The sequence below is a fragment of the Urocampus carinirostris genome, chromosome 11, assembly GCF_059441175.1.
Source record: "Urocampus carinirostris isolate Australia breed hairy pipefish chromosome 11, RoL_Ucar_1.0, whole genome shotgun sequence".
In the NCBI taxonomy this organism is placed as follows: domain Eukaryota; kingdom Metazoa; phylum Chordata; class Actinopteri; order Syngnathiformes; family Syngnathidae; genus Urocampus; species Urocampus carinirostris.
Window position 1 is genome coordinate 39,907,938 of NC_142359.1, and position 144,179 is coordinate 40,052,116.

General features: G+C 39.8%; 3 protein-coding genes, 1 long non-coding RNA gene and 1 pseudogene across 9 annotated transcripts; 2 read left to right on the top strand and 3 right to left on the bottom strand.

Moving 5' to 3' along the window:
• Positions 1–1,390: 1,390 nt before the first annotated feature.
• On the bottom strand, positions 1,391–7,982 carry nudt5 (nudix (nucleoside diphosphate linked moiety X)-type motif 5). Its single transcript, XM_088348067.1, has 9 exons — positions 7,755–7,982; positions 6,754–6,821; positions 6,636–6,688; positions 6,472–6,579; positions 6,132–6,227; positions 5,272–5,373; positions 5,049–5,057; positions 4,899–4,952; positions 1,391–2,308 (listed from the first exon to the last, which is right to left on the bottom strand). The coding sequence occupies exons 1-9, from the start codon at positions 7,809–7,811 to the stop codon at positions 2,199–2,201; spliced, it is 657 nt and encodes a 218-aa protein (XP_088204193.1). The 5' UTR covers positions 7,812–7,982; the 3' UTR covers positions 1,391–2,198.
• An 83-nt stretch (positions 7,983–8,065) lies between these two features.
• On the top strand, positions 8,066–23,017 carry cdc123 (cell division cycle 123 homolog (S. cerevisiae)). 3 transcript variants are annotated; one of them, XM_088348064.1, is made up of 14 exons: positions 8,066–8,198; positions 8,453–8,537; positions 8,728–8,799; positions 8,886–8,946; positions 12,364–12,396; positions 12,486–12,581; positions 12,658–12,764; positions 12,897–12,948; positions 13,039–13,114; positions 13,933–14,055; positions 15,397–15,425; positions 15,492–15,596; positions 15,658–15,795; positions 22,761–23,017. In XM_088348064.1, exons 2-14 carry the CDS (start codon positions 8,464–8,466, stop codon positions 22,806–22,808), a joined length of 1,014 nt encoding a protein of 337 aa, XP_088204190.1. In that variant the 5' UTR covers positions 8,066–8,198; positions 8,453–8,463; the 3' UTR covers positions 22,809–23,017. The 3 variants fall into 3 exon arrangements, with proteins under 3 accessions (XP_088204190.1, XP_088204189.1, XP_088204191.1); XM_088348063.1 differs by lacking the exon at positions 22,761–23,017 and adding an exon at positions 16,824–17,025; XM_088348065.1 differs by lacking the exon at positions 22,761–23,017 and adding an exon at positions 16,013–16,801.
• An 11,300-nt stretch (positions 23,018–34,317) lies between these two features.
• camk1da (calcium/calmodulin-dependent protein kinase 1Da) lies at positions 34,318–121,210 on the top strand. 4 transcript variants are annotated; one of them, XM_088347435.1, is made up of 12 exons: positions 34,318–34,621; positions 67,917–68,048; positions 72,968–73,054; positions 74,023–74,097; positions 82,790–82,928; positions 84,416–84,542; positions 91,918–91,993; positions 103,036–103,148; positions 105,335–105,413; positions 105,501–105,588; positions 105,679–105,904; positions 109,514–121,210. In XM_088347435.1, exons 1-12 carry the CDS (start codon positions 34,524–34,526, stop codon positions 109,636–109,638), a joined length of 1,365 nt encoding a protein of 454 aa, XP_088203561.1. In that variant the 5' UTR covers positions 34,318–34,523; the 3' UTR covers positions 109,639–121,210. The 4 variants fall into 4 exon arrangements, with proteins under 4 accessions (XP_088203561.1, XP_088203558.1, XP_088203559.1 ...); XM_088347432.1 differs by lacking the exon at positions 72,968–73,054 and having other exon boundaries at positions 34,375–34,621; XM_088347433.1 differs by lacking the exons at positions 34,318–34,621; positions 72,968–73,054 and having other exon boundaries at positions 67,912–68,048; positions 74,023–74,113.
• Positions 71,441–71,598, bottom strand: LOC148357359 (U2 spliceosomal RNA; annotated as a pseudogene).
• LOC148357360 (uncharacterized) lies at positions 84,911–88,463 on the bottom strand. Its single transcript, XR_015852015.1, has 2 exons — positions 88,110–88,463; positions 84,911–88,040 (listed from the first exon to the last, which is right to left on the bottom strand). It is a non-coding gene; the product is annotated as an uncharacterized LOC148357360 (long non-coding RNA).
• Positions 121,211–144,179: the final 22,969 nt, after the last annotated feature.

Genomic DNA, 144,179 nt, shown 5'->3' on the forward strand with positions numbered 1-144,179 from the left:
TGCAATTCTCGGCATAACACCTGTTATAACAGGAGTGACGTGTGCGCGCTCCCGCGACAGGGGATGCAATTCTCGGCATAACACCTGTTACGTCGTCGGCATCTTCCAATCCGGCGCCAAACCCCAAATCACCCAGAAAAAAAAGGATGCACGATACACTCCTTGACTTTTTGAAAGAGGAGTCTGCCGTAGTGAAGAAAAGGCTCGAGGAAACTGTGGCCAAAACTGAGCGGTTCCCGTCCTTTTTGGGAAGCTCGTGGACAAATTTCCAAAACAGTGACAGTGCAATGTTTCCCTTTGTTTTATAAAAGAAAAATATTTTATTTTATTAAGAACTCAATAAAGTTCCAGTTTGTGTTTTCCAGCTCTATGGAAGTATTGGTATATTTTTGTTACAATTTGTGACACATTATTAATTTACTATTATGTATCTTGGCCCAATGTGAGTTTGTTTTTCTGAAAGTAAACTATTATTTAAGCTGGAGTGATTTGTAGTTGTTTTCTGTCTAACAGTCACATAGTTCACACACAGTATCTCACATCATTATGAATTACACCACCAAGGTGTTACTCAAAATGAAGATGTTTATTGAATAGTAATGCAGAAAAGCACAGGATGCAAATGTGGGTCTGACTTCGAGCCTAAAACATGGCTTTTGAGCAATTCATTCCATATTAACTGTGGACAATTCTGTGTACGGTGGACCTGGGAACCCTGAAGACCCGTGACACCACACGGGTAGGACAGACCGTGGGCCAGTCAGTACACGTAGATCAGGACCTCCAGCCATGGCCGTGTTCCCTCTTTAGCAGCTCCTGCACGGCCCACATGACCTTCTTGCTCAACCTTAAGTCCTGAATGAGTTCTGACTCCACATAGAGTCATAAGCACAGAATGGGAACATTCCTGTCCAACCTGTCCACGCTCATGGGACGGCCACTCAGGAACACAATAGATAACAATTTAGACATAAATATGGGCATAGAATAGAAAAAGACAGCTTTTACTGTGATGTAAGCATCATGAAAAAATGTTGAAATGACCTTTTTTAGATCCAATGACAACTCTTTTGAATTAAATTTCTTATGAACTAAGGTTTTTGGGTTGCACTCACCAAGGTCACTTGCCTATGGAGGGACCTCACTGGAGGGTTCCTAGGGCCAAGTGAGAGGAATGGGATTGGGCATATGTCTCTCGGCTGGCTTGGGAATGCCTCGGGGTCTCGTTGGATGAGCTGGAGGAGGTGGCTGGGGATAGGGACGTCTGGGCTTCCCTTTTAAAGCTGCTGCCCCCGCGACCCGACCTCGGATAAGCGGAAGACAATGGATGGATGGATGACACCGTATTTGTCCGCTTGCTTCGGATGTTTGATTTAACATTGACTCCCTCAAATGTTCTAGATTTTTATTAGAGAATATCGTGCCAACAAAGTTAGTAACACATTGATTGATAGATCAGCCGATTCAACGTTTCAAGTACATTATCAAAATGGAAAAGTCACACCTAACAAAAACTGGATACAGGGGTTAAAAAAGGCATCAGGGTCTTGTCCAAAAGATGTGTCCGTTTGGTTGAGAAGTTAAAAGTTGAAAGAAACATTTTAAATGTCAATTTTTGAACTAAATAATGACTACAATAGTAGAACAGATTATTCCAAGTTCAAAAAGACGTCCAGTGTAAGGGAGTCAAGGGACATACATGTTCACTCAACATTAACTGTCCTTTGAATAATACAGGAGTCAAACAGACGCAGTGAAACCATGTAAATCGCAATTGATAAATGAACATGATTACCATTCCCATTAAAAACACAAAACACTAAATTAGCCATTATATTCTGGAAAAAAGAGCCACAAAAGCAAAACCTCAAAAGGCTTTCACCAAAGAGGCCTCAACCACATATGACATACAATTCCTACTGAGTTAAATATGTTAGTCCATGTTAAGGAATGCATTACCGCCACAAATCATGAATTTGATAGGTACTAAGATGTTGTTTGGAAAGAAAAAACCTACACATTACATTACAATAATTCCTATGATCTAACTATGCAGTTAAAACTGACAAAATCCGAACAATGACACCATATTTGTAGGCCTGGTTGAACTTGGAATGCCACTTTGGATAATTGCACATCACATCCAAAATAGTCTTCAGCGCTCGCCTCCTTGTAATACTGTTTTCATCCCTGTTGTTTCACTGTTTGAGCACAGGGACTTCCTTTGGCTTGAAAAAAGCCTGCGCCATCCCCATGGCGAAAATGTAAACCTTGGCATCCACCACGATTTCTTCTTTCTTCAGCAGCTCTGTAGATTAATAAAAAGACCAAATGCTTGTCAAACAATCTTCCTGGAAGAAATGAAAAGGGAAGAGTATTTGACGCCGCCACAGAAGACTCAAATGGCACCTTTCCACTACAACAGGGCATGCCCAAAGTCAATCAATAGCATTTGGTCCACCAGTAATGTTGACCACAGAATAAAATTAATTTGTACAAAAGAAGAAAAAACTATCCCCATTTCACCAGATGATGGCAGTAGCCCTTTGGCCATCTTGCCTTTGTGAGAATTTTAGCCCACCCCATTACCGACATAGCGACTGTAAACTAAATAAAGGAAGTTGCTTGTGAAGGGCGGTTGCTTCCCGGACAAGTGGAAATTGAAGTATTTTTTCACCAAAATCCGAAACAAATGTGTCCGCTTAGTTTGCAGAGACACTTCCTGTTTTTAAAGAAGATAATATCAAGTGGCCCTCCCAGACAAAACGTGCTGACTACAAAAAACTAACTGGAAACAAACGCTGTGAAAAGGTGAAGCTACTGGAAGCTGTTTTAACAGCACAGCAGCACTCATTCACGAAAGTCAACCGTAAATGCTACAAAAGCGAGCTATGAGGTCACGTCGCTGATCGCCAAGCACTACAAACCTTTTAGGGAGGGTGAATTTTTTTGAAACTGTTCAAAGAATGCCAGACTGAAGAGTTGGCCCTCACACATTTTCATCTTACCAAATCTGGCTTGATTTCTGAAAAGGTTGGACACTTCCTGCACTACAAGGTTTCAATATTGTTCTAATTTTAAACACGTATGTGTTGCGTTGCAGTGTCAACTATTTTATGTGGCCATTCGCAGATTTCTGGTCTCTTTTTACCTCAAATATACAGTGTGTCACAAAGGTGAGTAAATCTTTAAGTATAAGTTCCAGATGTTCAATATTTTGCATGGCCATTAGGATTATGCAGAACCACTTTAATCCTCCTGTCTATGGATTTCACCCGCGCCTCACAAATTGCCACTGGAATGTTCTCTTACTTCTCCATGGCAACATGACAGAGCTGGGAGATATTCAAGCTCTTGTGCTTCTCCACCTTCCACTTGAGTATGCCGCAAAGATGTTCGATTGGATTTAGATCTAGAGTACATCCCCTATTAGAAAAGCCATAGTCATCTTAGAAGTTAGCTTTGGGTAGTTGTCACGCTGGAACACTGCCCTCCTACCCAGTTTCTGGAGGGATGGAATCACTCTCTTCTCCAGTTTTTCAAAGTACATCCTTCCTTTCATGAAATGCACCTGCCCAATTCCATTTGCAATCAGGCAGCCCCAAACTATGACATTCCCAACACCATGCTTGACTTTAGGCATGACACAAACATGTTTATACTCCTCACCTGGTTGCTGCCACACATGCTTCAAACCATCTGAGCCAAATAAATGAATATTTGTCTCATCAGACCAGATGATATCTGTCCAATAAGCCATGGCCTTTGTTTACATCTCATCTCATTAGCCGTACCGCTTATCCTCATTAGGGTCGCGGGGGGGCTGGAGCCCATCCCAGCCATCTCCGGGCAGTGGGCAGGGGACACCCTGAACTGGTTGCCAGCCAATCGCAGGGCACACAGGGACAGACAACTCATTCGCTCATTCACACCTAGGAACAATTTGGACCGGCCAATTCACCTGAAATGCTTTGTTTACATACTTATTTTTATTGTGTCAAAGCGATGTTTCTTCAGTGATGTTCTATTAAACATTATAATGAAATATTTGCAGAAATGTTAGGGTGAATTTACTCTGCGACATGCTGTAAAATAAGTCAAAAGTAATTAAAAAAAAAAGTGGCCAAACCACAAAATTCAGCATCTCATTTTTTTTTTGCTCAGCATTCCAGAGTTTTTGATTTTTAGGAATATCCTTAGCAGCAAGATGGTAGACAATCAGGTCAACTCCCTTTCAGTGAACCTCATGTTATGTACAGTTAATACAGAATTCTTTCCCTACCAGTATTCATATAAAATGAATGTTTATATGATAGTTCATGTATCTTTGCTTATTTCTTAAATCAATATTGTTTTTCTTTAACAAATCAAGTCTTTCTTTAGCACTAGGAGGAGCTTAATAATATACGCAGTCCTTTTAAAAGGAATCTGGAACGTTTTAACTTACTGATGCCATCTTATGGTTTCTGTCATTATTGCAGCCTCTGGTTAGCTCATGTTGCGGGTGCAAGGAATTGAATTTCTTAAATGCGCTTGAATAATGTCTCCTTTTTTCTTCTTTTTTGGGGGGGTTTGGGTTGATGTTTGGACTCTTGAAAATACCTTTTCTTACTTTCACAATTTTCATGCTTCACTAACAAAAATCTGTGGTGACGAGCATAAAGGAACTACCCACTACTTCTCTTTCCTAATGTGTTCCGTGGCCAGAACAGCTTTGTTAAAAATAGGATAAAAGTAGATAGGCACGGTGGGAAAAAAAGTAAGGGCTGTTTGAAATCAATTGCGCATTGTTAACACGTAATGGAGAAAATATCATACTTTCAACTTTCTAAGGACACCTCAAATGACACACCCCACCTTTAAAGTGAATTCAAACTAAACAACTTTAAAAATCTTACCATCTATTTTCCCTTGAAATTCATCAAGAGGCAAAAGGAGAACTTCCACAAATTCTGCAAAAAAGAAAAAGGAAACCAATAACATTTATAAGAGGGCCTTATTTATCCCATTTCTTTGAATTTTCTTTTCATGCAACAGGCTCAACTTACCTCCATCACCTGAAGAAAACAAAAAGAAAAGAAAAATAGTTTATTCCATTTTATCAGTATTTTTTTAAAAGTGACATAACCTTCAGACATCATATTGTTGTTTTGTCCAAACTACGCTTTATAATTGAAAAACTCTGACATCACGTGAACTGCATTACTAAGTGTCACATGGCGATATGTTTTCCAAATGAGTGGAAATCATGCAAGTCTCATATTCCCTCACCGAGCTGTTGTGTCGGGTTGATGTTCTCCATTTCATCTCCGTTGATGTTGACCATGACGATCTGGGTCGTGCAATTGGACAAGCCAGGATCCAGGCAAGTCACTACGTTGAAAGACAATAGTGAGGGTTTGTACACCTTCTTTCATGGTGTAATTCAAGAACCAATTTTTATTTATTTCCAGCACCAATACAACAAAAAATCTGGTGTGAATAATGTATTTTGCAGAGCCACAGATATATTTGTATTTACATATGTGATTTTTAATTTTGCATGTGTAATTATCAAAACCTGTGATTTTTAGATCTTGAGTGAATCGCGAATATATTTGTGGTTCTTCACAATACATATGTGTAAATTATTTTGAGAGTAAAGTCCTTTGTGCACACTTTGTAGCATGCTGTGCCTAAATTATTTGCACATTTTTAACAGGGTTAGTATTTTTCTTTTTGAGTCATCCTTTATTAAAACTGCAACCTCGCCGAATCCAGGGAGTGGGTGTGATTTATCTGTTCAAATGCACCTTTACCAATGCACCTGTAGGAGGCAATGACGCTTCACATGACAACGCCAAACAAAGCACTGCAATCTCGGGTTTCTTGTCGGCATAATTTTTAAAGCTGGCATTTTTATTTATTTTTATCTTTCTGCAGTGCATGGTTTGTCAAGTCAGACTGCAAAGAAAATTTAAAAAATGTTAAGCAGTTTACCCATCAGTCAAGTATTATAGTGACCTTGAAAACGCAATGTTAAAATTGAAGCCTTTTCAAGGATTTTAAATAACCTGTACTAACCTTGAATATATTTTGTTTCCGGGGTGCAAAAAAAGTTCACCCTTTCGAGTGTAAATAAGCAAACAAACCTGGTGTCACTCCAACCACTTCGCCTTTGTAGCCCGTTTCTTCCTTTAGCTCCCTCAGCGCCGCCATTGCAGCACTCTCACCTTCATCGATCAAACCTATGCCGAAAAAGGAAATTTTGAATACAATTGTCTTTACTGGCATTAATATAAATGTAGAGTACATTGTTAACAAGGGAATGAGGTGTTGCAATCCAGGATAAACATGTTATAAAACAGTCCAAAGATAAAAATAAGACAATAATAAATGTTTAAGACAAATTAATCCTTTATTTACAACTGTTCTGTTTAGGTCAACCACTTTTAACATTATATAGCATCTATTTTTGAAAGATGTCCTCACCTGCAGGAAACTCCAGAGTAAAGCATCCCATCGGTGGACGAAACTGTTTCACCATCACCACACAGTCTTTATGCAGCGTTCTCTTTAGCAGCGCAATGATACCAACACCTACAGGGATGAATTGTTTAATAAGAGGAATTTCCAAATGCATGAGCCTATAATACCATCTGCATCCGTGTTGGTTTGCCTTGTTGTCCTTCTCACAGTCTCCCATATCCTGGTCGAGTAAGAACAACATGAGGTCATAGCGTGAATAAATACAGTATTAATAATTTCTTATACCTTGTGTTTCCTGCAGGGTCCACATAAGTGGTCTTTTCCAGCTTCACCCATCTTCCTGATGCCAGGAGCTGTAACAAATTCAATATATATATATATATATATATATATATATACATATTCAATATATATATAGTCTTGCAACTAAGGCAAGCAGCCCCCGACTAGATTTTTCCCCGAAGGCGAAGTAGTCCGCTGTGTATGCTGGGATATATATATATATATATATATATATATATATATATAATACAATATAATATGTATAAATGTGTATATTACTATTATATGTATATCAGTGATGTGCAGTCAGAGGAGACAGGTGAGGCAACATACTAATATATATAAATTTAACAATAAATTAAATACTTATATTTATTTGGTGTTCAAGTATTTGCAGCCCTTTGAGACTTTTTGTGATTAATGGCTATACTGTACAAATAAACATGACTTGACTTCACTTTTTTACATTTTCTTTTGCAAAATTGTTCAATTTTCACATAAATGATTATTATTAATACAATTAGTATGTCACGTACGACTATACCGAGTGCCATCAAATGGTGATTAAGGTACGCAATTCTCTAGCTTAATGGGAAAGGGCGATAGTGAAACCAAAGATTCTGATTTGGCGCACACCTCAGTCGCAAACTAAAGACTTGGTGATCGTATTAACAAAGCGAATGAGGAGCCAAGACCTCCAGTATATTTTTCATAATGGAGCATTGCTTATCAATAAAAGCTTTTATTTAAAAAATAAGGTATAGCACAATGACTTCATCTATAAGTTTAGACAATATACAATTTGTTTGTATGCTAAGGTTTACAAATTGCTCTCCTGCTCTGCCAATCAAATTAATTTGTGAATCTGACTGCCTCACAAAACTCACTGCAAGTCACAAAAATAGATATACACCAAACATCTCCTGAATGATCAAACGTATTGTGATTGCTCATTCAAACTTTGCATGGAAGACCATTAATACTTTCTGAGAAAATACTCAAACCTCTTCTTTCACGACGTGTGGCGCGGTGGTCTTCTCGGAATCGGCAGTGTGATTCATTGTTTTTCCTGAAATGAAATAATCTACTCAGGCCACCATTTCGTAGTTAAGATCAAGATAAATGTGTGTTTGCGTAGAGCTATACTAATATCCCAGAGCAGCAACACACGGAGTTAGCGTCTCAGTGGTGAACTTTAAACAGTCATGTGAATTGGCAAAAGTGTAAACTTGACTCACGTGAAACCACACCGACGGATCCGAAGAAGGGAATGACGTAGGAGCGCTCACTGTTAGTACTTCCGGGTACCGTAAGCGCCACCCGACGCTTAAACACATATCTCGTCGCATTAAATTATTTGTCCAAACAAAAAAAAATAAGCAGCGCTGTTTCTCTTTTTAGATGACACAATTGAGGAGAAAAAAAAACAAAGAAAAGGAAAAAAAAACGTAACTGTTTTTTTTTTTCTAAAAGCACCTCACAAATAAGGTTAATGGATTCGACTAAAAATCACTAGACAATTTTCATCACTAAATTATTTTTTTTCTTGAGTATATTAATTTACCAGAAATTTGATGATAACAATGGTCATGTAAAATTTGTCGACGAAAAAAACACCTCTTGATTTGTGTTCATCACTGGAACAGAAAACGAATTGAGGGAACGTTCGGAAGGTATTGACCGGCGGACACTTCTGTTACAGGAAATTGCAGCATGAAGAAGGAGCAAGTCGCCCACTGTCAATTTTCCATTTGGTATCCGCTATTTAAGAAGCACACAATTAAAAGGTAACGAGACTATTATTCATGGAAAATGCTTTATTTATGTGTATTATTACTATTGCATTAGACAACATTGGTTATAGACATCATCTTAAATAACTATGTTCATTGTTATTGTGACATCTTGCTTCCACCTTACTTTTTAGACTCTCTCTTAATTAATTATATGTTATGAATTTGATTTGTTTTTTTTCAGCCTGATTCTTCCACTGCCTCAAAATGTGATAGACTACCTACTGGACGATGGGACACTGGTAGTCTCTGGGGGGTATGAAGTTCCATACAATAACGTCGCTCGAATTATCTTTTTTGGCCACGATTTCACTGATTTGTGCTATGTTTCACCTTTTCAAGTGACCACATTGCGCAAGAGAGCCGCATTAACACCGATTTGGATGCTGAGGAAGACATTCAGGTGATGGGGAAAGTTTTGATTTTATCAATTATTTTACCTAATGCCCACTGGCAGACAGGTCCCTTAAAACAAGGACCAGTAGGCTTGGATACAGTTTCTTCCCAAGGGCTCTCACCACCCTAAACAAGCACACCAAGACTAAAGAAATGTAGTTTTTTTTTTTTTACATACGTTTGTGTTTTCATTTAATTTCTAGGCTATGTTTTAGGAAGTATTTTGCTGCTAATGTCATTGCACTTTTGTTCTAATGCTCATCCAATATAGGACAGTCCTTACCTTGTAAATATTTGCATATTTATCCTTAAAATCTCTTTTCCCCATTATGTTTTTTTTTTACATGTTTATAATCGAGTGCTTCGTCAAGTCTCAATGTAATTGTTCACTACGTTGACATTTTTAGATAATGAGCCTAGTTTTACCCCATTCTTGGTAATATCATATGTTAATTTAAAAATGCTTATCAAACCATTCCCTATAAGTAACAGAGGAGCAGTCAATTTCCAAAAGCTTTCTAGCATGTTCAGCTAATCAGATTAATCCAAAGGCACACAATCTATTAAAAGAAAAAACATTTACACCAGATTATCTCATCACCTTGGACAACCTTTGGTACCATAATTTCCGCACTATAAGGCGCACCTAAAAGCCTTTTTTTTTTTTCAAAAGCTGACCATGCGCCTTATAATGCAGTGCGCCTTATTTATGGATCAATATTAAGTCTCAAAGTCTTGCAACTAAGGCAAGCAGCTGCCGACTAGATTTTTCCCCGAAGGCGAAGTAGTCCGCTGTGTATGCTGGGATTTATATACCGGCGTTTCATTTCCTAACCAATGTGTCAATCATCATTTGAATCAGTCACTATTGGCTAAAGTTAGTCGGAGGTAAAGGGGGCGGATCTTTTTGATCATTTACAGGCTCGCATAGGCTAGAGGGGCGAAACAAAGCCTGCAATTAACCAAAAAAGATAGATAGATAGATAGATAGATACTTTGTTCATCCCCGAAGGGAAATTCACAGATGAACGTGAATCACACGTTGGGTTGCACTACGGCATAGAGGAAACATTTTTTACTATTCTGTATTTGTAAATATTTTACTCTCCTGGATTTACTACACTCACGGTTGTAAGAAGACCATGGTTACGTATCATTATTGAACGTGATGGCTGCAAGAGAACTTAGTTGAGCTATGCGGCTTTATATTTTCTCGGTGTCTTGTTTTAGAACGATCTTGATGTTTCTATGATGAGTCTATTTTTAAACTATATTCAATTCAAAGTGTTTATTGTCATATGCACGGTAAAGAACCCAGTTTCCCTCCACAATAAAATTCTTACTTTGCTGTCCACACAGTTGCCAGCCAAAAATAAAATGCAAACTAAGAAATGTTTGGCATTTTTTGAATCCCAAGACTTTAACCTTCTGAATGATATTTGGAACGATGCATTTGAGTGATTGGTGACATCATACAGACACTGTTTCCGTACATGTCTGAGACACGTATTTGCTTCTTTGCAAGCTTTCGGAATGTTAAGGGGGTAATAAGTTTGACTGAACTATCTGACTGTTTTGTCGACGTTCCCATTGTAGCGCCTTATAATCCGGTGCGCCTTATGTATGGAAAATATAGGACCAAAAAACATTTTTTGGGGGTGCGCCCTATAACCCGGTGCGCCTTACAGTGCTGAAAATACGGTAAATGTAATTCACTAATAGCTACGAGAATGGCCTGGCATCCTCCCTTCGCAAGGTTGTTGGGGCAGTGGTTTGTTGAAAAAGCACCAGAAAGCCACTTGAAAGTGCCAAAGAGGCACATGGCCGCATGGATCTCCAGCGGGGTTTGAACACTATGCTGCAACCCGGGTAATCAAAGCCAGGTTTTAAACTTGAAAACACAACAAAGACAGCTTTCCAGATTTGAACAAAAGAAGGTTTATTGACTACTACAAAACTGTTCAAGAAAACGGATGACATCCAAACCAACAAAGGTTTTATCCCTGATCAGAGATAGGCTTCCTGTGATAGGTGACAAAGAAAGCCAACAGTTGAAATCAAATCAGGGCTGCTTTCCAGTGCTGCTTGAAAAGTCAGGGTTCTGTCCATTCCTGACATCTCTTCACTCTAAACAAAACTGAATCCCTCTTTTTACTTTCCCAAATAAGTTTCAGCCACTGACCGCTCACCCCAAAGTTTTGGAGTGGCTGGTGCTCTCATTTCCTTAGCTTGGTGATCTCTTCTTGGGGTTTAATGGCAGTTTGCATCCATCTCTTACCACCCCCTATTAAAGGGGTGGCGAACCCAGTCCTGGAGAGCCGCACGTCCTTCATGTTTTGGAAGTTTCTCTACTCCAACACAGGTGATACCAATTTTCAGGCTTTTTGACAGCTTGATAACAATCCAGATTATTGGAATCACCTGAATTGGAGCACAGTAACCTCCAAAACATGCAGGACGTCGCTCTCCAGGACCGGGTTAGCCACCTCTGCCCTATTACCACACCCTCGTCAACATTTCCCTACTTAAATCCTGTTAAGTCCTGCATTACCCAGAAAATGTAAAAGAATCCTCAGTTGAAGCCCAGCAATCATTTCATTGAAAATGTCATTATTTCTTCTTCCACCACATCGTACTTTATGCAGTTCATTAATACATGCTCCACCGACTCGTCCCTTTGACAGTCCTCACACAATCCAATGTCACGTTTCCCCATTAGTTTTATTGTTTTGTTTAAGGAAGTGTGTCCAATCCTTAAACGTGACAACACAGTCTCCTCTCTCCTGTATTCACCATCAACCTTTGCATCGCATTGAATCCCATACATGTTTTGCCCTCTGGACTCTCCATCCCTCATGCTTTGCCATTTCTTAGGTTGCCCTCCTTATTTTTACAAATATTTTCTCTCTGGGCACCTCTCCTTAAATACAGCTTGCTTGGCAATTAGCAGATTGGCCTCAGTTGTAATCAATCATAGGAGCCAATTGATTACAGGGAGGTAACGATGTTTCACAACCTCGCCCAATAGGAAAGGGTGTGTCAACCCACTCAGTACTTCCTGCCTTGTAGGGTGGGACCTTGGGTTTCCACATGTTTATCAATTTTGTTGGTATTTGTTGGTGTGCCCTGACACAAGACCTAACTAAAACACTCCATGAAGCCTAAAGTACAACTGTGTAAATTTTAAGGAACAGCAGTTCAGCCGTTATTGAGCCTCTAAGACACATACAAATAAACACACACACACTTACACATCGAAATGTACATATACATTTTGATATAGAAGTTTAAATTGGATTTAAATTTGATAGATTTTATTTAACTTTTAATAGAATTATAGATTATAGAACCAAATATTTCTTGCACGTGTGTATTAAACTATGTTTTAATATTGCATATTTGTATCATTTTCTTTCTTTTACAGTGGTCAGATGATGAAACAACCACCACAGTCACAGTAATCAACTAAAACTTAATTAGCACTGCTTTTTCTATGATGGAAGAATGCACAACTACATCCTTGTTTGTGTGTCTCCTGTCTGTTAGGCTCCAGAGTTCCCAGAATTCAAAGCCAAAGTGCTTGAGGCAATTAATGCTTTGGGTGGTTGTGTTTTTCCTAAACTCAACTGGAGTGCTCCAAGGGTAAAATCAAAATTAGATTTTTTTTGACGATGAAATGCTCTTTGTATCCTAAAAAGTTTTATTTTTTGAATTTTAGGATGCCAACTGGATTGCTCTGAACAGCTCTCTTCAGTGTGAGAGTCTAAGCGAAATATTTCTCCTCTTTAAAAGCTCTGACTTCATCACTCATGACCTTACTCAGCCGTAAGTTTTTCATCTACTACTAAGCTTTTCTGACAGATGTATGCATTTGTCCCTGAGCTCTCATTCCTACATTTTGCTTGGAAGTTCAACTTTTCAATGTTTATTTTTAATTCCTAATTCTCATATATACAGATTCCTACACTGCAATGACCATGATTCCCCTGATCCTGTCATAAATTTTGAGGTATTAAAAAAGCAGTACAGTATGCTTGAACAAAGTTTGTGTTTATTTTTATTTTTTTAAAATATGTAATATATTCTCTTTTCTCCTCAGCTGGTTCTGAGAAAATGGAGCGAGCTAAGCCCTGGTGGAGAATTTCGCTGCTTTGTTAAAGAGAACAAACTGATTGGTAGGACCAGTTTGCATGCATTTTTCATTTTGAATGGTCGGCTGAGACATTCTTCATTTACATAAAAGTTCTACATTTCAGGACAAGAAAATAGATTTCCTAAAAATACCCCAATAATTCAGCCCAATAGGTGGCAGTATAGGACACGTTCACTTTAATCACTAGTTTACTGTAAATAATGGGGACCACAAACCCCACAATTCGCTATTAGGTGGTCAGAAATAATGGATCGCGGCTGCACGGGTTATGTTCATTTGAGTCAGAAAGAAGGGAGAAACAGAGCCTCTCTTGACTTCTTCACTCAGAAATAGTCAACTAGGAATAATGGATTGCGGCCAAAACAGTGTACTTAGTATAGGCTGGCCCTGATATCACTTCAGTAGTCTAAACCGGAGACAAAATGCACTCTGCCGGCCCTTGCTCTCAGCAATAGTTGACCGGGGATAACAAATTGCAGTCACAACTGTACATTTTATTGTAGGCGGGCCAGAACAGCACATCTTCCCACATAAAGGCCTTTTGCCGGTCTGCACTAGCAGCAGTATGGGATAGGAGATGATGGATTCCAGCTGCATGAGTACAGTCCACGTTTTGGTGGCCAGAGGAGGGGAAAAAACGTCAGTCACGGCAAAATCGCGCTTTTCTGGCCCCTGCTTGGGCGAGAGATCGGTTATAATTGATTGCATTTTTTTTTCAACCTGCTACGCACTGAGGCTTACACGTATGAAGCACAAAGTAGCAAGGCTTACAGCATTCTCTTGCCTTCGTACAAAGTGCCAAAAACCATTGGATTTTTTTTTTTTTCCAATTTTTTTCAGCAATAAGCCAAAGGGACTACACTCAGTATTATCCGCACGTCCTGAAGCAGGAGGACTCCATCGTTCAATCAATCCACCATTTTTTCAAACAGCACATCCAGTACAACTTTTTGGATGAGGACTGTAAGTTTATATTTCTTGTCTCATTCATTTATATTGACCCTTTGCACACACATGACAACACCATGGCGGAGGGCAGTTAACCATAGTAAACAGTACTCCCTGTGGGTGAGGCCAGTAAATCGAAGACAACAACAACAACAAAAAACTACTACACCATTGTTAATGACTAGTCAAACAAATATTAGGCAGTTGATGGATTGGATGAGCCACCTTCTTGGAAGACACAAAAAGCGCTACAGCATTTTGAGAACCTCTGGATAGCAAGGCTAGCTTCCAACCCAAACTGTCTTTTCTCCTGACATATTCACACATCTAACCAAATCGTCCAATATGCCTGACTTCTATCCACACAATTTGTACCACTTTATTGTAAATGAAGTATCCCCATACACCAGTGCTAATCTAATAGCTTATAAAAGTCTGGATGTTTACCAGTTTTTCGTGACTGGTTGGGTTACGACAGTTCTTTATTATTTTCTGTGGTCCCTCCCCAGGAAGATAAAAACCCTGAACTGGTTGCCAGCCAATTGCAGGGCACACAGGGACAGACAACTTGCTTGCTCATTCACACCTAGGGACAATTTGGACTGGCCAATCCACCTGAAATGCATGTCTTTGGAATGTGGGAGGAAACCCACGCAAACACGGGGAGAACATACAAACTCCGCACAGGAAGTCCGGTAGCTGGATTTGGACCCACGCAGGAGGTTCCCAAGAACTTAGAACTGTGCTGCACACGCACTAACCACTGCGCCGCCGTGCTGCCCTGTGTGTATGCTAATATGTTTTATCCAGGGTGCCACTAAATATCAACTGTAACTGAAAACTGCTCAAATTGTTTATCATTTATGGTCATTTTGAAAAGGACAATGCATGTATCCACAGCAGACGCCAGACACACTCGACTACAGAAGCAATAGCAACTTAGTGGTTGCTATGTTGAGTGTATTTGACGTGACCCGTACCTACTTAACATGAAATTGCTCGGAAATACATAAAACGTACCTTGTAAAAAATGCTCGCTGCAAATCATGGATTACTTTGAGGGCTGCCAGTCCCTCTGATTGAATGCAGATATTCAACGCCGCTTCTGTGGTTATCTAAAGGGATATGATAAAATGTCATTTTGGGCTTAGAACCCTACCTGTTCGCACAGCATGGAATCACCATCGTAAAGTCGTGTTTATGTTGTTATTGATATTTGTTTCAACTTAACTGCTTATTCAACTTTCGTTCTCTCAGTTGCTTTTGTTCTCCGTCATCGCGCTCATACTTCTGGCTCATGTCACGTGCAAAGGGTCAATAGTTAATGGGATATTGACACGTGTGGCTGTTTTGCAGTTGTGCTGGATGTGTACAGGGATAACCAGGTAAATGTGACATATTTGTGATGAGGTCAGACAAAAAGAGACTGACAGTTTTTCTTGGTTTGCAAGGGAAGGTTGTGGCTCATAGATCTGAACCCATTTGGCAAGGTCACTGACTCTCTTCTGTTCAATTGGGAGGAATTGACATCCAGCGAGCAAATTGCCCCGCAGCAGGTAAACCGAGAGCGCTCACGCCAAAATGGCAAGGATTTTACAAACCTGAAGTGTTTTGCAGGACGGGCCTGCCTTCCGCTACACCACTAGTGAGATCACCGTGCAGCCCAGTCCTTGCCTGAGCTACCGAATGCCGCGGGACTTTGTGGACCTCTCCAGCGGAGAGGATGCTTACAAACTTATTGACTTCCTCAAACTGGTGAGTGGATTAGTAGAAAAATGTCTAAAGAAAAGCACACTAAACATTGTTGGACATATGACATTTTTAATCAGCTTGATAGGGATATTGTGCACAATTTTTTACGTCCTACTGGTTCAAAAAAACTTTGTAAATGTTGTTTTAAATATTTAATAAAGACACATCAACAATTATATAAATATGCATTTGTTTATATCAGATATCCCTTGTTTTTCAGTTAATGGAGACCAGCACCACCTGCAAAAAGTAAAATCCGTAGTAGTGTCCACCTTCATAAAAGCCATCAAAGTGTTAAACTTACCTCAAGATGACGTCATTACCTACTGAGAGTATACAACTGTAACAAAATAACAATTATAGATCTACAAATAAGAACACACAACACAAAATTGCATTTAAATGAATGGTTTTATTGTCTATATACAGAAGTAAATTAAGATTGGAGGGCTTCTCCTTTCAGTGTAAGGCATCAATTTAGAGAGCTGCCGGCTAGATGCACGCTTAGCATCTTGTGTCCTCAAAATGAGCCAGATCCCCACGGTGATCAAAATAAAACTGTTCCGAATGTAGCGGTTTCCCACAAATTGTAGCCCCTTGTCATCCGTTTTATGGCTAATGGACCTGACAATGGCAAAGTACAGGGTCCGCAGTGGTGGCTTTGTAGAGTTGTTTGCCTAGTTGTTAGCGGCACTCCGGGCCACCAGCACCGCTCTTGCCTTCTCTCCGACTCGCCCCATTAGCTTGTGAAACCTGATAATAATCTATGGAGCACCCGCTGGTGATCACCATTTCGTTGCACTTTTCTGACTTTCCTCAGAGTCCGATTTAATTAAGGAATTTATTTTCAATGTAACGAGTCGCTAAAAGCTAGCAGTCGCTATACTTTCCAGTTTGTTTACAGAGGCCGCGCCTGTCCACTGTTAGGCTGGTGTAGCTGTCAGTCCATCACAGTAGCACACACAGACCGTCACAACCACCCAACACATAACTCCCTCCCAAATCTCTTCCCACTGTATTTTGTCCAACAGAACATAGTGCAGGATACAACTGCAGACGCTGCCTTACTTACGAACGAGATACATTCCGGACGATCGTAAGTTGAACGTGTTCGTGAATTTCTTCAGTGCTATACTGTATTTTGGATGGAATGTATGTTTAAGGTTTATATAAGTTTGTTTAAGGCTTGTATAAGTAACCTGTATTGTTTAGTACTAAAAAAAATAAAATAAACATTTGATAAAATAATATGCTTAATAAAGTTCACTGTGTCAGAAAAATTTGCACACAATACAAAATGTAACTTAGAGCTATGTCCCAATATTTTTCAACATCTCGAAAAAAATGTTCATATGTACCGTTATTCGTAACTCAAATGTTCGTAAGTAGGAGAGCGTCTGTATATCAATTACAATGAAGGCAAAATCCACCCCTGTCCTATTTAAGCGCTTTGGGAAGTCTTGACCTGAAAATAGTCAAGTCATTTTTATTTGTATAGGCCTCCAAATTTGCACAGTTTAGTGTGGCAGATTCCTCCATCGGGAGATATAGTTGAGTGTCATCTGCGTAGCAATGGAAACTGATATTATACTTGTGAATAATATCACCTAATGGAAGCATGTAGATGCTGAAAAGAAGGGGGCCAAGCACTGAACCCTGCGGAACACCACAGGTAACACTAAAGGGCTCAGATGTCATTTCGCCATATTTAACACAGTGCGTCTTATCTGAGAGGTAGGATCTGAACCATAAGAGGACGTTTCCTGAGAGACCAATCCACCCTCAGCACGGGCTCTCCCCAAGGCTGTGTCCTGAGCCCCTTGCTGTTCACCCTGATGACACACGACTGCGTCCCTAGGTCAGCCACAAACCACATCGTGAAGTTTGCGGACGACACAACAATGGTGGGCCTCATCAGGGACGACAACGACCTGGCCTACAGAGAGGAGGTGGAGCAGTTGGTGGGCTGGTGCAGGGACAACAGCCTGGTCCTGAATGTTGACAAAACTAAAGAGATCATTATCGACTTCAGGAAAAACCAGCCCAACCATGCCCCACTTCTCATCAACAACAAGGCTGTGGAGGTTGTCAGCAGCATCAAGTTCCTAGGGGTGCACATCACAAACAAACTCACCTGGTCCGTGAACACTGCATCACTGGTGAAGAGGGCACAGCAGCGCCTGTACTTCCTGCGGAAGATGAGGAGAGCCCACCTGCCCCCACCCTCCCTCATCACATTCTACAGGGGCACCATAGAGAGTATCCTGACCAGCTGTATCTCTGTGTGGTGTGGAGGCTGCAGCGCTTCTGACTGGGGTAGTGTGAGGAGGGTGACGAGGACAGCAGAGAAAATCATCGGGACTTCTCTCCACTCCATTCAGGACATTGGCCAGAAGCGCTGCCTATCCCAAGCCAAGACATTATCAGGGACCTCTCTCACCCCCATCATGGACTGTTCACTCTGCTAGCCTTTGGGAAGAGAAGAAGAAGAAGAAGAAGAATAGAATTTACTTTTATTGTCATTCTTTGTAACAATGCACACAGAACAAAATGTCGATACACCTGACCCGTACAGTTAAACTGTAGCGAGCCGATGCAGCCGCAGCCAAACAGGGCGCAGCCATTTTAGTCATTAGGTGACCAAACCCCCTAATTCCAACCCTTAATGCTGAGCGCCAAGCAGGGAGGCAATGAGTACCAATGTTGTAAGTCTTAGGTATGACTCGGCCGAGGCTTGAACCAGCGACCTCCCAGTCTCAGAGCGGGCACCCTACCATTTAGGCTACCGAGCTGGTAGAGGTACTGCAGTGTGCGGTGCAGGACCACCAGGTTCCACAACAGTCTTGTCCCCCTGGCCATTAGACTGTTAAATGGTCAATCAAACACATAGTAAATCTAAACTGCTGCCAATCTGTACATCTGTTGGTTTTGTTTGACTTTTTTTGCACTACTGGCAGTTCTTTATAGCTAGCCACTCCTTGCACATCTATTCCCCTCTGCACTATCGTACTACAGTGTTATTGTTACTGTTTACCTGACTGCCCATTTTGCACATCTGGTTAGCTGCTCCTCTTGCACTCTTTGCACTACTGTAAAATACTATACATAGCCATAAATTATTTAGTATATTATTAGTACTCAATACTCCCAACTCAATACAACATTTTATTTATATCTGTACATTCAAGGAAACTGTGCGGGTCAGATGTATCGACATTTCGTTCTGTATACACGTGTACTAGAATGACAATAAAGTAGATCTGAATCTGAATTTTTCCAACCATTCTAGTAAGATATTATGGTCCACTGTGTCAAAAGCAGCACTAAGGTCCAGCAGCAGCAAAAGTGATGAAGCGCCAGAGTCCATTGCCCGTAGGAGATCATTGGTTACCTTAATCAGAGCTGTCTCAGTAGAGTGGTTAGCCCTGAATCCTGATTGCATTGATTCAAAAAGATTGTTCTCGGATATGAAATCATTCAGCTTCCGTGCCACTACTTTTTCAAGTACTTTAGAAAGAAATGGTAGGTTTGACACAGGTCTATAATTACATAAGCTTTCTGGATCAAGGTTTGGTCGTTTCAGTGTGGGTTTAATAACGGCGGCCTTAAAAGCCGCTGGAACTACACCTGAGGAGAGTGATATGTTTATAATATTTAGAACTGAAGGTGCAAGGACGCCAAAAAGACCTTTAATAAGTGAACCTGGAAGCGGGTCGAACTGGCAAGTCGTCGGTTTGGCCGTATTCACCATCTGTTTAAGATTATCGAATGACAGTTCACTAAAACGGGACAAATTCCCTGGACAGCCTCCATGTCGTGCATCTATAGATTTCAGCGCTTTAGTATGTGTTGTATTAATACTGTCTTTAGCAATTTCTTCCTGTATGCATTGAATCTTCTTAGTTAAGAAGACCATTAAGTCATGGACTGAATGAGTGGAACGATCTGGGATAGTCTGATGCCTTGTAAGCGATGCTACAGTGTCGAAAAGGACTTTGGGATTGTTCTTTTGTGACGCAATCACCTTCGAAAGGTAGGCTGATTTTGCAGAGGCAAGGGCCGCTTTATACTTCAACAGACTTTCACACCAGGTATGATGGAAAACCTCAAGCTTGGAAGCGCGCCATTTTCTTTCAGATTTCCTGCATTCTTGTTTAAGGGATCTAGTTTCATCATTAAACCAAGGCGTGCGTCTTTTAGGTCGTGATTTAAGCCGTATGGGCGCTACTGAATCCAGGACACTAGCCAGGGTAGCATTAAACTCATTCATGAGTGAGTCGATAGAGCCTTTGTATGAAGGAAAGGACGTAACTGCTCCTGGAAGACGATCGAAGAGCTCAGAAAGTGTGCCAGCTTATATTGCGTCCACTAAACCCTTCAGCTTTTTTAGTACTACTTTTAGCTAGTACCTCAAATGTAACTAAATAATGATCCAAGATAACTGTAGTACACGGTAACACCGTCATGTTTGAGGTTGAAACTCCTCGAGTCAGGACCAAATCTAGCGTGTTTCCAACTTTATGAGTTGGCAAATCAACGAGTTGGTTAAAACCAAATGTATCAATTAGAGACCGAAACGGTGAGTGAATTGAGTGGGGAGTTCATATGAATGTTAAAGTCCCCCATGATTATAATTTTTTTCTGCATAGGTTACTAGTTCAGACAAAAGTTCAGCGAATTCGTCCAAGAAAGCTGTGTATGGCCCTGGTGCGCGATAGTTACTACATAAATTGACAATAGAGAGGACCGCATAACAAGAGCCTCGAACGCCTTGTAATTATTAGAGGTACGAGGAGTAAATTGAGCGTTTTATCAGAAATTAGCGCGACACCGCCACCCTTCTTCAACGTGCATGCTACATGGCTACTCACGTAGTCTTGAGGAGAAGCGTGATTTAGCGGTAAAAACTGGTCCGGGCGTAACCAAGTTTCACAGAGACCGATACAGTTAAGTTTATAATCGCGAATAATATTATCAACAAGTAAAGCTTTAGGAGCGAGCGATCTAACATTTAAAAGACCACATTCTAGCTTTGCTGAATGATTTAACTTGGCTGTAGTCTTTGTATAGATCGTCACAAGATGGCGCCGTTCGGGTGTGTTGGGGTTCAGGCGTCGGTTGACCCGCAAGATCGATGAAGAAATAATGGTTGGATTAGACACATCTTCATGTCCTTCTTGCTCCTTCGACTTCACACGCTCCCCTGCACGACAGCCCCGCTTCTGCTTTGTCTTTGCGCCGTCTTTTCTTAGGTAGAGTGGGTAGCCACGGAGAACCCGAGTCCCTTTGAAACTCGTTCGGGATATCATGGGTGGTATAAAAAGTGCCCGAAAAGTCAAAATTTAGACGCCTACCCAATTGAATAAGTTCCTCCTGACTATAAGTCTTATTGGCCACGCATGTGTCCAAAAAAGAAAGCAGGAGAACAATATTAAGTAGCAGGATAGCAACTAGCCGCAACGTAAACACGCGCCGCCATGTTGGACATGAGAATGTCATACCAACTAAAATGGCTATATAAATGCAGATCATTTCATTTAATATTTTGCTGAATTAAGTAAAATTATTTTCATTTAAAACAATGGCCCCCTTCTTCCTTGGAATTTAACATATATCAAATGACATTTTTATTTAAAACATGTAAATCTATGTTAGGCTCAGATGCAGCAGAGCTTCACTCTCCCGCTTCTCTGACGCTACCGACCCCACGCCTACTAATAGAATAAACGACCGGGGCCGGGGCCATTGAAGCAGGAAGAATAACTTTAGAGTGGAGTAAACAGCAGCAGCTCTGCTAACTCTTGTGTCCCAACATGCATGTGAATCAAGACTGCTGATTATATTGAGATTTCAAAAAGTCAGTGTTAGAAAAGCGTGTTTGTGATTAGGAAATAGCCTAAAAAGTATAGTTACCTTGTTTAAGGGCACAAATCCCTTAATTACCAACTTCACCCAAATTTAAATCAAACCAGTGAAAAAAATTGTTTGACAAATGCATAATAAGTACTATAGACTTGTCTATTTTATAACTAATGAAGTTATATAGGAAAAGATAAAGAGGATGACGGAGCTAAGAGTTACTACTCGTGTTTATAGAAAATTTATTAAATACACCTTTTTTATGAAAACTAGTAGAGAAAAAAGTCACGTAGTATCTATTTTCTGTATTGAAATTTTTGATTTTTACAAATATGTTGGTTGTTAAAAAAAAGCTTTATACCAAATTTATACATTAAAGTTATCAATGATCACTATTTTGTTGTTTGCGATTTTTGGCAGCTCTGAACTCCCCTACTTTATAACTAAATTACTCAAGTCTCATTTTCTATGAAAACATCCTAAAACAAGCAACATTCATTTTTTGTTTTTAAAATTTGGATTTTTACATAAAGATATCAAACTGATATGGATACCAAATTTGTACAATAAAGTTGTGAATGGTCGCTGTACTTTTTCAAGTGATAAAATTGTCTAAGGACCACTTTCAACCTCAAAATTGTGCTCTTAAATGCTACTAGGAATTGAAAAAATCTTTATTTTATGATTTAATATTTGGCGTCTCTTGAATATCCTATTTTATAACCAACAAGAGGATGAAGAGGATGGCAGAATTACCAAATACTAAGAATCCTCCATAGTTTACTGTGATAACATTGTCATAAAACCACTTTCAACCTAAAAATTTTACTCTTAAATCATACCAGCAAAACAATTTTCAGACCTGAAAAAAATCTCTATGCTTTCTGGAATACGATTTTCAAATTTTCGCAGCTCTGCTGTCTTTTATCTTATAGCTAATAAAGGTATAATGCGTTTTAGGAGATACTGTATAGGAGATAATGTAATTTGCTGCATGTACAGTATATATATATATTATATATATATTTTAGTTTAACAATGTTTAGTCATTGGTAATGCAACACTAAAGTTTTCTTTCTTTTCTTTTTCTTTTTTTTTTAACCCTGCAGCAGAAAAGCCATCAAGAGGATGAAGACGATGGGGAAGCTCCTCAGTAAAGTTCAAAAGTTACTCTAAATCAGGGGTCTCTAACGGGGCCCCTGATAGCCCCCTAAGATCACCTGGGTATCCCACGGACTAGTTCTGAAAATATATCCTAGGTCATTTTGATTTTTTGGGGGGGAAATTTGATTTCCACCTGGCATGATGTATAATGGTTGACTGAGGCTTTTCTAACCTCTAATAATTACAACCTGGTAAAACATTTGTTTGCCTGTCTTTCTGAAATGGGGCACCTATGACCCTAGTGGTTAAGAGATCCAAGAAAATAACTTTGTAACAACCTGGCATTAACATTATTTTATGAATACATATTTGACCTTTCGCACTAATCTGCAAAAAAAAGCTAGCTCTTCAGAAAGGTTGGAGAACCATGCTCTATTGACCCTTTGCACACACACGTCACCTAACCACGTGCGGAGGCCACGACAGATAGCAGTAAACCGCACTAAACATGACGCCCGTGGGTGAGACCAGTAAACAGACCTAAACAACACCCAAAATAGCTATATAGTTCAACACCTTTGGCAATGACCAGTCAAACGAATATTGTGCAGCAATCGGATAAGTCTGCTCACCTTGTCGGAAAGCACAAAGTATTTTAGAGGAACTGAGGATAGCATTAGCATGGCCAGCTACCTACCCATACCGTCGTTCTCCTGACATATTCACACACCTAACCAATTTGTCCAGCCTCCCTGATTTCAGTTCATATGATTTCTACCACTATATTGAAAATAAAGAATTACCCAAACACCGCTTAAAGCTTACACAAGTCTGGATGCTTACCAGTTCTTATCGGTCTTGTGCCAAAAGTCCACATCCGTCGTCAAATGTCCCCACTCGCACAAACGTTCCCGACATTGACTTTGTTTATGATTTTTGTGGGGGATGTAATAAATAGAAAAGTAAAGCATGGTAAATTTGCACCTTGTATAGAAATCACTTTCGAGCATGTTGAAAATATTTACTTTGGCAAAATGATGCTTTATCTTCTGAACGTTCGTCTGCCGTTTTATCTGTTGATGAATTGACAGTTTGTTTTGGCATATTAAGCTTTGTGGTAGAGCACAACAGTTTTCAATACATGTGATATTCAGATGACCACTGTTATGAATCCCTGGTTAATCGCAATAAAATCAGCTCGTTAACGTATCTATTGATTGGTAAGAAATGGTAACGGCAAGACAATAACGTTAGCTGTGTATGCTCATATGTTTTATCCAGGGGGCTATCAAATCTCTAATCGACTGTAAGCTAAAGCTGCTCAAATTGTTTATCATTTAGTCATATTGAATAGGCCAATGTGTTTGTCCACAGCAGATGTGAGATACACTCAGCTACAGTAGCACTAGATAACTTATTGGTAGCTATTGAGTGTCTATCATAAGGGATACGATCAAATTGCAAATGGGTATTAGAACCTTGCCAGTTCACACAGCCCACAGAAATAAATCACCATCTTAAAAAGTAGTACAGTAGTAGTACTTCTATTCGGCTGTCGTGATTATTTATATTTGTTTCAACTCAACTGCCGTGCGCTTGAGTGCTTCTACCGTTTGTCATGGCTCTCCTGCCTGGGAAGGCAACGTAACGTCCCGTGCAAAGGTTCAATAAAGACATTATGGAGTTTTTACCTGTGATATTTGATGTTTTTTTTCCTTGCTTCCTTTCTTCGAGCCTGTCTGTTTTCAACGACACCCATCCAGCATGTGTACTAAGTCTTTAACAAACTTCTTTAACACTAAAAGTCTTGATCACAGTCACTTTTAATGCCACTTTCCTGTCGTGTGTCAGCCAATTTAGTCTGAGCACTCGTAGCACACGCCCTCCATCAAGCAGCCCCCATTTTTCTTCTGTTTTTTTTTTTTCTAATCGTTTGCTGTATCACCATCCTGCATCTCTGTCGAGCACTGCCCTCTGGAACCCCATTAAACTTGTTGGCGTATATCGAGCGAGCTCTCACGTTTTCTGGATGCCGCCAAACTAGCACATTAGGAATTGATTGCACTTTTACGCAACGGCTCCAATTACGCCACAAGCTCAATGAGCTCCAAGCGACCCTCTTTAATTTGTCTTGTGCGCCGTGTGCTCGAATGTGTCGTGCACCCCTTAGCCCCGCTCCCACTCCTGTTGGCTGGATTGAAATAGCAATTACAGGAGTGTAGAAAAATCTGTTGAGGCGGAAAGTAGCTATGGTTGAAGATCCAGATGGAGGGTGGAAAATTCTCCTGGTTTATTGTTATCTTTGCAGTGCCCTGCTTTGACCTTCGTTGGATTGGTTCTATACAGGTTTGAGGAGTAATGGAATACAAGTAACGGGTTTCCGTAATTAGGATTCCCAAACAATGTAATTCCGTTACAGTTCCCAAAAAAATGACTTAATCAAATTACAAGTATATTTAGTTAAAATATGCATTCTTTTGAAGAATTCCAATTGTACTTTTTTATTAATCATGTTTATTATTGCATTATGAGTTTGTCAACGGACATTAATAAAGTTAGTGCATAAAAAGGGAAAATAATTTATTAATGTGCTTTCTGAGCGTCGCAAAACATTCTAATTACCGGTAAATGGTTTCTATATTGACACAAGTAAATCAAAAATGTACATGTAGTCTCCATGTTTATTTATCACTGTCAATCTAAAAGGACTTATCTCTATTTCTTGTCATTTATTTTTTCATAAAGGGAATGTTCACAAAAAAGCCAAAAATTAGATTTCTTTTTGAAATAGCAGCAATGACCTAAGAACAATTGGATACACTTACATTCTCTTTTTTTTTTCATGTATTGCCGAGGTATCGGATTTGTATATGTAGACTCAATAGAAAAATATCAATATTTTTTTTCACAGTGTTAATGATTTGCCCACATAATGTCACCTATTTCGTGGTGCAACCATAAAAGCTCTCTTAAAAAGCACAAGGAAGAATAAAAACTAAAGAGTCTCACAGGTGTCCATTGTGGCCCTCCACAGAGTTTGAGGCCTTTGCCTTAACATTAAATTTAAAGAGAATATATATATGATTTGGCAGCACGGCGGAGCAGTGGTTAGCGCATGTGCGGCACAGTTCATGTCTTGGGAACCTCCTGCGTGGGTTCAAATCCAGCTCCAGACTTCCTGTGCGGAGTTTGTATGTTCTCCCCGTGCTTGCGTGGGTTTCCTCCGGGCACTCCAGTTTCCTCCCACATTCCAAAAACATGCATTTCAGGTGAATTGGCCGTTCCAAATTGTCCCTAGGTGTGAATGAGCGAGTGAGTTGTCTGTCCCCGTGTGCCCTGCGATTGGCTGGCAACCAGTTCAGGGTGTCCCATGCCAACTGCCAGATGATTGCTGGGATGGGCTCCAGCAACCCCGCGACCCTACTGAGGATAAGCGGTGTAGCTAATGAGATGAGATGAGATATATATGATTTGACCACTAAATGTCTCTGCACTGTGCTATTCAAAACAAGTCCTAATAAACACAAGGAAAACTACAAAATGAATGGGTAAGTGTGTAGCACATTATAAAGCGCTTTGGGAGGTCTTAATTGACTTGAAAAGTGCTATGTAAATGCAGACCATTTACAAACTACGAAGACAAATTGACCAAACCACAACTTTTTTCTTCTCTTTATGCAAAGCTTTTTAACAGCTTTTTGTTGATTTCGAGTATCCGTAGCAGCAAGATGATTGACAATTATGGTGAGCCTCGTGTAATGTTGAATAAACGCAAATTTCTCAAATAAGATCATATCAAAGGTAAGGTGCGTGGCTTGAGGTGTCCTTGAAAAGTTGAAAGTAGAATATTTTCTCTTTAGGACGTGTTCACACACTCCACCGAATTCAAAGCCTTTTTCATTTTTTTCCCCACCACCCATCTCTGCTTTTATTTCATTTCAAAGCTGTTGCGACCGCCGAACACATTAGACTGGAGGAAAAGGGGAGTGAGGTCATGGATCGAGAGTGACTTCATGCTCATCACCACAGTATTTTTGTTGGTGTAGCAGGAGGTAGAGCGCTCGTCTTGGGATCAAGGGATCCCAGTTCGAATCCCGGCTCGTCCGTGTTACATGTCGAAGTGTCCTTGGGTAAGACACTGAACCCCTAATACCCCCAATAAGCAGGTTAGCGCCTTACATGGCTGCAAGGCCGCTATTGGGGAATGTGGAGCACATTGTAAAGCGCTTTGGGAAGTCATTGACTTGAAAAGCGCTATATAAATGCAAATCATTTCATTTAATGTAAGAAGAAGCCTGTTTCAAGTACAGTCCAAACGCCAAAAGGAGCTTGACAGAGGCTGATATAACAGCTTAAGCTAGAGGACAGCGTCAGCGAGTTTAAAAGTTGAAAATTCCATAAAGCACCTGTAAATGGGCATTGTGTATTGTTTAGCACTTCCTAGTGGTCTTAATACTTAATTCTTTTATTTAAAAAAGAAATTACAATATTGGTGGCACGGTGGATGGGTGCTTAGCCCCGCAGCCCCTCGGTGCGGAGGTCCAGGGTACAAGTCCAGCTACTGCACCCTTTTCCACCCACATTCTCAAAAACATGCCTGTCAGGTTAATTGGCCGGTGCAAATTTTCACTAGGTGTGAATGGGCGACTGAGTTGTCTGTCTCTGTGTGCCCTGCGGCTGGCTGGCAACCAGTTCAGGGTGTCCCCTGCCCACTGCCCGATGATTGCTGGGATGGGCTCCAGCACCCCCGCGACCATACTGTGGATAAGTGGTGCAGATAATGGATGGATGGAAAAGCAATATTGATTTAAATGATAAGCAAAAATACATAAACTATCATACAAACATTTTTTTAAATACTTGTAAGTCAAGAATTTTGTATTTATTGTACATAACGAAACTGAGAGGGAACTGACATGATTGTCCGCCATCTTGCTGCTAGGGTACCTCAAATTCCTGACAGCGCCTGATTTCAGAAAGCTAAGCAGGGTTGGGCCTGGTTAGTATTCAGGTGAGAGACTGCCTGGGAATATCAGGTGCGTTAAACAGGTCATTTGGCGCACGCTGCGCTGTGACAGCACACACTGCACTGAATTTTCTCAAGGGTAGCAAATAGATGGAATTATTATTATTATTATTATTGTCTAGTCGGCAAATATTACACACTGGCTTTAATATAGAACGAATGTTTTTTTTTCTATCCACCAGTTGTTATAAAAATACACACTGTCTCTTTAAATGGAATATTTTTACTTCAAGTTGTTTTGGATTTTTTGGTTCATTTTGGAGTTTTTTCGGGGGGTTCGAGGCTTGTATTAGGGTGGTGGGTCCTTCGGTCAGGCCAGTTGAGAACCACTGTTGTAGGCCAGTCTAATATGACTCTGACGGATTGTAAAGGTTTACAATGCAAGCAGGGCAGAATTTGCTGATTCAGTCAAAAGAGGGGGGAGGGTTTGTGGAGTCAGAGGTGTTTTCCTCGGCTACAGCTGAGGAAAGGCTGCAGTGCTTTGCGATCAGAATACTCATGAGCAAGCAGGATTGCATCTCCCCAACCGACTTCTTCTTTACCGCCTGCGTCCATGGAAGTATTAAGGCCAGTTTGTTGTTGTCATTGCACAGCCCCAGATGACCTCTACAGCTGTCAGACTGGGTGGATCAGGGATCCCAACCCTCCACCAGTGCACTAATCCAGTCTGCAGGAGGAATATTATTTGCAGGGCTTTTGGGTATATACGTGTGTCTAATATCATGTTAAAACAGGGAAAGGCACTGACAGCTTTTCAATTAATCTCCAGGTGTCAGTTTAGTTTTCATCAAGTTTGACAAGGACGCTGAGGTAAACACGGGAAACTACAGGGACTTCCGTTTCAAAATAAGATGCAAAAACAGCGCAAAACCATTCTCACTGTGGCCACACCAGGAAATTAAACTGGGTCTTTTCTGAGGCTCACAATTAGATTATGATTCAGGGATGTAAGTGTTGATTATAATGCAATAATTGAGTTTTTTTCTATCCATCCCGTTTTTTTAATCTATTTTTCCTTCACTAGGATTGAATGTTTTAGTGTTTATGAACTCTGCATTTGGAAAAAACAGCAAAACAACAATTGAAATCATTTTCACTACAGTTTATACAGTTTGGGGGAAACTCGTGCAGAATAGAATAGCATACTAACACTTATTTGAATTATATATTTAATTATTTAAAAGCCTTCCTGCTTTTTACTCATATTTTTTAATGAAAATGTTTAGCTGAATATTGAAACTTCGCTTTTAGATTATATATTTGTTATACAAAGGATCTAAAGCTTCTTAAACTGCCGCAAAGACACCCAGGTACTATATTTTTATTTTGAAATTTTCGAATTGCCTTTATCAGGGCCTCGGTGATTTTTTTTAAAGTAAAATGACATTGGGGTGGGTTTCCTTAATGTTCTCTGGTTTATTAATGGTAGTCAGGAGATACAGTTGCAGTTGCTTGGGAATGGCACCTGGATTTGGTGACATCAAGTGGACATATTTAAAACTGCAGCTGATTTTTCTCTTGCGCTTCTCTCAACATTGTCCAGCGGTCATTCTGTCATTAAAAAGAAAACATTACGCCAGCAATTTATTTTTCTGTACCATGCTTTTATTTCTTAAACAGATGGTTGAGCCTGTAAATCATTTGTTCTTCTGTTTCAATGTATAATAGAGTATCACCTGTACTAGCAAACTTACAGTATGTACCAGTAGTTGGCAGTGTTGGGCACGTTACTTTAAAAAAGGCAATTAGTTCTAGTTACTTACCAATTCTTCCAAAAAGTAACTGTGTTAGTAACTGAATTACTCTATCGTAAAAGTAACCTGCTACCTGTGAAAGTAAGTATTTCTGTTACTTTAAAAATAGTTGTATATCAAATAATTTAACATTGTCTGAGTATTTGAGTCAGTTAGATAGAGAAAAAAAGACAGGTAGTTGTGTTTTAGAACCTTGTAATATTTATTGCACCTCACCAACAACAGGTTTATCTTACACATGATGTGCAACAAATGTAAAACGTAAACATTATATAAAATAACAATTAGCATGTACATAAATACGCACAAAACATACATAAAAGTGTACCTGAGCACGCACAAAAACATACGTAAACACGCATAAAAATATGTAAAAACTGACAAAAAAACCTATGGAAAGACAGATAAAAACGTATGTAAGCGTACACACGAAAACATATGTAAACACACAAAAGTAAGTAAACACATAAAACCTATGTAAACACGCACAAAAACATAGCTTAACACAGACAAAAACATGTAACACACTACGTTTGATGGTCAGTAACGGTAAAGGAGTTGTAACGGTGGAAAAAATAATTAGAATATCCTGTTACTAAAAATACAACGCCATTATGTAACTGAGTTATCTGTATCGGCCTGTTTCCTAACACTGGTAGCAAACATTTACAGTACCCGACACTTTGTATACTTACACTTACGGAGGTTTTCGACATTAAAGTAAATCTGAACAAGATTGCCACTATAACTTACTGGATATAAAATGTCAAGTCAAGTCAAGTCATTTTTATTTGTATAGCCCTTAATCACAATTAGTCTCTAAGGGCTTCACAAGTTATTACATATAAGAAGATTAGGTTACTCGTATGCTATAGAGTAGAAGTGAGTTTTAAGCCTAGATTTAAACATTTCCACCGAGGTTGCAGATCGGATATCAGGGGGAAGAGCATTCCACAACACCGGTGCCCGGATGGAGAACGCTCTCGAACCAGCGGAACACTTCTTGGCTCTTGGGATCACCAGGAGACCGGCGCTCTCGGAACGAAGGCTTCGGGCCGGGACATAAGGGCAGATCAGATCTGAAAGATACGAGGGGGAAAGTCCATGTATGATTTTGTATAGTAGTAGGAGAACCTTAAAATCGCATCTTAGGCTAACAGGGAGCCAATGCAGGTTAGCCAAAATTGGGGTGATGTGATCATACTTTTTTGTCCTTGTTAAAAGCCTCGCTGCAGCATTTTGTACCAGCTGAAGACTCTTGAGTCTGGTCATCGGAAGACCGGAAAGTAGTGCATTACAGTAGTCGAGACGGGAGGTAACAAACGCATGAATTATGATTTCCGCATCCGACTGAGAAAGTATAGGACGAATTTTAGCAATGTTACGGAGATGGAAGAAAGCGGTTCTAGTAATTTTCTTCACATGTGTTTGAAAGGACAGATCAGGGTCGAAAATGACACCTAAATTTTTAAGTGAGTCACTCTGTGTGATGTGGCAATTGTCCAAGTTCACTGCGGTTTTAGAGAATAAGTCACGGGACTTAGAAGGACCAATTACTAACATTTCAGTCTTTTCAGGGTTAAGACGCAGGAAATTGAGTGACATCCACTCTTTTATCTCAGTGAGGCAGGCCTCCAAAGTTCCACAGTTTAGTGTGGTAGATTCCTCCATCGGGAGATAGAGTTGAGTGTCATCTGCGTAACAATGGAAACTGATGTTATACTTGCGAATAATATCACCTAGTGGAAGCATATAAATGCTGAAGAGAAGGGGGCCAAGCACTGAACCCTGCGGAACACCACAAGTTACACTAAATGGCTCAGATGTCAATTCGCCATATTTAACGCAGTGTGTCCTATCTGAGAGGTAAGATCTGAACCATAATAGGACGTTTCCTGAGAGACCAATCCATTTTTCCAACCGTTCTAGCAAGATAATATGGTCCACTGTGTCAAATGCAGCACTAATGTCCAGCAGCAGCAAAAGTGATGATGCGCCCGAGTCCATTGCCCGTAGGAGATCATTGGTTACCTTTATCAGAGCTGTCTCAGTAGAGTGGTTAGCCCTGAATCCTGATTGCATCGATTCAAAGAGATTGTTATCGGACATGAAATCATTCAGCTGCTGTGCCACTACTTTTTCAAGTATTTTAGAAAGAAACGGTAGGTTTGACACAGGTCTATAATTACATAAGTTTTCTGGATCTAGGTTGGGTCGTTTCAGTGTGGGTTTAATGACAGCGGACTTAAAAGCAGCTGGAACTACACCAGAGGCGAGTGATATGTTTAAAATATTTAGAACTGAAGGTGCAAGAACGCCAAAGAGACCTTTAATAAGTGAACCTGGAAGTGGGTCGAACTGGCAAGTCGTCGGTTTGGCAGTATTCACCATCTGTTTAAGATTTTCGAGTGACAGTTCACTAAAACGGGACCAAGTCCCTGGACAGCCACCATGTCGTGCATCTAGGGATTTGAGTGCTTTAGTATGTGTTGAATTAATATTTTCTTTAGCAATTTCTTCCTGTATGCTCTGGATCTTCTTAGTAAAGAAGACCATTATGTCGTGAGCAGAATGGGTGGAGCTATCTGGGATAGTCTGTTGCCTTGTAAGTGATGCTACAGTGTCAAAAAGGGCCTTGGGATTGTTCTTTTGTGACGCAATCACTTTCGAAAGGTAGGCTGATTTTGCAGAGGCCAGGGCCGCTTTATACTTCAACAAACTATCACACCAGATTTGATGGAAAACTTCAAGCTTGGTAGCGCGCCATTTTCTTTCAGATTTCCTGCATTCTCGTTTAAGGGATCTAGTTTCATCATTAAACCAAGGTGTGCGTCTTTTAGGTCGTAATTTATGCCGGATGGGCGCAACTAAATCCAGGGCATTGGCCAGGGTAGCGTTAAATTCATTTAGGAGTGGTTCGATGGAGCCTATGTAGGAAGGAAAGGACGCAACTGCTCCTGGAAGAATATCGGAGAGCTCAGAAACTGTGCCTGTGCTTATATTGCGTCCGGTGAATCCTTCAGTTTTTTTGGTACTACATTTAGCTAGCACCTCAAATGTAACTAAATAATGATCCGAGATAACTGTAGTACACGATAGCACCGCCATGTTTGAGGTTGAAACTCCTCGAGTCAGAACCAAGTCGAGCGTGTTTCCATCTTTATGGGTTGGCAAATCAACCAGTTGATTAAAACCAAAAGCATCAATTATAGACTGAAACGCAACAGTGAGTGAACTGAGTGGAGAGTTCATATGAATGTTAAAGTCCCCCATAATAATAATTTTGTCTGCGTAGGTTACTAGTTCAGACAGAAGTTCGGCGAATTCGTCTAAGAAAGTTGTGTATGGTCCTGGTGCGCGATAGATAGTTATTACGTCAATTGACAATAGGGGGGACCGCATCACAAGAGCCTCAAACGTTTTGTAATTATTAGAGGTACGTGGATTAAATTTAAGCGATTTTTCAGAGATTAGCGCGACACCGCCACCCTTTTTCAACGTGCGTGCTATATGGCTGCTCTCGTAATCTGGGGGAGAAGCATAATTTAGAGCTAAATACTCATCCGGGCGTAACCACGTTTCACAGAGACCAATACAGTTAAGTTTATAATCACGAATAATATTATCTACAAGTAAAGCTTTAGGAGCGAGCGATCTAACATTCAAAAGACCAAATTTTAGCTTTGCATCATTTGACTTAGCTGTAGCCTTTGTAGAGATCAAATGGTCCCCACAAATGTGAACATGACAAAATGATGTCCCGTACGTTTTTTTAATGCATGTCCATAGTCTGGGGCGTTACGGCCCGTTACTGCCCCGCAGCCTCTTTCATAAAATAAACATTATGTGGCCCACCAGTAACACTTGTACAAAAAAAAATTTTTAAAAATCACCATTTCACCATTTCACCAGATGATGGCATTAGCCATTTTAGCCACCTTGGTCTTGGCTTCTGTGAGAATTTTAGTCCAGCCTATTTCCGTCATGGCAACTGTAAATAAATAAAGGGAAGTTTACTGCGAGCGCTTCCAAGGTAAGTGGAAATTGAAGTATTATTTCACCGAAATCTGCAACCACTGCATCTTCCGAAAAGACTGTGTTTGTTTTCAAAGAATATGATATCAGGAGGCACTGTCAGACGAAACACGCAAAAACACTACAAAAAGCCACCTAAAAACGAACGATGTGAAAAGGTGAAGCAACTGGAAGCTGTTTTAATGGCACAGCAACGCTTTTTCAGGAGACCCTGGAGGTCAAATTAAAATGCGACCAAGGCGAGGTACAAGGTACAAGGTACTGATCGTCAAGTGCTGCAAATCTTTTACAGAGGGTGAATTTATTTATCTATTCACATTTTCAGCTTACCAAATCTGGCCCGCTTTTTAAAAGGTTTGGACACCGCTGTTTTAATGGCTCACAGCCACAGGCTCTTACGTTGCTTTTGAAAAAGCATCTTTCCTCTTGGAACTGTAAAACATTTGTTTTTATTAAGATTTGTTCACCCATAAACACAACAGCCTGGCATGTTGTTTTTGTAAATTGCAACTCTAAGTATGAAACTCAACAAACAAATTTTCTCTCGTTCCATTAAAACTCGGTAGTGCTACTCCCGCTGTTGTGAGTCAACAATGCGTACGCATACAGTACTTTGGCGTTCTGGTGAAGACGCAGGCTGGAAAAGGGGTCGATTGACATCCGAAAATCCTATTTCGCTCTTGTTTTATAAATCGTGGCAGGAAGTAGAATTACACCCGGTATTTTGACAACCGTGGATCAGGAAAAAGGGGAGGCGGGTGAAAGAGAGAAGACGGAGCAGGAACCTGCTGGAGGACTCACATGGTCCTGCTGCAGCCCACTTCTCAGTCCCGGGTCAAAACGCTGCAGAACTCGGAGCCATCACTTTTCTTGTCACTCTTTTTTTGTCAAAACCCCCGCCCCGCCACCCCACACACCCACCCCTTCTCTCTGGTAAAAAAACGGTGTCTGCCATGGCCCGGGAGAACGGAGACACCAGCGGGGGGGAAACGTGGAAGAAGCAGGTCGACGACATCAGGGAGATGTTTGATTTGAAAGAAGTCCTCGGGACGTGAGTCAAAAATAACTTTTACTTCTTTTAACGTTTCTTCAGCATCCGCGTCCGAATAAAGTCACTTTTTGGTGACGGCATTTTGTTTTTCAGCACCGGGCGGGCAAGGTGTTATTGATTCATGTCACATTTCCATTTTTTATTTATTTTCTTCCTATCATTGAAGTTTGATCTTACGTACGCATTGCTCCCCTTAGTGATGATTGCAGTTCTCCTTCTTATCCCTTTATTGACCAAATATCACACAGACCACCTGGAATATTTTCAAATTTTGGCCATGAAAGACTCAGAAATCAAGTATTGAGAGATTACTTTTGGCTCTTTTTTTTTCAGAACAACCCAAACTTTCAATTTTTGGCATGAATGTCTACTATAACTGTTTGTTAAGGCAATGTAATAACAGTTTCGAAGTAAAAAACCCAACAACTAAAAATATACTAGGGTTTTTAGGTGTATAATGAAGTAGAGACGGGAACTGAAGATGAACACATTGTAAGACAAGTACCCCAGTTCATTGCCCCTTTGACAATCAAAACTAATAAATTCATGTTCAACGGATTCAAATCTTGTTTTTACTGCTTACAGATTGCAAAAATGCTTTACAAAATGCATTTCTTTATTATGCCCCGTCTGTGTCATTAATTGCCTGTGATTGGTCTATTGCCACACGTGGATGCCTGTGAGATACCTTTGTGGGAAGTTGCTGCCACCCTCAAAGTGTCTTGGAGAACTACTTTAATTGAATTGGATTTTTCGGTTGCGGAGTTAAGGTAAATTAAATAGCGCGCTTGTCAAGCAGGGGTGCCGGCGCGCCCATCCTAATAAGTGAGCTAAACACTACGCGGCACCTATTTACTCACAGGATGATGAAAGTTTAACTGTGTCAGAATAGAAGGGTTATCTGTCTACTGGTAACAATGGAAACCACTACTATTTGTCTCATGTGGGAGAGCAAAACCCTCCCTCCAAAAACGGCCTTGAGAGGGATTAGCATCCCCAGGCTGTACTTGCCCAAGACACACCACAGGAAGTGGTGCCCCAACAACCTTGATGGTCAAGGGATCCATGAACTGTGCATATATATACTGGACTGTCTCAGAAAATTAGAATATTGTGATAAAGTTCTTTATTTTCTGTAATGCAATTAAAAAAACAAATGTCATACATTCTGGATTCATTACACATCAACTGAACTATTTCAAGCCTTTTATTGTTTTAATATTGCTGAATTTGGCTTACAGTTTAAGAAAACTCAAAAATCCTATCTCAAAATATTAGAATATCATGAAAAAGTATACAAGTAGGCTATTCAACTAATCACCTGAATCATCTAATTAACTCGAAACACTGTGCGAGGTTTCCTGAGCCTTAAAAACACTCAGCTTGGTTCAGTAAACTAAATCACAAGTATGGGGAAGACTGCTGATCTGTCTGCTGTCCAGAGGACCATCATTGATACCCTCCATCGGGAGGGTAAGACACAAAAAGAAATTTCTCAAAGAGCAGGCTGTTCACAGAGTGCAGTTTCAAAGCATATCCACAAAAAGTCTGTCCGAAGGGAAAAATGTGGCCGGAAACGCTGCACAACCAAGAGAGATGACCGCAGCCTTAACAAAATTGTGAAGAAGAGCCGCTTCCAGAATTTGGGGGAGCTTCAAAGACAGTGGGCTGAAGCTGGAGTCCAGGTATCAAAAGCCACAGTTCACAGACGTGTCCGGGAAATGGGCTACAATAGCCGTATTCCCATGGTCAAGCCACTTCTGAACTCAAGACAACGGAAGAAGCGTCTGACTTGGGCTATGGAGAAGAAGCACTGGACAGTTGCAGAGTGGTCCAAAGTCCTCTTTTCAGACGAAAGCAAGTTTTGCATTTCATTTGGAAGTCAAGGCGCCAGAGTCTGGAGAAAGGCTGGAGAGGAGCAAAATCCAAGTTGCTTGAAATCCAGTGTGAAGTTCCCACAGTCAGCAATGGTTTGGGGAGCCATGTCAGCTGCTGGTGTTGGTCCACTGTGTTTCATCAAGTCCAGAGTAAATGCAACTGTGTACCAAGAGATTTTAGAGCACTACATGCTTCCATCTGCTGAAAAGCTCTATGGAGATGAGGATTTCATTTTCCAGCATGATCTGGCACCTGCCCACAGTGCCAAAACCACCAGTAACTGGTGCACTGACCATGGCACCACTGTCCTTGATTGGCCTGCTAATTCCCCTGACCTGAACCCCATCGAGAATTTGTGGGGTATAGTTAAGAAGAAGATGAAAGACACCAGACCTACAAATGCAAATGAGCTGAAGGCCGCTATCGAAGCATCCTGGGCATCAATAACACCTCAGCAATGCCACAGGCTGATTGCCTCAATGCCACGCCGGATTGATGCAGTAATCCGTGCAAAAGGATTCCCAACCAAGTACTGAGTGCATCAATGGACATTTTCAAATGTTTGATTTAGTTTTGCTGTTATAAAATTATTTTTTTACTTGGTCTGAGGAAGTATTCTAATATTTTGAGATAGGATTTTTGAGTTTTTTTCAGCTGTAAGCCAAAATCAGCAATATTCAAATAATAAAAGGCTTGAAATAGTTCAGTTGATGTGTAATGAATCCAGAATGTATGACATTTTTGTTTTTTTAATTGCATTACAGAAAATAAAGAACTTTATCACAATATTCTAATTTTCTGAGACAGTCCAGTATATATATATATATATTGTGTGTATGTGTGTTTATTTATTTATTTTATTTATTCATCCATTTATTTGTTTATGTGTTTACATAATTTTTTCCCGTACAAAAAATTCCCTTACATAATTTGAAATGTTCATGTACAAAATACGTAGAAAATATGGGGAAAACGTACGATGTTTGTGGAGATAAATACTGTAAATGTTCAATATATTCAGAGAAGAAAAATGTTCCTTTCCAGCCACCAAAAACTAACTTGAAAGGACGGCAAAGTTCCGTCCAAAGGTTGTCTTTGTGTGATTTAAATTTGGGGAAAGGAACATCTGTTTAAGGATGTTGAATAAACAACTTTTTGAATGATTAGAGGATGTAAACACAACAACAGTAACATGCAGTCAGGGGAGGCAGATGAGTCAAATGGACATATAAATTGGTTATCTTTATTCATTATTAAAGGTCTTTCACATTTAACTTCCCAATTTTTTATTTTATTTTTCAAAATCTCGGAATTTTCACATATCATCAATCTTATTAGTACAGTTAGTATATAAAGTATTACTGTGCTAAGCGTCTGCAAAATCTGAATGAAGCACACAATTCTCTTGCCTCATGGCATAGTGCTATAGTGAGATTAAGGATTCTTATTTGGCGCACACCTCAGCCCCAAACAACAGAACTAGTGATGGTGGGTGGTTAGCGCGTAGTACCACGGTATGTAGGTCCAGGGTTTAATTCCCCCTACTGCGGCCTCCCAGTGCGAAGTTTGCATGTTCTACCCTTGCCTGCGTGGGTTTTCTCCGGGCAATCCAGTTTCGCGCCACATTCCAAAGACATGTTTTCAGGTTGATTGGCCGGTCCAATTTCTCCCTAGATGTGGATGAGGGAGTGAGTTGTATGTCTCTGTGTGCCCACCAACTGGTTGGCAACCAGTTGAGAGTGTCCCCTGCCTGCTGCCTGAAGATAGCTAGGATGGGCTCCAGCACCCCCCGTGATAAGTGGCGCATGGGCATTGTTAACAGATACGTAACAGAGAAATATTTAATTTGGAATTTTTTCAAGGAAACACCAAGCTACGCACCCCCCTATTGAGGTAAGACAACACAATTTTTCTATGCTACAGTATATATATTGCTTTGTTTCTCTTCCAATCAAGTGAAGAATAAGATGTAGGTTCATTTATTCGTAAATCTGACTGCGTCTCACCCAACACGAAACTCACAGCTCATCAACAACTCTTTTGTGACTCAATTTGGGCCACTATGGATGGGCTTAACACAACCCAATTGTATACATACATTTATTTATGGACCAAACAATGTCCAAAAAATACCTGATTTAGGCCACTAGCCGACGTCCACAAGACGCTTAGTGCTGGATTTATTTTACAAGAAACATAAGTCAGAAGTCGGGAACCTTTTTGACCAAAAGAGCCATAAAAGCAAAAATATTTTTAATTTTTCTTTTTTTCTTTTTTAGTAACATACATTTGAAGACAAAATACGACAAAACTGCCAAACCCGCTCTCTAGACAAAACCTAATTCTTTAGCGCATTTTATTTCACTGTGTGTCAATATGAATATTCCACTTAAAATCAATCTCCCTCCCGCAGTTACTTAGGGGTGTTCAGGCTCATTTTTGTCCTAAAAATAGTTTTAAAACAAGTTGCAAGCAAAGTTTTTTGTAAAAACGTCACAAAATACTGCGATCAAGATACCAAGTGTTAGTCTTCAGTGCAGACGGCACTGGGCAAAGTAGAAACAGTACAATAAACGGCATGAAAACATGTAAACTGTAAAATTGCACAAGTGCGATTTATTCTTTAAGCCATATGTACTCATTAAAAGAGCAATTTTCTTTATTTTTTGTGTTTTTGTGTTTTGGTTTCACAGGATTGTATATTTAGGGAGGTTGTTTCTTTATGAATATTGAGTGTATCCTCTAATTGAGATTATTGAATTTGTCCAAGAAAAAACTAATTGAAAATATGTTGAAAAGACGCCAATGTTACGTCCTTTTTTAAAATTAAGAATGTTGAAAAGTATTACTTTTTGGGTGCTAGATTAGATGACGAAAAACCCAACGACGACTATTTTAGAACTTAGTATGGTCCAAATTAGATGAGTAAAATAACACACATACGATTTTGAATGTTTATTTTTGGACTAAATCATGCCCAGACCACATTTTGCCAAAATCCAACATCCAAAAGATTTCCAGTGATAGTAGCATTTTCATCAATTGCATTAGTAACAATTCAAGTCATAATTGGGAACATTGCAAGGAATTAATATTTAATATTAAAAAAAAGGTGGAACTATGTTCGCTGGTTGGTTGGATCCCTTAACCACTAGCGTGAACTAGGTAATCAGGCTTTTTTTTTTTTGTCTTCTTGTTCTTGTTGCAGACTTCTTTGTAGTTAACGCAGGACGTGTACAAGGCATGAATCCAGGGGTTCAACAGTCGAAATGCGGTCATATTGATCACAATGTCCTTTGGACAGAAGACATAACCTTGACGTCTGTTTAACGCCTTTTAAAAGTTTTTTCTAACAGTTTTTTCTAACAGTTTTTGCTGTTTGCATTTAACCTTATCCGAAGTGTCACTAAAATGAAATACAATTCTTCGTTCCTTGACGATTTGGTCGCATAAAGATTATTAGATAGCTCTGGGTAAGGAACTGTCTGTGAGCCTGTTAGTCCTTGTTTTAAAGGACCCTTAGTATTTGCCAGAGGGCAGCAGGTGAAAGAGGTGGTGGCCTGGATGGGATGAGTCCACAAAAAGGATGTCATCAACTTTTTCCAGACTGGGTAGAGAGGAGCCGATGATTTTCTGGGCTATGTTGATTACTCTCTGTAAGGTTTTGCGGTCTGTTGCAATTCTTCCAGCATGCACACCATGATGCCGTATACCAGTATGCTTTCCTCTGTGTTTATTCGTTTGATAGTTTAATTTTGTGTTCGAATCTTGAAATATTCTTGTTGGTTAAAATTGTCGCACGTTTTTTTAGAAAACAGGTGGATGGATGAAACACAACATATGCATGTAGGATGTGTTAGTCTTCACACATCTTTATATACAAGAGCAGAAAACATGATTAGTTCTTGGGTGTAATAAAAGATAACCATCCAGTAGACCCCCGATATAGGGCGTCCCCGCAATTTGACGTTTTTGCTCTACGGTATGTAATAAAATGCTTTTTTTGTCCCCTCTGTATGGCTTTTCCCCACTGTATGACATCAAACAAATTATTTTGCATGCCCCAAAACGTACAAAATTCAACTTCATCCGGTTCGGTTCAGTTTCTTGTCTGCTATGCGATACAATACAATACAGTATTTTATGTACTGTATTTACGTATTCGCTATAAGTCCCAGGGCTTGCAGTGATGCCTAAGGGAGAATCAAAAACATGATAACCATTGAAACAAAGCTTGTGATTATCAGTATTTTAAGTCATAAGTATGAAGGAGGCCCACAAATCACTATCCTAGCTAAGATGCATTGCCGTAACGAAGTAACAATCTGGACTATTGAAAATATTACAGTATTTAAAGCAAGTAAATCATAGCAAGCAGAAGTTTTAAAATGCGTTTCATTCTTAAACCATTATTTCCGTTATCATTATTTTCTTCTTTTTTGCAGATATGCAAGGAAGTAAAGTCTTCTGGGGGAGGGTTTCCACGTTCCCTGACGGAAGGATTTTTGTTGATGGCATTATGTTTTTGACAGACTGAAGGGAAGCTCTCCCCCACCCCCACTTGAATTTACAATCTTACGTCTTGACAGGGGCGATTCTCTCCTTTTCTTCTATACTGTACCTCTTTTTCCTGCCTCCAGCAAAGAGGTGGAGACAAACGCATCGTGCGAATGCAGATTGAGATTAACAGTGCCGGGATTAAGAGGGATTTCAACCTGGATAGAAGATTGTGTAATGAGTCTCAATTTGAATCGTGAAAAATACGCTAACCACACTGCAAAAAAAAACATCACAATTTACCCCAGTAGCAGAAAACAAGGCTCATTTGGAGTATATTGTTTCTTGTTTTTTCACATGTATTCTCTTTTTTATTAAAAAAACGAGAACAAAAAAACATGGAAAATAAGCAAAATCGGCATACCTACCAGATGGTAGATCAGTGGTGGACAAACTATCCCTACGTGCCACATACATAAAGCTTTTTATTCCGGCCAATGAAAATTGCAAAGATAAAATGACACTTTTTATCAAGGTAAAAAAGTACTGTGTGTGTGTGGATCCCTTAAACTGTGGGGTCAGAAGGGCACCATTTCCTGTGGTGTTTTGGGCATTAATTAAAAACAATGTTTTGGTGCCACTTTTATCAATTGGCATTTTTTGTTTTTATTTATTGTGTATATGTTGTCTTTTTCAAGAGATGTATCAAATATGCAAAAAAAACACGTTTGTATTTTGAGTTCTTTTAATGCATATTCAATTTTTAGTGCTTAAGAGAGAGGCATACTATATTAATTTGATTTTATTCTGAGTGTTTCCAAAACCAATTTAAATAATATATTTATTAAAACTATAAAATAAAATGAATCATGTATATGTTGTCTCATCTCATCTCATTAGCTGCACCGCCTATCCTCAGTAGGGTCGCGGGGGGTGCTGGAGCCCATCCCAGCAATCTTTGGGCAGTGGGCAGGGGACACCCTGAACTCGTTGCCAGCGAATCGCAGGGCACTCAGGGACGGACAACTCGCTCGCTCATTCACACCTAAGGACAATTTGGACCGGCCAATCCACCTGAAATGCATGTCTTTGTAATGTGGGAGGAAACCGGAGTGCCCGGAAGAAACCCACGCAAGCACGGGGAGAACATACAAATCCCGCACAGGAAGTCTGGTAGCTGGATTTGAACCCACACAGGAGGTTCCCAAGACCTTAGAACTGTGCCGCACACGCGCTAACCACTGCTCTGCCGTGCTGCCCCTTGTATATGTTGTTTTAACCCAATTTGGCCTATGACTCAAAAAGTCTGCCCAACTCTGTGGTAGATGGTTTTGCACTTTCCAACTATTTCTTACCAACGATTTAGCATCTACTCGACCATTCTGCTCATTGTAATTATGATTTGCTTCTAATTTACTAGAAAAAAACAAGTTAATATAAGAACATTTCTTTTAAAATAAGCAACATCTCTACAGATGGGGTAAGATTTTTTTTTTTTTGTAGCGTGGACTGCAAAAACAAAGTCTTCAAGTGACATTATGCATTTAATGCATCCTAGTGGTAAAACAGTTAATTAAATAACAAAATAAACAAATTTGATTAAAAATAATAAGCAAAAACACATGAACAATTATATAGATGTCCATTCCTTTGAAAAATACTTTTAGGCCAAGAAAGTAGTATTCATTTTACATAATTGGAGCCTCAGCTAAAGGGAGCCAACATAACTTCCCGCCATCTTGCTGCTACAGGGAACCAAAAACCTCAAAAAAGCTGAGCAAAAAAGAGAAAAATTGATTGATTGATTTTCATAGGAATAGGAATATAATGTGTCATTGAAACATGTTATAATACACAATGAAATTAAAAAATGCCATCCCGAAATATAAAATCTTAATGGTTTTTAATCTTATTTTGTGCAGAAAATGTTTTTAAATATACATGCGAACAGTTAAATGTTTTTATCATAACTTTTTTTGTGGACGCCTCAAACGACGACCCCTGCTTTATGACACATTTCACTACAACAATACACAGACAAACAGAATTAAAAAAAACACAAAAAACAGTGTAAGATTGATATTTTTCAGTAAAGGTTTATCATGGTGAGTGGCCCAGTATCCGGATTACCTTTGCTCTAGCTACACATTAACCGCAAGTGCCGCTAGTTTTGATGCATCAGCAGAAGTAAAAGGAGGGGAGTGACAAACAATCGGTCATGCAGCAGTGCTTTTTGATCAGTAAGAGAAACGAGTTGTTGTTGCAAAAGTCTGCGGGTTGATTGTTTTAAGATAACATGATAGTAAATTAAATTAATTATTTAATCTTTGAGGAGACTTTTCCGTGAATCAAAGCAGACAGGATGTGATGACAACAACCTCCCTTCCTCCACCCATATGTCCCATCATGCCTGACTCCCCTTATTGGGTCGCACTGCCCTTGGCATAATCACGCCATGACTGCGTTTCCTATGGAATCTGCCCTCAGAGAATTTTCGTTATGGTTTTCAATAGTAAGATTATTATGAAGTAACAAAATATAAGGACTATAAGATTTTCCGGAGTATAAGTTGCACCAGCCAAAGAATGCATAATTAAGAAGGAAAAGAATTTACGTGTTGAACTCGAAGTATAAGTGGCATTTCTAGTGGAAATGTATTTGATAAAATCGACACCAAAAACGGCAATTTGAAAGGCAATTTAAAATTACAATTACAGAGAGCAAGGTATACTAAAGTTACATGTATGTGCATATAGTATCTTAGAAGTGGAACTGACGTAACATGTTAGGAGTGATTCAGATAAATCTAGCATATAGAACATGCTTACAAACGAAGCTGCACTCCAAATGAACCAATGAAATATTCACCCTCCGTGTCATTTTTACCGGTAAACAACTCTCCCCACTTAGGAGGTAGACCAAAAGCGTCTTCCTTCCGCTTTTACGTCGCAGTCAAGTTTAAAATTATTGCGGTTTAGTGTGAAAAAAACATATAAACATGGTACTGGTAGCAATGTCAAACTCAGTGATATAATAACGGTTAAAAATTTCACTTATCTTTCTTACCCTGGCTTCACTATGAAAAAAAACCTGCGACTTATAGTGCTGAAAATGCATTTCGTATAAACAACTGACACGTTGATCATATTATAAATGAGTCCGTTTCACACTAATACAAATAATGTATGATGCCATTGGAGGACCGTTTAGCTCATTCTCTGCAAAATGTTAACTATTTGAAGGAAATTTATCTTCTTTTCTTTGATATCATGAGAATAAAAAGCATCTTTACAAAAAGCAATGTCTTCTAATTTAGCGTATTATAATTTTGTTCGCTGTTTTAACACTTAGGGGTAAAAATAACTTACACTAATATACTCTAGGTAGTTCGACCATGGAATGTCTACGCCTTAGCAGTGTAATCATTTTGTCATTTCCGATTTATTTATTATATACTTTACCTTATTTACAACCACTTAAAAAGTTTAGGCGCACCTTAGCTACGGATACATATATGCTTTTTTAATGCCCTCTGTAGAATCTTTTTTGGATGACTTTTTTCTTGATGATATCTAAGCAAAACCATTCAAAAGATAAATATGTACAAATAACCGCAAATGGCTAAGAAGCATTCTGTATCCCGATTAGAAAGAATTACAAAATATAAACAAAATTATCTGCCGGATGAGAAAGTTTTATCTCATTTTTCTTTTTTCATTGTGAAAATAAGATAATATACTTAAAATACAAGAAAGTAAATTGAAATTGTCAGAAAATTGTAAGAATGATTTTTATTTTTTTGCAGTATATGAAGTTTGACACAGTGGCATTTGCTCTCCGATTTAAAATAGCAATGTTTTTATTTGAAGCCTGTCTTTTCATAATTATTTACAGTATATGTATTTTAATTAATTTAAAAAGTGATTGCTGGGATGGGCTCCAGCACCCCCGCGACCCTACTAAGGATAAGCGGTGTAGCTAATGAGATGAGATGAGATTAATTTTTATTTAAAAAATTTTATATTTATATAATATATATATATATATATATATATATATATAGTGCAGCACGGCGGAGCAGTGGTTAGCGCTTGTGCGGCACAGTTCATGTCATGGGAACCTGTCGTGGGTTCAAATCCAGCTCCGGACTTCCTGTGCGGAGTTTGTAGGTTCTCCCCGTGCTTGCGTGGGTTTCCTCCGGGCACTCCGGTTTCCTCCCACGTTCCAAAAACATGCATTTCAGGTGAATTGGCCGGTCCAAATTGTCCCTAGGTGTGAATGAGCGAATGAGTTGTCTGTCCCTGTGTGCCCTGCGATTGTCTGGCAACCAGTTCAGGGTGTCCCCTGCCCACTGCCCGGAGATGGCTGGGATGGGCTCCAGCCCCCCCGCGACCCTAATGAGGATAAGCGGTGTAGCTGATGAGATGATATATATATATATATATATATATATATATATATATATATATATATATATATATATATATGTTTTGTTCTTAGATATCTTGTTTCTTGGGAAAAAAGAATAAAATATTGAAAACAAACAAAATAGTCTTACATAGAAGATGGTAGAATAGTTTGCCAATTTTAGGAAATATTTTCTATCTTATTAGAACAAAAACGCTTAAATAGAAAAAAAAATGATGTTTATTGATAATACATTTGGTTGTATTAAGTACCTATTTTACTTTTGTTTTGACATTCATATTTATACATATGTTTGAAAAACTTAAACTATAAACTTAAAATACTTTTTTTATACCAATGTGTTAAGATTGCTGGTAATTGCAGTTTACATAGGTTACTGGAACATGCTTTTTTTACCAACAAGAGTAGCATCATATCTCTGTAAGTATGCTAAAAAATATGTATGAGACGCTTTGGGTGGTACCCTATCTTCTCTTTCTTTTCTTAATAATTCAAAGTGGGTTTTTGTTTTTTGTGTCTCGACTGCAGTGCTCAGCAAGAGGACCTCTGTCTTGTTAAAAAAACAACAACAAAAAACTTTTGGCTGTCTTTCTTAGTGCATAAAAATAAAAAATGGCTTGGGGAGAGAAGGTAAGTGGGCTCCACAAGGACCATTTGCAAAGGCGCCCTTATGTTTCGTGCAATAGCGCTGATGGTAATGCATTGTGGGATTGTTGCTGTGCCACCCTGGGCGCACTGTCCTTAATTGATGCTCTAATTCCCGGCTGCTGGCGCTTTGCCCGCCTCTGTTTCTGGGTCTGCAGAGCACACGTCCCATACAGACTAAATGTTTTGACCTATCGGTGTCTGTTCGTAACTGTCAGACTGAACTTTTTGTTTTTGCATACCAGACAACACAGGCTATTTGCTAATGTGCTTAGACGCGGCCTCGGCACAAATATGTGCTAATTCTTTGCTAAGGACTGGGAATTTATTTTACAGCTCATTAAGTCTTTCACAATCTAATATTGTCATATCCTTTTTATTATTTCCAAATTTATCGAAAGATTTTCCGCGATTCGCGATTCGAGAATGTAGCATGATTTTAGAGCTTTACGTACAGTCAGTCCCTAACACACTGTTGTTTTGGGAGCATTTTTGGAATGGGAAAATGTAGGTTTAATCTGTTGTGGGCGAGTGATTTAAAGTGTAACTGGGTTCCGGCTGTACCAGGGAATGAGTGGGATGGGTCGCCCAGCTGACTGCCAAACTCTTTGCCGCGGCGGCACCACCATCGTGCAGTGTGGCGGGGATAATGGGCGCAGACCTCTGTCACGAGGTCACTCAGCTTATCTCCGGAAACCGTTGCGACAGCGTGCTGCACTGCCAACCCATGTGGTTCTGGTTTGGCCCCCCACACAGTCACCCGCCTCCGCCAGCTTGGAGACTAAAAGGCCCGAGAGCACGTCCGGGCTTTAGGGGTCAGGGCGACAGGTTGGGCGAGCAGTCATGCCAGTGCGGCCGGGTCCTCCCGGGCAGGGTTCGGTTCGACCGCGTGGTCACCGCGTCCCCCCCCAGTGCGTCACATTCTGCAGTATTTCCGGGGCCCTGTACACTTTCCCGTACTCTCAATGGCAGTCATGGTCACTGCCGCTCTAATCCCACCCTTAGTCCAGGTCTGGCTGTGGCCAGTTCAAGAGCCAGTCCCCCTCTGCTAGCGCCGTCCAGCCACCCTTGTAAACCAAACCTCAGCCACCTGTTATGCAATACCTTTCCTGCTCCTATCGGCCGGGTGGCGTTGGGCGCTGGGGTCTGACTTGACTCATTGCTTGCCTCCCATGTCTGTATGCCAGAATAGGTGCGAGATCAGTCTTAAATTTCATTGGATCTTTAAAATGTTTTAAGTCTAAATCTTGAATGGAAAAATATTGGGGAACCCTCGTCATACAAACACAAAAATACTTCAAAAACAACACAACCTAAAAAGCAAAACACTTTCTTGTTCCGCTTTTAAAACACGCCACACATCTACGTTAGGTTCAGTAAAAGTCAAGACCTCACTCAGAACTAAATGTGTTGAATATAAGATGACTATTTTGCATGCGGAAAGACTGGAGGTTGTGATAGGCATGCTTCACAGATTGACACGTGCGTCCTGCACAATAATAACTGTAAACTATAATCTATTCACGGGTAGCTGCCCTATTTTAAGCCTCTGAGCAATCATACCCAGCTCATAATGGCCCCTCTAACTAAAAGATTGTCGAAAACTGTGTGTACAGGTAGTGTTTTAGGACTTTTGTGTAAAAAAACATGTTAAATCTTTAAATAAATATTGTTAAATTGTTTTGTATTTCTTTCCCCTGGTCATATACAGTAGTCATCCTTCTCTTTTAAAAAAGGGAAATGGGGATTTGGTCATTCTTATTGCAGGTTTAACATCTGGTAATAAAATATTAACGACTTCATAGAACAAGGTATACAGTAAACCTACAGTAGCAAAGGTCTCCTCTAGAGAGGAGGTTTTCACATCACTGTGTTGATTTAGATGTTTTTGGTACCTCTTGATGACATTTCATCCACTATACTATCATCACCAACAAATGCATGTAAAAAAAAAACATATAAGAAATTCAACCTTAGTTTTGTCTCTAAGATGTCTGTCTGCTATTGGTCTACGCCATATAAAATTCTGGTTTGTTATTGGTTTGTGTCGCGGTACCATGAAAAAAATATGCTATTTGGTGAACCACTTCCTACTATGCTTTTCTCTTTATTCATTCAGTTCAGAACCTCATGCTGTATTAATTCAAAGTTGTTTCCAAGGCTTGCAGTGATGCTGAATTCAGAAGCAAATACATGATAACCTTGAAAACCAGGCTTGCGTTTATCAAAGATTTGAAGAAGGCACACGAATGGTTACACTCGCTAAGTTGCGTGGCCGTATTGTATCATCAATCGGGGCTATTAGTAAGAGGGAGACATAAGAGACAATAACTGCAATGAAATCTACTCAAGCAGGAGTTTCCTAACTTTTCATATAGTGGGCTAGGTTTGGTAAGCTAAAAATGTGAGTGGGTCGACTATTCAGCCTCGCATTCTTTGAACAGTTTCTAATAAATTCACCTTCCGGAAAAAAATTTGCAGTGCTGGGTGATTATCTTTGCGACGTCGAAGCTCGCCTTTGTAGCATTTTCATTTGACTCGCAGTGTCCCATGAAAAAGTGCTGCTGTGCTGTTAAAAACCGTCCCGTTGTTTCATCTTTTCACAGCGTTCGTTTCCAGTTAGCTTTTTGTAGTCAACATGTTTCGTCCGGCAGTACCTCTAGGTCAGGGATGGCCAACCCGCGGCTCGCGAGCCGCATGCGGCTCTTAAACTAGTTTCATGCGGCTCTTTAGGAGCTGTTATAAACTGGTTTAATGCGGCTCTTTAGGAGCTGTAACATGTCATGCATCGAAAATGTTTAGCCGGCGCTGTCATTTGCCTTCCCTACAGCTAGATGGCAGACAAACAATGTAAGCCTGTTTGAGTGACGTCAAACGAGCGCCGAGAAAATATTTGCTTGACAAATAATAATAATAATAATAATTTCCTTGTATTGTCATTCTGTGTAACAATGTACACAGAACGAAATGTCGATTGCACCTGACCCGTTGTAGCGAGCCGATGCAGCCGCAGCCAACAGAGGGCGCCGCCGACCACTTTTTAAGTCTTAGGAATGACTCGGCCGGGGCGCGAACCACCGACCTCCCAGTCTCAAAGCGGGCGCCTTACCATCTAGGCTACTGAGCTGGTATAAAACGTATTGTAGTCAATTTACGTGAAATTATCTCTTGAAATGGCAGGTGAAAAAAAGCACTGCCAAACGAAAATATGATGAAGAACACAGGACGTCTTTGCCAGAGTGGGAGTTTATATTTTTTTAATTGAACCTATTGGCAAGCCGATCTGCCTTATATGTGACGCAGCATTAGCACATTTCAACGCTTCAAATCTTCAGCGTCACTTAAGCTCACTCCACCCTAACATCGAACAAGATTTTCCAAGAGGTTTGAACTTCGTAAGAAAAAGTTGTTTACTATGAAAAGCAAGGCAGAAAAACAGTTGCATCTTTTCCAAAAAAATTATGAAACCCTCAGAGACAGTAACACTTGCATCGTAGCAGTGAACTTGGAACATAGCACGGGCTAAAAAGCCATACAAGGAAGGGGAATTCATTAAAACATGCCTCATTGATGCATTTGAAATCTTGGCTCCTGTAGACAACAAACTAAAACAGAGCATATCAGTTGTTCAACTGTCTCGCCACATTATGGAACGAATAATAGCCTATATTAATGGAGCTGTTGAATTACAGTTGCACACTGACCTTCAAACATGTAAATATTTTGGTGTGGCATTGGATGAGAGCTGCGACATACAAGACAAGCCTCAGTTGGCAATAATTGCGCGGTCTGTGTCAAATCAATGTGCGGTCAAAGAACAACTCCTTGATATTGTGCCATTAAAAGACAGAACCCGTGGCATATATGTGAAAGAAGCACTGATGGCTGCGTTTGCAAAAGCAAATCTACCCACACCGAAACTAACTTCACGGATGGAGCGCCAGCCATGATCGGATCCATGAACGGGCTTGTGGGGGCGTGCAAAACTGATCAAACATTTCCAGACATTTGGGATTTCTACTGCATCATCCACAGGGAGCAACTCATGTCTAAATCACAAAATTTTGACAAGGTCATGAAACCTGTGATGGAAATCGTCAACTTCATCTGCACACATGCGCTAAACCACAGGCAACTCAGGAATCTCATCTCTGAGCTGGACTAAGGGCTTCCAGGTGACGTGCCGCTGCACTGCACTGTGAGGTGTCTGTCAAAAAGTCGGTTAATCTTTCGCTTCTTTTAGCTTTTGGATGCAGTGAAACTGTTCATGGAAGAGAAGGACAAGGACTATCCTGAGCTCTCAAGTGGATTATGGATCTGGCATTTTTAGTCAACATCGTATGCCACCTGAACAGACTGAACCTTATCCTGCACGGGAAGTTAAAAATGCTGCCTGACCTGATGCAAAGTGTGTTTGCATTTGTTAATAACCTAAAGCTCTTTGAGGGGAATATTGAAAAGGGAGATTTAACACATTTTCAAACTTTTCTAAAAGCCAGTGAGCAAGTCACCAGTGGTGCCCTAAATAAGAAAAGAGACAGATACGCAACACTGATCGAAAACCTGAAAGTGTAGCAACTCTGTTCTGTGACCTGGTTAACTGTTGAAAATGATTGATATTATCATGTTGGTGTGGTTATTTTCATCAGAGATCCGAGTAGAGATGTGTGTATGCGTTTATACATGATTAAAATATTATGTTTATGTGTACCCATGTGTATAATGTGGCTTTTTAATAACAAAAAAAAAAAAAAAAAAAAAAAAAAACAAATCGCCCCCGATAATGTGGCTCTTTGTAGTAACACTGACGAACAATTGGCTCTTAGTCGCTGAATGGTTGGCCACCCCTGCTCTAGGTATTATATTATTTGAAAACAGCCACAGTCTCTTGGCAAATTATCCAGACATAGTTGTTTCAGATTTCATAGAAAAAAATTCCACCTGTCCTTGAAGCGGTGGCCCTCATAGTCAATTTTCCTTTTTTATTTACAGTCGCAGTGTCTGAAATTGGGTGGGCCAAAATTCTTGCAGAAAGACAAGGGCAAGGTGGCCACAGAGCTACTGCCAACACTCTGATGAAATGGTGAATTTCTTTTTGGTATAAATTTATTTAATACTGCAGTCGAAATTACTTGTGGGACATATATTTTAAATTTTATGACAGAGGTCGCGGGCCTGTACTAAAGGAATGACGATCCTCGCGAGTTATAGTTTTAAATCAGTTTCATTTTTAATCCGTTGTCCCCTCCCCCTCCCACCTACTGATTCCATTGTGCCAGTTTTTCACGTTGCACCAAAGATATACATTTTTTTATTTCACATATATATTTTGTCAATATGTTATTTAATTACATAAATGAATATTTCATTAAAGAAGTGTTCACCATGCACTTTTTTGTTACTTAAATGTTTGTATCTGTGATTTTGGGCGTTTGGAGCGAATTACCATTGGTTTCTATTTTATGGCAATTTTACTCTGAGACCCCGACCCCAGGGCAGATTAATGTCATAGCCAGTGGGTTGAGAAAAGACGAGAAAAAATGTCCAAATTGAATGCAATTGCATTTAAGTCACTGATGGATACATTTGGTTTCAATCAAATAGTTGATGTGCCAACTCATAAAGATGGGAACACTCTAGATCTTGTCCTGACCCGTGGCGTAGTAGCCTCAAATGTTACAGTGTTACCGTATCCTAATGCCATCTCTGATCACTATTTTGTTAAATGTGAGGTGCTGTTTAATGTTTACTGTGATAAGGAAAATATAGGCTTTAGCAGTCGCAATATCCGCCCTAAAACGGTGTTAGCCTTAAAAGAATTATTACCTACGGTAACTGCAGCCTTCCCTTCGTACACTGGGTCTGTTGACTCACTTACAAACAACTTCAATACTGCTTTGGTAAATGTTCTTGATTCTGTGGCGCCCCTAAAGTATAAATTCCGACCCAAGAAGAATACACCTTGGTTTACTGAAGAAACTAGGTTACTCAAACAAAGTTGCAGAAAAATTGAACGAAAATGGCGCACTACTAAGCTGGAGGTTTTTCGACTGGCCTGGTGTGACAGTTTGCTGAAATATAAAGTAGCTCTTGCCTCAGCTAAAGCTTCGTATTTCTCTAAGATTATTGTTGAACATAAGAATAATCCAAAATTTTTATTTGACACAGTGGCGAAACTTACCAGACAACAACTTAACCCAAATGGTTGCACTCATTCTGCTAATGACATTATGGAATTTTTTAATAAAAAGATTCAACTAATCAGGAATGAAATTTTAAAAGAACGCTCTGTTTCCTCCTCCTATATCAAAGATGTGGAGGTGCTAGGTATGGACTGTGTCAGCGGTTGTTTAGAAACATTCTCCAGTTTCAATGAATTGTCCCTTGATAATCTAACACAGATGGTCAGTAGGGCCAAACAAACTACGTGCCTGCTTGATCCGTTTCCAGCTTCACTGGTGAAGGATCTGTTTGAGATCTTAGGACCATCAGTTTTAAATATTATTAATATATCGCTATCCTCGGGTATTGTTCCTGTAGCCTTCAAGTCTGCCGTCATTAAACCCACGCTTAAGCGACCTAACCTTGACCCAGAAAGCCTAGGTAATTATAGGCCAGTGTCAAATCTGCCATTTCTTGCGAAATTACTTGAAAAGGTCGTTGCACAGCAGCTAAATGACTTCATGTCAGAAAATAACCTTTTTGAAACTGTCCAGTCAGCATTTAGAGCAAATCATTCTACTGAGACAGCCCTTGCAAAAGTAACCAATGATCTCCTTTTAACAATAGATTCTGGTGCCTCATCAATGTTACTGCTGCTGGATCTCAGCGCTGCTTTTGATACGGTCGACCACAACATATTATTGATTCGTCTAGAACGCATTGGTATCTCAGGAACTGTACTCTCGTGGTTTAGGTCCTACCTGTCAGACAGGATGCAATGTGTTAACTATGGCAATATGACCTCTAAACAATCTAATGTCCCTTGTGGTGTTCCTCAAGGCTCTGTACTTGGCCCCCTTCTTTTTAGTATTTATATGATCCCGCTTGGTGACATTATCCGCAAGTATAATATTAGTTTCCATTGCTATGCGGATGACACTCAACTGTATGTGCCACTGGAAAAAACTGGACATTTAAGTTTTAGAAATCTGGAGGATTGCCTTACTGAGATTCAAAGATGGATGTCAAATAATTTTTTACGCCTTAACCCAGAAAAAACTGAAATGTTGATTATTGGTCCAGCTCACTGTCGTCATTTGTTTTCAAACATTACCCTGAACCTAGACAAATGTAATATCACCCATAGTGACTCGGTCAAAAATCTAGGTGTTATATTTGATCCTAATCTGTCGTTTCAGTTACATGTGAAAAATATTACTAGAATAGCTTTCTACCACCTCCGTAATATTGCGAAGATTCGTTCAATGCTGTCCCAATCAGATGCAGAGATTTTAATTCATGCGTTTATTACTTCTCGGCTTGATTACTGTAATGTATTGCTTTCTGGTCTCCCGATGTCTAGCATTAAAAGTTTGCAGCTGGTTCAGAATGCGGCAGCTAGACTTTTGACTAAGACTAAAAAGTTTGAGCATATTACACCTGTATTGGCCAACTTGCACTGGCTCCCAGTCCACTTAAGATGTGACTTTAAGGTTCTCTTATTAACATATAAATGTTTGCATGGGCTTGCACCCTCTTATCTCTCTGATTTGATTTCCCCCTATGTTCCTGCACGGAGTCTGCGCTCGGAAAATGCCGGTCTACTTGTGATTCCGAGAGCCAAGAAGTCTGCGGGCTCGAGAGCGTTCTCCATCCGGGCCCCGGTGTTGTGGAATGCCCTGCCTCTGGAGATTAGATCTGCAACCTCAACGGAAGTTTTTAAATTGAGGCTTAAGACACACTTCTATTCCAAAGCATATGATTGATGCCCACCTCGTATTCTGTTTTGTCCTGTCTTTTTCTGAGGCCTGCCTGGCTGATACGAAGGAGAAGGATGATTTGGGATGGGTCAGCGGACCGGGGTCTGACCTGCAGCATGTCAACCCCTGCATTTACCAGCTGGCGTCGTCGTTGATGTCATGCTCTTTCCGGACATTTTCAACATCTTACCTAGTGTTTACTATTCTGTGTACAGTAATGCTAATTGTAATTCACCCTGTTCAATCCTGGAAGGGGGATTACCACATGTGAGGTCCTTTCTCAAGGTTTCTCTTTTCTCCTCACACTGAGGTTTTTGAGTTTTTCCTTGCCCGCATGCTGGTTTGCTAGTTTAAGATCAGGTAATTGTGTAATTTTGTAACTGTAATCCTGTGCAGTCCTTTGAGACATTTTTGTGATTAAGGGCTATATAAATAAATTTGACTTGACTTGACTTGATGTCGTCTGTTCATCATCTCTACCACAATTCCAGTTTTTTATAATCTAAGTAGAATATGGGGCTGATCTATTCTATCTTATTTGATCGCCAAAACAATAACAGCGCTCTGCTCACCTGATAAATGTTCCGAGACATTTCACTAAACCCAGAATGAATCAACAAGATGATCCCTCATGGGTCTCCCCACACTTTTGTAGTAAAGTTTTGTCTTTGGCAAGGGCGCTGACAATAAGTATTTTTCTTTCTTCACTTCAATAAAGGGTTGCATGATTTGTTTTCAGAGGTCAATTTCATGGCGGGAGCGTTTGTGTAATGGAGATAATTTCTAAAGCTTGTGTCCTTTAGCCCATTTTTTGGACTTCTACAAGATAATTAAAATCCTAATTTTGTGTCTGCTATTAGTAAGTCAGCATGCTGTTTCTCTTTTGTTTTTCTCTTGTGAGATAAAAGCAGGGTTGGGAGCGTTACTTTGAAAATGTAATTCGATACAGTTACTTGCTACCTTTTGAAAAATGTAATCGGTAACGTAATCGGAGTACCATAATATTGCAATAATGTAACTTGATTACTTAATAAACATAAAATAAAAACAAATCCTATTTTCTTTCAAGATAAATGAACAATGTAACCCTAAAAAAATTGTAGGAAAGCAAGGTCAGGGAAATCGTTGTACTCCAACAAAAAAAACACACACACACACACAATTGTGTGTGTGTGTGTGTGTGTGTGTGTGTGTGAGAGAGAGAGAGAGAGAGAGAGAAGTGGTCCAATTTGATTGGGATTGAATTCCACTGGTTGGTAATCCAGACATGAGCATGTATAAGCGTGTTGCTAAACTCAGCTCTGAGAAATCTGGATTGAATTTTTTTCCCTACTTTCAGAAGTCTGTACATTCATAGTTGCCTGCTTTTTTTACTTCCTCTAACTGTCAGAATTTGAATGAATTTTCTGTTGTCCATATCAGTTATACGGTACACCCTTCCTTCCCCTCAAATCCAAATCAGCCACAAAATTGTCTAAATTTTGACTATTCTTGTTCCTCGAGTCGATTCTGATTAACACCCCACTGTCCTATATTTGGAGTTTCATTTCATTATAGTGATCCACTATCCTAAAATTTGCTGGGTAGAAGAAAAAGAGTGTAAACTGGAATGGACTTTTTGTACAAAAGAGCTGATGTTTTGAGATTTAATGAGGTAATTCGATAAAATGTGTTACTGTCTTTTTTGGACTGATATCAACATATTGTTTATTATAAACTCTCAATTCTCAAGAACGAAGCATAGATTGTGGTTTTAGTATCGTTGAAACAGGACCATTTTGCTGATGATTAATAAGAGGGATCTCCTCACATGTTTGTTGATGATCTCAGTGGTGCTGTTCTCAAACAATGCTGAACGTTTGACTCACTTACCTCATCTATTAATGTGTTATTGATGGATATTTATTTGGTGAATAATGATGAATCTGAACCGACATATTATTACGCCCAGGAGAGCTTCTGTGACCGTGGTTTTCGAAAGGCTACAGGTGGTCTAATTTAAGATTGGACATAATACGACATAAACTAAGCTTTTAAACCAAATATGGAATCCAAATGCCACAAATTTCATGTTGTTAATCTCTTGTCGAGGATGATAAAAAGAATGGAAGGGTCCTTCCACCCTGGGGCGGTCTGGGTTGTTGCCATGGCAAAATTCATTCGTGACTGTGTTTGGGTATGTGGCATATGAACACACAATGAGCGCCATCGTTCTTTCATGCTGCCGGCTCATTTTTTCATCAATGAAGCGTGAGGCTCTAGCCCAGGGGTTTCAAACTCATTTTTGGTGGGAGACACTTGCTTGAAAAAATATCTCACAGGGCCCAGACTAGTAAATCAAAGAAAGAGAAAGAAAAGGAAAAAAAGTGAGAGACATAAAAAGAGAAAGAGAGAACAAGAGAGGCAGAGAAAAGGGGGTAAAGTAAGAGAGAGAGAAAAAATAGAAAAATAGAGGGGGCACAAAGAAGAGCAAAAGAGAAAGAGAAAAGGTGAGAAAAAGAGAGAGAACAAGGGAGATAGAAAAATAATGAGAGAGTAGGAGAGAGAGACAGAAAAGGAGATAAATAGAGAGCATAATCAAGGGAGACAAAACAATAGACAGGGAAAGGGAGAAAAAGGGAGAGGTAAAAAGAGAGAGAGACCTGACACCTGTGCTCTAGCAAATACATGTTTGATTTTTGTAAACTGTCTTTTGAAAATTACTCAAGTGGCTGTCATATTTTATCTACCGCTTTTCCTTCTGATTTCTGACAGATGCCCAATGCATTGATTTATCCATTGGATTTATCCTCGCCACACTGCTTGTCGTTTTGCTGTTAATGTTTAATTTTGTCCTACAGTGCTTTGCATGCATGCTCCATCTGCCACGGCATTTGCCGGTTTGACTGAAGCCCCATTTTGCCCGGCCTATATGGGCAATGACTCAAATTACGCACTTTGAGACCAAGTCTTTGCCAATTGTGCAGATTTGTTTTTGAATTGCAAGGAAGAGAAAGTGTAGTCATTTTCTTTTGGCAAGTTCTGTCATCTTCATCCTCTGCCGTTGGAGTCACAGTAAGCATACGCACTATAATTGGCTCTTAATTGCTGCCGTGGCAACGGTTCTATTTAAGCCTATGAGCTGTGTGAATAAACCCATAGTGCACAAACAGAGAAAAAGGCGTAAAAGATCATCTTAATGTTCTAACTAATGGAGCATGCGTGTGCGTTTGTTGTCTTCTTTTATTGTCCAATTGCTGTTGTAATAGAATTTTCAGCCATCAAGCTGAAATTCCTGTTGCCATAGTGATTCAGCAAAGCGGGTTACCCTCACGTGGCTGAGACCCCTTAACAAGTCTTTGCAATGGTTCTGAATGAGAGAAGGTTGTCCCGCCCCCATTGTCATCATTCTATAAATGCAAATCTAGTAAATGACAAAAAAGATAGATAGGTTTGGAATCATCCGATTTTTTTTTTTCCCTGTTGACTGTTGTTGAATTGTGATTAATGTTGCAGTGAATCAAGATGTAATGCTTGCATTGGCGACTCGCTTTGCAAAAGTATCAGTTAGCATTAGCATTAGAGCTATTTGATTTTTCTGCAAAATTTTAGTTAACTATTCTAAAATAAGCACGGCGGCGCAGTTCATGTCATGGGAACCTCCTGCGTGGGTTCAAATCCAGCTCCAGACTTCCTGTGCGGAGTTTGTATGTTCTCCCCGTGCTTGCGTGGGTTTCCTCCGGACACTCCGGTTTCCTCCCACATTCCAAAAACATGCCTTTCAGTTGAATTGGCCGGTCCAAATTGTCCCTAGGTGTGAATGAGCGAATGAGTTGTCTGTCCCTGAGTGCCCTGCGATTGGCTGGCAACCAGTTGAGGGTGTCCCCTGCCCACTGCCCGGAGATGGCTGGGATGGGCTGCAGCCCCCCCGCGACCCTAATGAGGATAAGCGATACGGCTAATGAGATGAGATTCTAAAATAAAACTGAGTTGGTTTCTTCATCAGGTTCACAGTTCACAATACCTTTAACCTCCGGGCTTGACGGGGGAAACTTACTGTAGTGTTTCTTGCTCCCCAACATGAAAAAGACGTACTGGTTCCATGGTTACCAATAGCAGGAGTAGCCTCCTGATCTGACTCACATACAGCACCTTTATCATCTTGTCCCTGCTGTTTTTTTATGTAAAGTCTCACCGGACTTCGGCATTGATTGCCCCAGCTTGCCCCCAAGTTCTTCTGGTACACGTGTGACAATACTAATAACAGATACTATATCACTGGAAAAAAACTCTTATGTTACAACATTTCGAGTATGACATCATACAGTACATATTACAACACTTGTGGCTTTCATATTTATGCCGAAAAACAAACTTTGCGGCGTTGGCCTTAGGTCCTTCTCATTTGTGACATATTAAAGGACTTTGTAACAATATGTCCAAAACAAAATAAAATATCAATGCATTTGTTTTAAAGCCAGAGTTATAGTTAGTTAAAATATGGAAATGAAAGGTGAAGGTTTCATTTTTTATTATCCATGTTGTGAAACATTGTATGCAACAAGATAGACATGGCATTTCAAGGTAAACATGTAATAAAGACTTGAAGAGAAAAAAATAAAATACTTTTAGGATAAAAGGCATAAAAAAAGAAAATATATATTTACAACGGAGTGCTTCGAAAATGGCCCAAGTTTCAATAATAGTGCGATGTTTCTGAATGAAAAAGAATAGTGCTTCATAACAATAGTGCAATGAAAAGGAGTGCAATAATAGCGCTTTTCAAGTCAAGACTTCCCAAAGCGCTTTACAGTGTGCTTCACATTTCCCAATAGCGGCCGTGCAGCCATATAAGGCGCTAACCTGCTTATTGGGGGTATTAGGGGTTTAGTGTCTTACCCAAGGACACTTTGACATGTAACACGGAGGAGCCGGGAATTGAACCTGCGATCTCTCGATCCCAAGACGAGCTCTCTACCTCCTGAGCCACTGCCGCCCTGATAACATTATTGCAACAAAAAAAGGCACAAAGTATATCAATTTACAGTTTCGTGCAATAACATTTAGCAGCAATAAAAATAAAATAAATAATAAACTAAGTCGCAAGATATGTTTTTACCGGTTTGCAAGCTGGTTTAGGGTGGTGATGGCCCTGAGGAAGAAGCTGTCTCCGAGCCTTTCAGTGTTTATTTTGATGGACCTGTAGCGCCTACCAGAAGGCAACAGCTCAAAGAGGTGGTGGCCTGGGTGGGAATTGTCTTTCATGATGGTAATGGCTCTTCTACGGTATTGCAAGCCGGCAATGTCCTCTAGACTGGGCAGTGAACAGCCGATGATATTTATGTGTGAAGTTTCAGTGTTTTCCTGGAGGAAAATGATCTTGTAATAAGGTGTTGGTGAAAAAAATCATCCATTTATGAATTTGACTTTTGGAGAAATGGAAAAAAATCTGAGATTGTATTCCCTTGCAACATTATCCAGCTCTAAGTCATGTTCTTGTTTTGGCACCACCTTAATTTCTGGAAGGGTAAACACAGAAATGAATGTAAGGTTAGTCTTCTGCATAAAGGAACAAAAGCCTTTATTCGACTTGAAAACGCTGTTTGGTAGTACAAAAGCCACGCTGTCATGTCTCTCACTGCACAAAGCCTCGTTTCTCTCTTGTCTCTTCTCATCTATCAGCTTCATTCATCCATCCTATCATTGCATGTAAGTGTGTATACACACTTCGATGTCATCGAGACAATGCAGTTAACGCAGTTTGCATTGTATTCGCGTGAAATCAAAGCAGCACGTGTAGTCATGCCGTTGACGTCAGTGCCCAGTTATCTCCGGCCGTGCCCTGTCATTATCGAGCCCTTTGCATGCGTTAGTAGGCCGCTACCACCGCTTTGAATATACCACTCATTATTTGTATGACATTAGTAGATTTACAGGGATGATGTCATCCTTCTGTGCATTATGTGTGTCTGTCAAAATTAAATGTTTCTTTGTTTCACATATATGCAAGTGTGTAAGATGCTTAAGGTGAAAAATTGAGTCCATTAGAGAGTTTACTCCAATAAGGTAAATATCACAACCTCGGCAAGTAATATCCTCTTGTAGCAGCAGGAAGAAAAAATTAATCGTTGTTTTTTTGTACATAGCATCCCAGAACCCCACACTTTATTGCATGCTTGCCTGTGATTTGATCTTTCAGATATAGATCTTTTTACAATGAATACAAATTCAGCTGAGGTTATGTGTATTAAGTGTTACAATTCATCATGATTGTTGTAAGGGGACAAGGGCTGCAACAACGAATCGATAAAATGGATTATTAAAAGGTTTGGAAACTTGTTTCCTCATCAATTTGTTGTGTCCCGCAATTTATGGGCCATTAAGCATGTTACATCAATGCAAATAAGTGCATTGCATTTAGTTGTTACGGTTTACGGTTGTAGTGCCACTTTGGTCCGGCAGAAAGCGCCCTAGGAGCGTTTTTATAAAAGTATCTTACATTTTTTCTTTTTAATTCTTTTTTATCAAACATTGCGTCATTCCACACTAAATTTGCACAATTTATTTGGTCACAGAAAGTTCTGCAGAAATACAAAGACAACAAACTGAAAATAAATGAATACAATAGAAATTATAATTATGACATGTTTAACTCAACACAAAAGGCATATTCTTAAGCATATTATTTACCATTTGCACAATGGAATTGTTTATCATATTTAAAGATTTACCCCTAAAAAACAAATTTTGAAAAGTGGGTTTTACATTTTTGTGCAGATAAAAAAATGCTAATCATAAATTTAAATGTACTGATCCTTCTTAGTTTTTGTTTCATATGACAAATCCAAAAATGTAATGATATTTAGAAAAGAGTATCTTACATATGTGCAGGTGTATAGCATGCATGTATTTGTGTTCATTGTTAGGTTATTAACACTTGATTTTTTTTAATTTTTTTAAATATTTTATAATATTCTGTTGTTTTTTCTTCTTGATACCTCCAAAATTTAAATATTTGAATAGAGGAGGAAATAAAAATGTGTTTTTGAAAATCCAATTCATTGATGAAAAAATAATCGACCAATCCATCGATTATTAAAAAAATCGTTAGTTGCAGCCCTAGATGGGACGGATCAGTCAATACTGCCACCAGCAAAAACTGGGAGTAAAATCATTGAAAATATTTCAAAAAGACCATTGTTTCTGACCTTGATCCCACCACGTGTGGCTATGGAGGCCGATTTTGGAGCCACACTCTCACCCACAGATGGAACGGGCATGACCTGATGTTTGAGGGAGGTTGATTTCTGCTTGCCGATGTCGCTTTGCGCGTCTTGCCATCCCCCTTTGTATTAAAATGATTTTATTTCATCAGTTGCTCTTCTATAGGTGTCTTTTTAGGTTCGTCTGCTTGCAGCTAGGTTCTGGAGGTGGCCAGGGTCGATGTTGCAGCGTCTCAGGAGTTCTTTTGTATAGTCCTTTTAGCTCGCTTCCACGCGGTCAGTTGTTCATAAAGGACTTAGCATGGGAGACGGTAGCCAGGCATGCGGATAGTGTGGCCAACCCAGTGCAGATGTTATTTGTCCAGAGCTCTTTCCAGGCTAATGTTGCCAGTTGCTGTTAGAATGTCAGTGTGTGGGGGATTCGGTCTTATTTGGTTACGTGAAGAATTTTTTTTTTCTCTTAAGCTACCCCTGCCAGGCTTGTATCTCACCAAAGCCAGATCCATCACCCATAATACGGATGATCAGGAGGTGTAACATTAAGGACGGTTTTATTGTCATCATTGCGGAGACCTGGCTCAATTTAAAGAGCACCAATGCTGTCCTGCAGTTAGCCGTCCGATTTATTTGTACTTTTTCATAATGACGATAAAGACCATTCATTCAACTACAATTCCATGTTCTATTTTTTATTTGTAGATCCATTGTTATTTTGTTGAAGTCGTATATTCTCAGTCGGGAAGGTTTGACACTTTGAGGCTTTTATGAAGGGGCGATGCTACTTGGCAGAGTTTCACTTTTCGTGGTAGGTTCTCTTGCCCATTAACCGTGATAACTGAGGGATCACTGTACCACTGTTTTTTTCATCCTTGTTAAAAGGATTAGGCACTGCCGTCGGCCTTCGTGTTAAATGTGTCACTGTCACCTTGTCCTATTTGAGTCCCTCCCTGGCGAGCTCTCAGGTTTGACAAACGCAAATACACATGAGGAAGGCAGCTGAGCTGAACCGACACATTTACACATGTTCAAGACGTTGCTGCAGGGACCACCCACATGCACTACCAATCAATTCCCCTCCAACAGCCTTTTATTACATTAAATTTCAACGGGAGGGGGTGAGTTTATTTTATGGATTATAATTTCATGCCGCTTGTGGTCATAATGCGGAACTTGGGGTGTTTACGAGTTTGCACTTTACGGTTGTGCGCTGTTTTCATTTTAGTGCAGCCCCTTTCTCTCTTTCTCTCTCTCCTTCTGACTTTTTTTTCTCATTCCATTGAACTTGACATTCTATTCAATGAGTATTTGCATCACTCGCCAGCAAATTGTATAAAATTTCCTTTTTTTCAGTTCTCATCCATAGATGCACAGATGCATTGATATACAGTATATTGTGCTGCAGATATAGGACAAAATGTGAATGAAAGAAAGAATTTCATTCATTTTCGGGGATATTTGTATTAGTCGCCGGCAAATTGTGTGATGAGATTTTCTTTCTTTTGGCTCTTATCCTTGGTTACAGATGCATTGATATCAGGCCTGGACGATATGACCAGTGCTGGGAATAACTGTGTTATCTTTTTTAGTAACGGGGTAATCTAACTCATTCTTTTTTCCGCTGTAACAACAATCGATACCGTTACTGGCGGTCAAAAGGGTGCGTTACTTTTGCTGCAGAAGTCTACCGGTGGGGTGCCCCTGCAAACTTGATGCCATTTTTAGCAGCGCGGTTTTCCACTGTCCTCCGAGTGTTTTGTGTCATGTATTTTCCCGCCCCCATTTATCATTGGTATTACCATATTGTTCGATAGCAATTGCGAATACAGTACAAATTTACTAATGCGTCGAAAAAAGGCGAATGAGGACACCCCTATATTTGACAGCACCCTACTCGTCTTGTAGACTACTCATACGAAGTGAAAAAACGGATCTGACTTCCCACCAATCAACAGCTGGTTTGCTTTGAGCCGCTTTTCTTCTCTTGTGATTGGTCAATATGCACGTTTTGGAATTCTGTGTTTTTTACTTTAAATTTGTCGAGCATAAATCATTTCATCCCTGTATTTTTTTTTTTTTATTTTTTTTTTTTTTAAAATTGTTTTCCATTTCATTTATTGAACTCACTCACGGGCGACATTAGCTCAGGAGATTTCGAGAGATTTTTTCCTACCATATTTTGCCAAAGCAAGGGCCCACGACCCACGTTTGGGTCCCGACCAACCATTTGTGAAGCACTGTTCTATACCACTGGTGTTTTATTGGTAAAGATTTGGTGCAATCACCGCCGCAAACCACGTTTGATTCCTGTGCATACAGTGTTTTGTGAATTTGCCTTTGGCAAAATCTTATTTAGTAATGCACACCAAATACTGTATATATTTCCTATTTTATAGTGTATAAGGCGCTCTGGGTTATATGGCACACTTGGCAATTTCTGGCCAATTTTGGGGTTTGAGGTGCACCTTATAGACCTTAAAATATGGTACATTATTGGAAGTAAATGGTAAATGGTCTGCATTTATATAGCGCTTTTCAAGTCAATGAAGACCTCCCAAAGCACTTACCCATTCACACACACACTCACACACCAATAGGGAGTCAGCCATGCAAGGCGCCTACCTGCTTATTGGGGGCATTAGGACACTTCAACATATAACTCAGAGGAGCCTGCGACCTCTTGATCCCAAGACGAGCGCTCTACCTCCTGACCTATGCCGCCCTATAATAATAAAACAGATAAATAAACATATATTTTAACAAATTAATATACGAGTACATGTATTAAGATGTTTCCGGCCAAAGTGTTACAGAGAACAACTGTAAGGCAGCAGAGAGTAGTTTTAAATATACAATATGTAATCATCTTTGTGTGCACATACTTTATTGTATAATAGCTGCTCATTAATGCATATGCAAGTGTCTTAAATACACAAAAAGACTATAGCACAGCTGTTTACATTTCTAACACAAACAACACATCCCACGCATGTGTTTTGTCTGAACTTGACGTCACCAACAACCACGACAACCATTATCGGTGCAAGCAGGTGGTGAAAGACGGTCCCAATCTCGGGTCCATTACCGTGGTTTACCTGCAGCATCATCACTTGTCAAAGTGGCAAACGTGAGTTGGGAGGCAAAAGGGAAAGGCAAAGAAAAAAAGGGAGAGGACAGATGTGTGAGAATGCGGTAGCACTAGTAGCAGAGGATGCGTGAGAAATACACAAATGTGTAGGAAATCTTTTATTTTCCCTCTCACTGCATATGTGTGTTATTCTTTTGGGGAAGACCGTTGTTTTACAGAAAAGAGGTTAAACATAGCAGGAAGGAGGTAAGCAAGAAAAATTATTTTCTTTACGCCTTAACATTCACCTAGAATCCCAATCCAAGACGTACCTAAAGTAAATTGAATGATGTTTTTGAACCGTTTGAAGAAAATGGATATACAGTATGAATAGTTTTGTCCCAAAATGAATTGATCACTAAAAGTGCTACTTACGTTAAGTAATCTGAGTTAGAACACACAGAAATAGGTTTTTTTACACGTGCCAGATTCTTTTATGCAATCAAATGCCTGCAAAAGAGTGTAGCATGGGCATCTTAGCTGAAAAACAGGTGAGACATTTACTTGAAGCCTTAGCTAGTACCTTGTCAAAATTGATCACCGCAAGAGGATCCGGTTCCACTTGCTTCCCTCTCCCAGCCAGCCTCTCGTCCCGGGATATCCCTGGTTGGTTCAGCATAACCTCTCATCCCGTCCGGCCCGTTTCCACGACTACACTACCTGATCTGTCCAATGTTCCCGCCTGCTACCACCAATTTCAAAAGGTCTTCAGTAAGGCCAAGGCCACCTCTCTGCCACCGCATCGATCCTACGACTGCGCCATTGACCTCCTCTCAGGCTCGACTCCTCCCCGGGGCCGCCTCTACTCCCTTTCGGCACCCAAGAGGCGTGCTGGCATCATACGATCTTCCTCTTCACTGGCAGGGGCAGGGTTTTTCTTCGTGGGAAAGAAGAACGGAACATTACGTCCCTGCATCGACTACCGAGGCCTGAACGACATCACGGTGAAGAATCGCTACCCTCTGCCACTGCTCTCCTCTGCCACTGCTCTCCTCTGCCTTTGAGCTGCTCCAGGGAGGGCCACGGTCTTCACCAAGCTGGATCTCCACAACGCTTACCACCTGGTGTGAATCCGGGAAGGCGACGAGTGGGAGACGGCATTCAACACCCCTACAGGGCACTACGAATACCTAGTCATGCCCTTTGGCCTTACCAACGCACCCGCCGTCTTACAAAGACTCATTAACAACGTGCTGTGTGATATGTTGAACTGGTTTGTTTTTGTTTACCTCGATGACATCCTGATCTTTTCCAAGTCCCAGGAGGAACACACTCAGCACATACAATTCGTTCTTCGCCGCCTCCTGGAGAACTCAATCTTCGTTAAGGCTGAAAAGTGTGAGTTCCACGCCAAGACCGTGTCCTTCCTGGGGTATATCGTGGCTGACAGTAGCATCCAGATGGATCCCGCCAAGGTGTCTGCAGTCACCTCCTGGCCCATCCCCAACTGCCAAAAGAAGCTCCAACACTTCCTCTGATTTGCAAATTCCTACCGCCAATCATACGGAACTACAGCTCTGTGGCAGCCCCTCTCACGGCTCTCACCAGTCCCAAGGAGACGTTCCGATGGTTACCGGCGGCCAATGAAGGCTTCACTATCCTCAAGCCCACATTTCCTCAGCACCTATTCTCAAGGTACCTGACCCCGAACGCCAGCTCATCGTAGAGGTGGATGCTTCGGACGTGGGAGTTGGAGCAGTCCTTGTCTAGAGGTCAACCGAGGACCACAAGATCCATCTCTGCGCCTTCTTCCTACGCCGTCTCTCACCTGCGGAGTGCAATTATGATGTGCGCAACCGGGAGCTATGGGCCGTAACTCGCCCTGGAGGAATGGCGACACTGGCTGGATGTGGTGTCGGTACCATTCCTGGTGTGGACAGGTCATAAGAATCTCCAATACATCCACTCGGCTAAGCGCCGGAACTTCAGACAGTCTCATTGGTCCCTATTTTTCGCCCGGTTTAACTTTACCCTCTCTGATGCCCTCTCCCACCAGTTCCAAAAGGAGGGCAGCCTCCATCTTCCCTGCTTCCCGTTTGGTGGCTGCGCTCACCTGGGACATCGAGGGCCGGGTGAGAAGGGCGCTCCTAGACCAACCGGGCCCCAGCGCCTGCCCCGATGGTCGTCTGTTCCGGAGGATCTCCGATCGGAGGTTCTCCAATGGGGGCATGACTCCCTGCTGGCCTGCCACCCGGGGGCTGCTCGGACTAGTAGTCTCCTTCCCCGACGCTTCTGGTGGCCCTCCTTGGTGAAGGACATCCGGGAATACGTTCAGGCCTGCCAGACCTGCTGCCAGAATAAGTCGTCCAACTAACCGCCCGCTGGCCTTCTTCAGCCTCTTCCTGTCCCTAATCGTCCTTGGTCCCACATCTCTATGGATTTTGTGACTGCACTGCCTGCTTGAGAGGGGATGATGACCGTCCTCACGGTGGAGGACCGCTTCAACAAACTCGTCAACTTCGTGGCAATCCCAAGGCTTCCCTCCTCCAAGGAAACCGCACAGGTAGTCCAGTTCCATCTCTTCAGGCTCCATGGCATTCCGAGAGACATTGTTTCTGAACAGGCCCCCAGTTCTCCTCCGGGTTTTGGAAGGAGTTCTGTCGTCTTCTGGGGGCTTCGGTCTCTCCTCGGGGTTTTACCCCCAGTCGACTGGCCAGTCGACTTTTTAACAGCCTGACGGAACAATGTTAAAATACACTACTCAGTACAATATGAGTACTCATGTAGAAACATCACGATCAGTCTGAAACGAGATACAGAAAAACTATAAAGCTGTGATATCTCACGTTAAAGTCCTCAAGGAAGTCATCTGATGAGTTGATATTCTGTAAAAAGGAAGGTATTCCATCTAGGATAATCCGTTGAATCCAACCGTATATAATATTTACTCCGAAACACACGATATTGCCGAGAGATTTAAAAAAAAAACAAAAAACGCCTAAAATCATTACTGCTTTGTTGGATAAAATACGTACGCAAAACGTATAAATTGACTGGTATGCGATATTCGCGACTACTGCTTGCAAGCAACCCCCCAACCCCGCTTCCCCCGTTGCATGCGGCCACATTTGTTATGTCGCTCATTATCAACTTGGACAAAAGGTTTATACGTGTATATAATCATGATTTTACTTTTTGAGGCGAATTGTAATATCGACGTTTCTCCGAGGAATCGATTTTTGTGATGCATACCTGTCAACCTCCAGGGCTCCATGCCAGTACTAACTGTCGTATTTTCCCGTACAAAATACAAAATAATAGTATTTTAATGTATTTTGTGCATAATAATAGTGTTATTGGTAATATACTGATCAAATGAACCCCTAAAAGTCTTATTCTTATTTTACCTGTGTTTTTATGTCTTTTTTTTCTTATCTCTTGTTTCTTTTTTTCTTGACTCTATTTATTTTTCCCCGCTTTCCTTGTTTTGTTCTTTATTTTCCCCTTTTCTTTTTTTCTTCTTTTATTTATTTTTTTCCTACATCCACTTTTCTTTGGGTGGCAAGTGCGTATCTGTGGGTGGACACTGCCCATCCCTGTCCCCCTCTAGTAACACCCCTGCTAGGTTATAATGTGTGATTTTATCTCTATCTTTGCAGTGGAGCCTTTTCTGAGGTGGTCCTGGCCCAGGAGAAGCTGACGGGTCGGATGTTTGCCGTCAAGTGCATCCCCAAAAAGGCTCTGAAAGGGAAAGAGAGCAGCATTGAGAACGAGATTGCCGTGCTGAGGAAGTGAGAGCAGCGCCACTCTAGCACACACTCTCACACATTAAACATAAACCTGTGTGTGCGCCGAATTTGTGGTTACTGGGGCAACTATACATCACCGTTCCACAGGTCATGAATCAAATCCCACCTCAGTTGAACGGTACAGTCACAATTATTTATCATCACTAAAAAAATCCATCAATTAAAATATCTGAAGGTTTATTCTCCTTATAAGAATTTTGAACCTAATACCGAGATCCCTCGGTTATCGCAGTTAATGGGGACCAGAACCGCCCGCGAAAAGTGAAAATTCATGAAGTTGCATCACACCTTCATGTTTTAATTGGCAATATAAAAAGTTAAAATAAAATGGAGGACATCCTTCAAAATTAAACGCAGCTTCAGGTTTTACGAGGCCACCTCTGTGTGGTCTGGGCTTTATCACTCCCCAAACCCTACGCGGGAAACGATTGGATCCTATGTTTTATTGTCATTATACAAAAGTAAAACGAAATTGGAGAGCTTCTCCTTTCAATGTTAGAAATCAATTTGGTGCACGACGCGGTAGCATCAGGTGTCCTCAAATTGAGCCGGATGATCAAAATAAGACGGTCCCAAATGTAATAGTTTCCCAAGAGTTGTGGCTCCAAAGTGATCTGTTTCATGGCTAATGGACCTGGTTTTGGCAAGATACAAGGTCTGCAGCAGTTGCACTTGGGAGTTGTTAGGCTAGCTGTAAGCAGTTGGCCGGATCAAAAGCAACGCTCTTGCCCGAGTTCTGGAACTCGGTAATAATCCGCGGAGCACCCACTAGTTTATTTATGTTCTTCTGAGTTTCCTCAGAGTCCGTTTTAATTTATGAATTTCCTAAAGCTTCTGGGCTTGTTTTGATTTGGAGACTTAGACAGAGCATGCTCATCCTGCCTGTTTGACTGACAGCCTATACTAGCTTATCACAGTCACGTACGCAAACACTCATACCCACCCTCTAGACACTCACCCAATCTGCCCCGTGCAGCACTTACTCTGTGCCCTCTCTAACCACAATGATTGATACGTTGATATAAATGACGTAAAGACGTTTCAGTTAAGAATATTCGAAGGAGTGTACCAGCGATAACCGGAGCGCGAAGTAGCGAGGGGTCTCTGTATTTTGTTTTCTGTTTCCGTGTCAACGCAACAAGGACAGAGAGCCCCACATAGCGAAGAGATCAACAGCTTATATTTGATATTTGCCCGTACATCTCCAGATGGTGTGCACATCATTGTCTTTCATTCAAAGGCACTCAATCGTCAGCTTTCAAACGTGTCGATTTACTATCTGAACGGTGAGAGATGCAAATATCTCCCACCTCAGACTTGTGAAGCAGATGTGTGATGAGAATTAAATTAATTTAAAAGTGAATCCATCCTTGGAGGACAAGGATAACTGTACATGCTGCAGGGTCCAAATGCATCATTTATTTACTGTATGTAGGGGTTGGCTATAATATGAGGATATTTGACTGTTGAAGAATTTAACCAGATTGGGATTTAGAATAACTGAAAGATTGTTAGATAGTCTATTCAGTAATTCATTTTGTCGAGTTCTAAGAAATCAGTGTTCTGTTCAATATAGTGCTTTTTATGTTATTTATCTTATCTTTATCAAATATAGTTACGAGAGAGCAGTTCTGCCGAATAATTAGCTCCGTATGTCCTTATTTTGGCCAAGTCAAGTCAAGTCAGGTCACATTTATTTATATAGCCCTTGATCACAAAAATGTCTCAAAGGACTGCACAGGATTACAATGACACAATTACCTGATCTTAAACCAACACGCGGGCAAGGAACAACTCAAAACCTCAGCGTGAGGAAAAAGAGAAACCTTGAGAATGGACCTCACAAGTGGTAATCCCCCTTTCAGGATGACCAGGGTGAATTACATTTAGCATTACAGTACACAAACATAGTAAACACTAGGTATCATGTTGAAAATTTGTCCGGAAAGTGCATGACTGCAGCGACACCCCCAGCCTGTAAACTAGTCCAGAAAGTCTATGACGGCCACGACGCAGCTTCCCATCTCTGCCAGCTGGTCCATGCAGGCGTTCACATGCCATATTATGGCATAGCATATGATTCGCAAAATGGCTCCATTTTTAATTTAAGATTATGCATTTAAAAACTCAAAATGCAGAGAATTTGTTTTGCATGGCATAATATAACTATCTTAAAAAATAATATAAATACATCCATCCATCATTCCATTATCTGCACCGCTTATCCTCAGTAGGGTCGCGGGGATGATGGAGCCCATCCCAGCTATCTTCCGGCAGTGGGCAGGGGACACCCTGAACCGGTTGCCAGCCAGTAATATAAATACTTTCTAAATGAATAAATAAATCATGAATTAATTAAAAAATAGGGGTGTGTGTTATACATGAGTGTGCAATATACATGAATAAATACAGAAATAGTTTATTTTCTTTACCCAATTCCCGGTTCTAAATTAGAAATGTAAGGGTAAAGATTGTGTGATGCTGTAGCATTTAAGAAGAGCTCTTGTGCAAGCACTGCCATTATCCTGGATAGTCCTTAACTACACATACTCACATTGCCGCTGTGTCCCATCACAGCACACTCGTAAAGACTCTTATATACTCGCTTGGGGCACCGACTGGGAATGCCTTCGAGTGGGAAGGCTAGACCTGAGGGGATTTATTGCTGCTCCAAAAGCAGCCGACAATTAACCCGAATGCTTATGTTAGATGTGTTCAGGTTGATACGTTAATGCACGCTCATGCTTGCATAGATAAGCACTCTCCTATGACCTTACCATAGAAAAATCACTAAAAGAGGTAAATAGATGAAGTCATTGTGTCCAAATATTCTGTTTACTGTATTTTTTGCACTATAGGGTGCACCGGTTTATAAGGCACACTCCCAAGAATATAGGGGAAGGGAATATATTCTGTCTCTGCTTTAAGCTGCACAATTCTTTTAATTGATACATTTGAGAATTGAGTTTCTTTTTAATTTGGGGTGATGCTTGTAATAAGGGTGCTATAGCGGGTCCTGAAGTCAGACCAGTTGAGAACCACTGCACTAGACCACCCCTGGTACAGATGACGTATAAAAAAGCTTTAGATCTAATCTCATTATCACAATATTTTTACTCATGGTGCCAGTAGCCTAGATGGTAAGGCGCCCGCTTTGAGACTGGGAGGTCGGTGGTTCGCGCCCCGGCCGAGTCATTCCTAAGGGGTTGGGGGTGTTGGGGTTTTTAAGGGTTATTGTTCTATCTTCGTTATTCATTATCCATTATCCGTTATCGGTCAGTTCATAATACGCTACAAAGCCTAGGAGCCGGGACACTTACTCTCAGCCAAAAGGCCAAGCTAAGGTCCTAGCCCTAAAGCCTTGCTGCGATCATTGCGAATGCACCGTTCCCGGAGGTACTGCAATACCGGGCCGATGCGTGGAGTGGACAGAGCAAGCTCTTATTCCTTCTCCGGATTGCAAAAATCAAAGATCATGGCAAAGGCCAAGCTAAGGACTGACATAGCATCAAAGCCACAAAGGCCAAGTTAAGGTCCTAGCAATAAAGCGTTGTCACCGAGGTGATCTAAAAGCTCCTCTGTGGCAGGGCCCCAGGGGTCGATGAGATCCGCCCGGAGTTCATTAAGGCTCTGGATGTTGTGGGCGTGTCATGGTTGACACGCCTCTGCAACATCGCGTGGACACCGGGGACAGTGCCTCTGGACTGGCAGACCGGGGTGGTGGCTCCCCTCTTTAAGAAGGGGAACCGGAGAGTGTGTTCCAACTACAGGGAGCCTCCCTGGTAAGGTCTATTCAGGGGTACTGGAGAGAAGGGTCCGCCAGGAGGTCGAATCTCGGATTCAGGAGGAACAGTGTGGTTTTCGTCCTGGCCGTGGAACACTGGACCAGCTCTACACACTCTGCAGGGTCTTTGAGGGTGCATGGGAGTTTGCATGTGTTTTGTGGACTTGGAGAAGGCATTCGACCGTGTTCCTCGGGAGGCCCTGTGGGGGGTGCTTCGGGAGTACAGTGGAACCTCGGTCTTCGAACGCCTCTCAGTTCGGACAAATCTGTGTTCGATCAAAAATTTCGAGAAATTCTTGCTTCGCTGACGGTCAAAAAATCGGAGTTCGAACGCCGGTACGCTAGGGTGCGATGCTGAGCGGCGTACGGGTGTTTTAGCCCCTAATTATGCCTCCGAAGAAGGTCGGTGCAAGCAGGACAGGTGAAAAAAGACAAGTTGTTCGTCCAACTATTGCCTTTAAGAAAGACATAATAGCTAAATATGAAAGAGGTGTACGAATTTCCGATGATGCTAGTGAATACAGCATGGCTAAATCTACTATCAGTACGATAGTAAAGAATAAGGCAGCTGTGAAATCGAGTGATGCGGCTAAGGAAGTTAGCACTGTAAGCAAGCAACTGCCGCAAGTTTTGGAAGAGGTTGAAAAACTTTTGAGGCTTTTTCTCTCCCCACCGTCCACCACAAAGGTAAGAAATCCTATTCATAATCCTTTTTTTATTTTCACACGTTCATGTTAGCGTAATCTTTCGTACGGAAGATTACGCTAACGCGAACGTACGATTAGCCTAGGTTATCTTCATGTTTACGTTCATGTTAAACATTTAGGGTGTTGGAACGGATTAAAACAATTTTACATTACTTTTAATGGGAAAAACGATTTCCTGTGATTGACCAAATCGGTTTTCGAACAGGGTTCTGGAACGGATTATGGTCGAGAACCGAGGTTCCACTGTATGGGGTACCGCGCACAGTCTTATCCGGGCTGTGCGGTCCCTGTATGCGGTGCCAGAGTCTGGTCCGCAATGCCGGCAATAAGTCGGATTCGTTCCCGGTGAGGGTTGGACTCCACCAGAGCTGCCCTTTGTCACCGATTCTGTTCTTAACTTTTATGGACAGAATTTCTAGGCGCAGCCTTGGTGGGGATGGAGTCCGGTTCGGGGGCCTCAGCATTGCGTCACTGCTTTTTGCAGATGATGCAGATGAGTAAGTTGGAGTATTTTTTCAGAAATTAGCGCAACACCGCCACACTTCTTCAAAGAGCGTGCTACATGACAGCTCGCGTAGTCTTGAGGAGAAGCCTCATTTTACAGTAAAAACTCATCCGGTCTCAACCAAGTTTCACACAGACCAATCAGGTTAAGTTTGTGATCACGAATAAGATCACCAACGAGAAGAGCTTTAGGAGCAAGATATCTAATATTTAAAAGACCAAATTTTAGCTTTGCTGAATCTTTGAACTTAGCTGAAGTTTTTGTAGAAATCGTCACAACGTTCAGGCGTGTTGAGTCTCAGGCGTCGGTTGACAGGCAAGATCGTTGAAGAAATATTGGTGGAATTAGGCACAATTCCATCATCCATCACCAGTACAGTAGCACTATAAAAAATACTAAAGAAATGTGACAAAAATCAGACTGCAGAAACACTACAAAAATACAACTAGAGTAATACTACAAAAATACAGGCTGGTTACGTCCCCGACAAACATTCTTTTCTTCACATTAGCATGCGAAGGGTCATTACAGAGTTTACCTCATTTGTAGATCGATGGTGAAACTAATCCAGTCAGTTGGCTGTCTTTTGGGCAAAAAAAGGTTGTGAAGCACTGTTTTATTCATATGCAAGATATTTAAGGGACAAATAGCGCAAGTTGGGAATGTCCTCCCGACATTGTAGAGAAAAGTCGATGATTTTCTGGGTTGTGTTGATGACCATAATGCACCCTGCATACCACACCGTGATGCCATATGCCAGGTTGCTCTCTGCTGTGGCTATCTAGAAGGAAACCAACAGCTTCTGTTCCAGGTTGTTTTTCCTTAGCACTCTCAGAAGTGTCGTTACACAAGCAGAATAATAATATGGAAACATATTTACTTGCATTAATACATGACTGAATTTGATGAAAGTAACAGAGCTTTCCTTTCATGTATTTTACTCTCGGTTTGTCTTCACAGAATCAAGCATGAAAATATTGTGGCCCTGGAGGACATCTATGAGAGTCCAGATCATCTCTATCTCATTATGCAATTGTGAGTTGAACTTCAAGTAAGATTGACTTGTTCTAATGGAAGTCTTTTTTAAATTTAAGTATAATTTTATTTATTTAATCTATGTGTTTATGTACAACATGTTTTTTATTTGTTTCATATAACAAAAATGCTCTACAAGATGCATTACTTATTATACCTGGTCTGTGAGATTTCTTGCCCGTGATCGGTCCGTTGCCACACGTGAATGCCTATGGGATCACATTGTGGGAAGTTGCTGCCATCTTCTGGGTGTTTTGGAGAACAACTTTGATTGAAATTGATTTTATTTAATATCGCTAAAAAGACTGTGAATAAGACTTTTTCCAGGAACCGTTTGGATTTTCTCTTTAGCTCACGGTCGCATGATTACAGTAATTCGAATAGTACGCTAATGTACTGATAAAGCCAAGTTGGAATTTACTCATTTTGAAATTGTTTTTTGTAAATTGGTACATTTACTTACGGATTTAATTCGTTCTGGGAGTAGCTTTGTAACCTGAAACATTTGTAAGAAGAGACACCTTTTGAATGTAATTGCGCTAATCCGTTTCAAGGCCCCAAAAGTATGATATATTTTTGGATAAATCATGGAAGAGCATTAAAACCTAAAACAAAAAATAAACACAATAAACTTAAAATGAGAGGCACATAGTGCAGAAAAACAAAGAAAAAAATGAAATAATAAAAATATTCATTTACTTTTCAAATGGTCGCATTATTTAATTGTCTGCTACAGTGTTTTTTGCCGGGCATTTAATGAAAAACCGATCTAATGACGTCTTCATTTGCCGGTTTTTGACAATCCGTTGCAAATGCAGTACACTGTAGTCATCATAATGAGCAAAAGCCCGTCCTGTCACCACTTTTTCTGGGTGATTCCTTTCCACAAATTCCAAGACCTTGTGGTATTTTGCCAAAATCTCTTTAATTTGGGCTGATGCAATGATGGCTCCATCCTCCTCCTTGTCATCTCTTACTTCCTGTTGCACGTTGGTTTGTGTTTTCATACCTTTCTTTTATCTCTTGCTTTTTCTCTTGCTATTACCCACTTTTTCGACATGTCTTTTGTGGGGTCCATTGTAAATGATAGCTCTTCACCAGTGTACTATACAGTGGACTCTTTACAGAGCAGGAAACGACCACAAAGAGCATTCCGGGATTCATGCATTTGTTCCCGCTTGCCAGGTAGAACTCTGGGAGCGGCAAATGGCAGCGCATAGTGTACTTTATTTTTGACTTTGAATCCACAAATGCCTTTGTAGCTAGAGGCAATACTTTCCTGTTCAGGTAATTTGTAACCTGAACTTTTCGTATTTAGATATATTTGTAAGTCGATGTACTACTGTATTGTTCACATTGGTGTAAACACATTTTTGTGGATAAACTGGGATATTTATTTTCAATCTCTCTCTGTTGCCCAGACAACGTATACGTGAAGACCAGAGCTTCCTGTTGTCCTTATTAGCCAATTAACAGTGTACCATTGTCTGCTGACAGGCCTCTCCTGGCAACTCCACAATCGACTTTAACCATTCAGTCCTGCGCCCTCTTGCTAGCAAAAAGTTATTATTTTCTCTGGAAGGTTTAAAATTGCTCACAGGTTCTATTGTAGCTTGGCCTTTTGTCAGAAAAGCATAGTGAAAGGTTCTCAGATGAGCTCAGATGTTCTTTTGAGAAGATCCGACCACCGTTTCTTTGTGCATCAGAATTTCTCTTTCTATCGTCTGCCTTTGTCTGCTATTTCTCTCTTCCTTCGTCCCTTCACACATCATTTTCATCACCGTCAAAGCCGTTCGCGGGTCAGAGCACATCACTGAGCATGTTTACAATTTCAAAGGTAACATTTGAAACTTTTTGGGAGTTTAAATTTTGAAACTCTGCAAGTAAGGACAGATAAACCCTCAAATATAACCCATATCATTGTTTTTATAGTTCACATCAGAGATTAGATTTTTCTGCGCACGTCTTTGCTTGAACAATGAAATAAGAAAATTGATATATTACAAATCCCATTTGTTCTGGCCTTTTGTGCCGCTGGCTGCACTCCTCTGTAACATCGCCACAACCCAGCAGAAAGCATTTGTGTCATAGACTGGCAGAAAACGGACTTTTCTAAATTGGTTAATACTCCGTACACGTAGTGCAGTGGTTAGCGCAATCGCCTGACACACGAAAGGTCCCCGGTTTGAGGCCCGGTGGAAACATATGTTGGCCTGTAGAGGGATGGGCGCAACTAGGCTGTATTTACCCAAGACACACCACAGGAAATGGTGTTCATACAACCCTAGTGGTTAAGGGATTTAGCCAGACAACATAATAGGAAGAAGTAGTGTCCTTATTCATTGAATACAAGTTCAAGTTGTGAATTATTGTTAAAACTGTTAGAGGTGGAGTGTGTCATTTGAGGTGTCCTTGAGTAGTATAGTAAAGTATATCTTTTCTATTGGGTATGTGTTAACAATGCTCAACAGAGTCCGAGAAGCCCTTACAATTTTTTTCAAACATCCTTACCTGCATTTATCTTACTTTTAGCAAAGCTGTCCGGGCAATGGAACACATTTGGTAGGATGAAAAGGAAGGGATTTGTAGGGTGACTATATGCTTGTCACTGCAGTTTTTTGTTGGTGTAGCATAAAATGGTGAAAGTAAGAAAAGGCCTGTTTCAAGGACAGTCCAAACGCCAACCAAAACCCCCCAAAAGATAAAAAAAGAAGAGTTTATTCAGGCGCTTATCGGAAAAGCACTTACTTGACGTGCAACATAATGAGCCTAACACAGGCTTCTTTAGTGACACAAGCCAGAATATTGTGTCAGCAAGTAAGAATGTTCCAAATTACATACAGCGCCTTCAAACCTTCAAAGCCCTAATGTATAAGATTCGAGTACTAGGCGGAACTGTGTTGTCTGGTTCGAGCAATGGCCAGTGATACAGGGCACAGCGTGGCGGCAGGATGCCAAACAAACATGGTGCCGACTTAAGTGGGGATTTCACGGTGTAAAAGAAATACAAATTTCTTGACGTTTTTTTTAATTAACATTGATATGATTATTCATGTATTTTGTCTAGTTTTCACATTAATGACTGTTTGTTTTTTTGTACCACTAGATGGCACTAAATATTACACACTGTCCTTCTAAAATATCAATGCTTGATTTTATTTGGTATAAAAATATTCATTCAAATAAAACACAATTTATTCAAATTATAACCAAAAGACTTGTGTTATATCATAAACATATTTTTTTAAAGACTAATAAATGAGATGTGTGAGTATGACACAACTTGAGATGCTCTTAAAAGAAGCCCAAATTTGGATTTTTCGAAGGTAGCTTGTCCCTGTGGTGTTTTTAGTACTTTAGTATTTGGTTGTCATTTGCTGCAACACACTGACTACCTTTAGAAGCTATTGTAAAGCCGTCAACTGTCCTTCTTTGGACTACTCATTCTTTTAAAGCAGGGCTCTCAAGCTCGCCGCCTCCAGGGTGATGGTTTAAGCACAATATTGGATTGTTCTGGTGTAAATGTTTTTTTCTTGGGGCCATATATTTTCTGGTGAATGCTTAGAACTGCACTGTAATTTACTGTTCATGTTCATTTAATTAGCATGTTTTTTAGTTAAAAGGCATTACTACAAGACTCGTAAAAAAAGGGTTTCCCTATTTTCTGCTCACTGTTTAGAAGGACTTTACATCCCTTTGAAAGGATTCTCATTGCTCCTTCTTCTAATCCAAAATTGTTTTTCAAATTGCGGGAAATCACCAATTACCTTTGACCAAAGACCCCCCTGTGTGGGTTATAAAACAAAACATAAAACATTTGGACTTCGTTTCATATGAGCACATCATTTTTAATCATAAATATATACAGTAAGGTTATCGCGGTTAATGGGGACCAAAACCACCCGCGATAAGTGAAAATCCGCGATGTAGCGGCGCACCTTCAAAAAAAAAAAAATATATATATATATATTTTTTGTTTTTAAATTATTATTTTTTAGACCCGGTTAATGGGGACCAAAACCACCCGCAAAAACTGAACATCTGCGAAGTAGAAACGCCCCTCCAAAAAGAAAAAAAAAAAGTTTTAATATTATTCTTCAGACCCGTTTAATGGGGAGCAAAGCCACCCGCAAAAAGTGAAAATGTGCGAAGTATCGACGTCCCTTCAAAAAGAAAAAAAAAATGTCATCTCATCTCATTATCTGCACCTCTTATCCTTATTATTCGCGAGCGAGCCCCTAACCCGCGGCGCGGGTACTTTCGGGCGCGATACGCACTACACCGCGACGGCCTGTCGGAAGCGCAGCAGAATGCGCGTTCACGCGAGAGGGGGGGAGGATTTTGTACGGGAGTCGGATTTGGGCACAATACCGGCGCGCGGTTTTGGTGCGGCTTCCGCTTCACCGCCGTAATGCAAAATAGTCTTTGAGATCCCGTCAGCAAACACGAGCTTTAACGTGCGCCACGAGCGCCATGCTAAGCCGGGAAGGCTCTCGACTTACTCTGGCCGTACTGAGTGTACTGGTAGCCCACGGCTGCCACTGCTGGGTCCACGCGGCTTCCGTTTCACCTCCCCCTAACCCCCACAGGTCCCCCCTACCCCTTTCACCCCCATCGAGGGCCATGTAGCGCCATGTAGAGCCATCGCGGCCCGAGCGGGAGACGTGACGTTGGTGACTTTTTCATCCGCGTTAACAAATGCATTTTGTAGAATACGATCGCGCTTTGTTTAAATAAACGCATTATATAGACTACGATCGCCCAATTATTTTAATTAGCTCGCTCTATGGTTTCAATAAGCGTATTATATAGAATACGATCGCTTTTGTCGGAAGCACAGCAGAATGCGCGTTCACGCGAGGGGGGGGGGATTCTGTACGGGAGTCGGATTTGGGCACAACACCGAGAAACGACAACGGCGCACTGTGCTAGGGTCGTCGGCCGAGGGGGGATTCCCGCAAAAAGTAGCGACGCCCCTTTAAAATTTTTTTTTTTTTTATAACCATTACAGACCGCGAAGCTCTGAATCCGCAAACGTCGAACCGCGAAGTAGCGAGGCCTTACTTTAATGTACCCATTTCCTACTGGTTTTAGGCCTTTGTGCACTGTAGTCATTGTTTGACATGTTGTATTTCTTATTATTTGTCTACCTTTAATGGGCTTAATTGGGTAAAGTATCTGTCACTGGCACAAGCCAACAACAAAAAATCACGAGCCAACAACAAAAAAACGGCCATGGCAACAAACACGAACCCGGCCGTAAATATACCTAATGATCACAGCGAGCTAGCCGAATGCTAAAGAGGGCTAACTGGGACCGATCGGCGGAAAAACGGGAGGCTGGCCGACCGAAAACGTGTAGTAAGCTGCCAGGATACCCGGGAAACAAACAAAAAACCGCCACAGCAACAAACACGAACCCAGCCGGGAAAAAAAACAATGGGCAAAGCAGGCTATCCAGCTAGCCAACTACTAAGGGGATAATCTGGACCAAGCAAACCTGGAAGCCTTTGATTGCCAGGGCGCTAACGGAGAGCTATCTGGACAATGTTGTACCAATTACAAGACACGTGGCGGAAAAACACAAAGGAAAAGTCACAATCACCTACCTAAAAAGAGGTGATGGCAAAAAAGGAACACACGCTGTAGACGACTGCAGGTAATCTTACCTCACACAGCTTATGATGATCAAAGCACGCAACTCGGACAAGAGTCAGAAGTCCCCCAGCAACACAGTAAGCAAAGCAACAATACCTCCAAGAAGAAATGAGCGCTTTGCAATTGCTGTTTACTGCAATTGCCATCTGTTTTTCAATGGGACCTACCGTTGTTTGGGTCCTTGTTTTCATTCGGTGATGTCATGGCTTTAGAGGATATGCGGCAATTGGGTCAACTTTGAGGCAATTCTTTTTTATTTTTGCAACATATCTGAATGATTGTGAGGAGGAAGACTTTATGCTCTGTGCCTAATTGGGAAAAAAACAGTCTTTTATAATCCCTTTAAGTCAGGGGTGTCAAACTCATTTTAGCTTGGGGGCCATATGGTAAAAAAACCTCATGGGGCTGGACTAGTAGATTAAAGAAAGAAAGAAACAGTGTTAGAAAGCGAGATAGTTAGAAAAAAGGATTTGGAAAGAGAACCAGAGGTAGAGAGAGAAAACGAGAGAGAGAGGGAAAGAGAGAAAGAACAAGAGAGAGAACAGCAGAGAGATACAGAGGTATAGAGATTAAGAGAAAGAGAACAAAGAAAGCGAAAAAGAGAGCTTAAATCATAAAGTTCCATTTGATTTACGAGTGGTGCCTGTCTTTGTCAAGATCAAGTGGACATATTTTGAACTGCAGCCCATTTTCTCTTGTGCTTCTCTGGGTGTTGCCTCACGGGCTGGATTAAAACCTTTGGTGTGCCTGATCTGGCCTGTGGGCCGCATGATTGTCACCTGTGCTTTGAGGGTTGCTGGTGGAATGAGGCTTGTAAGTTGCATAAGGAGCGAAAGAGGAACAACTATCAATAAAAGGATGCCATCATTTACGATCTGCTTATAAGAAGAGATGCACAATGTTGTAACGACAGGCGGTTTACAACATATTTGAGTAACGCATAACAGTACTCGTTACAGTGAAAAGTATTGTTCTAGGAACACGTTCCTTTTTAACGTGACAGACCCATCGCTAGTCATATGTGAAAATGGTGCTGTTAGCAGCTCTTTGAGGGATCCATCCATTATCTTCACCGCTTATCCTCAGTAAGTTCACGGGGGAGCTGGAGCCCATCCCTGCTATCTTCGGGCAGTTGGCAGGGGACACCCTGAACTGGTTGCCAGCCAGTCGCAGTGCACTCGAGACAGAAAGCTCACTCGCTCATTCATACATAGGGACAATTTGGACCGGCCAAATAACTTGCCATGCATGTTTTTGGAATGTGGGAGGATACCGGGGTGCCCAGAGAAACCCACGCAGGCACAGGGAGAACATGCAAATGCGACACGGGGAGGCTGCGGTATCTGGACTTGAACCCTGAACCTCTGCACCGTGGGGCTGCGCGCTAACCACCCAACCACCATGCCGCCTCATTTAGGGATAGTTTTTCCATTTGTATTATTTGTCCGTTAAAGAGAGAGCTGAAAGTCCGTTTGAGGCAACTGTGGATCTGCTTGCCCACACAAAAGAACATTACATTAGTCTTCTGCTCTATTTATGGATAGCTGGAGCAATGGATAGATACCTCCTTTGAAGAGAGGCTTGGGAAACATCGTAATAAAACATAGAGGTTGGCAAACGAATTAGACACATTTGACAACAGTACGCACAGGTTAACACTATTCTATAGATCTGCCCTCTTTGCTCCTGCCTGCATATTGTTAGTTTTTCATGATGAATCATCCCTCTTGGGTAAATTTCATGTTATGAAACAAATTGTCCAGGTGGGGGTGCTACCATCCTGCACACCAGTTACCACTGTGTAGCAAATTGTGTCCTGTTTGTAGAATACCTGTGGCGTCATCAGACATAAGTCTCAGGGGCGGGCATATCTAAAGCACGGAGGGGGAGCACAACTATTATTACCCCCCCCCCCCCCCCCCCCCCCAAAAAAAAAAAAAAAACTCGGGGATTCCATGTTGTTGACCTCAAATTTGCTGAGTACATAAAAGGTTGAAAATGTTTTTATAATATTTTTTAGTACTAAATATTTTATTTTATGTTACCAGTGTTTTTCTGGGTTGGGTTTTATTATTAACTTTCTATAAAACTGTTTACTTTATTCTTGTATATTGTAGGTTATTTGTTGTTGCACTGAAAAGTCAATACGTAAATTAAATTGCCATTTGGTTTAACTCAGGGATTCCAGTTGTTTGACTTTAAAGTTGCTTTATATTAAATGGTTAAAAAGTTGAAATTAGTTAAAAGTTCACCTAAGAGGGAAAAAATAAATGGTCATATAATTTAGAAAAATAATATATATTTTATTTTGAAAAATCATGAATTCATTTTGTACATAATATGACATCGTTATTGGCAATATAGTCAAAGGGACCCCGACAAATCAGTCTTTAGTTTTCTTCTTCTTCTTTTTATTTCTTTTTCCTTTTTTCTCCTCTCTTTCTATTTTTCCCTAACTTTTTTTACTAATTTTTCCGGCTTTTTTCTTGTTTTGTTCTTGATTTTCCACTTTTGTATTTTTCTTCTTTTGTTTCACTTTTCCTACATCCACTTTTCTTTGGGTGGGTAGAATGTATTTGTGGGTGTGCACTGCCAAACCCGGCCCCCCTCTGGTAACGCCCCTGTAGAATACTATATGACTTGTATACAATGGCTTGTGAATCTATTTGGCCCCCTTGAATTTTGTGACTATTTTTCACATTTCAGACTTCAAACATGAATATATAAAACTGTCCCACTTATGTTGATGCTTCACAAGTAATTACAGTTTTATATCTTCGTGTTTGAAGTGTGAAATGTGGCAAAAGGTCACAAAGTTCAAGGGGGCCAAATAGTTTCGCAAGCCACTGTATATACGGTTTTTAACTTGATTCTGACCTTAATGTTGCGGAATTCTACAAATATAACTCAATGAATCTATAATTCTAGAGTAAGGTTTTTTTTAATCTCCTTCAATGATGGGGAAGTAAAGTAAACAGCACATAAGTTGGCAACATTATTATATGCATAGTTAACACTCTCCTAAATGATGCAGGGTGTCCGGCGGTGAGCTCTTTGACCGAATTGTTGAAAAAGGCTTCTACACTGAAAAAGACGCCAGCACACTCATCCGACAAGTCCTGGATGCTGTTAACTATCTACATAACATGGGCATCGTGCACAGGGACCTGAAGGTAGCACACATTCTACTAGATCACTAGCTCTACTTCACCTCTCGGGAATTACCGTATTTCCTCAACCATAAGGCCTCTTTTGTCGTATATTTATCATTTATAAGGTAGACTGGAACAGGGGTGATTTTAGGAGTTTTGAGGGTACAGAGCACTGTTCGATTATTAAAATGTTTCACTGACTCACTGAGTATGTTGTAACTACCGCATGTACATTAGACAAGTCAAGGGAATTCCGTCTCTTTTTAAGAAGCGGCTTTTTCGGCTCGGCTCACTGAGAGAGAGAGAGAGGGATTTTTTGTATTTTTAATTATATATCATAATTATATATATATATATACCAGAGCCATGTCCCCCTAGTGGGAGGTGGCTAGAGTCTTTTTCTGACTCTTTATGGGAAATTGATTCAGAGGAGGGGATTCCCAGCCCCCTCTCCCAAACCAACTGATGTGTTGGGAGTCATTAGGTGACCAAACCCCCCCAATTCCAACCCCTAAATGCCGAGCGCCAAGCAGGGAGGCAATGAGTACCAATGTTGTAAGTCTTAGGTATGACCCGGCCGAGGCTTGAACCAGCGACCTCCTAGTCTCAGGGCGGGCGCTCTACCCCAAGGCAACCGAGCTATCATAATTAATAATATAATATTATGAACCAAGTTATTCAATCAATAGTCATTTCACATGTTTTACAGGGCATCCCTAAAGAGCACATGAAACATGAATTAAAATATTAGGACCGACAGAAAAAAAATTGTTAAATACTAAACAATTTTAGCTTTCTACACACTTAACAGATTTCAAGTCGGATAACAACACAAAACCCCTGAAAATGCAAAAAAAAAAAATCTCCCCAAAAAAATATTAACTCTTCAATGCTCTAAATAACCTTGCACCTTAACCACTAGGGTCGTAGGGGCAGCATTTCTGGTAGTGTGTCTTGGTTATACAGCCTGGTGGCACCCATCCCTCTCCAGGCCAACATATGTTGGAACCTGGGACCTATCGTGTGTTAGGCAAATGCATTTGCACGTCACACTGGGTATTTGTATATTGTATTCTTTTGGCTTTATTATTGTACTGTTCTCAGCTCAGGGATGCTGCTGGAAATATGAATTTCCCTTAGGGGATGAATAAAGTATCTATCTATCCATCTATCTAAACCATTGCACTACATTCTACTTTAACCAATTAAGAGACACATGAAAACACACACAAAAATATAAAAGATCGTAAATAATAGAAAGGCACAGCTCAAAATAGCGCACCGTATGTGCAAGCGGCAAGATAGTGACTCTTTTTTTAGTCATAAAAGCCAACAAGAAAACATTATTTTGATCTGTGCTGGATTTCCTACTTGGGAGGTACCAGAAAATTGGCCTTGAAAGTGCTTGAAAAGGGCTTAAATTTGGCCATGAAAAAGATGTACGAACCCTGCTTGCTTGTATTCCGGAAAATACTGTAATATCAACTTGCTCTTTCTTTCTCCTGTAGCCGGAGAACCTGCTGTATTTTAATCCCCACGATTGCTCGAAGATCATGATCAGCGACTTTGGTCTTTCCAAGATGGAGGGTAGCGGGAATGTCATGTCCACTGCTTGTGGTACGCCGGGATATGTCGGTAGGTTAAGAACTACTTACTTTAGATTTTTTTTTCTCTAAAGTGAGTGATTAATAATCAATTATTTTGTGTGTGTGTGTGCGTCTGCGTACTGCTTTACTCACTTATGGAATTAATCAGTGTTTGTGTCTGTTTGCTTCTTTTGAGACAAGAGACAAATGTTCAATGCAATGCTACACTCAAACTCCAGCATCTTACTGTTAAACTTGGTGATACACAGTCTCAATTACCTTGCTTTAACTAAGCCTCTATAGCAGGGGTCGGGTACATATGGTTCACTAGCCATGCGTAAATGGCTCTTTTCATGTATACATATTAGGGCTGCACGATTTTGGAAAAAAACTTGATTGCAAATTTTCAGACATGTATTGCAATTTCGATGCGATTTTTAATCTTAAAAGAAAAGTGAATTTCTGTGCTTGTTTTGATTAGGTGGGGGAGAACCTAAAGTCAAGTCACATTTATTTATATAGCCCTTAATCACAAAAATATCTCAAAGGACTGCAAAGGCTTACGATTACACAATTGCACAATTACCTGATCTTAAACCAGCATGCGGGCAAGAAACAACTCAAAAACCTCAGTGTGAGGAAAAAAGAGAAACCTTGAGAAAGGACCTCACATGTGGTAATCCCCCTTCCAGGATTGACCAGGGTGAATCACAATTAGCATTACTGTACACAGAATAGTAAACACTAGGTAAGATGTTGAAAATGTCCGGAAAGTGCATGACGGCCACGACGCAGCTTCCCATCTCTGCCAGCTGGTAAATGCAGGGGTTGACATGCTTCAGGTCAGACGCTGGTCTGCTGACTCATCTCAAATCGTCCTTCTTCTTCGTATCACCACCAGGCAGCCCGTCGGAAAAAGACAGGACAATACAGAATATGAGGTGGGCATTAATCAAGCTTTGGAATAGAAGTGTGTCTTAAGCCTCGATTTAAAAACTTCCATTGAGGTTGCAGATCTTATCTCCGGAAGCAGGGCATTCCATAACACCGAGGCCTGGATGGAGAACGCTCTCGAGCCTGCAGACTTCTTGGCTCTCGGAGTCACAAGTAGACAGGCATTTTCCGAGCGCAGACTCCGTGCAGGAACATAGAGGGAAATCAAATCAGAGAGATAAGAGGGTGCAAGCCCATGCAAACATTTATATGTTAATAAAAGAACCTTAAAGTCACATCTTAAGTGGACTTGAATCTTTATTAAAAAATTCCGTAATGTTGTTTGCTGAATAAGTACAACTATTTGGGTTAAGTTGTTGTCTGGTAAGTTTCGCCACTGTGTCAAACAAAAATTTTGTATTATTCTTAGGTTTAACAATAATCTTAGAGAAAAACGATGCTCTAGCTGAGGCAAGAGCTACTTTATATTTCAGCAAGCTGTCACACCAGGTCAGTCGGAAGACCTCCAGCTTAGTAGTGCGCAATTTTCGTTCCAAGTTTTCTGCAACCTTGTTTGAGTAACCTGGTTTCTTCAGTAGACCAAGGTGTATTCTTCTTAGGTCGAAATTTATGCCTTTGGGGCGCCACAGAATCAAGAACATTAACCAAAGCAGTATTGAAGTTGTTTATAAGTGAGTCAACAGACCCAGTGTACGAAGGGAAGACTGCAGTTACCGTAGGTAATAGTTCTTTTAAGGCTAATACCGTTGTAGGGCGGATATTGCGACTGCGAAAGCCTAAATTTTCCTTATCACAGTAAACATTAAACAGCACCTCACACTTAACAAGATAGTGATCAGAGATGGCATTAGGATACGGTAACACTAACATTTGAGGCTACTACGCCACGGGTCAAAACGAGATCTAGAGTGTTCCCATCTTTATAAGTGGGCACATGAACTATTTGATTGAAACCAAATGTATCAATCAGTGACTTAAAAGCAATTGCTAGTGAATTTAAAGGAGAGTTTATGTGAACATTAAAATCACCAATAATTACAACATTGTCCGCATAAGTTACTAAGTCTGTTAACAGTTCCGAAAATTCATCCCCAAAAATTTGAGTATGGTCCAGGTGGGCGATACACAACAACTAAATAAATTGGTGTTGACATTAAAGACCTCATAACAAGTGCTTCAAACGTTTTCAAACCAGTAGGGGTATTAGGAGTAAATTTCAACTTACCTTCCGATATAAGAGCAACACCTCCACCTTTTTTGCATGGTCGTGCCAAGTGCGAACTCACAAAGTTAGGGGGAGAAGCCTCATTTAACACTACAAACTCATTTGGTTTTAACCAGGTCTCACAAAGGCCAATAAGGTTAAGATTGTGTTCATTAATAAGGTCATTGACAAGTAAAGCTTTGGTGGCAAGTGATCTAATATTCAGAAGGCCAAGCTTGCAAGCATGACGGCAGATGCGGCCCGAATTCCATACCACAGGAATTTTGTTGACAGGTGGAGTAGCAGGAGGACTATTGGTAGAAAATAATGTTATTTCGTCTGCCTCCTCAAGGGTGAAACAGAGGTAAGAAGCACAGAAGAAGATGCTATAGAAGAGTACAGATCAGGGTGTATGGTGCAGTCAATAGAACGCTCAAAACTACAAAAACTATGTGAATTGCATGAATCTAGCATTGCGCTAGTTAGCTCTAGCGTTACAGACTCCACACCCGTGCTTACAGGTTCACTAATCACCTGTGACCTGGCCTGCACTAGTGTACCCTGTCATGGAAGGCTTAAACAGTAATCTATATTTTTAGAAAGAGTGAGAGCACCTTCCCAGTTAGGGTGAAGGCCGTCTCTCCTCAGCAGGTCAGGTCGGCCCCAGAAAGCAGGCCAGTTATCCACAAACCTAAATCCCTGCTGACGGCAAAAACATGTCAGCCACTGGTTTAGCGAGACTAGTCTGCTAAACCTCTCATCATTGCCTCTTGCAGGCAGGGGACCAGAGACAATTACTCGATGCCGACACATCTTGCTGGCGAGATTACAGGTCCTAGCAATATTTTTCTTTGTAATCTCAGTTTGCCTCATTTTAGTATGATTAGAGCCAATGTGAATGACTATATCAGTGTAGCTAGCCCTGTCCTGGTGTCTAGATTTGCGTGTCAGCTCCCTCAAATTAGCCTCAATGTCGGGTGCTCTGGCCCCAGAAATACACATAACCGTGGCTGGGGTGCTAAGCTTTATGTTTCGGGTGATGGAGTCACCTATAACTAGGGTGCGGGAGCCAGTAGACCGGGGTGGAGTTGGACTAGCTAGGGGGCTGAACTTGTTACGTGTCTGAATTGGCTCACTGCGATTAGCATGCCGTCTAGGGCTAGTGCTAACCGAACTAGCAGGTTCGCTACAACCCACGCTAGAAGTGGTGTCCGCGGCATCTAACATTTTCCTTTTAAACTGCTCTAGCTCACGGACACGTACTCTAGAAGGGTTACTTGCGTACGGAAGCGGGAGCAACCTTTACAGCAACCCATACTCACTTGTGAGCAGTCGGATGCCAAAAGAGCGTCTTAGCGGCCGTGGGAGGGGATGCCCTTCGACAGCAATCTGCAGCAGCGCGACTGTGAAACAATTGTGCACGGCACTTACCTTGCGCCAATCATCCGAAATACTTACGTGAAACTTTTCAACTGTTCGAGATAAAAAGTCTCAGTCCAGAATTCTGCTATAGTGGGAATCTGAATCAATCTCGTAGTCGCGACGTCGTGAGCAAGACAAAAAACTCCCGCCACTCGATGAACATAGTGACATGCAAACTTACCTCAAGATAATTACCAACTGAGAATATACGACTGTAACAAATAAACAACTAGAGCTCTACAAATAAAAACAGAATTGTCATTATACAATTTTTTTTTAATAATGGTTGCAAAAGAAGGTGCAAGCTATGTTATTTTGTGAGAAATGTCACAAAATACTGTAAATGAGGATACCAACATATTTACCTTTGGTGCTGGGCAGAGAGAAGTGAGTACCGGTACGTGCGGTGTGCGCGTAGCTCCGCCCACCCTTTCCGCTCACACAATCAAAATGCTCTGTGTGCCTGGCTTGTGTTTTTGGGTGTTTAAAGTTTGTGATGTATATTTTCATCATGAAGTGTCTCAACAGTGAACAGACATATATTAATGAGCTTCCATATAAAGAAATCCTTAGAGACATAGAGTCAAAAAAGGCTCTGTTGGCGTGACACTATCTATCTATCTATCTATCTATCTATCTATCTATCTATCTATCTATCTATCTATCTATCTATCTATCTATCTATCTATCTATCTATCTATCTATCTATCTATCTATCTATCTATCTATCTATCTATCTATCTATCTATCTATCTATCTATCTATCTATCTATCTATCTATCTATCTATCTATCATATTTTGTCGCATAATATTAACATATTTTTGAGGGCTTATTTAGTCGCTTGCAAGATACAGAACTGTACTTAGTTACATTTTTTTTGTGGAAGTACAATGTTGGCAACAAGATTCACTTGATACAATGGGAAATTATTTGAATGCCACACAAACTTTTTCTTCTTTTTTTTATATTGCTTTTTAAAAAAAGTCTCATTGTGTTTATTTTTTAGCTTTTACTTTTTTCTTTTTGTTCTCCATTTACTTTTTTCCTACGTTTCTTTCTTTTCTTTTTTTCTGGCTTTTTTCTAAATTTTTCTTTTTTTTTCTCTTCCTTTTGTTTCTTTTTTTCCCAGCTTTTCACTACTTTTTCATTTTGGTATTTTATTTCTTTTTTGTTCTATTCCCCCCTTCTTTTAATTCATTTTGTGAATAGTTTTACATAATATTTGGTCATGTTGGGATTAAAGAAGCAAAAACAACCTGAAGAGCCGTTTAGGACCCGAAAGAGCCGGTTCCTTTTAGTGAGCCGAGCTGAGGAAGCCGGTTCTTGACAAACTCTACTAACTTTACTTTTCATCTTCGTTCGACATTGACTTCAAAATACCGCATTTAGGACACAACGTCAGGGGAACCCGTGTATTTTTACCTTTATGCACTGTAACTTTGACTTAAGTCGCTTCTTAATTAGTCATTTTGAGCCCTCATTTTTGTGCGCTGGCTAGATTTTCTTGTGCGCTGAGAATGTGCGAGCAGTGCGCAATTGCGCACGCGCACAGCTTAGAGGGAACACTGCTTAGAACGCGCCCAAACATCCCATTATCCTTTTACAACACCTCTTAACTCATTCCTATCACCAACAATAGCTCTAGCTTTCACTAGATTTAGACCTCTTTCCTGCAGTGCACGTCCACGTCAATCGCGGCCTTCCTCTTGGTCTCCTTCTATTGACCTCTGCTCTGTAGATCCTCTTCAACATTCGCTCCTCGCCCATCCTCTCCATGTGTCCGAACCAATCTACTCATCCCTAAGAATGAGTGGAATGGCGTGACACCCTTGCTGTAATCTGTAGTTGGAACTGTTTCCTATTTGTACCGGACTGAACCACTTCATTACTCGTGTTATGTCCATTATGCGGGCATTAAACTCTGCTCTACCCTGATTAGAAATTGAATCTCCGGGAGGAATTTTGCATGTCTAGAATTTCATCTCTGAGTGATATGTACTCATGCAAATAGCCATACCTGGATTGCGAGCCATAGGTTCCCGACCCCTGTTCTAACTCATCAGGTAATAGACACATAACCCATCAAGCTAGATGTAAATGATGAAGACCAAAGTCCGAAATATCTGCATCATCTCTAATTTTAAGTTTTGCGATCCTGTTTCTTCCAGTAACATAATTACATTTTATTATTGTGCAAAAGGAGGTCTTTAATGCTTAATTTAGAGTGCCCTTAAGCATTGAACATTTTCTGCTTCTGCACAGTTCTCCAACACGCCTGGTTTTAATAATCTGACTCATTATCCGGTTTCTGCCCAAAAAAGGTGTTATGCAAATGCGCAGTAGGGGAAGTCAGGTCATACTAAACATGTAGGATGAATAAAATGAAGCCAAGAGTACATAAAACTAATGATCCATGTGCTAACATAACTTTTTACAATAGAGCAGGGGTCTCAAACTCGTGGCCCGGGAACCAATTGCAGCCCCCAGGATGATAGTTTGAGGCCCGCTCCTTCATAAGAAAGTTAAAGGGACAGTGTGTATTATTTCCCCACCAGATGTCGCTGTATTGTGTCATGCCGCCGAAAACAAGTGCTAAAAGAGTAACAGAAGAAGACCAAATACAGAGACAAAGAGTGATCCAAATACATTATTACTTTAGAAAAAAAGAAAAAAAGAAAGGAAAAAAAACATAAAAGGAAAAAGTAAAGAGAAAAATGTAAAGAAAAGAAATAAAACAAAAAGTGAAACTCAAGAAAAAATAAATAAAAAATAAAATGTAAAAAATGAATTCCTTCCTTTTCTTTCTTTCTTTTCATTTTCTGCATTTTCCTTTTTTCTTCCTTTCACCTTATTTTCCTTTTATTCTCATTTTTCATTTGTGCCTGATTTTCTTATTTCTTCTTCCTCATTTTTTAAATCATTTTTCTAAAAATAGTACTTTTCTCTACATTTTATCTTTTCTGAGAAAGCCGAGGTAAAAAAGCAAAGAAAAAGAGTTATTTTTGCTCACTTTCAGTCTCCATAGTTTGTAGTCTTCCCTGGACTCATTTTTGTTGGCACTACACATTACAGCGACATCTCGTGGACAAATATAAAACACTGTCCTTTTAAGAAGAGCGAGCTGCTTTTATCAGCTCTGTTTTTGTGGAAAATCCCATTTAGCCCAACCTCACTTGGATCCTAGCCTTGGCGGCCCCCAACTCAATTGACTTTGAGACCCCTGCAACAGAATGAATATTTTGGAATCAGGCAAAAAAAGGGGACCACCACAACACAATTAAATGACTCATGCATGGTGTGACTATAAACAAGTCGTCTCTGAGTAGGCAGAGTGCATGTGTTAAAGTTTGACCTCATTTTTGTATGTTTTCACTATACTGTTTATCATAAACTGCCCTGATTCAATGGATAGAATTTGTGAATTAAAAAAAAATACGGATATGGGCATAATCTAAAAGATTTACACTGAAGTTTTAGTTTTTCTTAAGTTGTCTAAGAAGTTCAAGGTGATATTACCAGTGGGCATTGGGTGTGTAGACTTTTTTTATGTTCCATTTCTATGACTCTTTTTTTAGAGATTAAAGTTGCTTTAAAATGTGTGAATGAACGTGTTTAAAGTGGTTCAACACCCAAATTCATTGTTTTGATGATGCAAAATTATTCAAATAAAAATCCACACATTATTATGGAGTCTGCGGGCTGTTAAAACAGGCCTACTTTGACATCACCCTTAGTAACCGGCTTTAATGGTACATAGAAAATGTCTGAGGTCCTGTAAAAAGGACTTATTGCTAATAAAGGAGTTGTGCCAAACGATTACTCATTGTGTATTTCTGTTTTAGCACCAGAAGTTCTTGCCCAGAAGCCATACAGCAAGGCTGTGGACTGCTGGTCCATCGGAGTGATTGCCTATATCCTGTGAGTCATAAGAATGTTCTAAAAAAAATAATAATAATAAAAATAAAAACCACGAGCCTCTTTGCTGAGATCCCAAAAAATTCAGGCTAATTTGATGCATTTTTGTTCTACAGTAATCCCTCACTATAACGCGGTTTACTTTTCATGGTTTTGCTTCTTTACTGATTTGCAGTATGCATTGTGTTGTGCATTCTGATTGACGAAACAATCTCCCTCCTATTGACCTTAGCTTGGCCTTTTGGCTGAGAGTAAGTGTCCCAGCTCCTAGGCTTTGTAGCGTATTATGAACTGACCGATAACGGATAATGAATAATGAATAACAAAGACAGAACAATAACCCTTAACCCCCCCCCCCCCCTCCTATTATTACTTGACGAAACAGTAGTTATTTGTAAAAGAATAAATCAACATGCATACAGAAACCTTTAATTTGTTAAACAAATGCTCGAGGCTGTAAAAATGGTTTGTTCTATGTTGTCAGTGTATAATGGAGTATTTGTCTAGTAATTGTGGAAAACTAATGGGTTCTACTTCACGGATTTGGCATATCCCTGGTTCATTTGGGAACTTAACCCCCGCAATAATTGATGGATCACTGTAATGGATAATAATAGGCCTAGATAAGTTTTTGGGTGTGTGATTTAACAATACCAAATGACCAAAGTCTTGCTATTTATTGTGATTAGAAGCCTCAGTTCACGTTCAATATAATGGGCCATTTAAGTTCTTCATATGTCAGTAATGTATAGTGACAGAATCAAAATTTAAATAGTTATTTATTACAACGTCAACAATGACATTGGACTCAACAAGGCACCACAGGATAAACATGTAATAAGAGACTTTGAAGAAATAAACTAATATATTTAAAAATATATTATGCTTGTAGACTGGCCTAGGTTGTAAGTGCATCATAAAATAGTGCAGTGACATTTAGCAGCAACAGGAAAAAAACAAAGTATATGACGATAAATGTGTGCCCTGCGACTGGCTGGCAACCAGTTCAGGGTGTCCCCTGCCCACCGCCCCTGGGATGGGTTCCAGCACACCCGCGACCCTACTGACGATAAGCGGTTCAGATAATGGATGGATGAATGAATATAAATGTTCACAGTATTGTTTGTTTGTTTAGGGAAGTGAGGCCTGTTAGTCCTTGTTTTTTTAGGCATGGTGTACAACAGATTAGGCCCGCCAAGGTTTTTAGTTAATACTGAGGATAAGCGGTGCAGCTAATGAGATGAGATGAGACACCCAGAGGAACACAGGAGAAAAATAAGTTGCAGTTTGAAATTCGTCCGCTTGATAAAGACAAAGCCAAGCACCATGGCAAAGCAATCGGACCTCTATTACTCTCTCTTTTTACCTATCTCCATTTGTCTCTATTGTTCACTCTCTCGCCTTCTCTTTTTTCTATCTTTAATAATTTTTCACTCATTTTCTCTCCACTCTGTCTCTTTCTCTACCTCTTTGTCTCTCCTCTTCTCTTTCTTTTTTCTCTCTTTCACGATCTCTCCCTTCTCTTTCTCTGGTTCATTCTTTTCCTAGCTCTTTCTCTTCTCTTTCTCTCTTTTGTTCTCTTCCTCCCCCCTCTCCTCTCTTTCTCTCTTTCTCCCTCTTACTCTCTCGCGCACTCTCTGTATCTATTTCTCACTCTCTCGCTCTTATTCTGTCTTTCTTTTCTCTCGTTCTCCAACTCACTTTACCCTTTCTCTTTCTCCATTTCTCCCTCTCTCTCATTTCTCCCTTCCTTTCTTTATGTCTCTCTCTTTTTCATTGTTTTTTTTTCTCTCTCTCTCTTGGACTGTTTTTCACTTCTTTCTCCTCTTTTCTGTTGTTTTATTTCTCTTTTGTTCTATCCCTCTCTCTCTCTGGTCTCTTCCTCACCCAGTTCCTGCTCTTGCTTTCCCTGTTCTCTCTCTCTCTCTCTCTCTCTCTCTCTCTCTCTCTCTCTCTCTCTCTCTCTCTCTCTCTCTCTCTCTTTCTTTCTCTTGTCTCTCTCTCTCTTTCTCTTGTCTCTCTCTTTTTCCTCATTTCATCTCATTAGCTGCACCGCTTATCCTCAATAGGGTCGCGGGGGTGCTGGAGCCCATCCCAGCAATCATCGGGCATTGGGCAGGGGACACCCTGAACTGGTTGCCAGCCAATCGCAGGGCACACAGAGACAGACAACTCGCTTGCTCATTCACACCTAGGGACAATTTGGACCGGCCAATCCACCTGAAATGCATGTCTTTGGAATGTGGGAGGAAACCGGAGTGCCCGGAAGAAACCCACGCAAGCACGGAGAGAGCACACAACTGCGCTGCCGTGCTGCCCTCTTTCTTTCCTATATTTGTCTTTTTTCTTTCTTTATCAATCTCTCTCTTGTCTCTCTCTTTATCTCTTTAATCTATTAGTCTAATTTTTTTTGAGCTCGTGGCCCCTAGCTAAAATGAGTTAGACCCCCCCCCCCTGTTTTAAGGGACCTATAGCATATGCCAGTGGGCAGCAGGTCAAAAAAGGTGATGGCCAATGTGATGGAGTTGTTGATAATGTTGTCAGCTTTACTGCAATTGCCAGCAATGTACTTCAGACTAGGCATAGAGCAGCTGCTAGATTTTCTGGCTTGTATTGAGAGCCTCGTGAATCGCTGCGCACATTTTCTACTAAAAAAAGATCCAATGAACCAAAATAGGTCACTTCAATCTAATAAATGTGTTTTAAAAAGTTACTGTAATTCTTTGTTTTTGGCAACGGTTACGTTCCAAAAATGTCCTTCGATAGTCAAAACCCGTGAAATAGAAACCTTATTTATTTACATTATACAGGCTAAAGAATTTGTTTAACAAATATTAGTACTGTTTTTTACAAACGTATTTTTTACAAATAACTGTGAAATAATTTTCCTGTGGTGAGGGGCCCTCTCCTTCTGAGAGGTGTGAGAATTCTCCCACCGTGGTCCGCTGCGTGTCGTAAGAAGCGACTAAAGTGGAGGGAGCGAAGGGACTGGGGATCCTCTCCTCTATCTCTACTCCCTAAGAGACAGGAAGGCAAAGAAAGGGGGCGGGAGACCGAAAAGTCTCGCAAACCCTAGTTACAGGGTCACTAAATGTGAGAGGATGTGGAAGTAAAGCGACTGAGTGGAAGACAGAGGAGTTCGGAAGGATGATGATTAGAAGGAAAGTGGATGTGTTAGCCTTGAGTGAAACAAAGATGAAAGGAAAGGGTTAATTACAGTTTGGAGGTATGTATGGTAGAAAGTCTGGAGTTACGGGTGGACATGCTAGAGAAGGAGTGGCTGTGCTTGTGAGTGAGAAAGCAAAAGAAAAACTGTTGGAGTGAAAAGAGCCTCCAGAATTATATGGGTGAGGTTAAAGTGGGCGGCAGTAGCTCAGGAGGTAGAGCGATCGTTTTAGGATTAAGGGATCCCAGTTCGAATCCCGGCTTGTCCGTGTTACATGCCGAAGTGTCCTTGGGTAAGACACTGAACCCCCAATACCCCCAAAAAGCAGGTTAGCGCCTTACATGGCTGCACAGATCACGGCCGCTATTGGGAAATGTGAAGCACAATGTAAAGCGCTTTGGGAAGTCATTGACTTGAAAAGCGCTATATAAATGCAGATCATTTCATAAATGCAGATCATTTCAAAGTGGGGTGTAGAAGTATGGATGTTTATAAGTGCATATGGAGCTGGTTCAGAAAGAAGTGCTGAGGATAGAGAGGAGTTCTGGAAGGATTTGTCCGAATGTGTGGCAAATGCGAAAGAAGGGTGGAAAGTGGTAATACTAGGTGCCCTGTATGCTAGATTGGGTGACGGAACGGTTGAAAATGTGGTTGGTAGATATGGAGTACCAGGAATAAATTGATTGAGTTATGTGTGGAAAATGAGTTGGTGATTGCAAATACATTGTTTAAAAAGAGGGACGTGAATATGTATACTTTTGTCAGAGTGAATGGTGGTGAGATGGTGGACAGAGCACTGATGGATTATGTAGTGGTTAGGAAAGGGATCTTAAGTAGATCATTGGATGTGCATGTTTACAAAGGTGAAATGAGTGGTATGTCTGATCATTTTTATTCATATAGACGGTCTATATGAATTGGAAAATATTAAGAATTAAGAAAACTGAGAATAGATGGATTGTGGAGGGCTAGTTATAAGAAGAGTGTGAGGGAAGAGGTGAAAATGTCAGAGTTGAATAAGGCAGAAAAGGAAAGCGCATTTGAGGAGAGGATAGAGGAAGATTATGAATGGATTAGTAGAAGAGAAGTGGAGAGTGTGGTAATAGAATGGAAGTGGTTTAAAGAGGCAGTGTTGAGGAGTGTGAAATAAGTGTGTGGAATGAGAAAAGTTGGTCGAGGTATTAAGAAAGGAAGTGAATGGAGAATGATGAGGTCTTAGAGGCTGTGACAGAGAAGAGACGTGCCTTTGAGGAGTGGCTGCAAGATAAGAGTGGTGATGCGTATGAAAGGTATAAAGTGAAGAAAAGGTTGGTAAAATTGGTAGTGGAAGCAGCGAAAAGAAAAGCAAATGATGAAAGGTGTTGAAAGATGTGAGTGAACTTTAAGGAAAGGAGAAAGGTGTTCTGGAAAGAAGTGAAGAGTAAGAGCGAGTCAGGAAAGGAAGAGCAAGGGAAAGATAATGACGGTAGATTGCTGGTTAGCGCTAGTGCAGTCAGGACGAGATGGGCAGAGTATTTTGATGAGTTGTTGAATGTGGAAGATGGGAGAGAAGTGAGAGTGGAGGCGATCGGTGGTATGGGGAGAATGTCCGTGCTGGGTGATTTAAACGTAAAGCCTGTTGAAACATGGGATGTGCAAGAGGCAGTGAAAAAAATGAAAGGGCGCAAGGCGTCTGGGTTGGATGGTTGGACTGCTGAATGCTTGAATAAAGGTGGCACGGCTACAGTTGACTGGTTAGTACGCTTGTGGAATATATGCTTTTTAAGTGGTGTGGTTCTTGTTAATTGGTGTAGTGCATGTGTGGTGCCATTGTGTAATGGTAAAGGGGATAAGTATGAATCTAGCCAGTCGAGAGGTATCAGTTTCTTGTCCACGCCCGGTAAGCTGTATGGAAGAGTCTTGATTAAGAGGGTGAGAGGAAGAACAGATAAGGTGGTGATGGAGAAGCAGAGTGGTTTCAGGAAAGGAAGAGGATGTGTGGATCAGGTTTTTGCAGTACGACAGGTGTGTGAGAAATATTTTGCAAAAGGTAAGGATGTTTTTTTGGCTTTCATGGATTTGGAAAAGGCGTATGACAGGGTCGATAGAGAGGCATTGCGGCAGGTGATGGTAATGTGTGAAGTTGGTGGAAGTATTGAAGAGTTTTTATGTGAACAGCAGAGCATGTGTAAGAGTAGGGAGTGAGACAAATGAGTGGTTCCCTTTGTTGACTGGTGGGAGACAGGGCTGTGTGTTGTCATCATGGCTGTTCAATGTGTACTTGGATGGTGTGGTGAGAGAGGTGAATGCAAGAGTATTTGGCAGAGGTGTAGAGATGATGGATAACAGTGTAACGGTGTGGCATCTAAGTCAGTTGTTGTTTGCAGATGACACACCGCTTGTGGCTGATTCTGAGGAAACATTGAGAAGGTTGGTAATGGAGTTTGGAAGAGTGTGTGATAGGCGTAAGTTATGTGTTGGGAAGAGTAAGGTTATAAAGTGTTCATGTGATCGAGTGGGCATGGCGTTGGAAATAAGGTTGCATTGACAGGTGCTGGAAGAAGTTGAAGTCTTTAGGTATTTGGGTTGTGATGTGGCTGCAGTTGGTGGAATGGAGTGCGAGGTATAAGAGTGAATCAAGGAAGCAAGGTTTTGTGTGACAAGATTGGCTAGATTGAGAAATGAAATTGTGAGAGACAGAACTGGAGTAGTAGTGGAACTGAGCAAGCGTGTGGATAGGATGGCCGAGGAGCAAATGTTGAAGAGGATCTACTGAGCAGAAGTAAATAGAAGGAGACCAAAAGGAAGGCCGCGATTGACGTGGATGGATGGTGTTATGAGTGCACTGCAGGAAAGAGATCTAAATATACTGGAGGCTAGAGCTCTTGTCGGTGATAGGAATGAGTGGAGAGGTGTTGTAAAAGAATAGTGGGATGTTTAGACATGTTCTAAGGGATAAGTAGGGCACCTGTATGATGCGGCAGGCGTAAACCAGCGAAAGCTTTTGGGCTTTGCTGTTGGACAGAAGAGTGTATTGTGTCACCCTGAGCCGAGTGACATGGTCGCTTTCTTGTGTCCCGTTTCATCTGGAGGGATGAAAGTATGACCAACTTGTGTGCCGAGCTGCCTAACTTGTTTGTGTGTCTGGGCATTTGGGTTGGCCATTTTGTTTCCATCATGTGGACGTTATGGAAAACTGCTTTAACCTTACATTAGGCAGAGGTCGGCAACCCAAAATTTTAAAAGAGGCATATTTGGGGGAAAAATATGTATGGATCTGCTTAAAAATGAAAAGCCTTATATGAGTAGGGAAACACATATACATTATCCGTCTATATGAATTGGAAAATATTAAGAATGTTCGTGTCCTGTTATCTTTCTGGTGGGGGTCCCTTAAGCACTGGGGCTCTAGGGGTTCTATTTCCTGTGGTGTGTCTTGGGCAAGCACAGCCTGGTGGCGCACATCCCTCTCGAGGCCAACAAGTGTTTTCACCCGGTCTCGAAGCGGTGACCTTTCACATGTTAAGCGAATGTGCTAACCACCGCACTACAGAGACACCTACACCGATCAATCATTTGTCCATTATCAAACATTATTAAAAAAGCACCAGCTGCAAGAGAAAGTTTGAGTGGAGAAGTTCAACTTATGTTGGCAATAGAAAGCCTCTGCCTTTTGGCCCCAGCTGCCAGTACTTTTGTAGGTCCAGAGCACATATGACTCAAAACCCAAAGGCCAAATGTGGCCTGTCACGTAATTTTAGGTGGCCCATGAAACAATGCTGAGAGAAAAATGAGCTGCAGTTTTAGATATGTTCGCCAAAGTCGGGCACAAGTCTCAAAGAAACTGAAGCTGTGTGTACTTTCTCTCTTCCTCTTATTCTTTCTTTATTTTTTTTTCTTTGTTTCTTTCTTTCTCTCTTTTCTCTCTTTCTTTCCTACTTTTATTCTCTCTCGGTCTCTATCTCTCTCACTCCTTTTATTCACACACGCATTCCTTATTTATTCTTCTTTCTTTCCTTTTTCAGTCTCTCTTCTTTCTCTTTTTCTTAATGTATTTATTTCTTTTATTCTCTGTCTGTTTTCTCTCTCTCTCTCTTGCTCTTTCTTTCTCTCTTTTACACAGTCTATCTCCCTCGTTCCCTCACCCTCTTTTCCTTCCTATGCTTCACTCACTCTTCTTTCTTCCTTTCTCTGTCTCTCTCTCTCTCTCTCTCTTTCTCTCTTTATTTTTCTCTCGCTGTCTCTTTTTCTCTTATGTCTCTTCTCTTTCTTTTTATCTGTCTGTCTCTATCTCTTTCCCTCTTTTTTTCTCTGTCTATAGTTCTTTCTGACTACAAAAATCTAACTGGAAATCAAAGCTGCGAGACGTGACACAATTGGAAGCTGTTTTAACGCACAGCAGCGCTATTTCATGATACCTCACGAGTCAAATGAAAACACTACAAAGGCGAGCTACGAGGTTGCGACGCTGATCGCTAAGCACTGCAAACCTTTCACGAAGGGTGAATTTATTAAAGGAATGAATAATCAGCGCTCACACATTTTCAGCTTACCAAATAATACCCGCTTTCTGAAGAATTTAGACACCCCTTGCTGTACTGTGATGAAGGAGTCTCACATTTTGGACCAATTCCCCAAAATGTTTCGATGATCCATAAGTGGCCCGAGAATCTCCTCAATTGCTCACATTGACAAATGTGTTGAATGCAGCAGTTTTGATGATGTTGCTGGAAGCCGTCATCAGAACCAGATGCAGTTCCACTCTATGGCCTTTTATGGAGAGGGAGCCAGACGTATTTTCTGCCTGTTTTTTTGTCTGATTACCCTCCCAAATCCCCCACACCCAACACACACACACGTCTCTGACCTTTTGCAAAGCATTTGCAGTCTATTTTGTTCACAAATCCTGCACCCACATGACATGACAAGTGTTTTGTCTACATGATCTTGGACCCCGGTATTGTGTGTCTGGGTGTTTTCCACCAGATTAAGGTTCCTAGCTCAGAAGGTCAGCAGCAGGTTAATAGGACGAAAGAGGGTGTGGGAAGGCACGCAGATCTGTCTCACAGCTCAAAAAGGAAAAAGAAGCAACCTGCTGGCAATTTGCACAATTTGTCTGGAGATTTAGAGATTGAGAGCTTTTAGCTGCCTTTCAAGCGGAAAGATCACATCATGTAATCAGCCATGATCCTCGTGAGTGTTAAGAATTTGTCACCTAGGAAGAAAGGAAAACAAATGGAACGTTTTTTTTTTCTCTGCTCTCGTCTTATTCATCGTATTTTCTTGCATCGACGAGGAAAATCCGAGGGTATTCAAAACTTCAGTAATGCGGTGCAGGTGATGCTCTGTTGGATCGGCATTGATTGCAATTGGAAATTGAGGCAATTTGTCTTCAACACTGCAAATCTCATGTCAGCTTGAAGTGCTGTGAAATCACTCCAAAAGGAGCACTGGAGAAATAAGACTTAAGTTTATTTATTATACAGTGTCGAGCAAACATTGAACGGACCTATTCCTCTTTACTACTGTGATTGCGTTCTATTATTTTAGGGCATTTTTTAATGTTGCACTTTTGCACATTTTTCATGGTAAACAATGTATTCATGCAAAAAGAGAATGACGAAAAAATAGAGAATTATTTTTAAAAGCGACAATGTTTCCCTATTCCAGTGTACTTCTTTCCATGATTTAATATTAAAATAAACATTATCTGATTTGGTGAAAATGTTGTAATGGCAGAGTTCACTCTACAAGGAAGGCAAATACCATGAGCTATTTTAGAAGAAAATTCAAAGGTCAAGGTTTAATTGTTTATTGTCTAGTGTAACCAAAAAAGACCAACCAAACAAGATTTCAAACTTCGGACACTCAAAGTGACCAAACAATTTTTGTTGTCGTTTTTTTCCTAAGCCTTTCGCAAGTTTGTTTGTTTGGTACCTGTAGCAGCAAGATGGCCTTCAATTATGTCAGCCCCGCCATATGAGGCTCATTTTATGTAGATTAAGTTAAAATTTCTCAAATGGAGAATATTAAGGGGGGGAAAAAAGCAAGATAGTGAAAGTTCATGTACTTTCACTTATTTGAATCTTTTTTTTTTTACCACTCAGAGGGGTTAATAATTTAGACTCTTCCTATTGAGTTCATAATTAAGCTAAAGTTATATAAAGAAACACAAATACTAATCAATAAGAAAAATAATTAAGTATTGAGATTGTATTTATGTTCATTTTTACTTATTTTTAAATTGAATTAAATAGTAATCAATTTAAAAAATTGTACCGTTTGAACAAATAATCATAATATGGTGTGCAATATCTCATTTTAAAGTATTATGAAAAAGTGGAATGGCCTGGCGTAGGTGGGCTTCGTACTTGGGCAAGGTTGTTGTTGGGGCTGTGGTTTGTTGAAAAAGCACCAGGGAGCCACTTGGGAGAAACATTAATTACATTTGTGTACGTTTTCACTAAAAACGGTTCAGCCATTTTGGAGCCCATAAGCGACAAACACACACACACACACACACACACACACACACATATATATGTTCTGTTTTACCCTGGCCCTCATTTTATGTATCCAATCATGGCAAACATACAATCCGCGGACAGGATTTGGCCCACTGGATCATTTAATCCAGCCCACCTGAGTATGTCAAATAAGAAGCAAGTTTCTAGGTCACACGTGTCAAACATGTGGCCCGCAAACAAGATCAGGCCCTCTAAGGTTTTCAACACCCAGAGAAGCACAATAGAAAAATCAGCTGCAGTTTGAAATATGTCCACTTGATGTCGACAAAGCCAGGCACCACTTGCAAAGGTACTGGAGCTATATTACTTTATCTTTCTCGCTCTTCTTTTCTCTCTTTCTTTCTCTCCCCCTTTCTGACTCTCTTTTTCTCTATTTATTTCTCTCTTTCTCTATATCTGTCTCTTTCTCCCATTTATTTTTTCTTCCTTTCTCTTTCACTCTCTCTTTCTTTTACTTTCCCTCACTTTCTCTGTTTTCCTGTCTCTCTCTCTCTATGTCACTATTTCTATTATCTCTCTTTTTTCTTTCCTTTTCTCTTTTTTCCTTTCTTTTTTCTTTCTATCTCTTACTCATTTCTCTTTCTTTGTCTATATCACTCTCTCTCCCTAGGTTTCTCATTTTCATCTTGTTTTTTTTCTTTTTCACTCTCTTCTCTTTTTCATTATTCCTGTCTATCTTGTTCTTTCTCTCTCTCTTGTTCTCTTCGTCTCCCTCTTTTTTCTCTCTCTTTCTCTCACTTGATGTCATTCTGTATTTCTCCTCTCACTTTTTTTATTTCAGTCTTTCTTACTTACTTTATTCCAGTTTTTCTCTCTTTAATGTACTAGTCCGGCCGTTGTGAGAGTTTTTTCTCTACCATGTGGCCCCCAAGCTCAACTGAGTTTGTCACCCCTGCTTTAAGTTATTTCTATCAATAGTTCGGATTTTTAAATAAATGCAAACCATGAATTTTCGGTTTGTATAGTGTGGTGAGTGGGTACAGGTGTAAAACGGCATTCACTCATCTGTTAAAATAAACCAATGTACACCTTCAATAACTAAAATGCAACTAAACTAAAATCTTTTTCCCAGATTGTTTTGAAATAAATGTGTTGTGTTTATAAAAGAGCCCTTGTCATCCATGATTAAAATATGTAGTAGGGTAGTTACTAATGTAGGCTGAATGATAAGGCATAATAAGGAAAAATTAAGCTTCAAATTAGGAGTTGACATTTTTTACTGCTCAGGCCCGCAAGAACAGAAAGTCTGGATCCGTCCCCCTAACCAAAATGAGTTTGACATCCCTGATCTAATGGAAATACTCAAAGATGTTCAATTAAGTTAGATCGCATTTATTATGAATGTATGTATCACATAAGCTTTCTGTGCGCAGGCTGTGCGGCTATCCTCCCTTTTACGACGAGAACGACTCAAAACTGTTTGAGCAGATCCTCAAAGCGGACTACGAGTTTGACGCACCGTATTGGGACGACATATCTGATTCTGGTGAGCCATCAGCCTCATCTTATTGTCATTTTACCGTTTCTGCTGTGACTCACTACGGGCAACCCATAGTGCTCAGATCATGGGCGGTGTGCTTGAGTATAGGCTTAAATATAATAAAAGACGCTAGCTAAAATCTAAAATGAAATGAAATGATCTGTATTTTATATAGCGCTTTTCAAGTCAATTAAGACTTCCCAAAGCGCTTTACAATGTGGTTCCTATTACCAATTCATACACACTCACACACCAATAACGGCCGTGCAGCCATGCAAGGCACCAACCTGCTTATTGGGGGCATTAGGGGTTCAGTGTCTTACCCAAGGACACTTCGACATGTAACACAGAGGAGCCGGGATTCAAACCTGTGATCTCTTAATCCTAAAACGAGCGCTCTACAGTGTAAATCAAAACAAATATGTAAACAACGCGAGTCGGAAATACTCCACTGCCTTGGAATGGTTCAGGCCATTTGATTGGTAGCACCGCATTGTGGCAGATTCTGTAAAAGCTCTGCTGTGTTGCAGTGAGAGTATGTTATCATGGAAGCGCCAAAGTACCATAATTCGATTAAAAAAAAAAACATTCAAAAATAAAAAACGCCCCTAAAACTTTTAGCAAATATTTTAGTTAAAATGTTGTCATCATTGAATTTTACATCACTTTTACTACTACTAATAATAATAATAATAGCAAATTGAATTATCCTTGCACATGACTTATCGCTAGCCAATCCACTGTTGGTATAAACGAGACTGAACACATTAAAGAAAGTGTCTATTTTCAAACCTACTGCAGATGGTTAGCTCTTTAGTGTTACCATTAGCCAAATATCAATATTAACCAAAGTCCTAGCAGAGAAATAAAACATGGAAGGAAAGGGCACAAAAACTTCCTTAACCCCTTAATGCCGGACTGTTGATAAGCAAATACGTGTATGTACAATGTCACCAGTCTCTGAAATATGTCATGCCACAAAACATTGTGAATCTTAAACCCTTGGGATTCAAGAAATAATAACCATTTTAAAATATTCTCATCACAGAAACATTCCGATCAGTCTGATACAAGATATTACTATAAAAAAACAAAACTATAAAGCTGGCATAACTCACCAATAACGTCCTCTGGCCATCATCAAATGAGTTGAATGTGGCTTTGATACCCCCAGGAAAATCCAGAGAATCCAACCGTGTAAAATATTTACAGCAAAACACATAAAAATAAAAATGAAAAATAAAAAAAAAATAAAAATAAAAATGTTGACAAATAAAATAAAAAAACAAAAAACAAAACAAAAAATGCCTGTGTTGAAGTGTTGATTGACCCCTCGAAAGAGAAGTCAAACGTTAACAACTCTTTCACAATCTCTAAAAAATTGGCCAGGTAAAATGTAAATTTACAAAGGTTTTAGTGTTGTAAACTGGTCGTCTCCAAGTTTGCAGCTTTTGGAACCTCCTAAACCTAACATTATAGAAATGTTAAAAGTACAATAATTAGTTTTTCAGATTTTGATCAAATTTGACAAGGTACCAGGTAAGGCTTCAAGCTATTGTCTCACCTGTTTTCCAGCTGGGATCCCCATGCTGCATTCATCTGCTGGCATTTAATTGCAAAAAAACAAAAGGCCAGAACCAAAACTTCTATTTGTGTAAATTCCAACTGAGATTACACAATGTTAGTATAGTTATTCTATATAACACGCTACAGTGGGCATTTGCACGTCACACTGGGTATTTGTATATTGTATTCTTTTGGCTTTATTATTGTACTGTTCTCAGCTCAGGGATGCTGCTGGAAATGTGAATTTCCCTTCGGGGATGAATAAAGTATCTATCTATCTATCTATCTATCTATCTATCTATCTATCTATCTATCTATCTATCTATCTATCTATCTATCTATCTATCTATCTATCTATCTATCTATCTATCTATCTATCTATCTATCTATCTATCTATCTATCTATCTATCTATCTATCTATCTATCTATCTATCTAGTAGCACTTGCAGTGATTATTTTAGTTTGGAACATAGAGCGTTTCTTTTCAAAAGAGACCAAAACCGTCCATATTCTCCAAAAGATTCAAGAACAGCATTCAATTAACCTTTTGTAAGTCTTCGTTTTTGATCTAGGCAAATTTTACTAGGACATTAAAGTGTTAACATTGTGTGCTTTGTTTCTCTAGCTAAGGATTTCATCAGCAACCTAATGGAAAAAGATCCATCCAAGCGGTTTACCTGTGATCAGGCCCTCCGACATCCCTGGTGAGGGATTCTCACACAGTCGCACACGAACTCGTGATCATTTTGACCGAGTCATGAGCGCCAACCGATTTTGCCCTCGTTTACCAGGATTGCCGGGGACACGGCTCTCTGCAAGAACATCCACGAGTCGGTCAGCCGGCAAATTAGGAAAAACTTCGCCAAGAGCAAATGGAGGGTAAATACTTTTCCTTCTAAGATTATTTAGCGCTACTGCGTTAGTGCGTTTATAAAATCGTCTCGCACGCTTTTCTTCTGCCTTCTCCAGCAAGCTTTTAATGCCACAGTGGTGGTTCGCCACATGAGGCGGCTGCAGCTCGGCAGCAGCATGGCGGCCAGCATGGACGCGGCAAATCTCCCCCACAGGGCAAACCAGAAGCTGAATCACCATCAGAGCCAAGTAGACCAGAACAGGCCAGCTCCAGGACAGAATGCCGGCTCAGACACGAGCCAGAATTTGTCTTTTGAACCTTTACCAGTGCCTTGCAAGGAATGTGAGTAGCACAAGGGTTAGCAAACTATTTGGTGTGGAGTGCCACTTTCAAATTTCCTTATAAATCAGTGTGCCACACCAAGATTAATGACTCGCACAACATTTTTTTAATATCCAACAGAGCTGTAATTTTACACCAGTCTAAATATACAACATGGATACACATTTTAACCGTATAACTCAGTGTTTTTCGAGCCTTTTTGAACCAAGGTACACTTTCATTTATTAAAAAGTTCCGTGGCATACCGTCCGTCGAAAATGTTCGAAAATTAATTTATGTCAAATATTTTACTGTACTACCTCATAAGCAGATAATTACTATACAAAAACGAGAAAATAATACTTAGAATAAAAAGAGTGATGTGCTTTATGTTTTTATTTTTTACAGTGCAATCTTAAACCGCTTTGTTAAACAAATTAAGTTATTAAATTTACTGTGCTACTTCAAGAGCAGATAATTAGTACGTAAAAAGTGTATAAAAATCTACTGCCACCTACTGATATGGATGACTATTACAGTTCCTCGTCTGAAGAGTGCAAAAATACTGAATAATGGCCTGATTTTTTGGAAAGATAAAATTCCAGCGGCACACTAGACAAGGTCTCACGGCACACGAGTGCCCGGCACACTGGTTGAAAAACACTGGTACAACTGACCTATTTATCTTCTACTATTATAACTAAAATATGGATATAAACAACATGTGGAAAGGCCTGTAGCCATTCTGACTTCATCTTTTTACCAAAATAATTAAGCAGAATCAACCATTCTTCATCAACTATAAACTACAATCAAAGTAATATGGACAGCTACTATACCATTCATCAATGATATCTTGTTGCAGAAAATATCAAAACTTGAAATAACAGCAGCAAAGCAGAAGGCGCGCGCACACACACACGCTTCTTTAAAAAATTCAGTCAATCAGTCAATTGTTTTCTGTGCTTTGCTATTCAGTGAGCAATTTGTAAGATAGCTTCAGTGGTGTTTTTAGCAGCGACAAATGTTTTTAGGGTCTGTGTTCGTTTGCTACCTGGACACAGCGCGTTTTAATGTCTCCTCCTTGAATTTATGTTTTGTCTCGTAATGACGTTTAACACTTGATGCGCGAGGTACAACGCTCCAGTCATCTGTCCACGCTGGCTGGAAAGAACGAGATGTTTTGCTCGATTAGTTAATTTATCGCCCGCGTGTGTTTCGTTGGCTGGGTTAAGACACGGAGCTCTCCTTTGCGTGACACACAGAGGGGCGGTAACGTAAATGGTCTGCATTTATAAAGCGCTTTTCAAGTAAAGCTTCTAAATAACACGGTGCACAACTGAAAATGTCTAAATTTCAGGTAAATGAGCTTTAAAAAAAAAAAAACATTATTACTTTGCCGTTTGCTCCCGTGCCACAGGTTAACCCCTCGCGTTCCACTGCTGGCACGCGTGTCACAAGTTGCCAACCCCTGGAGTAGCATGTAAACACATAGAACCAGCTTTGAACAGTGACAAATGTAATATCACCAGAGTAGAGGTAAGATTCGGCCTAAAAATCCAGCCCGACCCTGCCCGCGGGCATAAAAGCACAACCATACCGAAACCCGACCGACGATTACAACACCAACAACAACATCTCAAAGGACATACGAAGACCACCGGGATGTCCCTGGGTGACCTGCCCGCCCAACAAGCGACGGAGACGGCGGAGGGAACGTAAACAAAAACGAGGCTCTCGGGGAGGCTTAGCGGAGAAGCTAAAAAGGCGACCACACCGACAAGCGCTTCCGAGTATCTTCCTGACCAACGCCAGATCCATCGTACAAAAAATCAGTGAGCTTGAGCTGCGGATAGCTACCAACAGCTTCGTACGAAATAGCAATATTTTTGTGAAAAAAGTAATCGAGTAATAATGATAATTTGGTGTCAAAAAAGTTGCGTCCCGGGGACGCATGTTGATTTGACACTATGCGTCCCCAGCAAAAATGATGCGTCTAGGACGCAGGGACGCGGGCAAATGAGAACATTGATAATATAATTACAAAATAGTCATCCAAATAATTACTTGAGTAAAATTAAGTGTGCCAAACAACATGCAGGCTGTGCAGATCTTTCAGAAAAGGAAAAAAAAATGGCAAGAGAGAAGCCCGGCCCAACTTAATGATTGACATGAAGGGACCAGGCTTGGGCCCAAGAGCTTACCTCTACTCTCGGTCAAAAATGTAGGTGTCACATTTGACCCTAATCTGTCCTTTCAGTTACAAGTTAAATATACCAAAGTCCATGCAGATATGTGTATGTCACCAACAAAACCTGAAAATCATATCTTGAACTGACAGGGAACCAGTGCATGTCAGCTAAAATTGGGGTAATCTGATCAAACTTTCTTGTCCTAGTTAAAAGCCTCGCTGCAGCATTTTGTTACTGCTGTACATGTCATGATTACCGATGTGAATCACCTGTGCCCGCTCATTTGGCGCCAACTGCAGCGGGTTCTGATTGGCTCCCTGTCAGTATTTGAACCGAATCCTGTCAATCCCGTGTGGTCAGTCTATCTGCGAATCATCGTGTATACAAGGCAAGCCTTTTTCAACCCTGACCTCCGCCTGTCCCGTTTGCTTCCGTTTGTCTCCGGCTACAACCCGTTTTGATCCCAATCACGTCCGCTCTCCTGTCCCTGCTAACGACCCCTTTTTGTTCCCGACTACGTCTGCTCTCCCGTCCTGGCTTACGACTCGTTTCCGACCCCGACCACATCTTGCTCTCCCACTGCCATCGCTCGCTACGGAAGATCCACTTCCGTGTTCGGATTAAAATCCGAGTACGAGAGCGATTTGATTCCGCGCCCAGCGAACACCGGATCGTGGGCGCAGCCCTTCCTCTATCTTTCAATAAAACGTAAACGTCTTGCAAGTGGGTCCTGTTTCTGTTCTGGTCCTGACAGTAAAGTAAGATAAAAAATATAACATTGACTGCTGCAAAGGAGTGGCTCAATTGTCTTACCCTCCTGATTTTGTTAAAATGAAAGAAATATCAGAGATGTTTTACAATTAGCTTCTTTTTAAATGATCAGTTCATTCCGCGCTGAAAAGTCAATATTTTTAATAGACATTTTGTTGTGTCGTGCAGGGATTCCAGTTTAAAGTTGCTTAGTATAAAAAAGTTTAAATGAGTAGAATAATAGATTTTTAAAAAGTTCTTTGTGCAGAAAACAACATTATAATTAGTAATATACTGAACAAAGAGGAAGCCCAAAACCTACCCCCGCTTTTTACTTCTTTTTCCTCACTGTTTTTCTTATTTTATTTTATTTTTTCCCATTTCTTTTTTTGCTCTTCCTCTTTTTCTTTTTCTTTTTTTGTTTTATTCTTTTGTCTTTTTCTTTCCCCTGCTTTTTACTCCAATTTTCTTGCTTTTTGATATTTTTTTTTTCTTTTTTCTCTTTCTCTTTTTAATTTATTTTTTTCCTTTTTTTACTCTTACTTCTTTTTTTCACCCATGTTTAAGACTGCACTCGCCACTATTTCCAGTTATCTTTGGGTGCGCAGAGTGTGTCCATTTGTGGGCACTACACACCCCTGCCCCCTTTCGCCTGGTAATGTCCTTTGGTCTGACTTGGCTCCCGCAGGTGTTCCTGCTGTAGTCACTCCCTGCAGCCTGGCCTCGGCGGCCGCCTCTCCGGCCACAGGGTCCGAGCTGAGCAGGCCCCTCCCAACGCCAGGGTCCGCACCCGTGCTCACGGAGACCAAGTGACGCCAAATGTCGCGGGGGACGAGCTGGAAGGCTACAGCTCTGTGAAGCGAAGGGATATGAAAAGATGGGGAGCAAGGGAGAGAGAGGCTGACGCTGAAACTTCTTCTCCACACCACCGCTTCATTTTCCTCCTCCACTTGAGCTGGTTCCTCGCCCTACTCCCAGGAGAGCAGAGGACTTGTATTTCTTCGTTTGTAATCACGCAGAGCAACACTGTGTGTCAACACCCCCCAAACCCCAAAATTGACTCTACATTTGTTTGGTTTCCTTGGACTGTGGGCAACTGGAATGTTATCATTTACCATACTTTCTGCACCAGATTATGATGCGCACCGCCACAATGTCGTCTTCTTTGATACTTTATTCCTATACATATATATATATATATATATATATATATATATATATATATATATATAAATTAAATGCAATTAGGGCTGAGGTTTTAATAAATATTGAAAAAGTAACGTGCAATTGACTGATCAGTCTCAACATCGCTCGTCACAGTTGCGCAAGTTAGATGCATTGGCAATCGAACCCAGATTACGGAGGGGTAGGGAGCACTGGATCTTACCCACCAGACCACCAATTGACAAAATACGAATAGGCATTAGGTTTTATGTTATCATTATAACAGGGTTTGTCCGGGTGATGGAAATCCTTGAAAATGCTTGAATTTTAATGTGTTTTGCGTGAAGTGCTTGAAAATGATTGAAATGATCTCCATTGCTGTGTTTTCTGGCAGTTTGACTCGATAGACTAAGTTTTGATATTCAAAAAAAAAAAAAAAAAAGGTTAAATGACCAGTCCTCGTTATCGAGTTGTCGCGTTATGCGCTCCTAATGTCTGATCTGAGAGGACACGTTTTTTGGACTAGTCTTGGCAATTCCGGTTCTTTTCAGAGAACAGGCTCTTTTGTCTCGGCTTACTGTTTTGGCTCCCAAACTGCTCTTCAAATTATTTGTATTTTTAATGATATATCATAATTAATAATTAAACATTATGCACCAAATTATTTAGTAATTAATCCTTTCATATATTTTGCTGGGGGTCCGTGAAGTATAAGATTTAAAATATTCACAGATATCCCACAAAATTGTAAAATACAAAACAAATTTTCGATGTTTACAAGCTTTGGGCAATCAATGTCATGGAAATGAGTCCGAATATAGCTCATTTTTCTGCTTTGTATACATACATTACTCTCTTTTTTTGTCTTCAGTCTCAAACTCAATTATTACCCAACACTTTTAGAGCTCTTTCCCTGTTTGTAAACTGCACATGCATTCTTGGAGAAGAATGGCAGAACTGCTGTTTGTTTATAGCAGCCAATTGACACAAAAAGATCATAGATAGGTACAGCGCAAAAGGTATGTGCTGGCAGCAAGATAGCGACTTCATTTTAGACAATAAAGCCAACAAACAAAAAAAATCTTTGGATCAGCGCTGGATTTCTTCCATTGAAGGCACTGGGGAAAAAAGAAAAAAATGACCTTGAAAGTGCTGGAAAAGTGCTTGAATTTGGCGATGAAAAAGGAGTACGAGTTCTGTAATTAGCAACGGTACCACAATGTTATAATTGGGCCTGGCCGCAAGAATATTGACAATAAACCGGTCCGTGTTACAGTAAAGGTTAGGGACTACTGAAATACAGTATTCTATAGCCGATTTGCAAAGTCTTTTTGCAAAGCGAACAAAATTATGACCCAAGGATAAAGGCATTGTGGAAAATAATTTGGTCGTCCTTAAATAGATAAACGCATGGCCGCACGTATTTAACAATACTGTCACTTACAATGCCTAGTTTGAGCTAAGAAAACTTGAAACATAATGTTTTACCGATTTTTTTTTAATCACTTTCTGTTTTCTCATTTCTTTAACATTTGTATCCGGTACCGTGACTAAAAACGTTGTGATAGTGAGATAAGACCTAATGCTTTTTCCAACATTTACCCATTTCTTTGGTGGCCTGGAGGTTAGGACTTGACACTAGAGCTTGCTCTGTCCACTCCACGCATCGGCTCGGTATTGCAGTACCTCCGGGAACGGTGCATTCGCAATGATCGCAGCAAGGCTTCGAGGCTAGGACCTTAGCTTGGCCTTTTGGCTGAGAGTAAGAGTCCCGGCTCTTAGGCCTTGTAGCGTATTATGAACTGACCGATAACGGATAATGGATAATGCATAACGAGGATTGATCAATAACCCTTAAAATTCCCTTCCTTCCCTCTAGCATTGCTATCCAGGTTTGATCCCATTAGCTACCATTGTTTCAGAGTTATGGTTAACAATCAACACCTTCTGATCAACAATTGCACAAATATACTAATATACCAGTATGCATTTCTTTTTACTCTTCTTAATGCACATTTTCTGGCTTATTTGGGGTTTTGAGGTGCGCCTTATAGTCCCAGAATCGGAATCTCATTGTCTAATTTGAGTATTGCTCTAAACCAGGGGTCTCCAACCTGGTGCCCCCTTGAGGGCAGCTTAGGTGCCTACGGACCTATTCTGAAAATACCTCGCCAGTGCTTGGTCATTGAGATTTTCTATTAAAATCTTGTTTTTTTATGAGGCTAACTTAGCCAATTTAACCCTACTTCCTACTTCTCTCTCTTCTTCTCTTTCTTTCTCTTTCTTTGTTTCTCTTTCGTTCTTTCTTTCTTGATCTTTTTATTTTTCTCTTCCTCTATTTCTCTTTTTCCCCTTTCTCTCTCTCTCTCTCTCTTTCTCTCTCTCTCTCTCTGTCTTCCTCTTTCTCTCTTTCTTTCTCAATTTATTTTTCCATTTCTTTTTTTCTTTCTCTTTTTCTCTTCCTCTCTTTTCTCTCTATTTCTCCCCCCCTCTTTCTTTTTTCTATTTTTCTTTTTCTCTTTCTCTATTTCTTCTCCCTCTCTCTTCCTCTCTCTTGTTCTTTCTCTGTCTTTCACTCTGTCTTATTCTATCTCTCTTACTCTCACTTTCTTTTTTTCTATCTTTTGTTTTTCATTATCTATCTTTCTTCTTTCTCTTTCTTACTTCTAATTCCAATAATTAAACTGGTAATAACATAGCAACAACATTGTAAATAGTACAAGATAAGTTTTTATTTTAGAACTGCATGTCAAACTGGGTGTCCTTTAATAAGTAGGAAAAATAAGCTCCATGCTTGAAAAAGGTTGGAGACCCCTGCTCTAAACGAAAGCCGATTGGTCTCCACTACCTCATGCTAGTTACCAGCTTTTCAATGGAAAATACTTCTCTTATATGGAGTCGAGGTAGTTTCCCATGATCCTCCTATAGCTCTCAGCGCTTAATCTTGGTGTCCCATTTTTCAGGAAGTCCTCGATTTACGACACACTCCAACCTAAACAGTTTTACTGTAAGACCCCAGTGCCTCGGCCACCATTTTGTCCCGAATACAATAGCATGTGCCGGTTCCAGCTGCAAGCGTTTAATCTGGGGTTTCAAACTCAATCAAGTTGAGGGCCGCCGAAGCTAGGATCCAGGTGAGGTTGAGCCAAATGGGTTTTTCCACAAAAACAGCACTGGTAAAAACAGTCAGCTGTTTTTAAAGGGATGGTGTTTTATATTTTGGTCCAAGGAAATACAGTACAAGTTTTCTCAAAGAAAGACAATAAGAAGAAAAAGTAATTTTAAAAAATAGTAAAGAATAAATAAGGAAAAGTACAAAAAAAGGAAAACAGGAATAAAAAAAAGTAGGGGGAAAGAAAGCAAAAAAGGAAAATGGAGAAAAAGAAAGGGGGGAGAAAAAAGACAATAACAAAAAAAAACTTTTTTTTTTCTCTGTCCATATGCGGCCCCAGGATAATAGTTTGGGGCCCATGCCTTAAAATGAAAGTTAAAGGGACAGTGCGTATAATTTTCCTACTAGATGTCACTGTATCCTATCGTGCACAACCAAAGAAGACAAAATACAATACTCAAAGTGACGAAAATGTACTTTATTACTTTTGAAAAGAAGAGACATAGGAAAATAGAAGAAATAATTACAATAAGAAAAGAAAAAAGAATGAAAAGGAAAAAAACTAAATAAGACAAAAGGTAAAACTCAAAAAAGTGAAAGAAAATAGGGAAAAATATAAAAAAAGAAAAAGAAGAAATGAGAAAATTTGCATTTTTTCATTTTTGTCTATTTTCTCTTAAATGTTTTTTTTCTTTCCCTTTTTTCTTTCTTTTTCTCCATTTTTCTTTTTTTGCTTTCTTTTGTCCTACTTTTTATTTTATTCCCATTTTTCTTTTTTGCCTCCTTTTCTTATTTCTTCTGCCCTAGTGTTATACTTTTTTTTGTCTTTCTTTGAGAAAGACTGGGTAGAAATTCAAAGAACAGGGGTGCTTTCTGCTCACTTTGATTCTCCGCTTTCTTTGACTCGTTTTTGGTAGCACTACACATGACAGTGACATCTAGTGTACAAATATAAAATACTGTCCCTTGAAGAACAGCGTAATGTTTTTATCAGTGCTGTTTTTGTGGAAAAGCCCATTTGGACCAACCTCACCCAGATCCTTGTTGTTTTTTTTTAACAGTAAAAACTCGTCGTTGACTTTTTCAGAAAGTAACCTTTTTAATAGTGTAGCCGGGTCATTTATGGTATTAGGTGCCATTTGAGTCCCAGTGACATAAAACTGTATATTTTCCTCTTTTAAAAGATTTTCTTGTGTGCTTAACATCCCTCTACCATAGGACACAGTGATATATCTGCAGGATTTTAAATAAATTCCTCCGATTGTAATACAAGTACACTAAATTGCTACGTCCACAGTCATGTTTTACATACTTCCATTACAAATATAAGGGAGATAAATCTAAAAAATGTATGTTTTTCTCTCATTTCTGGATTGCTTTAATGATAATACGCCTCAGCAAATGTCCATTTCAGTTATTATTTGACATGTTTCAAATCTCTAAAATATGTTATGTCCCAATGTGAACTGTCCAGCACAGTTACTCTGATAAGAATTCTACCTAAAACATCGGCTGGGTATCATTTTAGTCACATGACTATCAGGTGTAAAAATATTTTGGACGATAAACATTCAAGGAGAAGAAGAGTAAATACCACTTTTTATTCAACATTTATTCAATGTTTTTTTTTATGGTTTACAGAACACGTCCACTCCGTTACTCTAATTTATAGTGGGAACCAATGTTTTTTATAATTTTGATAATATGGTTAAAAAACATGTTTAAACTATTTTACAGTAATCATTATATACAAACTTTTTCATCACATTAGTAGCAATACATTAAGCATAACATGTCCCCCCCCATGTTGTTGATTTGCACTGTAACGGGGGACACATTTGGCGTACATATGTGAAGTAATTGGTAAAAAACAAAAATGTTTTTTTAAAGATGTATATCCCGAGCTGGACCAAAAATGTATCTTCTAGTTTGACAGACACTCTTTCAAATGAAATGTTCAAAACAATAAATATTTGACATTTTTGGAGTGAATGTTACCATGCCGAAATGGCACTGAATGACCCAGCTACATTGTTACCTAAGCCACAGAAATGTGACTCATTCAAACAAAATATAAAAAAAAATTCTAGCAAATTTAGATTCAAGAAAGAAATTCAGGGTTACAGTCCCAGAGAGGGGACAGAACTCATTCGTGCCTCGAGGACTTCTGTATTTTGTTAGATTTTTTTCTGCTCACAGCAAATTGTCACTATTCCATTGGTATATTTTCAACAGCACTTTTTTGCTAATCTTTTACTCGTCCATGTGTGAATTGTGTGTGCCACAAGAAGTGCTTTTAATCGTACCATATGACTGTTGAGAGGGAAAATATATATAAAAGTCAGTGCTTTATCTATTTTGCACAGCGATAATCCAGATTTGTTTTCGGACGCCGCTTGCAAAACACTTTAGATTTTTTTTTTAATGTTGCCATTAAATGAGCTCAGAAAGGTCACTCTTAAGTCACACCAGGCCAGGGGTCGGGAACATATGGCTCGTCAGCCATATATGGCTCTTTTCATGAGTTCATATGGCGCCAAGATAAAATGCAAATAGAGGAATTTAGTAATATTTCATCATGCTGTTGTCAAATATGCAAGGCTGAGATCACACCATGTACGGAGGGGCATAGTCCAGTATATATATAGGACACAATTGTACTACACTTTACAGCCAAAGTGTCACAACAGTTAAAATCGATAAATATTCCTTTATATTAAATCATTAACAATTTATGTTAACTGTTGAAACAATGTATGATAAAAACTCTCAGAAAAAAACTTTAACATAAAACTCAGAAGCTCTAGCAAAGCATTTAGAGCAATTTGATTGAGTGAGCTGTAGGAATGGGCGGAGCTATTCACAGGTCAGGACGCACTCTCCTTTCTCCTTTGCCCAGTGCTTTCTGCACTGAAGGTAAATAGTTTGGTATCCTCGATTGCAATATTTTGTGACAATTTCACAAAAGAACATTGCTTGCACCTTGTTTTGAAACCTTTAGGACAGAATGAGCTGTCAAAATGAGCCTCGACACTGTGTTAGACGCATGTTTAGTAGTATATTTTTATTGATATGGGACAAAGACTCTAACATAACTACTGTATCATTTCATAGATTTTATGAAACCATCTAACGTCACACAGTGAAAAAAATGTCCTAAAGAATCAACTTTTGCTTGGACAGAAGGTTTTGCAATTTTGTTAAATTTTGTTTTAAAATAGATGGTGTGGCTCACTCTCAAAAAAAACAACATAAAAATATATTTGTTTTTAAGGCCTTGTGCGTCAAAAAGGTTCCCGACCTCTGCACTAGGATTTTGAAATTGAAAGGGGGAAAAAAATATCCCCTCACAGTTTTCTCAATATTCCGTTTGTCTTGGAATTGCCGTTTAAAAACAGCTCAGTGCTGTTTCTCTATTGAAGCCATAACGTCGCCGTCAAGCTGCTCAGGGAAAACGGCGCTTTAATATCATATTTGCATTCATTCTTCAAACCCTAATGGCGGCTTTGCATTATAGTGCCTTGCAAAAAAATTGGTTCCCCACGAAAACGTTTGTGTTATAGAAATATTATATATTATATTATCTTATATATTAATTAATATAATAATTATATATTATATTAAATATTATCTTGTAATATTTATTGCACCCTACCAGCAAATATGTATCCACCACTTGAAGTGTAACAGACATAGACAGTCAACAATATAATAAAATAATAATCAGCAGTAAACAATTAAAAGTGAGTTTAAGTAATTAAACCTAACCTCCACAACCTGAGTGAACTGGTCAAGTAGACATATGCTCCCGTACTTAATTTTGTTCACAACAAAAGTCAACTGTAAAACTATATAAACTGAGTTTCACTCTATTGAATAAATCACAATCTCTAGTCAGACAACTGCTAAAGTAGACATATGTAACTGTACTTTAAGTGATTTCACACAACAAAAGTAAACAGTCCAACACTATAAAGTGCGCTTAACACTTCAGTGTAAAATAAATAAAACTCTCAGAACCCGAAACAACTTGTGAAGTAAAAATAGCCAACTGCACTTCAAATATTTTATTCACAACAAAAGTCAACAATAAACCAAGATAAAGTGACTATCCAATTCCCCTCTCTATGTGAAGTTATGGGCGTAATAAAATTAAAATTACATTTCCCGTAATGCCACATTGTTACTGAGCATGCGCAGTGTTACAGTTGTATGTTATGGTTTTGTTGCGAGTGGTACGAAAGTAAACACCCATCCACGCAAACACGCTTCATCTGAAGCCACTCAAAATCATGCACCGCTTTTGACCGACAGTAACGGTAACGGTGTTGAAACGGCGGAAAAAATAATTCTTTAAATGACCCTGTTACTGAAAAACTAATCCCTATGTGTTACGGCCTTATTCCTGACACTGATTATGCAAAATACAAAAATTGTCCTTCAGTCCCTACTGAAGAAAAGCAACGCCACATTATTTGACAGTGGGGATTTTGTTTTCAGGGTGATGTGTAGTGTTACTCTTACAACAAAGGTTTGCATTCAGCCCAAATTGTTACATTTTTGTCTCACTGGCCAAAGTACCCTGTTGCACATGTGGAGGTACATTTAAACTGAGACTCAGTTTGCCATTGTTAGTCATTTAGGTCGACATGGGATCATTCATAAGTAATCAAGAAACTAAGAGAACAGGGGGCACATTTTTTTGCAACACCTACCTTTCAGTTTTTTTGTGGTAAATATAATGTCAAGTTTTGAAAAATGATTGCCTCACCTCTTGTTGATTCTTAGAAAATGTTTTCAGTTTCTTAGCTTCAGGTTTGAAGCCTGAAATGTTGCAATATGACAAAAGGTTTTGGGGGGAGCCAATACTTTCGCTAGGCACAGTAGATAATGCTAAAAAATCAACTTTTGCAAAACTGCATTCCAAGTTATTGTGTTTTTGACTTATGTTTCTCTTGCAGCAAAGTTGCGCATTGTTGGCGCACTCTCAAACATATCAGATTGTCATTGGACGCTATCCCTTTATTGTGAATATGTAGCCAAAGACACAGTCATGGTTATTTGGATTCAGAATGATATGAAAAAAGTTATGATACTTTGAAATCTTCTATATTTCTGATGTCGTTGCCATGATTGCGGAGGGGTGTGTGCTCTATAGATTGACTGATAATCGTCCCAGGCAGATTATTGTCGCCAATATTTAAGTCAAGTCATGCTCATTTGTATAACCCTTAATCACAAAAAGTCTCAAAGGGCTGCACAGACCACTGCAAAAATATCACCTGACTCAAGTCTATAAATAATGAAAATAAGGGGACCAAGTACTGAGCCTTTGTGCACGCCGCATGTAAAACTCAAGTGCTTAGAGTAAAGGTAAGATCTTAAACCAAAGCCCAACCCAGACCTAAAATGTTAATCATTATGTTTGGGTTCGGGCCAGGCTTCTTTTGCGCTGATTTTTTTCTTTTTTATTTATTAGGGGTGGCAAAATAAACTGCACAAAATAAGTTACAACAATGGCCCATGAGGCAAATAGAGTTAAAATACAGGTCACAGAGAAAGATGTCAGTCCTGCCCTCAAAAGTAAGACTTTAAAACACATACTGTGTATTTAACATATTGGTAGATATCAGAGAGTGCAATGGACTTAATGTCAAAGTGGTCATAAAACTACCAAAATCGGCTATTTTGCATTCCTGAAATTCTTTTATTAATTATAAATGGATTATGACCCCTAGAACCTTGATTGATTTATGACCCCATCGCTCATTTAAATCAGAATTGTCTTTATTGTCATTCATAATGTAATAATTTTGTTTAACATGAGATTAGACATGGCGCTCCAAGATAAACATGTAATTAAATAATATAATATTTACAAGGTAATGCTTGGAGACTACCCTAAATTGTACACGCATCAGAGAAATTGTGCAGTGACTTTAGCAGCAACATATTTACAAAATAGTTGATAAATAAAATATGAATACTCATTAACCTTTGATTAGTTTCGGCTTTATATTATATTTTAATTGTACATCAAAGACCACAAATGCAGTTGGAACTGTTAAACATACAGTGGAAAAAAACTGATTTTCAAATTTTTTTATGACCTTTTTTTCTTATAATTTCATAAACATTAATGGTATTACTATACTGAAAACATGGTCCTTTTGTTGTTTAAAAGTAAGGTTTTTTTTAGTTTAAAATTAAACAGGAATAGGTTAATAAAATGTAGATTACGTGTTGAGTTTTTGTATTTTTTACTTGACTGAAACTGAATAACGGTAATCGGCTTCCTTGACCACTATCAGTATCGTATCGCCTCGGTAAGTATGATATCCGTCGATCTATAGTGTTTTCCTCTCCTTTCCCAATAGTACAGCTGTACTGCCAAATGTCTAAATATGAGCATCTATCTATTCTGGATGAAAGAGTGTCGTGTTCTGTTTTCTCGGATGCCGGTGACGTGCTTTTGTGAGCTTTTAATGGCCGTGGTTGCATTTATGCAATGTGATTTCAAGCCATTGCAAGGAGGACAATGTATATTCTCAGAACTCAAAATGAACTAACTTTGGCCTGTTTTAACCCACTTGTTGTTTCAACGTGCATGTTGTCTTTGTGATCCCTATTGACTAAGTCCGACCGTGTTTTCTTTTTTGTATGTCGAGTGTGTCAAAGTATGAGTTAAATCTCCAGAATCTCATATTCTTAAAACGCTAGGAATGTTTTAAGCAGGGTTTGTACGGTTCCTTGAAAATGCTTGATTTAATGTTGTGTTTTCCAGGATTGAAAGGATTTGGGTGAAGTGCTTGTCAACGCTTGAAATTGCTCCCATGTTTTACAAGTCTGCTTAAAAATAACGCTGATGCTGCTCTGGGTGAATTTGCTTTACCATTGCATTTCTTCTTTATGATTAATGGCAGCTGGCATTAGTTTGTATGGCATTGTCCTATGAAGCGTCATGGCCCTGCACTTCAACTGGGCACTATGACATCTGTGTTAGTGCAATGATTAAGTATCAATTGTGGACATTTATGATAGGCCATGCAAAACATTAAAGGTGGGGTGCGTTATTTGAAAACTTAGGCCTTACATTATCACTTTAGGCCAGGAGATGGCCGCATTTATTTCTTAGACACGCTCAAATAAACTCTTCTTTTTTCATCTTTTTAGGGGTTTGTTACACCCCTAAAAGGCCTGAAAAAATTAAAATAAAAGAAGAAAGGGGCAATGAAAATAAAGTGTAAGAGCTCTTTGAATTAAGTTGGGAAATTTTAACACATTCTTAATGGAGAAAATATTTAACTTTTGACTTTTTAAGGACACCTCAAACTACGCACCTCACCTTTAAGGTAGCGTTTGTATTGGAAAGAACTTTCTGCAACTGAAAATATAAGCTACATATTACTGTCATTTTACCTAATATCTCTATAGAGAGAGATTTGTCTCAAAATATTTACACACATATTGTTCAGATCCATAAGTAAATTTTGGATTTACTCTAGATCTCAAAATGATATGTCTCAATAAGTGTACATGCAAAATTAAAATTTGCATATGTAAATTGCAGATATATTTGTGTCTCTGCAAAATACATGATTCACACCAGATTTCTTTATTTAATGTTATAGGAGATATAGTAAAATTGGCTTTAAAATTCCTTATAAAGTGCTTGAATTTGGCCCTAAAAAGTTGTACGAACCCTGTTTAAGGATTTTTTTATTGTCAGAGGAAACTGTTTCATTCACGAAAAATGTTCCAACATAAGGGCTTAATCTGATTATTCATGATGACCCTGTAAACACTGTATATATTGAGATGGATTGCTATGCATTTTCAAAATTTAGTTGCAGTATTTTTTTAGGGAAGCTGACAAAAAAAAAGTACAACATCGATGACAATTTGAAGGATGAAGCAAACACTTGAATGTGCTGTACATGAACTGCCGAGGTGTCATGATTGTGACTGTGTACATATATTGTGAATATAGTAAATGATCATTTTACTGTTGTGACTCGAGGCAGTGGATGAAAGATTGTGCACTCCTGGATAAGGATGATATTTGTTCTGATACAGGGGAACAGATTATATTCACTCTTTGGAATTTCAGGAGGGTTGAATGTATTTTTTCGATTTCCACACGCATTTTAGTGTCAGTGAGCATTATTTACAGTAGACCTCTGGGATATGACATGAATCCATTCTGTGGTGGGGATTGCAAATTGAAAACGACGTAAAGCGAGGGATAGAAACCTACGGTATCTGTTAAATTTGATCTTCAGTAGACAGTCAAAATAAGGCGATAAGACATCAGTGGATTTTGAACTTGTAAGGGAAACAGGGAGAGGAGCTTCCGCCTCTTCATATTGAATCTTCAAGTTAACAAAAAAACAGATAAGCCCTAAAGGGTGTGACTATCAAAGAACAGTAACACGATTGGCCGATAGCGACAATGAAAGAATAGTCTTAACTAATAGAAAGAGTGGATCAAAATAAGAATCTGGCATTCTATGATATCTCTGTTGCATTCGTCCAATTTTGAAAACCGAACAAAGTCCTAGATAAAAACACGAAAGCCCCAGTGTGTAATATTTTACCACTAGATAGCACTGTTGCCTAATGCTGCTACGCTGTTCTTTGTGGGACTGATATTCGTTCGTAAGACGCTAAACATAACTCTTGATTCTACCATGTAAAAGAAGTACACATTTTTCTACGCATGATTTTTTTACATGATAGTTTTTGTATGTTTGCCTTCTATTCAAATCAATGTTCTTTTTTTATTGGATGAAAGTTTTTTTTAGCAGTAGGAAGGCACTATATATTAGTTTTTTTTAGCAGTAGGAAGGCACTATACTGTATATTACACTCTGTTCCCTTAAAGCAGGGGTGTGAAACGTATAGGGCCACATGGTAGAAAAACATTTATTGCGGGGGCTGGACTAGTAGATTTTTCCAATGCATATGCTGACTATTTTTTGCACTATGATGACTTTGCACCAAATGCAATATTGCACAACCCTTACGATACCAACGGTATCACGACAACACTGTATGTAACATCCCACATGCCGACATTTCTTGTGTAAATACCATGTCAATGATAACTATAGCCTTATCCCCCTTGTTTTATAACCTTATCTTCTCTGTTCCTTTATCTTCTTGGCTCATACCTCACTGTGAATGTGTAAAACTGGAGTGTCATGCCCAATTTCGTTGTCACAATATGTTAACCCATTTTGTAACAATGACAATAAAGGTATATTCTATTCTATTCTATTCTAGATTAAAGAGAGAAAAACGAAAGAGATCAAAAGCAAGAGAGAGCGGGAACGAAAAAATGAAAAAAAGAGAACAAGAGAAAGAGAATGGATAGAGTAAGAGATAACAGAGAAAGTAGGAGAGAACAAGTGAGGGAAGAAAAAAGAGTGCTAAAGAGAGAGAAAAAGACAAAATGAAAAAGAAAAATAGAACCGAGAGAGCGTAAAAGAGAGATAGAGAGAGAGAAAACAAAAGAGAAAGAGTGAAAAGGACAGTCAGAGAAATAGAGAAAGATACATGAGAGCCAAAGTAGGAAAGAAGAAGAGAGATAGTGAGCCAAAAATTGAGTTCTTATTTTAATCCGAAACCTGTCTCTTGTTTGTAAAACGGAACCTTTGATGGTAGTGGCCCCTGCAGCCGCTCTTAGTTCCTTACCCATCCGAAAGGTGAATTTAGAAAATTAGTGGAGAGAGCTATTTTTCCAAATGAATTATAAGGGACATTGTGTACAATACAGCGCCTCATAGCATTAAAACCACTTCAGTGAAAAAACAATATTAATTTATATTAATGAGTAAAAATAAATACATCATGATAATGACATGCATCTTTTTAAACATCTGTCTGTCGGGAAATTTTCATTTATCTTACAATAATTTAGTTTCCCCCTATGTTCCTGCTCCGAGCCTTTGCTCAGAAATGCTGGTCTACTAGAGATCCCAAGAGCCAAGAAGAAATGTGCAGGTTCGAATGCGCTTCCCTCTGAGATTCGATCTGCAACCTTAGTGGAAATGCTTAGATTTAAGCTTAAAACACAATGATATTATATAGCTTATAAACTCAGGAGGCTGTCAACTGGACATTATATTTGTATTATTCAACGTTTGGTCAGAATTTCGTTGCGCAATGTCAGAAAATGATCAAACAAAGTCAAGAGATGTGAAGTGAATACTGTATTTTAAGCCAATCACATAAATATGTTATCTGACTGATATCGGTGAAATGTAAGATCGGGGAGGGGATGATATTTTGCATTTGCGCATCAAAGGTCCCAGGAGACCGGAACCGAGAGCTGGTACACGTCTCACCTCGCAAGGGCAGTCTGAATTTGTCCAGCAACAAGGGAAGAGGGCATATCCTATCAAGAAGAACTGGATCAAAATCCTGGCTGGTCCTGACCAAGTCTCAGCTCAACAAGCAGCCAGAGAAGTTTCATTCCACCAGCAGTCGACCTCTCCTTCAACACTCTGCATCCTGTGGTCCTCATCCCAACCGGCTCTCGAGCCTAGCAGGATTCCTCATCCCTCCAAAGCCGAGGACTGGGCCGTCATATTCATCGACGCAGAACTTCGCAGAACATCTTGTTGTTGCTAGGTGTTGGTATTGGTTTTGGTGTGACGTAAAAGGGGGAACTCTATCAAAATACAACAACGTTATAATTCAGCCAATGGTGTTGTCTGTCCAAATGGCGCCGGTTTAAGGTCTCAACTTTTAGTTTAGTTTTGTTTTATGTTCTTATTATTGTTTTGTGTTCAATTCAAGCGTTTTCGGTAGATTTTTTGTAAAAAAAAAAAAAAAAAAAGTCCATAAATCCGAGGGTGTGTGTATCTTGATTAAAGTACATTGAACTACAGTGGAACCTCGGTTCTGGACCATAATCCGTTCCAGAACCCTGTTCGAAAACCGATTTGGTCGATCACCGAAAATCGTTTTTGCCATTAAAAGTAATGTAAAATCGTTTTAATCCGTTCCAAATCCTTGAAGGCTTACCATGAACGTAAACATGAAGCTGAAAAATATAAAAAAGCATTAAAGTATTAAGCATTAAAGTACTGAAAAGAATGGGAAAAGTACAAACTACTATTAAAAAGTATCAACATTTCCAAAGTATTTAAAAGTATTAAAAATCATTGAAAAGTATAAAAAAAAAGTACTCAAAATTACTGAAAAATATAAAAAGATACTAAAAATACTAAAAAATATGAAAAGGTATTAAAAAGTACTGAAAGTATGAAAATGTACTAATTATCGAAAAGCATGGAAAATTACAAAAATGTAAAACATTTTTAAAAAAAGTACTAAAAAGTGCGAGCCTCCGTCAAGGGGGGTGTGGGCATGTTTGACTTTTTTTTTTTTTACTTTTTTTTTAACTTTCTCATAATATAATGCAACTGCACATCAACTACACAATGATGTGCTGTGTTGCTTTTACTGTCCTGTGACATATGATAACGACAACCTTTCAAAACACATTCACAAGGATGGACGAGAACTACAACATCAGACCCCACGGAGTGAATTTCCAGGATGCGGTTTTTCCTAACACGGCCGAGAACCGACACATTTTCTCCAGCCTCTTCCAGTTCTCCAACTGCACGCAGGCAGCCAGCCCTTCCACTCTTTCAGTCCCGAGTGGGACATTCTGGAAGACAGTAGGGTAAGGAGTTGGGTTTTGTGGTAAGTTTTTCAGGCAAAACTAACTATGGGCCTATTTTGGAATCGGAAATTTGCCAGTTGGTAATCTTCATTAAGCTGTTTAATGCTGCATTCGTTGGTAGCTCGGAAAAACGACATAGCAAAATGAAAAAGGCATCTTTTTATTAGCTGAGCTGCAAAAAGATACTATATACAGTGGAACCTCGGTTCTCGACCATAATCCGTTCCAGAACCCTGTTCGAAAACCGATTTGATGATTGCTGGGATGGGCTCCAGCACCCCCGCGACCCTACTGAGGATAAGCGGTGTAGCTAATAAGAAGAGATGAGGTAAACATGAAGCTAACCCAGGCTAATCGTACGTTCGCGTTAGCGTAATCTTCCGTACGAAAGATTACGCTAACATGAACGTGTAAAAATGAAAAAATCAGGTCGTTTACACGTCATTTAGCACCGGGGTCTCCACAACAAGTGGTGAGCGGTTAAAGGATAAAGAAAAGATTTATGAATAGGATTTCTTACCTTTGTGGTGGTCTGCAGAAGCCATGTTCTATTCCCTCGAAAGAAGGGAAACTCGCACACCTTCTTCATATTTTGCTATTATTTCTTTCTTAAATGCATTAGTTGTACGTACTACTCTTCTTTTTTCACCTGTAGCAACTTTGTTGCTTGCACCGCACTTCTTCCGAGGCATAATTAGGGGTTGAAACACTCCGTTCACCGATATTCAAAACGAAAGCAAAAAGAAGTGCGCGGTCACGTGACAACAGTTCTTCCCGAGGGGTGGGGGCAATCTACACCCGTACGCCGCTCAGCATCGCCCCTAGCGTACCGGCGTTCAAACTCCGATTATTTGAACAAAAAGGGAAGCAAGAATTTTTCAAAATTTTTGGTCGAGAACTGATTTGTTCGAACTGAGAGGCGTTCGAAAACCGAGGTTCCACTGTATCAAAACGGTAAAAAGAATTCACCTAAAGGGTGTGTAACCACCCTTCAGAATAACTAAACAAAGTTTATCATCTGTTTTCCTGACATAATGATCTAAAAACGTATGTGGTGCTCCAAAAAGGAAAGACGAGTTTTGAAAAGAATAAACTCGGCTCTTTAATTCAATTGTTCATTAAATTGTTTGTTACAATAATTTATTACCAACCATATTTGCTACATATTATTACCTATATTTAATATGAATGATGTATGTGCAGCTCTTTGAGACTTCAAGGGACATACAAAGAAAAATGACTTGACTTGACATAAAGTGGATGCTTTCAACCAAGGGTTTCCAACTTTTTTCAAACTGAGAGCTACTTTTTGTTCCCATTTAGAGCAAAGGGCAACCGGTATGAGATGCTTTTTTTTTTAAATAAAAACTTAGCTAAATAGCTAAAAGGTTGCTTGCTGGTTAGATAGATAGGTAAACGGGGGAAAAAAGGTTTTTTAAAAAGTTAAAAAGGAGGCCAACTTGTTGGTTGATAACTAGCAAAAAAGGTGAAACGTTAATGAGATAGCATGCAAAAAATGTAAAAAGCTTGTTAGATAGCTTTTTAAATAGCTAAAAGGGTAGAAAGCTAGCTAAAAATCTATCCAGATAGCTAGCTAATACAAAACTGCACATATTTTGCTCTTGGTTTCACAAGACCCATAAATTGGAATTTTGTTTGTTTTATTTCCTGTAAAACAAGTTAATAAAAAGATTAATGAATAAATGTGTTTACTTCACGGATAAAGTCCCATTCTACTCTCTTAATTAATAACTTCAGATTCAGATTCAGAAACTGTCGGGAGCAGATCCAGCCGCAGCCATAGAGGGCGCCGCCATTTTGATTTAAAAATAATTATCAATACTTAAATACGCTTTTAAGCCTATGAACTGGAATTTATATATTTGAATTTTTAAGCACAGTGGTTAGAACGTTTGTGGCACTGTTCTGAGGTTATGAGATCAAACCTTGCTGTGTGGAGTTTGCATGTTCTTCCCGTGCGTGTGTGGGTTTCCTCCGGTCACTCCGGGTTTCCTCCCAGATTCCAAAATAATGCATGTCAGGTTAATTGGCCAGTCCAAATTGTTCCTTAGTGTAAATGAGCGAGTGAGTTGTATCTCTGTGTGCCCTGCGACTGGCTGGCAACCAGTTCAGGGTGTCCCCTGCCCACTTCCCGAAGATAGCTTGGATGGGCTCCAGCACCCCTGCGACACTACTGAGGATAAGCGGTGCAGATAATGGATGGGATGGAAGTTCTGTGGGAGTTCTCGCTTTGTACTGCAAGCAGAGGGTCATGCTTGTCTCTCGGAATATTTTGACATCCTGCCATGTGTTTTTCCTATCTCCTGCAGCTAATCCTCAGTTGTTACGGTGCTTCTGATGGCTTGATACGTCTGAATGATTTACAAATGCTTGTGAATCTTGCAGATTTTTTTTTAGCCTATAGGTTATGCTCGGAAAAAGAAAGATCTTATTTCTCTCCAGGGAGATGTGGATGTGATGTCTTTTACAAATGGATAGAGGCAATTTGAGATAGGATTTTCTCATTTTACACTTTAACTGCACATTTTTCACTCTGGTCTTTTCAAGTAAATTAGGCAGAATATATATTGCAAGGTTTTATGGCAGGGTTTTAATACCTTTTTGACCCAAAGAGCCATAATAGCAAGATATTTAGCTTTAGAGCCATACCATTTATGTGAAGACAAAACTTTAGCAAAACCACCAAACCCAATCCCCTGTCACAATCCTGTCAGTTGCCCTCTGATTACCCTCACCTGTGCTCACTCCTTCAGCCCCAGCTGCCACTCGTGTACTAATTATCCCTCTCACTATTTAAATGCTTCCTCTCCAGTCACTGTTGGTCAGTCCGTCAGCAAACTTCAGGACATGCAAGGCAAGCACTTTTGACTCTGGCTCCCGATTTGATTCCCACCAGGTCCTTCTCCCTGCGACCTGCCTGCCCATCTCATCTTCCTGCCTGATTCCTTCCCCTGATTACCACGCTCGGTCCCCAGCCTCTGGCTTACCGATTGTCTCCGGTTCCTTGACTTGCTTCCGATCCCCGACCACGCTTCGTTCTCCTGTTTCGCCTACCCGACTTGCTCCAATCCACGATCACGCCCTGCTCCCCTTCCCCGGCTGTCCGCCTTGCCACCTGTCACTGACCGCGGGGGCTTCCTGTTCCACCTGTCCAGTGAGCACCAGATGGCTGTTTTTTCCTCTCTCCCTAATCCCCCCTATTCCTCAGTAAAGTGTTGTGTGTAACGTTACACATTTAGGTCCACTGTTTGTTCTGGTTGTGACATCCCCAGACAAAATCAAAATTTTCAGTTCATTTTATTTTACTGTGTGACAGATCAGGGGTCTCCAAACGTTTTTAGGCTGAGAGGTTCTTTTTGCACATATTAATGGCCACCCCGTTTCTAAAAAAACAACTTGTTACTACTTACTATGTTGTTACTAAGTTATTACTAGGTTCATAATTGGAAGTATAAAGAAGAGAGACAGTAAGAAAAAAAGGATAAAAGAGAGAGAGAGTAAGAGAGAGTGCAAAAGAGAGAGAGGAAGAGACAGAACAAGAGGAAAAGAGAAATAGCGAAATAAAGAAAAAAAGCAGAGAAAAAGAGAGAAATAAAGGGAGAAAAAAAGAATAGAAAATAAAAGTGAGATAAGAAATACGGTTAAATTTACTCAGATCACCACAAAAAAAAATATTTGACTATAGAAATCACAATGACCCAGCATTGGTGAGTTTTCAGAACATGTCTGCAGGCACCACATCTGTCCTCAGCAGGCACCCTGGAGACCTCTGCATTAGATGACTTGAAAAGAAATTGTGAAATAGGAATAATACCAGAGCCTGGGTCCAATATCAACAAACACAGCACAGTATACCACATTAAACTTCAATCGTTGAGGCTCATTTTGAACTTCGTTTTTTCATTAATAATGGTTTCAAAAGAAGGTGCAAGCAGTGTTCTGTGAAAAAAAATTACCAAATACTGCAAACGAGCGTACTGACGCATTCAGTGAGGAAAGCGCTGGCCAGAGAGAAGTACTAAAAGGCTGTGTTATTTAAAACTAACAACTCAATGGCCAATCTAGTCACCATTGTTCTGTAAATGCAGCAACGTGGGGTTGCAGAAATTGAAATTAATAGGTGTGGTGTTGATTGATGCAAAGAGAGCTTGTAAACATAGTCTCGTCACCAAACAAAAGAATTATTCTCCTGACAGCAGAGGGCCCCAACCGAGGTTTGAACTGGACACAGGTGTGTTTAATCACTACACACCTGTGCCCAATTATCCTGCACCCTTTAAAGGGAGATTTTGTACTGCATATATTTGTTGGGTTAGTGTCATTTCATTCCACCACCACGCCAGGTTGGTTAAAGGTAATTGGTTCCCGTGTTTCTTTGTTACTTTGCTCATTGCAGTTTTCATTTCCAGTTTTTGTCGTTGTTTATAACGAAGTTTGTCAGCTTTCTTTGTTTTGTTGAAGATAAGACCAATTTGTTGAATCGTCTCATACGTGTTCAAAGAAATGCAGGAATCAAAATGACATAAGAGGGAGTTCTTTTTTTTGATACACAATTTCAACAAGAGACTCAGCGAATCAAAGATATGCGTGTGTCTTTATAGTTTTCAACATAGCACGTGTACCCGGTTCGGCCCCGTCCCTTTTCACGCCTGAAGGTGTGCATGCCCAGGGTTCCGTCCTTATTTGGAAGTGTTTTTGAGTTTATGCCAGTTTATGTCACCTTGCCCTTTGTCGTTATCTGTTGTCCTCCTTTGAGGAAGATTGTTTATACTAATTCGTCCTTCGAGACCTTCGCGAGATGTAAACAACCTTTCTCCCAACTGTAAGCAAGTCTTTCTACATTTCTTTCTAAATGTATGCAAATCTATTCTACAAATGCAAGTTTATTTTCTACAACATATCCCCCCTTTGGGAGTTTATCTCCCACTTTGAACGGAAACTAAAATTGAAAAATCAATACAGGGTAGTGGTGAAATATCTTAAATCATAGCTACACGGACAGAATTACCCGAATCGAAAATAAAAATAAAATCCTGGCGGTCACCCTGCTGTGATTATTCCAACTTTTGTTATTTATGTTTTGATTACAAAAACCTCCAACACTCCAAACACCTGACTTATGCACTACCCCCCCCCCCTTCATTTATCTTTATCCGTACATACTGGATTATACACGTAGACTGTCGATGGTTGATCGGTACGTGATAAAGGTAAATGAATAAATGAACTGATAAGTGATAACAAATTTTGGTAATAGTCGTTGATATATTTCAATATGAGTGTATGATTGGATAGTGATATAGTATACACATTGGCCTTTGGCCTGACCCCCGTGAACATTTTGAAGACCATGCTTTGCCGTATTCGTCATCGGGTGTCGTGAAGTCAGATGTTGGAGTGAGAGATCATCCCGGCAGGCATCACGCGCGGTTTCAATGCAGCCCAAAACCCGGAAGCGACAATGCATCCTGACCATCCTAGACAGCAGCTTACTCCCCGGCAGTGTGACATACCAACAAGAGAATCACAATTAGAAAAAAACATATTTGTAGCTATTATTCCTAGCGCTATTGTGTGTTGCGTGTCAACCGAAAGTACTACTAGATATTGCATTTAGTCCAGATCTTCGTATGTGTCCCTTCCCGCAGATGTTCCATTATCTAGTTTAGGTTTTCCCGACTGTTGATGTTGCCAGATAAAAATCATGATGTTCTCCTATTGTACTAAAGGCCTCGTTAGTGTAATTAATAAAACGTTGTTGGTTGTAATAAATCAATAAATGTAATTAATCCATTCTGCGTTCTTATTTGGAGTTATCCAGATAAATATTGATTCCAATCCAGACTTAATTTCATTCCTAGCTTTGATTCATCTGGAATTTCTCTCGGTTGTCCGATGGCATCTAGATTCACTCGTCCATCCGGACTGTATGCTCTCTTAATTCCGGCCAATTGTCAACAAAAATATTTCATTTAATTAACCTTTCCCCTTTTACATTTCTTCCCTTTTTCACTTGTATGTCCCGCTAACACTTGCTTTTTAGCCCACCAGTTTAATGGGAAATTGACATATAACCATCTCACTTAATTTTATTTTTTTATTTTTTATTTTTTTCCAAACCAACTAAATCTACTATTTTAGCTTCACCTACTTAATGTGAAAATGACGTGCATTGATCTACAATAGGTTATCTTTCTCATTTGTATTCCACTCAACAAATTTGGCCTCCAAATTCATTGAAAGAAAATATTTATTCACGCTTTTTCACTACTTTCGTATAACAATGCTTTCATCTCAAATTAATCTATCCCAATTCACTCAATTGGATTTTTTCCTCGTCTTTACATTCCTTAATTTTCCAATTTTGAACTGTAAACCGCAATATTTTTATTTATTTTTTGTTATTATTTTATCTTTTCTTGGTGTTATTATGGCATTAACTTAATTTAATGCATCTAAAATAACTCAAACATAATTTTTCTAAACTTTTCACCCCTTAATTTATCGTTTTCCAATTGAAAAACAAAAAGACAAAAAAAAAAAAATTTGGACCGAAAAAAATATTTTGGGGAACTCCATAGGCCCGGCCATTACGTTGCGCACCGTTCGTGTGAAACGCCAATTTTTCCGATTCCTTACAAGATGTGCTATCAGTTCCACCTAAAACAATACATTTTAAACCGTCTTACTCTTTAAAAAACGTTTTTCTCGTTTCAATGAGCACTGTATTTTTTCCGTTTTTTTCCCTTCGATATTTTTCTATTATTTCTTTCAGTTACGTGGGCCAATTAAACGCCAGCGCTGGACAAACATATAAGACAAGAAAGATAAGAATACAGGAAATAATACAAACATTTACAACACTGAACAAACATAAAACATTTGACAAGACAGGTGGCCCACAAAAATTAGTTTAATTAAGACAGTGCACATTGAAGCCATGCGTTTACACAATTACTCAGTTTCGTTTTTTTTTTCCTTTTCTACACAATTTTCCTGAATTTTACGTTTTGGCAGTGTACTCGTTTTTGGCCGTTGGCGTGTTGTAATCTCACTCTTCAGTGTTGTTGCCGTGGGTGTAGGTTTCTCTGATCTTCGATGTGTCGTTACCACTCTCGTCTGTATCGTCACTTTAGGTGCTGGAGTGACCCACCAATTGGTCCACTAGCTGTTAGCGTTTTGCTTATTATCCGTTACTTTAGTCTGTAGTGTCGTTAACATATTTGGTTTCTGGTATTCAGTCGGCACTCCGACTGGTTGCACGTCTCTCTTTTGTCGGACTAATCCCATAATACTCGGGATTTCAGTAGTTCAAATTTGTCTTCTATTGCGAATTGCACTATTTATACACGTCTTTCTACTTAATCAAGGAAGCAAGGTTTTGGGTGCTCTGAGGAGAGTGATGAACAACAAGAGAATGAGTATGGACGCTAAGAGTGGACTGTACGAGAATGTGATTGTGCCGACTGTGTTGTGTGGTGCAGAGACTTGGAGCCTGAACGCAGATTTATGAAGAAAGTTGAATGTTTTTGAGATGAAGTGTTTGAGGAGTAGAAAGATAGATAGATAGATAGATACTTTATTCATCCCCGCAGGGAAATTCACATGTTAGGAGTGACAAGATTGGATAGATTGAGAAATGAAATTGTGCGAGACAGAACTGGAGTAGTCGTGGAACTGAGCAAGCGTGTTGATAAGAGAGTACTCGGTTGGTTTGGACACATGGAGAGGATGGATAAGGAGCGAATGTTAAAGAGGATCTACAGAGCAGTAGTCAATAGAAGGAGAACAAGAGGAAGGCCGTGATTGACGTGGATTGATGGTGGTATGAGTGCACTGCAGGAAAGAGGTCTAAATATAATGGAAGCTAGAGTTCTTTTCGGTGATAGAAAGGAGTGGAGAGGTGTTGTGAAAGGATAGAGGGATTGTGGGGTTGTAAAGAGGTAGCGGGATTGTGGACGCGTTCTTAAGGATGGGCTAGTCACCCGTATGATGCGGCAGGGGTAAACCAGTGAAAGCTGTCGGGCCCTGCTGTTGAACAAAAGAGTGTTTTTTTCTTCTTTTGTTATTTATTTCCCTTTTATTTTCTTTGTCATTGTATTTGTGGGTCTTAGAAATTTGATTTCCTAGATTTTTGCAATAATATTATGGGATAAATAGGATGTGGAGTTCGTGATCTGGGGTAACGGGTTTGTGAGGCTTGTGATCTAGTTTCTATATGTTCCTTGCTGGAGACTCGGAACGGCTGGAGTTAGCGCCACTCGTTTCGTGAATTGGATTTTCTGGGTCGCTCATTTGTATATCCTCTATATACTGTTAGCTCTCACAAATCTGAATCAATTTCTATGTGTAGTTGGTACGGGGCTTTTTACTTCCTCATAGATCGCCAACATTTTGCATCCACCCTTGCCGTGATAATAACTATGTCTATAATAATTGAGACCCTGTTCTACTGTATTTTGAGACAAGTTTGCATCATAAGGAAGAAATGATACGGCTATGCTATCGGAATAGCGACTAAAAAGTTGGCCGCTGTTTCGGCCACTCTATTTGCTCCGCGTATGATACATGGATATCGCATCAATGGTGTGCGTGGCGTAGCCTGCTCTGTAGGATCTATTAATTGCTTTTGTAGAAACAAATGTGTTTGTCTTGCTGTCGGTCACCCCTCTTGAGGGATCTGACCAAGGTAGATGGATAGATATTTCTACTTAAAGCCCGCTCAGTTCTCCATAGGCCACTACCAAAGGCGTGTGGCGTGATAAAGAAGACACAATTCCCTATTTTTTTTTTTTTTTCAAAGTGATTAGCAGATAGCATCTCATTTTTTCAGTTTTTATTTTTAATTGATCTTTACAGATCAATTTTGTCGTGTCGATGTCGTATAATTTCCCGTGCTTTAATTGCTCGTTTGTCGTTTTTTTTCCTTTTTCTTTTTTCTTTTTTCGCTTCCAGACCAAGAAAAAAGGGAGACGATTCAATTTTATTAAGACAAAAGCAGTGTGTGTGTGTGTGTGTGTGTGTGTGTGTGTGTGTGTGTGTGTGTGTGTGTGTGTGTGTGTGTGTGTGTGTGTGTGTGTTTTGTCGTATTGATATATTAATAACTAAATGGAGTGGAATGGAACTATGCTGACTATAACATGAGACCAAACGAGACGGCACGCTCTATAGAGAATATATTGACTTATTTCATCATCACGTATAAACAGCTCAAAATTTTGCCAACATTCTGCTTCTTAGAAAGAACCTAAAAAATCTGTCATAAAAAGTGCATTTAATCACCAGTCCATCATCCCAAAAAAAGATTCTAGGTCAGGGGTGGGCAAACTTTTGACGTCACGGGCCTGGGGACACATCCAGTTTTTCTCATTTACATTTATGATGTTATATTTCATTATATTAATTCATGTTTATTTATTTTGTGTATATGTATGAACCTTTACTGAACATCAGCATACCTTCAGGGCAGTTGCAGTTGATTTAACAGGGTTCGGTTGCATTTGGAACGGATTAGTCCTGTTTCAATTAATTTTAATTGGACAAAGTGTTTCGATTTACAAAAGTTTCATTATTCCATATATACTGCTAGAACCAATTAAATGTATAAGTAGAGGTACAACTGTGTTACTGTAGTAGCATTTATGTAGTATTTCTGTCATGTCCAGCATGGTCGCCGTGGCGACCGGCTGGCCCCGCCCCCCCTGTAGCAGATCGTCTAATTTACGTGTGTCCTTCTTAAGGGCTTGCCTGTTCTGAGTAAAAGCCTGTTTTGTGAGTATTCCTAGTCTGAGTTCCTGTTTGCCTGTTAGCCTGTTTTTGTTTTCTTTTGTCTCTGGGTGTTGGACAATTTTGCTAAATAAAAGTAACTGGTCGTTACGCGATTGAGTTCTGTCCGGTCTGCACTTAATTTAACAATTTCTGCAGTAGTATCTTATAATATTTACAAAATAAGATTCTGTAATATTTTTGAAGTAGGTTGTAGTACACCTGAGGCTTTATGTTTGAAGGATTTCTTTAGTAGTGTTTCTTGTGGTATAATTGTAGTATTCCTGTAGTTTTTTGTAGTGTTACTGCATTTGTATTTTTTTTTTTTTTTTAGAATTTCTGTACGAGCATTTCTGCAAGATATCTGTAACGTTTCTGTGCTAGTATTTATGCTGTAGTAGTTTTGTAGCAGTATTCTTGTAGAATTTCTGTAGTTGGTCTTTTTAGAATTATAGCAATACCATATACTATGTCCCGGTTTTCAAGCTCTATATTCCGTTTTCTAGTAATTTCATAGAATTTCTGTAGTAGGATTTACATTATTGTAATACTTTGCCATCTCATTTCTTGTTCTCTTTTGGTTAACTGCACATGAATGGCTGGATTAAACCCTAGAGGTTTAATTCTGACCCAATTGTGGAAAAATGTATTTGATTAATTCGTTTACCCCTGTGCTCAGCATCTTTTTCTATAATACAATTTTTATGTATTGTGTGGTATGTATCTTCTTATTCTAAAGCAAAACAACATGTTATGTCTATGTTTATTTGCCTTCAATTAGATATTCATCCTTTTAATAATTTTCTTTTATTTTTATAGCTTATCTATAAAAATACTGTTATATGTTTTGCACAATGCTGACAACTTTTTTGCACTACAATGACTATTTTTTCACCAAATGCATATTACACAAACCTCAACTGTATGTAACATTTTACATGCACATTTTTTTGTGTAAATATTGTATTAATTATAACTATAACCTTATCTTTTCCGTTCCTTTACCTAACTTTGAAGATGGAGTGTCATGCCAAATTTAATTGTCAGTTACAATATGTTAACCCGTTTTGTAACTATGTCCGTAAAGGTATATCCTATCCTATCATAAATGGTCTGCATTTATATAGTGCTTTTCAAGACCCTGAGGAACTCCAAAAACACTACATAATGTGTTGTTTTTCATACTTTTGTCGCAAGTTTTTCATACCCAATTTTCAGCAAATTATTCTTATTTAAATAACTTATGTTGTATATTAATATGTTGTATATTAATATGTTGTATGTTTGTCTTAGTGTTTCTTTTTTTATTTTCAGAATTGAAGCAAAACAATATACTAGGTTAAGTATTTTGTGGAATTCAGGGGCACTTAGAGTCTCGTTAAGTTGTATCGTGCTTACGTACTGAGATGTTTTAGTAAATTAGCCAGGTTATTCAATTTCTAAATTTTTCTCTAAATTTAAGTACTAGTAGACATTATCTTAGCTTAATTAATTTGTATCCATTCATTTCCCATGCAGTTATATTTTTAAATCACCATGATATGTCTCGAAATCCATTAATCTGTTATTTTTAATTCCTTTAATCCTTTCCAGGATTGATCAATCTTTTTCTCATTGTCTTCTAAAAAAATGCTCTTTTCCATAGACACTGTTTCATTTTAACTTAACCAAACCATAAGTCAGCATTTGTTTCACATTTATTAATCATTTGTCGAACGTAACACTCATTCTAAAAAAAAAATTCAGTGTGGAATCAATTGTCCTAAAAAAATGCCAACTCGAACTCAATGTCAAAATTTTCATCTCTCTGTAATCATAATCTCTTGTTGTTGATTCAATATAAAGCAATACATACTTGTCACTTATGAATTATCTTGTTGACTCGTATTTATTTTATATTATTATCATTATCTTTTATTCCGCGCAACAATCTTCGTTTTTACGCAATAGTCTTAATTCTAAGAAATAGTCTTTTGTTTTATGCAGCCCTTCGAGATCCCTTGTGCTTAAGGCTATACAAATTATCATGATCTGGCCCGACTATTAATCCTTGTGTTTTTTCTTTTTCTTTTCTTTTTCTTTTTAAAAGAAATATTTCATTCAGTGACTGAAATAGCTTCAGCTACGTTATTAATGATTTCTAGTCTCGAATTTTCTTTTCTGTGTTAATATGTCGTCATTTTCAAACTTCTTTCAATTTTTGATAATTCGAAATCATTCATACCACCTGCTCTTTTTGTGTGCATTATTTTATTGAGAGTAATCTATTATTGAATATGAGAAAAAACTAAGGAAACAATCTTTTTACGTATTACGCCTCTTTTGAATTTGTCCATTTATAACGAACGAAAAGATGGACACTAAAATTATGGACGGTTTCCAGTCGTCTTCTTTGTTTTATTCGCCCTTGCTCTATTAGGAGCAAAACTACACGTCTTAAAAGTTCTTACCCTTTTGCCATTCGCATATTCAACGAGAGATGATTAGTTTTGTTACTTAAACATTCTTTCTTTTTAAACTATTCTGCATAATTATCTTGTATTATACACTCAGTGTTTTCATTTGCCCATGTACCTGTGTCCTGGACGCATCATTTATGCTGGGGATGCAACCTTTTCCTTTAAATTGTCATTATCATTTAATTCCACTTTTTAACAAAGATTTACTGCACTACAAACTTTTCCTCGTTATTTTGGTTTTGCGGTATGAGTTTTTATTTTTCTGCACGCTGATCTTGGCTAACGAGATCTCGTCGCTTCGAGATTACGTCATTGTTGTTGGTAATTGGTTAAGTCAGTCTTTTTCATTAGACAAAACGGCTTTTTTGCTCAATTCATAAAAGAGATGCCCTGCTTGCATTTAATTTGGTATTTAGTTTTGTAGTTCTTTTGTAGTATTTCTGTAGGGGCATTTTTGCATTTTTATATTACTGTTGTAGTTTTTTTAATTGATGTAGTGTACTATGTCTTTGTTTTAAAGCACTATATTGAATCGTTAGTTTTGTGATAATGTTTTATTATATCTCTAGTGGCATTTTTGTATTACCGTATTACTGTCGTAGTATTTTTGTAAAATTTCTACGGTATTTTTCCTTCAGCGATTTCAATTTCACTGTGTGACGTTTGAGGGTTCCATATCAATAGAGGTGTAGGACTTAAAATTCGACTCCCTCCCGCCGTTACTTATGAGTGCTGAGGCTCATTTTGTCTGTCATTTTGTCTTAAATTATTGATTTAAAACCTGGTGCAAGCAAAGTTATTTTGTGAAAATGTCAAAAATTCCTAAAACTGAAGATACTTAGGTATTTACTTTAAGCACAGGTGCTGGGCAATGGAGTAAAAGTGCGCATGTCCTGTTTATAGTTCTGCCTATTCTTAACACTTACCCAATCAAATTGTTTGAGTTGCTTTGCTACAGCTTCTGGGTAAAACGTTTGTTTTGGGTTAAAGTTCTTTCTGTGAGTTTTTATTAAAAAATGTCTCGACAGTGAACCTAAATTGTTTAATCAGCTTCCTTATAAAGTATTTTTAGCAATTTACAGCCAAAACGGGGACTGCTGGTGTGACAGCGTGACTGTAAACTAGAGTTACTGGAGTTTTCCATAACATGAGCATCACCTAGAGGCAGCGGATATGACACAATATTTAGAAGAAAATAGTGCTTCTTTGGGCACTTTGACTCTCTTTATTTATTTATTTATTTATTTATTGCATTGTATTTTTTCCTGTTAAGCACTCCTATTTCGGTTGCACTACACTATGCAGAGACATCTTGGGGTCAAATTATACACACTGTCCCTTTAAAAGATTTTGAGTGCATGTTTCTTATGACACCATATTTTACAAATGACAATTTGCACGTTTTCGTCTTATCTCACTTTTTTTTTTTTCGTAATAATTTCATTTTGGTACTTTTGAGCTTCCATACCTTGGAGCCAGTGAGCCTTTTAAAAGGTAAAATGTACTTGTACTTTCCAAATTCTCAACCGTTTTGGCATGTTGTACAGTAGTTCCACACTTAACTGCTGTCTCTTTGATGTGTCAAGGTCTGCAACTGCAGCGCCGCTGTTCGGATCTCCGGCTGCACTTCCGGACCCGCGATTTCCATCCGCCGTTGCGATTTCTCGAGCTCTGCTCCTAGTAACAACCATATCAAACAACTTATTACCACACACAACTTTATCATACACATCTTGTTTTCCTAATTTAACGTTACTGCCCTGTTGATCTTGGTTGGTCCCATTGACGGTGGCAGCGTGAGCCTTGGTACAGTGGTTCAGATGGTACCAGGTTGAGCTGCCCTCGACCTGGACTGCGGTCGGTGTTGCCCTCACGACGGTGTACGGTCCCTCACGCCTCGGTTGGTTCCACTTTCTTCGAAACACCTTGATGTACACCAGATCCCCTGGGACCACCGTCTTCTCGAATGGTTGTTCGACCTTGGACTCTTGTCTCTTCACCTGCCGGTAGATGGCCTTCTGGACAGCCGTCAATTGTCTCATATAGTCTCTCAGTTCACTTTGTAGTTGCTAAAGCGGCGGCCCCTTATAAGGACCTCTCAGATGCGGCGCTGGTCTGCCTGTTAGCATTTCATGCGGTGTTAAATGTGTGATCCGATGAGTTTGCATGCGATAACTCATCAGCGCTAACTGTAGCGCATCCACCCAGTTGAGCTTAGTACTCGCACAGATCTTGTTTATCTTTGATTTTAATGTTCCATTTACTCTTTCCACGTCCCCTGACTTTGTGGGTGATACACTGCACCAAACCGTTGTTTAATGTGTAATTCTTGTAGGATGCCCTTCACGACCTTTTGAACAAATGCTTATTATGATTATCTGAGCTTATTTCTGACAGTATACCAAATCGCGGAATAACTTCTCTAATCAAAAACTTAATTATTGTTTCCGCACCTAGATCTTTTGATGGAACTGCTACATTTCCTGATATTATTCTCTGCACAGATTTCACACTGGTTAAGCACTTCGTCTACCGTGGCCTGTAAATATGGAGACCAGTAACCTTTTTTCTTCAGCTCTTTTACAACCTCCCCCCTTGCACAATGATCTAAATTGTGCTTTTGTCAACTGATATAAAATCAAAGGTATTTTCCTGTTACCTATTCTCCTTAAAAATCCTCCTGATGCTCCTGCATCTGGAGGGACACATCACTGTTTCCTGGAAAGCATATTCAAAATACAATTTTAGCAGTATTCCTGTGTCAAAAATAAAATAATTTACAATCCAAATGTATCAATCTTCCTCAGATTTGTAAACACTTCGTCAATCAACAAGACCCTAATGTGACTCGTGTTGTTTGTTTTCCCGCCTCGTTGACGGCCTTGGACGTCTGGCTCAGTCCATTGTGACGTTCACTCGTAATCCGCTGCTTGAATGTGTCCATGAGCCTTATCAGTGCAACACTGACCTTGGTCGTTGTCGGTTTTCTTTCTCTTTTTTCTTGAAACTGGCTGCAATCAGTTCAGATTGCCCCCTGCTCACTGTTCGAGGACAGCCTGGATGTGCTCCAGTGTCCCCACGACCCTGCTGTTGACAAGCGGCGCAGACAATGGATGAGTGACTGTCTTTGTTTGTTTGATTTTTTTCTGTTTTTTTTCCTGCCCCTCACAGCGACCCGTATATTGTCCATCTTCAGTTCTTTTCAACAGTCCATTTGACTTGAATCCTGTTAAATCGGTCATGTTTACAAACTCGGATGTTTACTCTAGGTTAAATGACCATGCAGACATTATCTTAGCAATTATATTCTTAAATTTTCCATGGTCTTCCTCAAGATCGATTAATCTGCTCCTCATTGTCTTTTGAAAATGCTCTCTCCATTGACAAATCGTTTTCTCACAAATCAAGAGTCCACACGCAGACGAAGCGGGCGAGATTTGCATACAATAAAAATAGTCACTCCACCCTTTATTTATTATTTTGTCCTTTTTTTTTTAATTAATTTTTTTTCTTTCTTTACAAATCCCCCTCCCCAGCCGGAAAAAAAAGCAAATAATTTAATTCTCTTGCGCGTTTCTCACACAAACCCGTTCAGCACACAAATAGTTAATACTCACACGCGCAGCCGAGGAGAAAAAAAAAACATTCATTAAAAAACACAGCATGACCATTCGTCCCAAATACCCCCCTTTTCAGTGCCGTCTGTACCCAAGGTAAAAAAGGTATCCTCGTCTTGAGTATTTTGTGAAATTCTTACAAAATTTGTTCGCACCTTGTTTTGAAACCATTATCTAAAGAAGAAAAGGAAAAGAAGGCAGATGGGGGGGGGCTTGGAGAGGAGAACGGGTCAAACGGAGAAGGGGGAGAAAAGCAATAGCTAAATCAACTTGCCCACTCCACGCACCCACCTGGCGCACGCACACACACACACACACCACCGAGCATACATTCACAGACAGAGAATACACGCAAATTTGGTGCAAGCTGGCACACACACTTACAAAAAAAAAACAAGTTTTCTAAGACACGCGAAAGACACGAACACACACGCACGTACAAGACCTTAAATGGCAAACGAACACATCACCACGGATCATAAATATTTTAGTATTCCACACACACAGTCTTTAAATCGCTTTTTCTATGCGATTTGTATCTTAATAATAAAACATCTGATTAACTGCTCATTTTTCTAATCGCCGGTATAATCTTTCAGATTGCCGGAATAGCGAAGTTTCATGCACCACACTTGTAATTAAGTACTATATTTGCACGTCAACGTCCCAAACCTCAATCCTTCTAGGGAAACACATTCCTGTATAAACTATATCTAGATTGTCCACTCTTGAACTGTCACTTCAGCCATGATGACGTCTTATCACCGCTTTTTTCACAGATCTCAAGACAATTATACGAACTACACATCCCGGGCGACCACTGCATCTTATCAGATTTAGCAGTCAGTCCAAAAAGAAAGACAAAAAAATCCCTGAGCACCGGATTATTGTCGGACAAAAATCTCAACTCACTCTAGACTCTCATTCGTCCGAAATGGGCCAGACTACGGACTTGAAAATCACGTGCAAGAATTGACAATAATTTGGCTCTCACGTCACAGACGCCTGCACTTCAATTTACCCCGACTAGCAAAACGAAATAAGGAAAAAAAATTGCCCTTACCTCAATTGCTCGTCGGGGCAGCGTTCACGACGAGAACTCTCTTTTGTTTTGCCAATCACACGTTGGGCGCAATTTGTTGAAGATAAGACCAATTTGTTGAATCGTCTCATACGTGTTCAAAGAAATGCAGGAATCAAAATGACATAAGAGGGAGTTCTTTTTATTGATACACAATTTCAACAAGAGACTCAGCGGATCAAAGATATGCGTGTGTCTTTATAGTTTTCAACATAGCACGTGTACCCGGTTTGGCCCCGTCCCTTTTCACGCCTGAAGGCGTACATACCCAGGGTTCCATCCTTATTTGAAGTGTTTTTGAGTTTATGCCAGTTTATGTCACCTTGCCCTTTGCCGTTATCTGTTGTCCTCCTTTGAGGAGGATTGTTTGTACTAATTCGTCCTTCGAGACCTTCGCGAGATGTAAACAACCTTTCTCCCAACTGTAAGCAAGTCTTTCTACATTTCTTTCTAAATGTATGCAAATCTATTCTACAAATGCAAGTTTATTTTCTACAACAGTTTTTGTTACTGGTTTGTGTTGGTTGCTTTTGTGAAAAAAAATTGCCTGAAACCGTGGCAAAAAAGCGTGTGTGTGTGTGTGCGTGTGTGTATACGGTGAAGAAAATAAGAATTTGAACACCCTGCTATTTTGCTATTTCTCCCACTTAAAAATCATGGAGGGATCTGAAATTTTCATTGTAGGTGCCTGTCCACTGTGAGAGAGATAAAATAAAAAGATAAATCAAAAAGTAACAATGCATGATTTTTTTAACGATTTATTTGTGTCATATCTATGTCTCAACCCTGGTCATATCCCTCGAGAAGGGTGACCGATAGCAAGACAAACACATACTAAAACAAAGAAAATTTAAAAAAAGGGAAAAAGCAAAAAACACACACAAAAATCTTTGGACCATGGCCAACTGATGGATTTAAACTGTAAATATGTTATTCTACTGTTGCTTATCTTCTTTGCATACTGTGTGCCATTCTTGCTTGTGTTTGCAGAAGGAGGAAATGGGATGTTCACTAAAGACTCAGCTCCTTTCTGACCGCAGGCACGCCTAGTTCCCTTTACTATAAAACATGCTAACGATAACATGTTGTTGTGTAAACAGGTCTCAACTGTTTTTTTTTGTCACTCCCCCTCCCTTTAGCAGAAGAGACCTTATGAAAACTAGGGTGTTCCGAACACAATAAAAAGGCAAGGAGAAGGAGACTTTTTTAGAGTGTCTAGTAGACTCCTCTCAAGTAAGTAAGTCATACTCACGTCTCTGTGTCTTATTTGAGTGCAGGTTTTTATTACAAGTGTTGGGGTTAACCTATCACCAACCCAAATAAGTTAAGCACCTTGGCACCCAAGTCATGCTTTCGTCCCTCCAGATGACACGGGACACAAAAAAGCGGCCATGTCACTCGGGTCAGGGTTACTCAACACACTCTTCTGTTCAACAGCAGGGCCCGACAGCGTTCACTGGTTTGGCATCATAGAGGTGCCCAGCCCATCCCTTAGAATGTGTCTAAACATCCCACTATCCTTTTACAACACCTCTCCACTCATTCTAATCACCAACAAGAGCTCTACCTTCCACTATATTTAGACCTCTTTCCTGCAGTTCACTCATGACACCATCCATCCACGTCAATCGTGGCCTTCCTCTTGGTCTCCTTCCATTTACTTGTGCTCAGTAGATCCTCTTCAAAATTCACTCCTCATCCATCCTCTCCATGCGTCCAAACCAACCGAGTACTCTCTTATCCACACGCTTGCTCAGTTCCATTACTACTCCAATTCTGGCTCTGACAATTTAATTTCTCAATCTATCCAATCTTGTCACTCCTAACATACCCCTCAAACACCTCATCTCAAAAACATTACATTTCCTTCTCAAATCTGCGTTCAGGCTCTAAGTCTCTGCACCATACAACACAGTCGGCACAATCACACTCTCATACAGTCCTCTCTTAACATCCATACTCATACTCTTGTTTGCTCATCACTCTCCTCAGAGCACCCAAAACCTTGCCTCCTTGATTCACTCTGTGCAATACCTCGCACTCCATTCCACCAAGTGCAGCCACATCACAACCCGAGTACCTAAAGCTTTCAACTTCTTCCAACACCTGTCCATGCAACCTTATTTCCAACGCCATGCCCACTCCATCACGTGAACACTTCATCGCCTTACTCTTCCCAACATTCACACACAACTTACGCCTATCACACACTCTTCCAAACTCCACTACCAACCTTCTCAATGTTTCCTCAGAATCAGCCACAAGCGCTGTGTCAGGAAAGGAAAAGGATGTGTGGATCAGGTTTTTGCAGTACGACGGGTGTGTGAAAAATATTCTGCAAAAGGTAAGGATGTTTATTTGGCCTTCATGGACTTGGAAAAAGCATATGACAGAGTTGATAGAGAGACGTTGTGGCAGGTGATGCTAATTGTGTGAT

What these genes read in the sequence shown, in the direction of transcription:
- nudt5 (XM_088348067.1), bottom strand. Translation starts at nt 7,811, where the DNA reads ATGAATCACACTGCCGATTCCGAGAAGACCACCGCGCCACACGTCGTG. An exon ending in GACCCTGCAGGAAACACAAG is followed by an intron (nt 6,689 to 6,753) that starts GTATAAGAAATT and finishes TTACTCGACCAG; the next exon opens with GATATGGGAGACTGTGAGAA. An exon ending in AGTGGTTGGAGTGACACCAG is followed by an intron (nt 5,374 to 6,131) that starts GTTTGTTTGCTT and finishes CTTTCAACGTAG; the next exon opens with TGACTTGCCTGGATCCTGGC.
- cdc123 (XM_088348063.1), top strand. Translation starts at nt 8,464, where the DNA reads ATGAAGAAGGAGCAAGTCGCCCACTGTCAATTTTCCATTTGGTATCCG. An exon ending in ATGTGTACAGGGATAACCAG is followed by an intron (nt 15,426 to 15,491) that starts GTAAATGTGACA and finishes TTGGTTTGCAAG; the next exon opens with GGAAGGTTGTGGCTCATAGA. An exon ending in AGCAAATTGCCCCGCAGCAG is followed by an intron (nt 15,597 to 15,657) that starts GTAAACCGAGAG and finishes AGTGTTTTGCAG; the next exon opens with GACGGGCCTGCCTTCCGCTA.
- camk1da (XM_088347435.1), top strand. Translation starts at nt 34,524, where the DNA reads ATGGCCCGGGAGAACGGAGACACCAGCGGGGGGGAAACGTGGAAGAAG. An exon ending in TTGAAAGAAGTCCTCGGGAC is followed by an intron (nt 34,622 to 67,916) that starts GTGAGTCAAAAA and finishes CTATCTTTGCAG; the next exon opens with TGGAGCCTTTTCTGAGGTGG. An exon ending in TCGCCAAGAGCAAATGGAGG is followed by an intron (nt 105,589 to 105,678) that starts GTAAATACTTTT and finishes TGCCTTCTCCAG; the next exon opens with CAAGCTTTTAATGCCACAGT.